The sequence below is a fragment of the Hyla sarda genome, chromosome 6, assembly GCF_029499605.1.
Source record: "Hyla sarda isolate aHylSar1 chromosome 6, aHylSar1.hap1, whole genome shotgun sequence".
In the NCBI taxonomy this organism is placed as follows: Eukaryota; Metazoa; Chordata; class Amphibia; order Anura; family Hylidae; genus Hyla; species Hyla sarda.
The window spans coordinates 52,193,959-52,338,137 of NC_079194.1; the positions used below are offsets into that span (position 1 = coordinate 52,193,959).

Consider the following 144,179-nt stretch of genomic DNA (forward strand, 5'->3'; position numbering starts at 1 on the left):
TCGGCAATAATGCTGTGTGAACCCTGCCTAACACATTAATCACCCCTAGGCTACAATGGCATCAGTTTATTGGATGGATCATGAAAAAGCTACCTACTTGCTGCAGCCTCTCGCCTAGAAGGTCAGTGGTGCTCGCCTCCTCTGCATTGTTCTCAGTGGTGCTCGCCTCCTCTGCATTGTTCTCAGTGGTGCTCGCCTCCTCTGCATTGTTCTCAGTGGTGCTCCAATACTCTGCAGTGTCGGATCTGCTGTTCTTCCCCTCCTCAGTACAGGCAGCTGTTCAGTTCTTCTCTGGTCTTGTGCTTCCCCCTACATAGGCACTCCGCACCCCCCTCATGTTTAGTGCTCAGGATGCTGTATATAGCACTCTGCTCCCACACCTACATGCAGAGGAATAAGGGAGCGCCACATACAGCCCATTATGTATCTGATAAATAGATATCTGTGACAGTTTCCATACGAGAGGAAAAAAAAGTATACTACGAGATATACATCTGTATTCTAGTGGAAGGAATAGCGTAGTCTTCAGTGCTTTTCTGCTCTTTTTTTGTATATAGACTAACAGTGGCCAAAATGCTCCCCTATGAAGTTGTTTGTGGCTTTAAAGAAGTTCCACATAGGAAAATGTATCCCCTATCCCAGTGTTTCCCAATCATGCCTCCAGCTGGGCATGCTGGGAGTTGTAGTTTTGGAACAGCTGGAGGCACCCTGGTTGGGAAACACGGCCCCATCCAAAGGATGTGTGTCTGATTGCAGAGGGCCCCAGTGGTTGGACCCCTCAGGATCAGACACTTATCCTTTTGGATAGGGGATACATTTTTCTACTTGGGACTTCTCCTTTAGCCTCTTTACTTCACGTGACATACAGGTTTATTATGCATGTTATTAGGAACCACAGTGCGACCCAGGAGCTGAGCTTATGGATAGTGGGCGCAAAAATAAAAATTGTCTGCGTCATTAGTGGGTTAAAACATACTCCATATGTTAATGCGCCTTGAACATTTTCCAGGCAGCATTAGGGTTGCACCTGTGAGGCCATGCACCTATATCAGCCAACTTGGGTGGGGCTTGTAGCCTCTCTCCCCCCTTCCATTGTATGTGTGCTTAGTCACGCTGGAGGGAACTGGGAGCAGGCTGCATGTCGACCTAGTGCTGCTGTAATTGCCCACTGGCCCCTGGTTTTTGCTTATTACGCACAGGTAGGTTAGCGTTAGGTCCCGTGCCATCTGAGAAACCTTGGCGTTGGTGTGCGGGCTCTGGTGTGTCCTTAATATAAGGATACACTGGCGAATGTCTCAATTTTAACATCAGTGTTGAGGGATTAGCCAATGTCATTGTATACATCTACCACAGTAGTGCACCGATATTCCTGTATTGTATTCTAATTGTTACACATCCACACCGTTTATCTGGTGTAGGATTCTATTGTGGCACTTGTAGTCCGCTGCAGGCATCCTCCATTGTATGCATTTTTATGCTGGGGATCGCCCCTAGCAACGGACTACAAGGGCAGGATCTGCTCCCCCAGTATAAATGCACAACTGCATTTGGGGTTGAGCACCTCCAGCCATTTGAGACCACGTTTTTTTTTTTTTTTGTTGTTAAAGGGCTTATCAAGCAATACAATAACAGAGCTAATTTCTTTCAAAAACAGCACTATGCCTATCTGCAGGTTGTGTGGTATTACAAAACCTCACAAAAACTTTTGATATGTTAATTATACTATTATATGTTTATTTGTAATATACATTGATTTAAAAAAAAAATGATATTTTTTTTGGGAAAAATGCTGTCCCTGCAGCTATTGCCTGTGTGTCTCTATGAGGAGTCCAAATACAGAAAGTGAGGGCGGGACAAGTAGGGCTCAGTGTAGGCTCCTGGCTTGTAAATCATCCTGATGTGTGAGCCGAGAGCATGTCACAGAGCCTCAGTGTACAGAGCCCTGCTGGTCCTCGGCGCACAGAGCCCTGCTGGTCCTCGGCGCACAGAGCCCTGCTGGTCCTCGGCGCACAGAGCCCTGCTGGTCCTCGGCGCACAGAGCCCTGCTGGTCCTCGGCGCACAGAGCCCTGCTGGTCCTCGGCGCACAGAGCCCTGCTGGTCCTCGGCGCACTTCCTGTATTTGGACTTAAACTTTTTTTTAATTAATTAATTAATTAATTTTTTTTAACCAATGTATGTTACAAATATACATATGGTATTATCTACATTATATAAAAAGTTTTTTTTAATGACTGGTACACTTTAACCACTTAAGGACATGGAGCTTACAGGTACGCCCTGGCTCCCTGGTACTTAAGGACCCAGGGCGTACCTGTACCCCCATGGGGATTCCGGTCCCCGCTACTCACCAGGCGGGGACCGGACCGGGTTGCCTTCTCAAATCGTTCACACCGGAGATCTGTGGCGATTCCAGTCATACAGGTCATGTGTGACCCGATGACCCGGAATTAGAAGGTGATCGGCGGTGTACTATACACCGCTAATCACCTCCTGTTGCTGGGGGGGGGGGAAGGTGGCGATCACGTCACCTGCCCAGGAGCGCTGCTATTGGTCGGATCACGTCTGACCATTAGCAAAGGAGGGGTTAATGTCCCCCTTCTCTCAGCTCTGCCAGCCCACCCATCTCAGGCAGAGCTGAGAGAAGGTGCCAGGGACCTCCCCTCTGCGAAGATCTGTGCCCCTCAGGGCAGAGAAAGTGACCTCCTGCCAGCTTTAGTGCAGGGACCGATAAAGTGAGGGAAAGGTAGGTGAAAGTGTTAAAAAAATAAAAATTAAATAAAACCCGACCCCCTAATAGGTCCCCAAGTGTCCAGTACCCATTTTTTTACCCCGCCCGCATCCCCCTCCACTGTAGAGAAAACAAATGATGGCTTGCCAGGCATATTCTGTGGAGGAGGCATATGCCTTACTTGCTGATGATGAGCCCCCTGCACGGCGGGGGAGACACCGTCAGGCGAGGGCCCCCCCCTCCCAATGATAGTGACCCAGTGGCTGACACTAGTATGAGTGGCCATGCCGCTCGTAATAGGAGTCCGACCACCCCCCGCCCAGACAAGCGTACCCGAGCCCCATCTAGTGATCCTGTTTGGAGACCCCCAGAGGGATATCGGCCACGGATTCCTGAGTTTGTTGGCGACTCAGGAATCCAGATTGACATAGTCGGGTTCACTGAAATGGACTTTTTTAGTTTTTTTTTCAGTGACAACTTTGTTGATCATATGGTGGAGCATACTAATCTGTACGCCCAACAGTTCATCGCCCACCACCCTGATTCGTTTTTTGCTAGGTCCAATGAATGGTACGCCATTGATGCAGCCGAAATGAGGACATTTTGGGGCCTCGTGCTGCATATGGGCCTGGTCAAAAAACCCAGTGTAAGGCAGTACTGGAGCGGGGACATCCTATACCAGACCCCACTTTACAGTATGGTCATCACACGGAGGCGGTTCGAGGCCACTCGGAAATACCTCCATTACTCTGACAATACGGCATGTCCCTCCAACTTTTATACCAGCATCCCTCTGTTCACATCCCTTGCTGCCAGATCCATGTCTGCTTATGGGACCGTGCGAAAGAACCAGAAAGGCCTTCCTGCAAATTTCCTTCAGACACCTATGCCCAAGGGTGAGTCCCGTGCCCTTACCCATGAAAACCTGTTGCTGGTCAAGTATAAGAGGGATGTCCTTATGCTGACCACTATTCATGGGAACGGCAGCACCCCTGTCCCTGTGCGAGGTAGCACAACACCGGTCCTCAAGCCCGATTGTATTCTGGACTACAATCAGTATATGGGGGGAGTTGATCTCTCTAATCAAATCCTCAAGCCATACATGGCCATGCGGAAAACGCAGGCATGGTACAAAAAAGTTGCGGTCTATCTACTTGGTACAGGTTGCCATATACAACTCTTTTGTACTGTACCAGTACGCTGGCAACCCAGGGACATTCCTCCAGTTCTAAGAAGAAGTCCTAAAGGTCCTGATCTTTGGCCACTGGGAAAGAGTAGGCCGGACTTCCCAAGAAACTGAAGTAATAGGTGCCAGGATCGTCCCAGGCCAACACTTTCCAGGTGAAGTCCCCCACACTGGAAAGAAGGGACGAGCCCAGAAAAAATGCAGAGTGTGTAACAGGAGTGGGATTCGGAAGGACACCACCTATCAATGTGACACTTGCCCCAATCATCGGGGCCTCTGCATTAAAAACTGCTTCAGGGAGTATCAGTAATTTTCCCTTTTCATTTTAATTTTCCATAATTGGACCCCAATGTACCATGTCCAGAGTACATTCCAAATTTGAACCCCATAATCCGCTAACTTGCCCAAAAAATCAGAATAAATAAATTAAAAACTTGATAAGACCTCTGGGGGTATTTTTTTTCCAAAAATGGGTCATGGGTCACTATCATCGGGGACTTTTTTATGTTGCTTCAAATGTGCAGCACTCTCTCTCCACCTGAGCGGGTGCGAATTTGAGGCAACAGGTTAGGGACGGCCACACACATCACATTCCCAGAATGATGATTCTGAGCATAGGGTTTGGGGTGGGCATATTTTTTTGTTTTGGCTATGCTCTGGGTCATCATTCTGGGAACATATCCTGTTTTATTATTTTACGGCCCACTGTACCCCACTTGACTAACTCAGTGTACTCCATGTAACGCTCATTGAGGGGGGGTCCCGCTGTTCTGGCTCCATAGGCAGCTCTGTAGAAGCTCAAGGCCCCGACTGCCCTCCTGCTATTCAGAGACCAGGTGTGCACCCGCAGAGCTGTTTACGCCCATATATGAGGTATGTCCTTACTCCAAAGAAATGTATTTACAAATTTATGGTGACATTTTCTCCTATTACCACTTGTGAAAATGAAAAATTTGGGGTAACCCCAGCATTTTTGTGTGACAAAAATCAAATTTTTCATTTTCACATCCCACTTTGATCAACGTTTATCAAACACCTGTGGGGTGTTAAGACTCACTGTACCCCTTGTTACGTGCCTTGAGGGGTGTAGTTTTAAAAAAATAGTATGCCTATTTATTTTTTGCTGTTCTGGCGCCATAGGGGCTTCCTAAATGTGACATGCCCCCCAAAAAAACGATTTCAGCAAAAATTGCTTTCCAAAAGCCAAATGTGACTTCTCTTCTGAGCATTGTAGTGCGCCAGCAGTGCACTTGACGTCCACACATGGGGTATTTCCATAATCAGGAGAAATTTACCCCCAAAATTTGTAACCTCATCTCTTCTATTACCACTTTTTGGGGGGGAAACATGCATTTTAGTGTGAAAAAAATAATTCATTTACACATCCGCCCTCTGGTGTCTTCCAAAAGTAAAAACATGTCAGCTTTATGATGCAAATATAAAGTAGGCATATTGTATATGTGAATCAATATATCATTTGGAATATCTATTTTCCTTATGAGCAGAGAGCTTCAAAGTAAAAAAAAAATGCATTTTCAAATTTTTCATCAAATGTTGGAATTTTTCTCCAAGAAATGATGCAAGTATCAACGGAAATTTTACCACTAACATAAAGTAGAATATGCCACGAAAAAACAATCTCGGAATCAGAATGATAAGTAAAAGCATCCCAGAGTTATCAATGCTTAAAGTGACAGTGGTCAGATGTGCAAAAAACGCTCTGGTCCTTAAGGTGAAAATGGGGTTAAGGGGGTAATGCCGGCATTTTGGGGAGTATTAAAAAAAAAAATAAAAAATGGTCGTCATTCAATCTTTTTTTTTTTTTTTTTTTTATCCCAACAAAAATTCAAACGCCCCCCCCCCCCCCCCCTACTCGTTCCATTTTTCAATATATAAAATATATGAATGCTTGACCAACCCTCGCGGTATGTTAACTTGTGCGTATTTTCTGCTGCAGATCTGGTACCCATTGACTTCAATGGGTAGCAAAATCTGCTACTGTAAATCTGCAGCAAAAATACGCATGTGTGAGCGCACCCTTAGGGTGCGTTCCCACAGGGCATATACGCAGCGTATTTGACGCTGCGCAAATTTTACTGCAGCAGCGGGAAATACGCTGCGTATCCCTTTCTCACTATACACACAGGGCTTTCCGGCAGCAGCCCTATGTGTGTAGTGAGTTTTGGAGGCGGGGCCATTTGCCGGCGTATCTGTCACACACGGCCCCGCCTCAAAAACTCACTACACACATAGGGCTGCCGCCGGAAAGCCCTGTGTGTATAGTGAGCAAGTGATACGCAGCGTATTTCCCGCTGCTGCAGTAAAATTTGCGCTGCGTATACGCCCTGTGGGAACGCACCCTTACGGTACGCTCAGATGAGTGGATTTTCAGCACTTATTTCGCTCCGGATCCGCTGCTGAAGGACCTCCTGTATGCTGCCTTTACATGTGCCTGCTCGGAGCGGCAATACGCTGCTATGAGCAGACACACTGAAGCGATGTGTGAGTCACCACACGCATGCGCAGTATACTCGCACATTGAGGCAGCTCTCTGCCTAGCTCATAGAGCAGGGGGAGCGGCCGCGACGTGTGCGACTATACGGCACATGCGCGGAGACTCGCACATCGCTTCAGTGTGTCTGCACGTAGCGGCGTATTGCCGCTCCGAGCAGGCACATGTAAAGGCAGCATACAGAGGTCCTAAAGCGGCGGATCCGCAGCATAAAATACGCTGTAAATCCGCTCGTCTGAACGTACTCTTTCGGTACGTTAATACGGGCGGATTACCTGTGGAATTTCCGTAGCAAATTTGCTGCAGAAAATCTGCAGCAGATTTTGCTACCATTGGGCCCATTGACACGTGCGTATTTTTGCTGCAGAATTTACAGTCCAGTTCAATGGGTAGGAAAATTGTCCACAGCAGATCTGCTGGAGAAAATACGCACGTGTGAACGAGCCCATTGACTTGAATGGGATAGCAGAAAATCCTCAATACAGGCAGATTTGCAGGATTTTCTGCTAACCCATTGAAGTCAATGGTAGCAAAATCTGCTGCTGATTTTCTGCAGGTAATTCCGAAGGTAATCCGCCCGATGATTGTACCCTAAGGGCTCATTCACACGGACGGATCCGCCGACAATGGACCCTACAGTGCTGCCTCCTCTGTGCCTGCTCATAGCGGTAATTTGCCACAACGAGTAGGAACGCTGCAATGTGCGAGTCGCTGTGCTTAGTGTACTCGCACACATCGCGGACTCTCCTCCTGTTCCCTGAGCTAGGCTGACAGCAGCCGCAATGTGTGCGAGTATACTGCGCATGCGCACATTGCAGCATGTCTGCTCATAGCGGCGGATTGCCACTATGAGCAGGCACAGAAGAGGCAACTCTGTAGGGTGCATTGTCGGCGGATCCGCAGCGTAAAATACCCGGGTACATTCACACGTGCAGGATCTGCTGACGATTTTGCTACCCATTGACTTTAAAATCATCTGCAAAAAATATGCAGCAAATCCCTGAATATGTCAGTGTTGGATACCAAAATAGGCTTGGTGAATGAATGAGGGGAGGAAACCCAACCAGTAATGAACTGGTTAAGAAAGAAGATCTGCGCTGTGCCGCTGATGAATGCAGGCGCTCCACATTCCCTATACTTGAGGAGTATAGCTTGTAAAACAAGCCGTGAGGACAGGTTTATCTTCTAATGTGTACAAATTCACTACAACTCCCAGAATGCCCTGACAGCTGAAGGCCCCTAAAGCTGATCAGAACCTTAGTGTAAAATAACTCCAGTAACTTGTACATAACTGGCGATTGTGCGAACACGTGTGACATAGAAGTTGCGCTGCACTTATAAATATGTAAATGATGCGGATGCAATGTAAATATGGCAGAATAATCTGATGTAATCCTTTTTATTTTAATCTTCCTACAGATAAGCTTTGGTTTATTAAGGGTCTTCAGCGTGGTCATCCCCTTCTTGTATATAGGAACTCTAATCAGTAAGAACTTTGCAGCCGTTCTTGAAGAACATGACATTTTTGTTCCAGAGGATGATGATGATGATGATTGAGGTATGCGTTAACTATGGTATATATGACTGCTAAATATTCGTAGGACTACATCATTCACTGCTGTTATCCTTAACCCCTTGATGACCCATCATGTATTATTGTGTCATTTAGCTGTTAAAGGGGTACTCCGCTGCTCAGCGTTTGGAACAAACTGTTCCAAACACTGGAGGCGGCGCCGGGAGCTCGTGACAACATAGCCCCGTCCCCTCATGACGTCACGCCCCCTCCCATAGACTTACATTGAGGGGGCTGGGCGTGACGTCATGAGGGGATGGGGCTATGTTGTCACGAGCTCCCGGCGCCGCCTCCAGTGTTTGGAACAGTTTGTTCCAAACGCTGAGTAGCGGAGTACCCCTTTAAGGGTGTGTGGCGAGGGCTTGGTACTCAAGTCCGCTCCATACCCATACCATACTTATGGCTGCTTTTAGCAGCGAAGGGGCCACCAATAATAGTCGGCCAAATAGCAGTCTCTGGCAGCAGCATTTAAACAGTCTCTTTATTCATGTAAATGGTGGTGCAGTGGTTTGGCTCAGCTCCGTTCTCACGGCAGCCTGTGGCCTACATGACTGACTGCCAAGACTCTGCTATAGATAGAGCCTGCAAATGGCAGGCTGTACAAATAGAGAGCAGATGTAATGGATCAATGCAATCTGTGCAGCTCTTCTTGGGATTGGTGGGGCTGTGGAGTTGGATTCTTTGTATATCTGATGACTTGACTCCACCTAAGACTTTGTTCAAATCTTTGTCTGAGTTCCCCTTTAATCACTCTGTGTTGTCGATCATACATGATGTATGTAGGGGACATATGAAGCAAGCTTAGTTTGCTCCATCCCCATCAGCTCCTTGGCCAGAGTCCATTATTAAAGGGGTACTCTGCTGCTCAGCGTTTGAAACAAACTGTTCCGAACGCTGGAGTCGGGAGCTTGTGATGTCATAGCCCTGCCCCCTTGTGATATCACGCCCCGCCCCCTCCCATAGGCTTGCATTGAGGGGGCGGAGCGTGACGTCATTGGGGGGGGGGGTTGTGACGTCACAAGCGCCCGGCTCCAGCGTTCGGAACAGTTTATTCCAAATGCTGAGCAGCAGAGTACCTCTTTAATATATCTCCAATACGATAATTGTACCACCTAGATGCTGTGGATAGTGGCATCTAGGTGGTTAAGTCACATGACTGTCCCTTTTAGGTTCGAGTTGCCCCAACCTCTGACACAATCCTGTGACTGTCATGGCCGTCAGGAGCTTTCTGAAGGTGTAATAGAACAATAAAATCACAGAACACTGCTATACCTAATAATTGCAGAGTATTTCTATTTTTTCTTTTGCAATCAGGACCGTTGTATAAGGGGGTGGGTTAGGATTTTTATTAAAAAAAAAATGTAATTAAATATAAACCCGTTTGCAGCCATTGCCTGCTCCTGCCCAAAGGATAAAAGCACTGTCACCTAGGAGTGATTAATTCTTTTCTCTTTCTCTGCAGACGCAGCATGAGGCACCCACATTAATGCCTTCAGGGTTCTTGCTATGAAGCTGTACTGTTTGTTTCCTGGATGCAGTGGAAATTCTATCATGAACTCTTGGGATGAAATAGTGTGAAATCACCTTGTATAGTACATAATAAATTCAATTTAAATCAGAACATTCTCTTTTTTATATATATATATATATATATATATATATATATATATATATATATATATATATATATATATATATATATATCCGCATGAAACAGTTGTGCAAAAAAACATTCGCATATAATATCAGACTTATTCCTCTCTTTTGGTGTTGAGCTATAGTTATATTTCCACTGGAACAAATAACTCCAAAATAAACTACTGATTCACTGCAATGTAATTTATTTATAAAAATATTTCTAATCTTAAAGGGGTTCTCTGCCCCTAGACATCTTATCCCCTATCCAAAGGATAGGGGATAAGATGTTTGATCGCGGGGGTCCCGCCGCTGGGGATCTCCCTGCTTCACTTGGCGTTCATTTAGAGCATCGGGTACAGCGCTGGAGGCTCGTGACGTCACGGCCACACCCCCTCAAGGCAAGTCTATGGGAGGGGGTGTGATAGCAGTCGTGCTCCCTCCCATAGACTTTCATTGAGGGGGAGGGCTATGACGTCACAAGCTTCTGGCTCCAGCGTTCAGAACAGTTTGTGGAGTACCCTTTAACCCCTTAAAGACACAGCCCATTTCAGCAATGAGGACACTGCCAATTTTTATTTTTTTACATTTATTTTTTTTTTCTCCTCCTTTTGCTGTTTAAGAGCCATAGCGCATTTTTTCCCCCCATGTACAGACCCATGTGGGGCTTGTTTTATGCGCAACCAATTGTACTTTAATGACACCTTTCATTTTTGCAAGAAAATCCTCTGTATTCTGAGGTTGAATACAATTAAAAGGTAACCCATGTTTACGTGTTTAGATGACATCTGGCATTAAATGACTATGAAGCGAGCCCAGGAGCCTTATAGGTGGTGAGGGCTAGTAACTGTGACCTCACCATTAATGACGGGCAGCAGCAGTTACTGTCATCATTAACTTAGCTGGGGAAAATCAGCTGAGATTCCGCTGCTAAAAATCTGCTGCAGACATACGGCGCAGAGCCCGCCACTTACGCTCGGAGTTTGAAACAAAATCCGCTTGTGTGAACGCACCCTTGCCTCTGTCCTAGCCTCCAGTAGAAGAACACATTCATCCATTGAGACTTGTTCTAACTGCAGAATCCTTTTGAAGCATTTAGACGATGACTATGTGGACTGACTTAAAGGGGTACTCCCTTGCTAGACATCTTATCCCCTATCCATAGGATAGGGGATAAGATGTCTGATCGCGGTGGTCCTGTCACTGGGAACCCCTGCGATCTCTGTGCAGACACCAGGCGTTCTGAATATTATGTTCAGAATGCTGGGTTTAGGAGGCTCTGCTCCTGATGTCATGCCACTCCCTGTTCATTCATGTGTATGGGAGGAGGGGGATAAGATATCTAGCTACAGAGTACCCCTTTAAAGGGGTACTCCACTGGAAAAAAAAAAATTTTAAGTCAGCTGGTGCCAGAAAGTTAAACAGATTTGTAAAATACTTCTATTGAAAAAATCTTAATCCTTCCAGTACTTATCAGCTGCTATTATGATCCACAGGAAGTTATTTTCTTTGTCTCCCTGCTGACACCTCTGTCCATTTTAGAAACTGTCCAGAGCAGGATAGGTTTTCTATGGGGATTTTCTCCTACTCTGGACAGTTCCTAAAGAGGTGTCAGCAGAGAGCACTGTGGTCAGGCAGAAAGGAAATTCAAAAAGAAAAGAACTTCCTGTGGATCATAACAGCAGCTGATAAGTACTGGAAGGATTGATTATTTTTATTTATTTTTATTTTTTTTAATAGAAGTCATTTACAAATCTGTTTAACTTTCTTGCACCAGTTGATTTTAGATAAAAAAAAATTTCCAGTGGAGTACCCCTTTAAGGTTAGCTGAGACGTTATTTTTCCTCTAAAGCACATTACTTAGAGCAGCAGCAACACCCTTTTTCTTGGTGTTAGTTATACACCTCTCTCCATATAAATATTGCCAAAACCAACCACTAAATGCACCACACAGTCTGCTTTTTATAGCCTTGCCGATACCTGTACAAATAATGTATTATGCAATTTATGTGTTGAAATCCCTGTATATACAATGCATTCGGAAAGTCTTCAGACAGTTTTACTTTTAGCACAAGGCCTTAACATGGCAAAATGAGAAAAGGGAAAAAAAATCTGCACTCAGTACCCATAATAACAAGTTTTTAACATTTTTGCAAATGTATTAAACAAGTGAAACTAAACTTTTGCATGGACATCACTATTCAGACCCTTTATTATGACACTTAGAGTACCGGTCACAAAATAAAACTTTTGCTATAGTGTTCCTTGTGTAATAAGCAGACACTTTGCCATTCACTTGCTTTTAAAATTATCAACATAAATGTTTAAAATGTAATAGTGCTTGATTAACATCTGCACAGAGCCTCACTGAAAGCTGTACAGAGCCTGAGGTCTTCTATTCATCACAGCACTGCATTCATGTGAGGGTGGAAGTGGTCCCCCAGCCGGCTTTAGTAATGTCATGCCTGCTGGGAAAATGCACTATGTGAGTAAGAAGAATTTGGTAAGGCTGCATGATACACAGCTTTTTAAGGGTGGGAGGGGTGTTCGGTGTAGGGTGTTTTTTTTTTTTTTTTTTGCAACGTTCTTGCTTGCAGCATATTTATCATACTATCACAGGGGGTAGATAAATTTGGTGCACAAGCAAAAAAAAAAAAAAACAACTTGTTCCGTTTTTCACTTTTTTTTTTTTTATATTTTCATTTTTTTTTCCCACATTTTTTTTCAAATATATTTTATTGAAACTTTTCCAAAAACAACAGAATAAAAGTAAAAAATCAGAACAAATAGGTGCTACGCAGAGCGTCATAAGGATACAGAAGCCACAATCCATGTCGGAATGCCCTAGAGGCACATAAGTCCCCCCAAATGAAAGTCCAATCCCACCCCCAGTCCATAAAGTCCTAACGTTGAGGAACGTGTTGATGCCCGTGAAGAGAGCATGTCCATACAACCATCCTAAATAGTTATAGTAATCAAATGTGAGCCCACAATACCCGCAAAACAGGACAGTCGGCTAATCGGGGAGGCGCAGGGCGCCCAGGGTGTTCCGTAGTGATTCCAAGTTATACCATTCCGTCCAGCGGAATGGGCGGACAAATTCCCTAATTTCTGTTTCCGAGTAGTGTGACTATAAAGGAGGTCCATTTAGCTAAAAATTTCTTGGTACCAGTGTTCTTATGACGTTCCGTATCTAATCTGTCAATTCCACAATAAATCTTCAGCTGCGATATCAAAAATGGAATGTCAGGCGGTGTTGGAGATATCCAGGAATGAAATAAGCATCTAAGAGCTACATGTAGTATGATATGAATGATCGATGGAACCCTGAGTGAGGGTGCGCCCCCCGAATCAGCCTCTGGAGGTCTGAGTTGGTGAAACAGGACAGCCTGAGGTGTCAATGGGATATCTATTCTCCAGTGAGTACGTATATGGGTGAGAACAGAGGTCCAGTAAGTGTGAGTTGCAGGGCAAGTCCAGACACCATGCCACAGGTTAGTCAGAGGTTGGGAACATTTTGGGCAGGCCATAATCCTATCAGGAAAATGAGGTTGAGGGTAAGATATTGAAGCCATACAAAGCCCTATGCACAAGTTTAAAATAAGTTTCTCGCCAACGTTCATTGATGATGCATTTCCTGATGGTGAGCCAGCCCTGGAGGATACAATTCAAAATGTTCTCATCAGGTATGTATGTCCGCCATGCATCGAACAGAGTCTGGATCAACTTTTGAGAAACGATCCCTCAATGCTCGATATAGGTCGGAAATGGACACCTGACCAGAAGTTGGGCCTATGATGTCGTCAAAAGCATGCTTAGGAGCTTCCCTACTTAAATCTCGCAGTCTTGCACTACAAAAGGAGAGCATCTGATTTATCGCTAGTGTGTTTGAGGAGGGGAGGTCAAAGCGATCCATGATCGTCCCAGTAGAATGCCATTGTCTAGTTGTCACCAGTAGACCCCTGTCATGCCATAGAGTATGACCTGGAAACCACGCGTCTCGTGGCAGTTCCCGGGTGAGCACTTAAGGGCATGTGTTTGGAGAGGAGAAAGGGCAGATGAAATAGTTTTCTTATTTCCTTCCATGTAATGATCGTGTCCCTGAGTAGTATGTACTGTTTTATGTGAGGTGGTAAACGACAATATGATTTATGTAACGGAGTTGTCAGGTTCCATGGTGCAGCCATCGCCTTCTCCAGGGGGCATTGGTACAGTAAGAAAGCCATGGATCCAGTCTAGAACGTATCTGAACAAACAAACTAAGTTGTAACCCCTAATGTTTGGGAAATGTAAACCTCCCTCATATTTGCCCAGCATTAACTTATTAAGTGCTATACGGGGTCGTTTACCTGCCCATATAAAAGTGGTAAATGCCGAATTCAGGGAGCGGACGTCTGTATGCTTTATCAGCAGCGGTAAAGTTTGCAGCAGATATAGTAGGCGGGAAAAGCTCATCATTTTTATAAGATGACAGCGGCCCATAAATGTTATCGGGAGAGTTTGCCACCTGCGTAGTTCTGTGCGGATTTTAAGAAACAAAGGGGGGTAGTTTAGCTTATACAGTGTATCTGGGGTCCTACCGATTTTTATACCGAGATAAGTGACCCCGGTGCAGGCTATCATAAGACCTAAATGCGCAATGTCAGGGAGCCATCTCGGGGGCGACCTGCCAATAGGAATAATTCAGTTTTATCCACATTGAATTTGTAACCCGAAAAGGAACCGTAGGAGTGTAGTGTATCTAACAGGGTAGGCAGGGCGGTTGAGGGATTGCTGAGAAAAATCAGTACATCGTCAGCAAACATTGCTAATTTGACGGATTCTGACCCCAATGATATGCCATCGTAAATAGGGGAGTGTAAGAGATGTTGGGCCAACGGTTCCAGTGCCTGATCGAATAAGAGTGGCGAAAGCGGACATCCTTGTCTTGTCCCTTTTAAAAAGTGTAAAGGGAGAAGACAAGATAGCAGTTGTATGTATACGGGCCTTTGGGGAGGAGTAAATCCCTGACAAGTAAGTCCGGAAGTCCCCGGTAATGCCAAACCTGTCCAACACCAAGCTGAGCCACGCCCATTGGACATTGTCAAATGCTTTTTCGGCATCTAGGGCCAAAAGGGCCGGTTAAGCGGAGGGCATGGGTTGCTGATGTACAGAGTCAAGCACAGCAAGGACCTTACGGATATTAAGGGTGGCTGAGCGGTTGCGGATGAAGCTAACCTGGTGGGAGCCCACAAGTCCCGGCAAAAATCGCGCTAGGCGGTTAGCTAAGATTTTGGAAAATAGTTTGACATCTTGGTCAATAAGCGATATTGGTCTATAGGAGCTAGGGTTTAAGGGGTTCTTTCCCAGCTTTGGTAATACTCGGATATACGCCATAGATGTCATGGATGGAGGCCCATCCGAATGTAAGAGGCCATTAAAGACCTCTGTCAAACAGGGGACGATGTGGTCTGCCAGGGACTTGTAGAATTCCCCAGGGTACCCATTCGGCCCTGGGGCCTTACCGTTGTGAAGATCTTTTATGGTCGTTCGAACATCCTCAGTCACGTCAGCGTTCAACTCAGATCACTGAGCTTCGGTCAGACATGGCAGAGTGAGGTGATTCAGGAATTCCCCGCCAGCAGATAAATCTGATGGAGAGTCAGCATATAATGAACCATAAAAGTCAGCAAATAGTTTATTAATCAGGTGAGGGTCCGTCTGCACCACCCCTGATCCGTCCCGGAGAGCCGTTATAGTAGGTGGCAGGGATAGGCCTTTGGCCAAACGGGCCAACAGCCTACCTGCTTTGTTGCCATGCCGGAAGAGATCAGAATCAACATGTGAGCGGTGCAACAATTCGAATGTGGCCCTAGCTGCAGACCACGCTGTTTTGTGTGCCTCCGTAGGAGTGTCTAGGTAAGTGGCATACGTAGTGCGAAGGTCAGCACTCGCACGTGTGAAGTTAGTTTGGGCCATGCGTTTCTGGGCTGTTACATGAGCGATGAGTTTCCTCCCGCATAACCGCCTTGGCGGTGTTCTAATATAAAACTGAGGGTCCGATCTATGGGAGTGATTGTTCGCGTCAAATTCCAGCCACCACGCCCTTAGTCGCTCAATAAAGGATTCGTCCTTAATCAGGAAGGAGGGAAAGCGCCATATATAATCAGAGCCTTTAGGGCTGGACGGCTGAATTTCGAGGTGAACCGGGGCATGGTCTGATATTACGAAGTCCGCAATTCGTACCTCGCACACCATATTGGCCAGGGAGGGACTAAGTAAAAGGTAGTCAATACGGGACCATGCCTGGTGGACATTGGAGTAATGTGTAAACTCGCAAGAGTCCGGATTCCTAGTGCGCCAAACATCAGGAAGCCCCATGTCTTCCAGGAACGATGGAAGGATTCTATCCCTGGACTTGAGTAATGGTGGTTGGGAAGCAATGCTTTTCCTATCAACCAACGGGTCAAGTACCGTGTTTAAATCACCCCCTAAAATCTGATAGGGCGTCCGCCCCCCCTGGAGTGACCTAGACAGGGATTGGAAGAACTCAAGATTAGCTCCATTTGGTGCATATATGTTATGGATACTAAAGTAGTCCCCTAAATGGTCAATTAGTAGGTGGGAGACCCTCCCCTCCTCATCAGTAACGTGTGAGATCAAGATATGAGGGAAAGATTTATGTACCAGAGTGAGGACCCCAGCTTTACCCTCCAGAGCTGGCGACCCATATACCTGACCCACCCACTGCTGTTGCATTCTAAAGAAATCCATTTGCGATAAGTGGGTTTCTTGAAGTAGTACTATATCAGGCTTCATGCGTTTCAAATGGCACAAAACTAGGTGTCTCTTGTGGGGAGACTTAAGCCCCTTGACATTCCAGGTGATTATAGTAGGCATGACCCAGGGAGGAGCGTTAGGTAGGCATGCAAGAGAATATCAGTGTTAATGTGGTGAAATAACGGTTGAGGACACATGATCAGGACTAACGTTAGGGGACATGTATCTAAATTCCAACAAATATGGAGTGACCGGGAGTGGAGACTGGGTTGAGGAGTATTGGTAACCCAGGTGGCATGGCATCGGCAAATAGCACTATCAGAGTCAAAAACTATAGTGGCCTTGGTAACAAGTACGGCCAAAACTAAATAATAAAACCAGACAAAAAAAGAACCAGAAGTGAGCCCACTCGGGCAGTAGTAAGAGGCTAGCACTTATAGGTGACAGCAATCACTAAACATCAAACAATTAGAGAAACAGTGTGATACGACTGTAGTGTTGCCTTGAGCGTCAGTCCAGTGAAGGAGACTGATCAAAGCTGTTCCTCCTCCTAGGAGAGTGTTGCCTCTTGCGGCGATCCCTCTGTGGTGATCTCTGGAGATCTTGTGAGAGACGTGGAGATCGACGGTCTTGAAGCGGTGAACGTGAACGCATTGATGTGTTCCCTCGTCGACGTGAGGTGCGCTGAGATGAAGAGTCGATGGAGTCTATTGCTGCTGCTGCCGCAGCTGGAGTAGAGTATGTGGTGATGGTGCTGTCGTCTTCGTAGACTTTCAGCGTCGCTGGATATTGTAGCTGGAACTTGCGATTAGCTTGATATAGTGCCGTGAAAACCGAACTGAAGGCACAACGGCGTTTCGCCACCTCCATGGAATAGTCCTCAAAAAGCAGGATTTTCATGCCGTGAATGACCAGTGGGGTTGTGAGCGTCTCCTGTAGGCCCTCAATAGGTCCACTTTGTCATTAAAATCCAATAATTTGAAAATAACCTGGCGTGGCCTTTCCGCCAGAGCAGGAGTATTACTTCGTCGTCGGTCTTTAGCCTGGCCAATGCGGTGCGCCCGTTCCACCCGGACTGGGTGTGATAAGCCAAGGTAACGTGGTAAATCCCTCTCACAGAATGATTGCAGCTGTTGAGAGACGATATCCTCTTTCACCTCCACCACTCCACCATTCGCAGATTGTTGCGTCCCGAACGATTTTCAAGATCCTTTAATTTTTCCACTCATTTTGATCAAATCCACATCTGTGCTGCGTACTTTAGAGTCCAGAATTTTATCTGCATATTCCCTAGCCTCATCAAGTCTCGCTGTATGAGAGGACAGTTCCAACTGTAACTGCTGGAGCGAATTGCGAACTATATCTTCCAACATCCGCTGTACATTAGGGCCTATACGTTTGGCTACTTCTGCTGCCATATAGTCCATTGAGGCTGCTGATAGTGTACAAAGTTGCAGCTGAGGTGAGTCTAGATCAGGCTGAGAAGCAGGGACTTGTGAGTCTTGCAGAGATGAGGTGGGGGCAGGTGTACTGAGCACCGCAGCTGTTGGGGTGACTGTTCCTTTAAGCAGGAGGGCTGCTCCCGGCAGAGAGTCCATGCCCGCTTGCTCTGTGCGGGGAATGCACTCCCCTCCTAAGCCATTTATGCTGCCAGAGGGATTAGGTGCCTCTGGCAGTTCATCAAGATCCTCCTGGGGTGCTGCCGAGGAGGAGGAGGACGTGAGAGCCGCGGGCGCCATTTTGGAGGCGGCAGGCTGCGACCCGGGCCGAGGCTGAGGGGAGGAAAGCGGCTGATTTGCAGCTCGCTGCACGTACCGGTCTATGCTCCGGTAAGTCTCCTGGCTCTTGCGAGGGAGGCTGGTGGTATCTGGGTCCTCCGTGCGGGTTAATTTCGCAGGGATGTGCCGGCGGCAGGGAGGAGGTCCGCACTCACCCTGTTCACATGTGCGCGCCGGAAGCCTTTGCCCACATTTTTCGTTTTTCAAATTTTTTTAGGTTTTGCTCAGTTCTAGTTTACTTTATATTTCAGTTTGGCATGTTTTTTAGTCTCTGTCTCTCTCTGTCTGTCTGTCTGTCTCTCTCTCTCTGTGTGTGTCTCTCTCTCTCTCTGTGTCTGTGTCTCTCTCTCTGTGTCTCTCTGTCTGTCTCTCTGTGTCTGTGTCTCTCCTTATACTTTGCCTCAATGACAACAGAGGTCATTGTCAGACCTCTGGTTCTCATGGCTACCATCGGCACCCCGTGATCGCTCTGGGGGTGCCGATGAAGAACAGAGGGAGTCCCCTCTCTCTGTTACCCTATAGATGCTGTGGTCACACTTATCACAATTAGTGTTGAGCGGCATAGGCCATATTCGAATTCGCGAATATATGGGCGAACATTCGCCATATATTCGCGAATATTCGCATATTCGTTATATTCTCGTTTTATTTTCGCATATGCGAACATTCGCGTATGCGAAAATTAACATATGTGGATATCAGCACATACAAAATTAACATACGCGAAAATTCGCATATGCGAAAGTTAGCATATGTTAATTTTCGCATATGCGAATTTTCGCACGCCAGTCTCACACAGTAGTATTACAGCCTTCTTTACACCACACAAGCTGCAAGCAGAGAGGGGTGATCACTGTGATGTGTACTGTGTAGAAAAAAAAAAAAAAAAAAACCCAATATTCGTAATTACGAATATATAGCGCTATATTCGCGAAATTCGCGAATTCGCGAATATGCGATATTCGCGAATAATATTCGAATTGCGAATATTCGTGAGCAACACTAATCACAATATCTATAGCTCCTGCTCTGCAGTACTAGGATAGGACTGGCAGAGCAGGTGCCGTGATTTCATATTCTCTGCTGCGATTGGTCAGGACTGAACAGTCAATCACAGCTCCGGGTAGGGAAAATGAAATCACGGCACTGTAACTTTATATTTCCCTCCAAGAGTTGTGATTTGTCAGTCACTGTGATTACAGTGTTAGGATGGGGAATGTGCAAAAAGGAGCCATCGCTCCACAGCCTGGCGTTGTAGAGGCCAGGGGATGTGCAGGAGCCATCCCTCCGCACTGCAGTATTTCTACTTACATCAACAGTCTGTAGTACTGCAGATAAGGGAATATGAAATAATGTCTGAAGCCAGTTTTGTAAGAGAGGTCCGGACTGGCATAGATTTGCAGTATTTTAGGGGGGGGGGGGGGGGGGGGTTTACAACTTTTGTTCGACATTCACATTTGATAAATCTGTAACCACTGCAAAGTGTAAGATGAATGTGACTTTGACAAGGCTGTTTAACTTTTTTTGCATATGGACAAAAGTTGCAAAAAAAAGTTGCTTAGGCGCACATGTGCCCAATGTAAGCCAAAAAAAATAAAAAGCTGTAAATCCTTTGATAAAATTCCTGTTTGTTAGTATATTATGTGGCTATTTTACTCATACAAGTAATTCTTCACCCCCTCACAAGTGCCATCCATTTGATGCTGGAAGTAAAAAGACAACTCTTTTACCGTGATGTCAGTCATTTGAGGCAAAAATACATAAACGCAGCCTTGTATGGCCAGATAAATGTCCGCCATGAGCACTAAATGACAGTGTCCCAGATTAATCCATCAGTCTGAGACAAAAATATGTCTGATTTTTGTTACTTTCAGGTAGCAACCAATCACAGTTCATCTTTTATTTTACCAGAGCGATTTGAGGGGTTGGTCTGACTTCTGGGACCTACCACCATCTTGGAATAGAGTGACAAGTCACGCATATGTGTCACCGTTCTAATCATTGTATATGGCAGCACCGAGATAGCCGGGGCCCGGGCTGTACTCAACTATCTTTTCCGCCTGGTCTATAGATGCCATGAGGTAAGTGAGACACTCGCCTCAGGCGCAGTGTCAAGGGGGCGCAGCGGTGGCGGACAGTCACCGGCGCTAGTCCCGGCTCAGGCTGACCTGCTGCTCTTTTAGTTTGTTTCTTTAGGGTGCGTTCCCACCTGGCGTATACGCAGCGTATTTCACGCAGCGCTACATTTACGGCAGCAGCGGGAAATACGCTGTGTATTCCTTGCTCACTATACACACAGGGCTTTCCGGCGGCAGCTATGTGTGTAGTGAGTTTTTGAGGCGGGGCCGTGTGCCGGCGTGACTGTGATGCGTGGCTCCGCCTCCAAAACTCACTGCACGCGTAGGGCTACCGCCGGAAAGCCCTGTGTGTATAGTGAGCAAGGAATACGCAGCGTATTTCCCGCTGCTACCGTAAATTTTGCGCAGCGTGAAATACGCTGCATATACGCCAAGTGGGAACACACCTTTAACCTGTTAAGGACCCAGGGCACACCTGTACGTCCTGAGTCCGCTCCCGATCTATAACGCATCATAGCGGATCGGGCCCGGCCGTTGTTAACAACGGCCGGGACACGTGGCTAATAGCGCGCGGCATTGATCGCGGTGCCGCGCGCTATTAACCCTTTAGACGTGGCGTTCAAAGTTGAACACCGCGTCTAAAATGAAAGTGAAACCATGCCGGTTAGCTCAGGGAGCTGTTCGGGATAGCCGCGGCGAAATCGCGGCATCCCGAACAGCTTACATGACAGCTGGAGGATCCCTACCTGCCTCCTCGCTGCCCGATCGCCGAATGACTGCTCAGTGCCTGAGATCCAGGCATGAGCAGTCAAGTGGCAGAATCATTGATCACTGGTTTCTTATGAGAAACCAGTGATCAATGTAAAAGATCAGTGTGTGCAGTGTTATAGGTCCCTATGGGAGCTATAACACTGCAAAAAAAAAGTGAATAAAAATCATTTAACCCCTATTAAAAGTTTGAATCACCCCCCCTTTTCCCATAAAAAAAAGTGTAAATAAAAATATACATATATGGTATCGCCGCGTGCGGAAATGTCCAAATTATAGAAATATATTGTTAATTAAACCGCACGATCAATGGCGTACACGCAAAAAAAATTCCAAAGTCAAAAATAGTGAATTTTTGGTCACTTTTTAGATCATGAAAAAATTAATAAAAAGTCCTATCAATGCAAAAATAGTACCGCTAAAAGCTTCAGATCACGGCGCAAAAAAATGAGCCCTCATACCGCCCCATACACGGAAAAATAAAAAAGTTATAGGGGTCAGAATATGACAATTTTAAACATATAAATTTTCCTGCATGTAGTTGTGATTTTTTCCAGAAGTACGACAAAATCAAACCTATATAAGTAGGGTATCATTTTAACCGCATGGACCTACAGAATAAAGAGAAGGTGTAAATTTTACAGAAAAATGTACTGTGTAGAAACGGAAGCCCCCAAAATTACAAAATGGCATTTTTTTTTCAATTTTGTCTCACATTGATTTTTTTTTTCTGTCTCGCCGTTCATTTTTGGGTAAAATGACTGACGTAATTACAAAGTAGAATTGGTGGCGCAAAAAATAAGCCATCATATGGATTTTTAGGTGAAAAATTGAAAGAGTTATGATTTTTAAAGGTGAGCAGGAAAAAACGAAAATGCAAAAACGGAAAAAACCCCGGGTCCTTAAGGGGTTAAAGTACTCTTACTGAACCTTTAGGGTGCATTCCCACACGGCGTATTTGCTGCTGCGTATTTTATTTTCTCTGTTGAAGTCAATGGGTAGGAAAATACGCAGCACCAAATACGCAGCAAATACGCAGCAAAATACGCCGTGTGGGAACGTACCCTTAAGTGGCTGAACTAAGGAGCAGCACAGCAGTAGTATGCACTGCACACCTGCCTGCCTCCAGAACATATTGTGGAGATTGAGCCTATGTTGGAGGGGCTGAGGAGGGGCAATATCTGTTCCTGCCTCGATCTAGCTACGGCTCTATTTTCCCCTCCCCAGTGAATGGGGGAGCCTCCTTCATGCATGTCCCCCTGGAGACTCAACTCCACATTCTCAAGATTGCACGGGGTCCCAGTGGTTGGTTCTCCGGTGATCGAACACTAAAGGGGAGATTTTTATCGAAACCTGTGTAGAGGAAGAGTGGTGCAGTTGCTTATAGCAACCAATCAGATCGCTTCTTTTATTTTTAAAGAGCCCTGGTTGCTATGGGCCACTGCACCACCCTTCCTCTACACAGGTTGTGATAAATGTCCTCCTTAGTCCCTATATTGTGGGGAGGATCCACCTCCACTGATAAGAAACCTGCAGGTATGAAGAGGTACAGATGCCCACCAAGATTATCTTTTTTTGCCACCAAAAATTCCAGATAAAGAGGGAGATGTAAGGGAGCCGTGATGTTTCCAGAACATTTAATTACTGGTGAGTGTAATTATCATTTTTTTTTTTCCTTTCATCCATAAAGTGCAAGAAGACAACAGAGAAGAGATCCCTAGAGAGGCACCAGCTCCTGCAGAACTTCTCCCCTGGGGAAAGATCAGAAACAGACAAGAAATGCCAACCTATAGTGGTAGAAAAAGGCGGATGGTGAAATCTAAGAAGAACAGATATGCCAACCAAGCCAACATTTGTATGCTAAACCACAAACTCTCCTACGTTGCAATGAACAGTCATTCACCTCATACACATTGGTATTGGTAGTTTTGTAACAGCTGGAGAGACACAGATTGGGGTACACTGTCACCCATCATTACTGCAGAACTTTAGTGACTAAAGCAGTGATAGGAAACTCAATGATATTAGTGACTCACAGGAGACGTCTTCTCTGTAGTCTTCATCTTGTCCCGGCACCAGGTCTTCTTCCAGCTACATCTTCCCTCTGCAGCGTTTGACACCCGGACATCGTTGGCTCTTTATAAAGATAATGGGGAAGATTTATCAATACCTGTGTAGAGGAAGAGCGGTGCAGTTGCCCATAGCAACCAATCAGATCACTTTTTTTTCACAGGTCTTTTTAAAAATGAAAGAAGCGATCTGATTGGTTGCCATGGGCAACAGCACAACTCTTCCTCTACAGTTTTTGATAAATCTCCCCCAATAATCATTATACCTGCCACACACTATGGGGAGAATTATCAAAACTTGTGCAAAGGAAAAGTTGCCCCTGTAAAATGAAAGAAGCGATCTGATTGGTTGCTATGGGCAACTTTTCCTTTGCACAAGTTTTGATTAATCTCTCCCTATGCCCTGAAAATAATACTGCGACCCCTGTACTGTCCTCGTCTCTTCCTTCCCTCCCAAAGCCCAAATTCAGACCCCTCTGTCCTCCTCCAAGCTCCTATGTCCTTCTTGAGAACCCTCTATCCTCCTTTAGATGCTACAGTGGGGATCAAAAGTTTGGGCACCCCAGGTAAAAGTTTGTATTAATGTGCATAAAGAAGCCAAGGAAAGATGGAAAAATCTCCAAAAGCCATCAAATTACAGATTACACATTCATATAATATGTCAACAAAAGTTAGATTTTATTTCCATCATTTACACTTTCAAAATAACAGAAAACAAAAAAAATGGCGTCAGCAAAAGTTTGGGCACCCTGCAGAATTTATTGCATGCACTGCCCCCTTTGCAAAGCTGAGACCTGCCAGTGTCATGGATTGTTCTCAATCATCATCTGGGAAGACCAGGTGATGTCAATCTCAAAGGTATTAAATGCCCAGACTCATCTGACCTTGCCCCAACAATCAGCACCATGGGTTCTTCTAAGCAGTTGTCTAGAAATCTGAAACTGAAAATAGTTGACGCTCACAAAGCTGGAGAAGGCTATAAGTTAAAATTGAACTTTTTGGCCGGAATAAGCAAAGGTACATTTGGAGAAGAAGGGGAACAGAATTTAATGAAAAGAACCTTTGTTCAACTGTTAAGCATGGGGGTGGATCATTCATGCATTGGGGTTGTATTACAGCCAGTGGCACAGGGAACATCTCACGTGTAGAAGGAAAAATGGATTCAATATAATTTCAGGAAATTTTGGATGCTAACTTGATGCCATCTGTGAAAAAGCTGAAGTTAAAGAGAGGATGGCTTCTACAAATGGATAATGATCCTATACACACCTCGAAATCTACGGGGGATTACATCAAGAGGCGTAAACTGAAGGTTTTGCCATGGCCTTCACAATCTCCTGACCTCAACATAATTGAAAATCTATGGATAGACCTTAAAAGAGCAGTGCGTGACAGACAGCCCAGAAATCTCAAAGAACTGGAAGACTTTTGTAAGGAAGAATGGGCAAAGATACCTCAAACAAGAATTGAAAGACTCTTGGCTGGCTACAAAAAGCATTTACAAGTTGTGATACTTGCCAAAGGGGGCAGTACAAGATATTAACTCTGCAGGTTGCCCAAACTTTTGCAGACACCATTTTTTTGTCTTCTGTTATTTTGAAAGTATAAATGATGCAAATAAAATCTAACTTTTGTTGACATATTATAAGAATGTCTAATCTGTAATTTGATGTCTTTTGGAGATTTTTCCATCTTTCCTTGGCTTCTTTATGCACATTAATACAAATTTTTACCTGGGGTGCCCAAACTTTTGATCCCCACTGTATGTCCCCCCCCCCCCCCAGACTCCTCTGTCCTCTTCCAGACCCCTCTGTGTTCCCCATATACCTATGTCCTTTTCAAGTACCAAATGCCCCCTTCATTACTGTAACTGTGTCATGCAATCACCAGCCTGACCTTCAGAAAATCAGTGTTTAATGTGTCAGAGGAAGTGGTCAGTCCAAGGTCAGCTGACTTTTTGGAGGCTCCAGACCCCTCTCCTATCCACCAAGATCTATATACTGATCCTATCTCTATGAGATCAGGATATACAGTAGCTGTGCACCTCCCCTGAGGCTGTTTAAACATTGCGTATTTGCTGCAGTGTTGCTGTGATTTTCCCCAAATCGCTGTAAAATTGTGCTATTTTACTGCAGTTGCACAAACTGTGGTTAAAATGCATATTTTTTACAGCAATTTGAGAAAATCACAGCTAAAACACAGCCAAAGCATGGTATAAGCGCTACAAAAATGCAGTAAACACACGTGACTGTAGCCTAAAGACTTCAAATCTTCATAAATCACCTCAAATGTGATTATAGGTCAAATAACCTTTCGCCTAGTGGCAATATTTATTTAAAAGACAATGCATCAAAACTGCACATAATGCAAACCGACCTCTTCCCACTTAGGAGTCTCAGCTGTTAAAGGGGTACTCCCTTACCCAGAGTTCGGAACATTTAGTTCTGAACACTGGTGCAGGCTTTAGGGGTGACCATGCCCCCTTGTGACATCACGCTCCGCTCCTTATGACTTCACAATCCTCCCATAGCCATCACGCCCCCTTTCATAGACTTACATTGAGGGGGCGGGGCGTGATGTCACAAGGGGGCATGGCGACACCTCTAAGCCTGCACCAGTGCTCGGAAATAAATGTTCCAAAAGCGCGAGTCTAGCCAGGTAATTTGATTGGTCTCATAAGCAAACCTGCAGTGATGACACTACATCCCCCTCTCTTTGCAAAGCCAGAGGCTTTATGGGAAATGTAGGCAGCATTAGGAATTCATTTCAGTGTAGAAATATAATCAATATGGCTGAAAACGCATGCCTGCCACATCAGAAAAAATAGGAAAGCACATGGCATACTGGCGAGGGCGTGACACGGCTGCAGCAAGTTACTGGCTGAGCGGCCACACCAGTGTGATAATGGGAGTGAGAGAGAGAAGTACAGGCTTTGTTATTCTATCAGACAGCCTGGGAACATTTCTTAAAAAACAACTTCAATAAATTCCCCTGTTTGTATGTAAGAAAGGGGTTACCATTTGAATTAAGTGGTATCTATTATTATTATTTTAAACTTATATGGGGATATTTATCAAAACCTGTCCAGAGGAAAAGTTTCCCATAGCAACCAATCAGATCACTTCTTTCATTTTGCAGAGGCCTTGTTGAAAATGAAAGAAGGGATCTGATTGGTTGCTATGGGCAACTTTTCCTCTGGACAAGTTTTGGTAAGTCTCCCCCATAGTGTTTTTATAGAAGGTTCCCCCTAAAAGTAGAAATATACTGTACTTTCTACTTATAGGTACCTTCATGCAGTTTTGCATGAAATATAAGCTCAAGATGTGTGAAGAATTTAAAGGGGTTCTCCACCATAAGGTGATTTTAGTAAGTACCTGGCAGGCAGTAATGGACATGCTTAGGAAGGATCTGCGCTTGTCTTGGGGATAAATGGCTATGTTGTCACATTACCATAACACTGTGGCTAGCTTTCTGTGAACTGGTATTTCCTGTTTGACTTTTCTCTTTTTGACTACAACTCCCACAATGCCAGTTTCCTCCCTCCTACACATCAGCCACCCCACCCATTGAAACATAAATGAGCTGCAGACCTGTGGTTTTCAATCAGGGTGTCTTAAGCTGTTGCATTAATTGCAGATTGATCTCTCTCGCTCCACCCATTGAAGCAGACAGGCTCCCTGTCATCAGCTGACTAGTGAGTCCGGTCTCGGCCGCATTGCAAGCTGGGAAAAATCTGAGACAACAGTAATTTTGTATGCTGTTAAAAATAAATATTGGGGTGAAAATCACAGAAGAATTGTGAGAAAACCATCACACACAGGTACAGACACTATATTATGAACGACACTAACTTTACAGCCCCTGTAGCATAGTCAAATAAAAAAGATCCTGGAATAACCCTTTAAACATAGATGCACAATCACCTAATTTCCACAATCAACAGGTGTCCTGACTAGGTTCATGGGTCATCATAAAAGTAAAAAAATAAATTAAAAAAAGTTCCTGTCACCTCCCTGTGGTCACTAGAAGGATGGACATCAGAAGACATTGCAGAAATGGGCTATTCCTGTGGTCACCTGCAGTTTACCCCCCAAAACAGCTCTTCCAATCAGAGACTGCTGTGGCCACTGATCAGCTAAGCAAGTACCTCCTTGTGTCTGAACAGAGACCAAACATTCCCATTCATTGATTTTAGCTAGGTAATTGATACAAAGTATATTTAAATATCTCTTTACGTTGCTACAGTGTAGAAACCATACAGTAACATTGTTTATATTTACTATGATTGGAATTTTTCCATAAAGGGGTACTCTGGTGAAAACCTTTTTTCTTTAAAATCAACTGGTTGCAGAAAGTTAAACATATTTGTAAAGTACTTGTATTAAAAAATGTTAATCCTTCCAGTACTTATTAGCTGCTGAATGCTACAGAGGAAATTCCTTTCTTTTTGGAACACTGATGACATCCCGAGCACAGTGCTCTCTGCTGACATCTCTGTCCATTTTAGCAACCATGCATAGCAGATGTATGCTAAGGGCAGCATCGTGGCTCAGTGGTTAGCACTGCTGCCTTGCAGTGCTGGGGACTTGGGTTCAAATCCCACTAAGGATAATAATAATTATTATTATTATAATAACGTCAGCAGAGAGAACTGTGCTCGTGATGTCATCAGAGAGCATTCCAAAAAGAAAATAATTTCCCCTGTAGTATTCAGCAGCTAATAAGTACAGTAAGGATTAAGATTTTTTAATAGAAGTAGTTTACAAATATGTTTAACTTTCTGCCACCAGTTGATTTAAAAGTAAAAAGGTTTTCACCGGAGTACCCCTTTAAGGGTACGTTCACATGGGTGTATTTCCTTTTAAACTAGCAGTGTGTTTCCCGCTGTGAGTTTGGAAGGGGGCGGGTTCTCTGTGCCAAATTTTTGGCAGCCGAATCTCCGCGGCAGAAATTCTGCAGCAGACCCCATTTAAGTCAATAGGGTCTGTGGCAGATTCTTGACAGGGGTGGATACCCCACCCCTTTCAAACTCGCAGCGTGACATACGCCCGTGTGAACGAGCCCTGAGACTGAGCAGAATTTGACGCTACAAATTAGGTTGCGGATTTCAATGCACATCTGTAGCAAACTCCACGTGTTACTTCTCCACATTAAAAGAGGGCGGAGGGGGGGCGTGGCTTGCCGCGACTGAAGATGGCCGCTTAGTCTCTGAGCTCCGCGCCTCGTGGCCGTTCTATTAGCTACATTAGCCTCTATCCACCCTCTTTCTGATGCCCAGGGGAACCAGACGCCGCAGACAGACCCCGGCCCCCAGACTTGCCTGCCAAACTTTGTCGGGAGGGATTAGGCGCTATCTCCGCCAGCACTCCTCGTCAGCTCCGGCCTCCCCGCCTGCTTCGCCGGCCTCAGAGCGCCGACTGCGGTCCCGCTCTGTTGGAGCCGCTGCTGGATCCCGCGACCCGGCTCAGACAGTCAAAGTGATCCTCCTGCTGCCTTTACGGACCCTGGGGTGAGCCTTGTGAATCCCTCCTGTCCCTCCCCGGCCCCGTCCACCGCTGGCCTTGGGATCAAGGATCTGCAGGCCCAACTGCTGCAGTCCCCCATTCCTGGTCCCACTGCTGCCTCTGCTGCTGCCTGTGCTGTATCTGGAGGGGGAGGGGTGCCGGACTGTGCTCTGGGGGAACTGGACTTTGGCCCTGAGCTGGTCCCTGTGCTGGACTTCCCTCTTGCTGCCCTAGAACCCGTGGATTTGGGGGTCCCTTCTGCTCCTGTTGGTCCCCTGCTGGAGGTTTGTGGGTCCCCTGTTGTCTCCCATACTGTGCCTGCTGCCCACCCGGCCCTCACCTCTGAGGGGTGTGATTGGCCCCCAGCCCTTGCTGTGGCCCTTGCTGAGACTCCTCCAAAGCCTCAAAGGACTATGACTGCCCCGAGACGCACTGGGGGTTCCCCTGGGATGTTACCCCAACCGGGCCCCTCCTCAGCCTCAGGGTCCCCTAGGGGACAGTCTGGGAAATCTGGTCACCCGACCTGGGGAGATGGCCCTGATTTTGATCTAGATTGCTCGGGGGTCCCTGCCTCTGCCCCTCTCTCCATGGATTTCAGCCAGCTGCTCTCTCATTTGCCGACTAAGGAGGACTTTCGGGCTCTTGTTGCTGAGGTCAGGGATGCCTGCAGAGCGGAAATCGCTGATATGCGTAAAGACCTCCAGCATGTCTCCAATAGAGTGGATGATATTGAGGGGGCCCACGATTCTACCAGATCCTACATCTCTAAACTCCAGGGTACCCTGTCTGCCCAGACTGATTTTCTTAACGATCTGCATTCGCATGTGGAGGACCTGGACAATAGGGGAAGGCGTAACAATATACGGGTCCGTGGCCTTCCGGAAGCCCCACAGGCCGAAGATCTGCACATCACTCTAGAGGCCATCTTTAACATGATACTGGGTGAGCTGCCATCCCACAAGATCAAATTGGATCGGGCTCACCGGGACCTGCGCCCCCGCCCCGCCACTGGCCCACCACGAGATGTCATCTGTTGTCTGGCGGATTTCCAATTGAAGGAACGCATAATGGCTAAGTCGCGCTCCCTCCGGAATTTCAACTTTGATGGGGCCCCTATACAGCTCTTCCAAGATCTTTCCTGGATCACCCTCCGCAAGAGAAGGATGCTACAACCCATCCTGTCCTCCCTACATGCTGCACAGATCCCTTACAGATGGTCTTTTCCATTTGCTCTACAGGCCAGGCGGGATGGACGCTCTGCTGTTCTACGTACGTTTCTGGACTTGCAGGACTTTTGCTCAACCTTAGACCTCCCGGTCCCTCCTCTCACGGATTGGGGACTGATCCCTCCTCCCCCATCTCTGCCTCCGGTGTGGCAGCCTGTACGGGGGAAGCGTCACCGGTCTGACCGCATTGCCTCAACCTCTGGCTTGCCGAAGGCTGGTCCGGACCCTCCTTGATTGGACTACCTCCCGCTTGCTGATGTCTATGGTCCGGGTGTTGCTGTGGAGTCGGATCTTCTGTTGGATACTCCGTTTTTATGCTGATATGTGACTAACTTTTGCATTTTAGGTTCCTGTTGTTTCCATGATCTATCCCTCGGGATTGTGCTGAGGGTGGACTCTCTCTCATTTGCCTGGCCCCTAGGCGGGATGCTGGTCTATCTGAGCGGTTTCGCTCTCGTTGCGTTCTTCCACCTCCCCCCCCCCCCCCCTTGAGGCTATGGCAAACGGTGAGATGGTGCTGTTTATTGCTCTTTTGTGCTTTTGTTTCCCCATTTTGGCCTCCACACTGGCTAATGATCCAGTGGTTATTTCTTGGTTCTCTTTGTTGTGTCCCCTTTCCCTGGTGTTTCCGTCTGGTTTTTCCCTTTGTCTCTCTGTGTTTTCTCCTTTATTTCCTTATCCTGGTAGTCTGGCTTCTTTTTTTTTCTCTTTCCCTCCTAGGAAGTACAGCTTATCGCTGCGGACTGCTGTTTTTCGGGGGACCCTCCTGAGCGCCCTTGATAGGCTGAGTGAGTACTGTACACAGCACTTGATTTTTCCCTTCTATCCACTCTTATGGCTAAGTGTGTCTCTTTGAATGTCAAGGGTCTCAATACCCCCACAAAGCGGCGTTTGCTGCAGAGGGAGCTGGTAGCCCTTTAAGCTGATATTGTATACCTTCAGGAGACACACTTCGATAAGACGGGCACTTTTCAATTCCTTCATCACCTGTACCCTCAAGCTTTTCTTGCCTCTGCTGATAGAAGGGTTGCTGGAGTGGCTATATTAATATCTAGAACTTGTCCCTTACAGGTCACCTCCTCATATGCCGACCCCTTGGGCAGGTTTCTTATTGTACAAGGGACCCTGGGGGATAAACAGCTGCTCCTCTGTAATGTCTATGCCCCGAACTCCTCCCAATTACCCTTCCTTAAGTGGGTCTTCACTCGTCTTCATAAATGTGCTCCCTCGGCCTGGTTATTGGGTGGGGATTTTAATTTAGTTTTTTCCCCAAGGGTTGACCGTCACTCGCTCGCTGGGTCCCCTCCACCTGCTTCGCAGGTACGCCTCTCCACGCTTTTTCGTCGATTGATTCGCTCAGCTGAACTTTTTGACCTATGGCGCATTGACCATCCCTCTGACCGCTCCTTTTCTTTTTACTCTCACCCCCATAAGCTCCATACTCGTATCGACTATTTTTTTGGGAATCTTCCCATGGTCCGTATGCTCACCTCTGCCTCACTAGAGCCTATTTCCTGGTCTGACCATAGCCCTATTCTGGTATCCTTTTCTCCGTTTTCCTCTTCTGTCCGCCGATGTCACTGGCATCTTAATGATTCCCTACTCAAGTCCCTTCCTTCCCGTGAGTCGATCCACCAATGCATTACTGATTATTTTACTATTAATGAGGGTTCTGTCTCTTCCCAAGCCGTCTTGTGGGAAGCCCATAAGGCTGTTATTAGAGGACATTGCATTGCTTTGGGCTCCAGACAGAAACGTGATAGTTTGGCTCGTTCCCGGGAACTCAGGGCTCTGATCTCCGACCTGGAGGCTCGACTTCAAGTTGCTCCTTCCCTCCTGGTCCTGAGGCGCTTGGTAGCTGCACAGTCTCAGCTGGGTGAACTGGCCCTCCATAAAGTAGAGCGGCAATTGCTTTATGCCAAACATCGCTTTTATGAAAAAGGTAATAAAGCCCATACTATGCTGGCTAGGCGCCTTCGGGACCGGGCGGTTTCACAGACACCCTCTGCATTGAAGGATTCAGCAGGGACTCTTCATTACCACCCTGTCTCTATCTCACGTCTCTTTCAGGACTATTACTCTAAGCTGTATTCTCTTCCTTCTCAACTGCCCTCGGACCCAGGGGATCGCAATGCGACCCTTGACTCTTTTCTCTCCAGGTGTAGCCTTCCGGCTCTCTCGGACGGTGATCGAGATGTTCTGAATGCCCCTATCACACAGGAGGAGCTTGCGGAGATCCTTCAGTCTCTCCCAGCGGGGCGCTCTCCGGGTCCCGATGGCTTTACCTATCTGTATTATAAAACTTTCTCTACTATTCTTTTGCCTAAACTGGTTCCTCTGTTCAACTCCTTTCTTCATGGGGAGGGCATTCCGCGGACCTTCCTACATTCTCTCATCACATTGATCCCGAAACCGGGAAAGGACCCCCATGATTGCTCCAGCTACAGGCCCATAGCCCTCCTGAACTCTGATCTTAAGCTGTTTTCTAAAGTTTTGTCGACTCGCCTGTGTAGTTTTTTGCCTACCGTTATTCATAAAGATCAGGTGGGGTTTATCCCCGGACGCCAGGGGGGTGATAACACTAGGAGGGTCCTGGATCTGATAGATGTGGTCAATCGGGGGTCCGGACAGGCCTTGCTATTGAGTTTAGATGCGGAGAAGGCTTTTGATAGACTAGGTTGGCCGTTTATGTTTGCTACGCTTCAGAAATTTGGGATCTCTGGGAACTTCCTCTCTGCACTGCGGGGCTTGTATTCCTCTCCCACTGCCTCTCTCAAACTTCCCTCTGCCTCATCTACTCCTTTCCCGCTCTACAATGGAACTAGGCAGGGATGTCCGTTGTCCCCCCTGATTTTTGCTTTATGTATCGAACCGCTCGCGGCCTTGATCCGGGGGGACCCGGATATCTCTGGGGTGGCTCTTCATGGTAGGGAATTTAAGATCTGCCTTTTCGCTGATGATGTCTTACTTACTCTCACTAACCCTCTCCTCTCTTTGCCCTCTCTGTACAAACTCTTACATGATTATGGACGGGTTTTCGGTTATAAGGTCAATCTCTCCAAATCAGAGGCTATGCCTCTCAATCTATACTCTCCTATGGTCTCTCTCCTTAGATCTAACTATTCTTTCCGTTGGTCTCAGTCTGCTATCAAATACTTAGGGGTCTATCTTACTCCTACTTATGCCTCCCTCTACTCTGCTAATTTTCCCCCTCTGTTCCGTGAGCTGCGTACTATGATGGAGAAATGGCGTACCCAGTATATATCATTTTTTGGACGTATTGCGGCGGTTAAGATGACTGTCCTCCCTAAACTACTTTACTACTTTGAGTCACTACCTGTACGGGTCCCGCTAGCGGTGTTGCGCTCTTTTCAAACGGCTGTTTTTCGGTTCATCTGGGATGCTAAACGGCACAGATTGTCTATGTCGGTTATGATGGCGAGCCGGTATCAGGGGGGTCTTGGGGTTCCAGATGTGACCAAATATTACTGGGCGGCTCATCTGCGGCACCTGGCATCCTGGTCCACCTACCATGCGTATAGCAAGTAGATGGAGGTGGAGAAGTTATGGCTAGCGCCGACTCACCCGAACTCTCTCCTGTGGACTTTCCCTCTTCCATCTCCGGCTGGCCCCCTGCTAGGCCTCATGTCCTTCACTCGTTACGTGTGGACTTATTGTTCTCGACGCTTCGGGCTTCTTTCTTCTTTTTCTCCTCTACGGTCATTCCTTTATCACCCGGATTGACTTCCCTAATGGTCAGGGAATGGGGCTCCCGTAACCTTTTCTGCTGGGCGGATGTGGTTGACCCTGTAGCCCGTTCCCTCCTACCCTTTGACCAGCTGGTCTCCCGTTGGACTCTCCCCTCCTCTGAATTGACCCGCTATGTACAGCTTCGTCATTATCTGTCCTCCGCTAGGGGCTCTTTGTCTGTGTCATTACCTACCTGCTTTGAGAGGCTGTGCAGGGGCGGGCCCCAGACGAGGGGACTCCTTTCTAGTATCTACTCTTTCTTGATCTCCCCTCCTGATGGCGTCCCCCCTTCTCACAAATATATGGCCTATTGGGAGACGGCTCTTCAGACTGTCATCACCATTCCTCAAAGGAGGGTGATCTGGAGTCGGGCCGCTAGGGCTTCAATTTGTACTGCTTACAAGGAAACGCAGTACAAAATGCTGATGGGGTGGTACCATACTCCGGCCCTACTGAATAGGCTGAATCCTGATATTCCTCCTCAGTGCTGGAGATGTGGGGTTGGTCTGGGCGACACATACCATATTTTCTGGTATTGTCCGCTCATCCAACCATATTGGGGCAGGGTTCAGCGTCTAGCTCGGGAGGTGCTGGGGGTAATGGTCCCGCTGGATCCGCTGGTCTTCCTACTGCAACTCTCTGTCCGATCTCTCTCTAAGAAACCATTTAGATTGTTTTAGCTGCTAAAACCCTTATAGCAAAGTATTGGAAGCGAACTCTCCCTCCATCTGATGAAGATTTAGTGGCTAGGATACGGGAAGTTAGGTCCCTTGAATCCCTCACGGCCTCTTTGAGCAACACTGTCCCAGCCTTTCTGTCAGTGTGGGACCCCTGAGATAGATTCACGGATAGGCAACCCCCCTAGCTTGTGACCCTCCTTTGGGATTTTTTGTCAGTACTTCCTTTTCTCGTCCTTTCCTGCTTTCTCTCTGTCTTGTCTTTCCCTTCCTGATTGTGGTCTGTCAGTTCGGTGTTTGTTGGTTTCCCCCGTCCTTCCCCCCCTCCTTCTCTTTATGTAAGCGTTATATATGGTAACTGGAGTTGGGATTTTTTCCAATGCTCCCCCTGTTTGACTCAGTCTTGGATTTTGCACACTTTATGCGTCCCATGTCTGTTGTTTACCTGAGTGGCGGGGTTCATTTTCCCTGCTTGTGCTGTTGTATGTATTTTCAATGATGTTCTTTCAATAAAAATATACAGTTGAAAAAAAAAAAAGAGGGCGGAGGAATCTATTAAAATTTTAATCCGAATTATTCGATTTCAATGTTGAAGAATTCTACTGCATCTGGATAAGATTTGTGAAAATCCACAGCATTTTATCCCTTGTGGACTAACTCCTAAGCGTGCGTTCCCATCTGGCGTATACGCAGCGTATTTCACGCTGCGCAAAATTTACGGCAGCAGCGGGAAATACGCTGCGTATTCCTTGCTCACTATACACATGGGGCTTTCTGGCAGCAGCCCTATGCGTGTAGCGAGTTTTGGAGGCGGAGACGCGCGTCACAGTCACGCTGGCACACAGCCCCGCCTCTAAAACTCACTACACACATAGGGCTGCCGCCAGAAAGCCCTGTGTGTATAGTGAGCAAGGAATACGCAGCGTATTTCCCGCTGCTGCCGTAAATTTTGTGCAGCGTGAAATACGCTGCGTATACGCCAAGTGGGAACGCACCCTAACTTAGTGATGTGATCACCAGTCTGACCCCTCCCCCCCAAAAAAAGTTACTGTGCTTAAAGGGGTACTCTGTCACGCCCCCTCCCATGGACTTGCATTGAGGGGGCAGGGCGTGATGTCACACGGGGCGGAGTTGTGACGTCACGCTCGTCCGCCATTGTGGTCGGTCTTCCAAGCCTCCAGCGTTGCCGGTGTGAGGTGAAAGCCGTACAGGATAGGGGATAAGATGTCTAGGGGTGTCTAGGGGTGCGGAGTACCTCTTTAATAAGATGACCAGCTATAGTGATCAAACACCTGATCCGCAGACAAAGGATTCATGGGAAATGTTGACTGTATTACAGAACCAACATAACCCGCATTTGCTAACCAAAATGGAGTCTATTTCCCGCCTGTTACATCAGCATAATGAGGTAAGCAAAAAAGCCCTACATTGATCTCTAATAATAGCCTACGTTGCACTATATAAAGCAAAAGTAAAAAAAAAATCCTGAAATGTTTCTTTAACCCCTTAACGACAATGGACGTAAATGTACGTCATGGTGACGTGGTACTTAGTGCACCATGACGTACATTTACGCGCCGACATGACAGCGAGCACCGGACAAGCCCAACAAAATAAGTGCGGTCTACAGGACCCAGATTTCACTTTTTACCCAAAGGATACAAGCAGTACTCCGTGGTAATATTTTATGCATGAGGTCCTATGGTTAAGAACGTAAAACAAGAAAGAACAAATCAACACTACACCTTTAAGTATTTATAATTAATACAAACAAAGTAAAAATTAAATACATTATATATAAATGAAGGCATGTTGTTATCTCACTTCAATCGGTTTCACAGAAGCCAGGAAGTAGAAATGTGGGTAAAAACGGATCAGCAGAATCAAGGAAAGAAAAGAAGTCAAGACATGCTCACATAGGCCGATTTCAGACGAGCATATTATATTTGCACGTTTTTTTGTGTCTGGATTATGATTGTAAGTTCCGGCCTGATCGCAGGTCTAATGACTTGAACTGACAGCTGTTATTTTGGATCATCAGATCTGGAGTCAGGCTTTGACTTTTAATACGTTCATCTGAAACCGGCCTAATGAGGAATCTACATTTAAAGGGGTACTCCGCTGCTCAGCGTTTGGAAAAAAACTGTTCCGAACGCTGGAGAAGGGAACTCGTCACATCATAGCCCCACCCCCTCAATGCAGGTCTATGGGAGCCCCTCCCATAGACTTGCATTGAGGGGGCGGGGCATGACACAATGATGGGGCGGGGCTATGACATCACAAGCTCCCGGCCCCAGCGTTGGGAGCAGTTTTTTCCAAACGCTGAGCAGCGGAGTACCCCTTTAATGGAGAAAATGTTACATAATTTGTCCCATTAAAATCCTAAGTAGACAACATGGTAAGGCTATGTTCACATCTGCATGGAGTCTTCATATTATAAAACGAATCATCAGTCACAACGACTTGACATATCTATCATGCTTTCCATCATTTAGAAAGCAAGAAATATAAATTGCAAGCGTCACTATTCTTCCCATCAAGTCTTATTGTATACCATATAAAATAATTGTTAAAGGGATACTCTGCCCCCAAAAGGACCACCACACCCCCTCCAATAGAATTGGATTGAGGGGTGTGGCCGTGAAGTCACATCCCCCCCGCTCCAAGCGTCCAGGACAAAATGTTCCTAACGCTGGGGAAAGGATAGGGGATAAGATGTCAGATCGCCGGGGTTCCGCTGCTGGAGACCCCCGGGATCGCTGCTGCAGCACCCCGCTATCATTACTGCGCAGAGCGAGATCGCTCTGCACGTAATGACGGGCAATACAGGGGCCGGAGCATCGTTACATCACGGCTCCGCCCCTCGTGACGTCACGGCCCGCCCCGTCAATACAAGTCTATGGGAGGGAGCGTGGCGGTCATTACGCCCCCTGCCATAGACTTGCATTAAGGGGACGGGCCGTAATGTCATGAGGGGCGGGGCCATGACGTCACGCTGCTCCGGCCCCTGTATCGCCCGTCATTACGCACAGAGCGAACTCGCTCTGTGCAGTAATGATGGCGGGGTGCCGCAGCGCCGATCCCCGGGGTCCCCAGCAGCGGGACCCCGGCGATACGACATCTTATATTATCCTTTGGATAGGGGATAAGATGCCAGGGGCGGAGTACCCCTTTAAGTAAAAAGCTGAACTGCCCAAGCTAGAATGCTCAGGCCTTGTTCTTAGCGCTTTATTTAGGAAGAAGGAAACCTCAAATCCTCAAACACTTTTGCCCCCAAACTTCACAAATATATCACAATTCAACCTTCATGAGAATCAGCTCTTGTGCCGGACTATAAAAATGTACTTTTCTAACGAGAACAGATTTAACCATTCACGTGAGAAGGAGCCCTTAGTTTTAGCAAGATATTTTTTTTGTACAGCACACTCTAAAACAGTAGTAAAAATCTTAACACCTCATTTCCATAGAACAGCTAAAACCGCCTTCAAACCTTTATTTTTTTCATTCTCTAAGTGCATATGAAATTTTTTTTATAAATAAAATAAGCAACTAATTTAAAAAATTAATTTTAAGGGTAACAGGCAGCAGGTCTGATTCTGTAATTTAGTTTATTTCTATTTGTCCTATACTTCTGAATAACATACTGTATATGTACAGTAGCATCAAGTACAGAACAAAAATGGAGGAAGCACATGACTGTAACATTACACCACAAACCCTAAGTTCACTGCCTGTTACCGTAAAACACAGAATAAGAGTTCTGGACATAAAAACAAACAGATTTAAAATTTCAACATATTCTATCACAAAGTTGTTGTTTTTGTTATATCAGAATGTAACATTGTGTTTGCCACGGCAATGTTAAAGGGGTACTCCGCCCATAGACATCTTATCCCCTATCCAAAAGGATAGAGGATAAGATGTCTGATCACGGGGGTCCCGTCGATGGGACGATATCCCTGCTGCGCCCGATGTTCGCTTAGAGCGTCTGGTGCAGCGCCAGAGGCTCGTGACGTCACGGCCAAGCCCGCTCCTGACATCAAGGCCACGCCCCCTCAATGCAAGTCTATGGGAGGGGCGTGACATCCGTCACGCCCCTCCCATAGACTTGCATTGAGGGGGCGTGGCCGTGACATCACGAGCTGGGCGTGGCCGTGACATAACGAGCCTCAGACCCGCATCGCCAGTCATCCGGCACGGAGCAAAGTTCGCTCCCTACACAAGTTGTCTGGGGTGCCGTAGCAGAGATCATGGGGGTCCTCCGTGATCAGACATCTTATACCCTATCACTTGCATAGGGGGATAAAGGGAGTACCCCTTTAAACTAGCAGCTGTCAAACTCAGAAACCACAAGGTAGAAGTGAACATAGCCTTAGTTTACGATGCACAGTGATTGATCGGTCAAGACACTCATCCTAACGGCGCCCAATGGATGACAATGGGGCCTGTCATGTTCCATCGCCTCATAGTGCTAAACGCAGCCCCGTTTATCCTGTCTTTTCCTATGAAATCTGATGGAAACTGTGACAGCCAGATGTGAACAGAGGCTAAAATAATAATTCAAAATAGATTGTAACATAACTTTTTTGAATAATTAAAATGAAAATAACTGGAATATTATAACTTTTTGAACTTTTTGAAGTTCTATTCACCTAAAGTGTATACAAGTTGAACAAACCAGCACTATTTTTTTTTTTTTTTACATCATCCATGAAAAATTGTCAAACTTTTTCTTTGTCCCAAAGTCTATTTTGCCTTCTGCCACCAAAATATTATAAAATGTACTACAAATTACGGTGCGGCTTGCTCCGGTCCAGCTGCAGAAGTCTCTGGTGGTACACTTTCTGCCAAGTTGTGTGCATGCTCTAGGAAAAGGTCCTTCAATACACTTAACTCTTTCGTTAACAGCTTAATCTTTGCCTCCAGCCTCTCATTCTCCTCCTTTAACTGATTGACCCGTTGCAGTGTATCTTGGGCTTTTTGCTTGCTTTTTAATCTACTTTTCTTCACGGCTATGTTGTTGCGTTCCCGGCGCATACGGTACTCTTCGCTACCACGATCCATCCGCTGTCCTTTCTTGCTTTTACTTGGAGGAGTAGATTTCCCACCGCCTTCTGGCACAAGTTGTGGCGTTGGAGGGCTACTAAGCTGAGAAGTACTTAAGTTATCATCTGATGAAGATGGAGACATATTCATTTTGAAAGCGTCGTGAAATGTAAGCTGTGTGACCTGCAGTGAAATAAGGGAATTTTAATAAATGGCAATTTTATTTCTTACTACTAAACATGTTAAAGGGGGTACTCCGCTGCTCAGCGTTTGGAACAAACTGTTCCGAAGGCTGGAGCCAGGAGCTTGGACGTCATAGCCCCGCCCCCTCATGACGTCACGTCCCACCCCCTCAATGCAAGTCTATGGGAGGGAGCGTGACAGCCATCACGCTCCCTCCCATAGACTTGCATTGAGGGGGTGGGGCGTGACGTCATGAGGGGTGGGGCTATGACGTTACGAGCTCCCTGTGCCGGCTCCAGCGTTCGGAACAGTTTCTTCCAAACGCTGAGCAGCGGAGTACCCCTTTAATATCAATAATAAGGTGTTTCAAAAAACAGTACATAAGCAAATAGTGTTGAGCGGCATAGGCCATATTCGAATTCGCGATATTTTGCAAATATATTGACGAATATTCTACATATATTCGCTAAATTTGCATATTCGTAATACTCGCGTTTTATTTTCGCATATGCGAAAATTCGTGTATGCGAAAATGAACATATTAAAAAATTAGCATAAGCGAAAATTCATATATGCGAAAATTAGCATATGCAAATTTTTGCATATGCGAAAATTTGTATATGCGAAAATTAGCATATGCAAATTTTTGCATATGCGAAAATTCGCGCGCCAGTCTCACACAGTAGTATTAGAGCCTTCTTTACACCACTCAAGCTGGAAGCAGAGAGGGGTGATCACTGTTATGTGTACTGTGAAAAAACAAAAACAACAAAAAAAAAAACGATATGCAATATTCGCGAATAAAATTCGCATTGCGAATATTCGTGAGCAACACTATAAGCAAACACATTTTTGCAATATCTTTCCTCTATATTACAATAGTAACTGCATTTAAAAAGCGTACCTGCCACATGCCATCGACAAAAAATATGTTAAAGGGGGTACTCCGCTGCTCAGCATTTGGAACAAAGTGTTCCGAACGCTGGAGCCGGCACCTGGAGCTCGTGATGTCATAGCCCCACCCCTCATGACGTCACGCCCCGCACCCTCAATGCAAGTCTATGGGAGGGAGGGTGACAGCCGTCACGCTCCCTCCCATAGACTTGCATTGAGGGGGCGAGACGTCACAAGCTCCAGGCGCCGGCTCCAGCGTTCGGCACAGCGGAGTACCCCTTTAATATTGATAATAAAAAGGTGCAATATCTTGCCTCTTTATTACCATAGTAACTGCATTTAAAAAGCGTACCTGTCACATACCTTCGACAAAAAATAAATAAAATAAATAATGTACCTAATCCTCACATGTTTATCCAATTTTCATGCCTCTATCACATACACACATATACATATATATATAACTCAATGGGGGAGATTTATCAAAACTTGTCCAGAGGAAAGTTGCAGAGTTGCCCATAGCAACCAATCAGATCGCTGCTTTCATTTTTCAAAGGCCTTTTCAGAAATGAAAGAAGAGATCTGATTGGTTGCTATGGGCAACCCAGCAACTTTTCCTCTGCACAGGTTTTGATAAATCTCCCCCAATGTGTGTATGAATGTTCCAGCATCACTTCTAAATGGCTAAAGATATTTCCATGAAACTTGGTACACATGTAAATTAACCCTTACCCACCCCCATTTGCGAGAGTCAGGGTTTTTGTTTAAAGTCCCATACAAGTCTATGGGAAAGATATGTTACTACATAACTTCCAAATGTCGCAAGACATTTCTATAATACTTGGTACACATGATATGTAAATGCCAACTACAAATATAGGATAGTTAATTTAACCCTAACCTACCCCAATTTACGCCGGTCAGAGTTTTTGTTTAACCACTTAACGACAATGGACGTAAATGGACATCCTGGTGCGGTGGTACTTCGCGCACCAGGACGTACATTTATGTCCTGCACATGATCGCGAGCACCAGAGCGGTGCTCGAGTCATGCACTGCTGATAGCAGCTGGGGACCTGCATGGTAAGATGGCGACCAGAGGTCCCATCATCTGCCTCCGCCGCCTTTCCAGGGTCTTCTGCTCTGGTCTGCCTTCCAGCAGACCAGAGCAGAAGATCGCCGACAATACTGATCAGTGCTATGCCTATGCATAGCACTGAACAGTATTGGCAATCTAATGATTGCCATGAATAGTCCTCTATGGTAACATAAGTTAAAAATAAAAGTAAAAAAAAAAAAAAAAATAGAGTATAAAAGAAAAATTTGAAAAATCCCCTCCCCCAACAAAAATTTTAAATCCCCTCTTTTCCCTATTAAACATATTTGTTATCACCGCGTGCGTAAATGTCCAATCAAAATATAATGTTAATGATCCCGTATGGTGAACAGCGTAAGCTTAATTTAAAAAATAAAAAAAAACACAGGTCATGGCGCAAAAAAAATTAGCCCTCAAACAGCCCCATATACAGAAAAATGAAAAAAAAGTTATAAATGGTCAAAATAGGGAAATGTAATCATGGGTATCATTTTAGTCATATTGACCCACAGAGGAAAACATTACATTTTTACTGTTAAAAGTACAGCGTGAAAACAAAACCCTCCAAAATTAGCAAAATAGCGGTTTTCTTTAAGTTTCCTCACTCCAAAAATTTTTTGGGTTCACCGTACATTTTATGGAAAAAATGTAAGGTGTCATGACAAAATACAATTGGTTGCGCCAGAAACAAGCCCTCATATGGGTCTATGGATGGAAACATAAGAGTTATGGATTTTAGGAGGCAAAGAGGAAAAAAACGAAAAACGCAAAAAATAAATAAATTGGCCTGGTCCTTAACCCCTTAACGCACATGGACGTTTATGAACGTCCATAAGCGTCTCCTGAGGTATGACGCGCGCTCCGCAGGTGAGCGCGCGCATCATACTCGGGTTCCAGTTGCTATAAGCAACCAGGACCAGTGGCTACTGATGTCCAGCATTAACTCTTGAGACGCTGCGATCAAAGTTGATCGCCGCGTCTAAAGTGAAAGTAAAAGCTTTTTTACCATTGCGGTAAAATTGCGATGTCCCAATCAGCTTGCACACAGCAGAAGGGTCCCTTACCTGCCTCCTGCGCGTCCGAACGGCGATTGATTGCTCCAAGCCTGAAATCCAGGCTTGAGCAATCAACCACCGATAACACTGATCCCTGCCATTAAATGCAATGGCAGGGATCAGTGTATTGAATCAATGTACTGCATGTTATAGTCCCCTATATAACATTGCACAAAAAAAAAGTAAAAAAATAAAATAATATTTTTTTTTTATAAAGATCATTTAACCCCTTCCGTAATAAAAGTTTGAATCACCCCCCTTTTCCCAATAAAAAAAAAAAAAAACTGAAAATAAAAACAAAACATGTCGTATCTCCGTGTGCGTAAATGTCCGAACTATAAAAAAATATCTTTAATTAAACCGCACGGTCAATGACGTACGTGCAAAAAAATTCCAAAGTAGCATATTTGTCCCTTTTTATACCATAAAAACAAAAAAAAATGAATAAAAAGCGATCAAAACAAAAATGGTACCGATAAAAACTTCAGATCACGGCGCAAAAAGTGAGCCCTCATACATCCCCGTATATGGAGAAATAAAGTTATAGGGGTCAGAATAGGACATTTTTAAACGTATACATTTTCCTGCATGTAGTTATGATTTTTTTCAGAAGTGCGACAAAATCAAACCTATATAAGTAGGGGGATCATTTTAATCATATGGACCTACAGAATAAAAATAAGGTGTCATTTTTACTGAAAAATGTACTGTGTAGAAACGGAAGCCCCCAAAAGTTACAAAATGGCATTTTTCTTCCATTTTGTGGCACAATGATTTTATTTTTCCGTTTCGCTGTTGATTTTGGGGTAAAATGACTGATTTCATTACAAAGTAGAATTGGTGGCGCAAAACAATAAGCCATCATATGGATCTTTAGGTGCTAAATTGAAAGAGTTATTTTTAGGTGATGAGGAAAAAATGAAAATTCAAAAACTGAAAAACCCTCAGTCCTTAAGGGGTTAAGTCCCATGCAAGTGTATGGGAAATATGTTTCAGCATAACTTCCAAACGGCTGGAGAAATTTAGATAATACTTGGTACACATGCTACTTATGTCATATAAAAATATAGGATACTTAAGTTAACCCTAAACTACGCCCTTACATGAAGGATGGGGTTTTAGTTTCAAGTTCCATGCAAGTATATGGGGCTTCTGGTACCTTACCCCACAGCTCCGCTCTGCATCTCCTGATGAGTGCATCAGTCCGGCTTGCAAGTCACACCCTCCCTACCTGCCATGTTTCATCTCCAAAAGCTATTCCCACCCTTAAAGCCGCACCCCTTTTTATTTTCTAACCTTTTTTGTGCATCGGTCTGGCTTGCAAATCACTTCCACAAAACCACTCCCCATTCTATTTCCGGCTTACAATATCTTCATCACAACTCAGCCCCACCTGTGGACAGGATAGGAGGACGGGATATAGTCGGGCTATAAGAACATATATAACAACGGGATATGAGGTTGATATATGAGGAGGAGATATGGGGTCGGGATATGAGAAGGGGATATGGGGTCCGGATATGAGGACAAAAGCTTCCTCTTTTGTTGCTTTTCCTCTCCCACAAGGATTAATTAGGAAAAACCGGGCAACACCGGGTACTCAGCTTGTTTATTATAAATATATCTCTTTTCATTAGGTCACAGGGTTATAAATCCTCACAAGGGAAGGGGGCGTGTCCCTCACTTGTGGTGGTGGGAGGTGATTGGTGGGTCCGCTCATGCAGCCTTGCCCAAGGGTCATCTCTTGTCCTTGACTCATGGACAAGCCTGATCCTGCTGCAGGACTGGTTAGTGTCCCAGTAGGTATGGGGACCCCTAGTGGGGAGGATTTTCTGAAGCAATTCTCTTTATTAAATATATAAAAAAAAAATTAACAACCATATTACAAAAGGTCTTTCATTTTTATCAGAAACAACATATAAAAGTTCTTAGATCTGACAGTTTTTAGATCCATTGAAGGGTAATCAGTAAAAAACAAAACAACATAAAAAACACATTTTACAGGTCTAATACCAAAAACTAAAAAAGAATGCATTAATCATTTGTAAAAAATGTTGGCATGTCATCCCAAAGGGACCTGCTGCGATAGCGAGCTATAAGCCAGTGAAGTTTGTGGCAGCATATGCTTAACTCCCCAGATGTCAATCAAATCAGACTTATTCACTGCTTTAGTCTATGCAGTCGAAGGGAACGACCAACTGGAGATTGTGAGTTTGAAGACTGTGGCAGCACTCTTCAAACTCGCAATCTCAATGGGTCTCCGGACTGAAACCCAGTGCAATTTAACCTTCTGACATGTCTGGATAAAACATCAAAAGATTTTTCAAATGACAGTCACTAACTCTTTAAAGGGGTAGTCCAGTGGTGAAAAACTTATCCCCTATCCTAAGGATAGGGGATAAGTTTGAGATGGGGGGGGGATCCGACCGCTGGGGCCCCCTGCGATCTCTCTGTACGGGGGCCAGGCTCTCCGGCCAGATAGCGGGTGTCGACCCCCGCACGAAGCGGCACCCGACACGCCCCCTCAATACATCTCAATGGCAGAGCCGGAGATTGCCGAAGGCAGCACTTCAGCTCTGCCATAGAGTTGTATTGAGGGGGGGTGTCGGCCGCCGCTTCGTGCGGAGGTCGACACGCCCCCTTCCCGCGGGCTGTCGGGGCTCTGTACAGGAGATCGCAGGGGGCCCCAGCAGTCGGACCCCCCGCGATCTGCAACTTATCCCCTATCCTTAAGATAGGGGATAAGTTGTTCACCACTGAGTCACCACTGGACTACTCCTTTAAGGATGGTTGTTAGACAGTTACAGAAATGGTGGTCAGGGATTGCTACATTTTTCAAAGATACCGGTCACGTATGTACTAGGCTGCAGGAAGTACATATCTCATCCAGGGATAGCTGGGTAAGATATGAAAAAAAAAATGTTGTTCACATGTCTGGATTTTAATAGAATGTCAGGCAGGTTGGTAGTGGGGCATGTCACTCCCTTTCTGGTCAGTCCAGGTTGTTAAGTTTACCCTGAGTCAGCCCAGGTACTAGAGGTTCTACATAGTGTGCACTGGGAGGCTGTGAGGGAACTGAAACTCTGCTAATCTCTTGTGGGACAGGTTATACTTATGCAAGGTAGCCCATCTTGATGTCCACTTTGTCAGGTGGCTGGTAGGAAGCCACTTGTATAGGTAGTAAGGTTGTCGTTTAATGTCTAGACAAGTGGAAGTTATTTTGTTTGTGAGTGTAAAGGCTGTATAATTAGTTTTGTGCAAATAGAAGAGCAAGAGCAGCCCTGGATTTGTACTGTGTCACAGCTGTTTAAGGCTAGGTTTACAAACAGGTTTTCCTTTTTTCCAAAAAAAATTAAGGGAACAGTTAAACACCACAATATAACTCCAAGTCAATTACACTTCTGTGAAATCACACTGTCCACACAGGAAGCAACACTGATTGACAATCAATTTCACATGCTGTTGTGCAAATGGAACAGACAACATGTGGAAATTATAGGCAATTAGAAAGACACCCCCAATAAAAAGGTGTGTTTCTGCAGGTGGTCACCACAGACCACTTCTCAGTTCCTGTGCTTTCTGGCTGATGATGTTTTGTCACTTTTTGATGCTGGCGGTGCTTTCACTCTAGTGGTAGCATGAGACGGAGTCTACAACCCACACAAGTGGCTTAGGTAGTGCAGCTCATCCAGGATGGCACATCAATACGAGCTGTTGCAAGAAGGTTTGCTGTGTCTGTCAACGTACTGTCCAGTCCATAGAGGCTACCAGGAGACGTGGAGGAGGCTATAGGACGGCAACAACCCAGCAGCAGGGCCACTACCTCTGCCTTTGTGCAAGGAGGAGCACTGCCAGAGCCCTGCAAAAGGACCTCCAGCAGGTCACAAATGTGCATGTGTCCACTCGAACGGTCAGAAACAGACTCCATGAGGGTGGAATGAGGGCCCGATGTCCACAGGTTGAGGTTGTGCTTACAGCCCACCACCATGCAGGACGTTTAGCATTTGCCAGAGAACACCAAGATTGGAAAATTCGCCACTGGCGCCCTGTGCTCTTCACAGATGAAAGCAGGTTCACACTGACGTGACAGTCTGGAGACGCTGTGGAGAACATTCTGCTGCCTGCAACATCCTCCAGCATGACCGGTTTGGCAGTGGGTCAGTAATGATGTGGGGTGGCATTTCTTTGGGGGGGGCCGCACACCCCTCCATATGCTTGCCAGAGGTAGCCTTTCTGCCCTTAGGTACAGAGATCCTCAGACCCCTTGTGAGACCATATGCTGGTGCGGTTGGCCCTGGGTTCCTCCTAATGCAAGACAATGCTAGACCTCATGTGGCTGGAGTGTGTCAGCAGTTCCTGCAAGAGAAAGGCATTGATGCTATGGACTGGCCCGTCCGTTCCCCAGACCTTAATCCGATTGAGCACATCATGTCTCGCTCCATCCACCAATGCCACGTTGCACCACAGACTGTCCAGGAGTTGGCAGATGCTTTAGTCCAGGTCTGGGAGGACTTCCCTCAGGAGACCATCCCCCACCTCATCAGGAGCATGTTCAGGCATTGTAGGAAGGTCATACGGGCACGTGGAGAGGCCACACACACTACTGAGCCTCATTTTGACTTGTTTTAAGGACATTACATAAAGTTGGATCAGCCTGTAGTGGGGTTTTCCACTGTGATTTTGAGTGTGACTCCATATCCAGACCTCCATGGGTTGATAAATTTGATTTCCATTGATACATTTTGTATGATTTTGATGTAAAGACAAAATATATATAATCATATGATTAATTTATTCATTCAGATCTAGGTGTTATCTTAGTGTTCCCTTTATTTTTTTTTAGCAGTGTATTTCCCATTACTTTTAAATACACTTTTCCCATTACTTTTAAAACTGGCTTTGGCTCAAAAGCGGCAGTGGTAGTTTTCCCAAAAAACACCAGAAAAAAAAAACCTGTGTGCAAACCTAGCCTTATGCAGCTTTCCCCTCTTCACTGAACTGAACTCCTACACTGTTTTTAGGTATACTAACAAATTGTTAAATATCAGGTAGTGTGATGAATTTTATACTCAGTAATTAAAGTACTCCAGTGGAATTTTTTTATCTTTCCATTATGCTCGGGCTGCAAGAATATATACCGAACTTTAACTTACCTCCCACTGCTTACCAAGAGCACAGATATTGCTCTTCTGTCTTCTGTATCGTGAAGCCCGATGCGTGACACTGCTTATTGCCAGCCACAGCGATCTCCCGCTTTGGCCATTGATATGCTGAACACGGTCATGTATTGGGTCCGGGCCACCGGCTACTTACAAGACAGTGCGCTCAGCATATCACCGGCCGAGGCGGGACATCACTGGAGCCGGCAATAAGCTGAGCGCAGTGTGACATAATCAGACTCCAGAATGCGGAAAAAGACCGGGTCCAGAAGACAAAATAATGATATAAGCGCACCGGGTGGAGGGGCGGGGGGGGCTGAAGGGAAATCGGCAGGAAGGGAATTTAAGATTGTTATTTTACTTTTTTAGTCTGGGCACAATGAAAAGAAAAAAATCCACTGGAGTTCTCCTTTAATTAGTCCAGTCAGACTCATGTATAATACCTCCACCACTAGTCAAATTTACACTTACTGTCCATTGTACAAATACTGTATAGTATAAAAAAGGGAGAATAAGGATGCAGTTAGACCATGTGCACAATTCAAATTACTCGTGAATTTCCCAAATCAGAATCTGCAACAAAGTGTTAAAGTTCACATCTGCATTCAAGTGCAGTGAGAAAAAAAATCTGCACAGCTTTAAGGGCATGCTGAAACCTGCGCTTCTGCTAAAGATTCCAACCAGAAAAAGCCTTGAAATCTATTGATTGTAGAACTACAGCTTATAATATCTGTTCAAAGGACCAGAGTGTTAGTCCTTGCTCCACTTACATGTCAAAGGGGTAACCTGGTATTATTACTCATTGTCACAAGTGAGAGAGAAGGTATAGGTCTGAGATGGCATAAAAGGTGGAAATAAACTGCTAGGGAGCAAGGAAAGAATATATTTTCAACTCCTGAGATAACCCCAATAACAGTTTCTGTTGGGAAAGGGAAGCAATTATCGGGGAACACAAGTGACCTACGTTCCATGCTCGAGACTGCAGGAGTTTCCTAACATGCCTCCCCGCCTCTCCAATAGAACAATATGGGGAGAGGGCGGGAAAGGGGCATGGAGGGGGTGTACCGTCGACCTCAGAGAGGTTGATACTACGTGCATCAGCCGCTCACATAGAGCGGCAATGCGGGGCCCCGCTTAGGAGATTGCGGGGGGAGGGGGGTCCCAGCGGTCGGACCCCCTGCAATCAGACACTTATGCCCTATCCTGTGAATAGGGGATAAGTTGTATTTTGCTGACGATGTCCTTTAAACTCTCATGAACGAGCAGCCACATGGGAAATAGATGTTATAGGGGAAAAAAAAAACTGCACTTCTGGTTGTCATGAGTAAGCAATCCATGGAGGGATAGCTGAAAACATTGTTACATCAGAAACCTACCTTAATGAAGAGCCCCCTTGTGGTTACAACAGGCCTGCTAAGAAGAGGGGAATTCCTGAGGGCCAATGACTCAGCTTCAGGAATTCCTGACTAGCAGATTTAGGCTAAGTTTCCACTTTGGTTTTTTTCTGGCAGTTTTTGGAATACTGCCGCTGCAGTTTTTGAGCCAAAGCCAGAAGTGTATTCAAAAAGGAATAGGACCTATAAAGGACTTACACTACTCCTCCCTTATGGATCCACTTCTGACTTTGGCTCAAAAACAGCAGTGGAAGTTTTCCAAAAACTGCCAGAAAAAAAAAAACAAAGTGGAAAATTAGCCTTATGGTTTTCAATACATCACACTATGCATTTTCTGAGTGGAATGCTGCTATGGAAAATTCGATGCAGCAGCCTCCCTTTGGTTTCCATGGGATTCGGCTGATCCATTCACATTATGGAATTTCCACAGTGGAAATTCCGGATCCTAGACTCCACCGAGAGAATGTACTTGTTCATTTTTTTGGGGCAGAATCTGCTCGGAAATGCAATGCCACAATTCTGAGCAATTGTAGCGCCGGCTTGCTTTACCGATAATCTTTGCCCCAAATCTCTCCTAGGCAAGTGAGTAGTTTATTTTTAACCCCTTAACGACGCAGGACGTATATTTACGTCCTGCGCCGGCTCCCGGGATATGAAGCGGGATCGCGCCGCGATCCCGCATCATATCGCGTCGGTCCAGGCGCTCATCAACGGCCGGGACCCGCGGCTAATACCACACATCGCGGCGATGTGCGGTATTAACCCTTTAGAAGCGGCGGTCAAAGCTGACCGCCGCTTCTAAAGCGAAAGTGACTCGGCTGCTCAGTCGGGCTGTTCGGGACCGCCGCTGTGAAATCGCGGCGTCCCGAACAGCTGACCGGACACCGGGAGGGCCCTTACCTGCCTCCTCGGTGTCCAATCGGCGAATGACTGCTCCGTGCCTGAGATCCAGGCAGGAGCAGTCAAGCGCCGATAACACTGATCACAGGCGTGTTAATACATGCCTGTGATCTGTGTAGAAGATCAGTGTGTGCAGTGTTATAGGTCCCTATGGGACCTATAACACTGCAAAAAAAAAAAAGTAAAAAAAAAAAAAAGTGTTAATAAAGGTCATTTAACCCCTTTCCTAATAAAAGTTTGAATCACCCCCCTTTTCCCATAAAAAAAATAAAACAGTGTAAAAAAAAATAAACATATGTGGTATCGCCGCGTGCGTAAATGTCCTAACTATAAAAATATATCATTAATTAAACCGCACAGTCAATGGCGTACGCGCAAAAAAAATTCCAAAGTCCAAAAAAGCGTATTTTGGTCACTTTTTATACCATTAAAAAATGAATAAAAAGTGATCAAAAAGTCCGATCAAAACAAACATCATACCGATAAAAACTTCAGATCACGGCGCAAAAAATGAGTCCTCATACCGCCCTGTACGTGGAAAAATAAAAAAAAGTTATAGGGGTCAGAAGATGACAATTTTAAACGTATAAATTTTCCTGCATGTAGTTATGATTTTTTCCAGACGTGCGACAAAATCAAACATATATAAGTAGGGTATCATTTTAACCGTATGGACCTACAGAATAAGGATAAGGTGTAATTTTTACCGAAATATGCACTGCATAGAAACGGAAGCCCCCAAAAGTTACAAAATGATTTTTTTTCCGTTTCGCCGTGCATTTTTGGGTAAAATGACTAATGTCACTGCAAAGTAGAATTGGCGACGCAAAAAATAAGCCATAATATGGATTTTTAGGTGGAAAATTGAAAGGGTTTTTAAAAGGTAAGGAGGAAAAAACGAAAGTGCAAAAACGGAAAAACCCTGAGTCCTTAAGGGGTTAAAGCTCTTAAAATGTAACTGTCATTTCAGGCAGGAAACTTTTCAGTATACATTGTCTTGTGTACATGAGGAGTTCTCTCTATGTTTGGCTATTATATAACCAGGCATGGTGGTCTATGAGGCTTAGGAGGGAAGAGATCACCAAAAATTCACAAAAAAGGTCATATGTACCCCATAATAAGGACAATACAGACTGCAGCTCCTTACTCAAAAATAAGTCCTCACATAACTGTCAGCCGTAAAAAATTAAAAAAAATTTGGCCTGTCAAAATATGGCAAATCATTTTTTTGTGTTTTTTCTTTTTTCAAATGATTTTGTTGTGCAGAGGAAGAAAAGAAAAACAAATTAATTAATTGGGTATCGCCACAACCGTACCAATGTATATATTTAAAAAACAATGACTTTTTTTGCCTGCTTGTGTAAAACTATTATATGTTTCCCATAATCAATAAAATCTACAGCTTGTACTGCCAAAAACAAGACCTAACACACCACTGTCAACTGAATATGGTGCTTGATGAACATCTTATAAAAAGAAGGCCACAAAATCCATGTGGTGCTTCTTATTTCTGAGGCCTGTGTGCGAGTCAAGCACACACAAAAAATTTTGCTGAATTTTACAGTTATTAACTGCTGTTATTAACCATTTAAATGGGTACTCCGGGGAACTAAACCCATAGCCCATCCTTTCCCTCTCACCAACCTATTTGTCTAACTATCATTCATTAGCTATATCGAGCAGTGTCTCCTCAGCTCATAACGCTGCTCTTTGCCTGATGTAGATCTAATCACTAACTGCTGCCATTCAGAGCATATCATGATTTATTGCTGATTTATTGAAGGATAGTTTGAAAGAAAAGACATGTACAGTGTGTGCTGCTCACTGTGTTTACAACAACACAGCATGCACAAAGCAATTGGCTGGCAGCCATTACACAGAAGCACACTGACTGCTGTAAGTTGTAGTCTGGGCTGAAAGCAAGGAAAAAATAATATTCTGGAGACAACAAGGGCCAGATGGATAACTATAGGGAACACAGAACAGGTATTGTGGTGGCTTTGGGGAATTTTTATTTTTATTTACTTCCCAAGAGCACCCCTTTATATTAGCAAGAACCACCTAAAGGGGTAACGTTTCTAAATCCTGTTGTGAATTCTTTAAGGAATACCAGAATATCGGTATAAATTATCGGCTTTCGGCCCTAACCTCCACAGAGTATCGGCCCTAAAAAAAAAAAAAAAAAAACCCATATCGGTCGATCCCTAGTTTCAAGCACCCAGGCCTATTTTGTCAAAATTATCTGCAAAGCTGCTAAGGGTATGTTCAGGCAATGGAATTTCCCTATCAGCAGAGTCCTAGTGATTTTAATGGGATTCTGCTGCGCTGTGCACATGGCAGAATTTCCACAGCAGATGTTTCTGCTGTGGAAATTCTGATTCCACAAAAAGTAAAGACATGTTTATTCTTTCTGCAGAGTCTGCACACAAATGCATTGCCGTATATGAGACAGCGCATTATCGAGCGGTCCTAGCGCTGGCATGTTCTGCTGTTGCTCCACTGTCAGGGGAATGTTTGCACGGAAATTTTCTGTGTGGACATGCCCATGTGTACATAGCCTAAGATTTCTGACATCCTTAAAAGTAGAAGGACAAATGATGCCAAAATGAAGTAGACATATTAGCTAATTTATGTGGAATGATTAACTTAAAAAAACTGAATGTAAATTAAAAAAAAAATTATATATATAATTATATATATTTTTTTTTTACAAATTATAGCTGAAGGTATGGAGCTAAATTTATCGCAAAAAAAAGCACAATGTATGACAAAAAAAACTAATATCAGAATCACTCGGATAAGTAAAAGCATCCCAAAGTTATTAGTACAAAGTGAGACAGGTCAAATTTGTAAAAAAAATAAAGGCCTTGGTCATTTAAGCGTGCCTCTCATATCACAGGAAAAAAATAAATGGTTCTATATTGTACTCACTGGTCTCTTTAATCACTGCAGGCTGCTCTGTAACCCCTTCCTCTCTGTTTTCATTCTGCAGTCTGATAGGACAGGAGTGAGCACAGATGAGTGCTAGTCCCGCCCTCACTTCCTGGACTTTGTACCAGCCTGTGCTTTAGCTGGGACAGTGACAATGCTGCAGTCAGACAGGATTATGTTCTGGACGGTATCTTTAAAGGGGTCAAGGCTAGGTTCACACTGTTGTGTGCGCCGATCTGTTCAACACTGCTAAGATGGCACACTTTGAAATCAGAGCTGTGTAGATTTCAGCTATTATTTTTGTCCATTTACCGAAGTAAATCTGCCGTGGAGGCCTACATCTTTACTTACTACACTTGCAGTATGTACACTTACATCTGTGGTAAACAGGCAACATTTGCAGCCCATAATGAGCACTGCCCGACAATATAGCAAGTTAACCAGCGTGTTTTTATTCTACTATTTCACATTACAATGTTAATAAAGAGGAAATGTGCCCATTTTTTAATAATAGTTTGGCTGAGAGTTCTTTCTCCTATCCTGAATGGAATACATGAATGGTCGGCACGGCTGAAGAGTATGCTTTGTCTATGAGAAAGGGAGAGGAAAGATGCAGCCAGACAGCACTGATGGTGGCCTCTCTCCCAAAACAAAAGGTTCAGGTGACAAATATCCAGCACCCCAACCATTTTCTCCACTGACATTACCTAATGGAGGAGAATCGTGAGGCCCCGCCATACAACTTAGATAGTCGGGGGAATGTGTTGGCTTTAGTATAAGCTGTATGGGCACCTTTAGGAGTCTCTTAATCTGATATGGTCATGTGGTGCTGTTCAGACATTAAAGCGTACCCGTCAGATCCAACAATTTTAAATCTATCACTCAGTACCTAATCCTGACCATGTACATCTAATTTGTATGTGTCTAGCACCTTTATTTATTTTTTATTACACTTTTAATTTAGCTCACTAGTCTGAATTCCTCTCAGAGGGAGGGGGTGTGGCCTCACTGTGCAGGTCTCCGCCCCCTCTCTCAGTATGATGTCTGCTCACATCTCCCCTAGCATTAGAAAAACTACAACTCCCAGCTTGTCCTCACTGACAGTAGCGGGACACAAGCTGACAGTGGGAGGATTTTTCCTCCAGCCCTGTGCTCACAACTGTCAATCAAGGAAGTGTGTCCATGACATAGGAGATGATGCATGGACACAGCAGGAATAGTATGTGTCCAAGCAGGCGGGGGGGCAGTTGTTTGGCTTTTTCAGTATGAAATACTGACAATTTTCTAATGAAAGTAATTGCAAAACCTATTGGTTTTGCATGCTTTACAACATATCAAAAAGTTTTTGTATCTGACAGTGCCCATTTAAGGTTAAGAGGCACAGCCTATGACAAACAGTATCGTCACCATGAATGTGCTGTGGGGTCCAACCAATGGAACCTCTGGGTATGAGAAATACTCATTCCAGCCACAGCCAAGCTGTAATAGCTGTAACAATGATGAAAATAGCACAGAGACTGCAAAATACACAAAGGGGCTGTGTCACTCCTCTGAGCACCGCATCCTCTTTGTTCTCAGGATCAGTGGGAGCCACTGGGGATATGCAATCAAAATTAAATGTTAGCTATCCCCTTAAAGGGAATCTGTCACCAGGTTCACACTGTCTGAGGACAGCATAAAGTAGCATCAGAAATAGTGATTTCAGCACAGACATTTCTTTTATTATTTGCAGTAATAAAATAACTATCAGCGGAGTTGTGAGCCCAGTGTTGTGAGGTCCAGAAATCCTCTCGATGTTCACTTTAGAGTCCTAGATATTCATGGGCTGCCGCTCCCAGTCCATGTCTGACTGGTTCCTCCTGTACATAGGTAGAAAGCGGTCAGTCAAGGCTGGGAGGGCAGGGTCAACATAAAGGTGTGTCATTAACCCCTTGGGGAAAGAGTCCATTTTGACCTTAAGGACCAGAGCATTTTTTGCACATCTGACCACTGTCACTTTAAGCATTAATAATTCTGGGATGCTTGTACTTATGAATTTGATTCAGAGAATGTTTTTTCATGACATATTCTACTTTATGTTGGTGGTAAATTTTCGTCGATACTTTGAAAATTTAGCATTTTTATTACCGTATTTTTCGCTGTATAAGACGCACCTTTTCTTCCCCAAAACTGGGGGGGGGGGGGGGGGGGGGGGAGTTGGTGCGTCTTATACGGCAAATACACATTAAAACCGGTGGTTCCTGCGGCCATTAACAGCCGGGACCCGCAGCTAATACAGGACATCACTGATTGCGGTGATGCCCTGTATTAACCCTTCAGACGCGGCGATCCAAGCTGACCGCCGCGTCTGAAGCAAAAGTGAAACTAACCCGGCTGCTCAGTCGGGCCGTTCGGGAAATCGCAGCATCTTGAACAGCTTACAGGACACCGGGAGGGACCTTACCTGCCTCCTCGGTGTCTGCTCCGTGCCGGCGCTCTCCGTCGTCATCACGTCGTCGCGCACGCCGTCCCGTCATCCAATAGGATCGGCGTGCGTAGCGACGTCATGGCGGTGACGGAGGGTGAGGATACCGGGCAGCAGAGACGTTCCGGAGCGACAGGGACACCCCAGGGACAGCAATGGAGGGCGACATCCAGGGCAGCGGTGATGGGTCCGGAGCGGCGGGGACACGTGAGTATTACCTCCTATACCAGTGGTCTTCAACCTGCGGACCTCCAGATGTTGCAAAACTACAACTCCCAGCATGCTGGGAGTTGTAGTTTTGCAACATCTGAAGGTCTGCAGGTTGAAAATCACTGTCCTATACTTTACATTGTATTTGGTTCAGAATCTATATTTTCTAGATTTTTAGGCTTTAACCCCTTAAGGACCAAGGACGTATGAGTACGTCCTTGGTCCCGCTCCCGTGATATAACGTGACCCCGCATCATATCACGGCGGGCCGGGCGTCATAGTGAAGCCGGGACCCGGCCGCTAATAGCGCGCGGCACTGATCGCGGTGCAGCGCGCTATTAACCCTTTAGCCGCGCGCTCAAAGCTGAGCCACGCGGCTAAAAGTGAAAGTAAAAACTGCCGGTTAGCTCAGTGGGCTGTTCGGGATAGCCGCGGCGAGATCCAGGCATGAGCAGTCAAGCGGCAGAATCATCAATCACTGGTTTCCTATGAGAAACCAGTGATCAATGATAAAGATCAGTGTGTGCAGTGTTATAGGTCCCTATGGGAGCTATAACACTGCAAAAAAAAAAAGTGAAAAAAAAAAGTGAATAAAGATCATTTAACTCCTCCCCTATTAAAAGTTTGAATCACCCCCCTTTTCCCATAAAAAAAAAAATACAAAAAAAAAACAGTGTAAATAAAAATAAACATATATGGTATCACCGCGTGCGGAAATGTCCGAATTATAAAAATATATCATTAACTAAACCGCATGGTCATTGGCGTACACGCCAAAAATAAGTCCTATCAATCAATAAGTCCTATCAATGCAAAAATGGTACAGTTGAAAACTTCAGATCATGGCGCAAGAAATGAGCCCTCATCAGCCCCATACGCGGAAAAATAAAAAAGTTATAGGGGTCAGAAGATGACAATTTTAAACGTATTAATTTTCCTGCATGTAGTTATGATTTTTTTTCCAGAATACGACAAAATCAAACCTATATAAGTAGGGTATCATTTTAATCGTATGGACCTACAGAATAAAGATAAGGTGTAATTTTTTACCAAAAAATGTACTACGTAGAAATGGAAGCCCCCAAAAGTTAAAAAAACGTTTTTTTCTTCAATTTTGTCGCACAATGATTTTTTTTTTCCATTTCACCATAGATTTTTGGGCAAAATGACTGACGTCATTACAAAGTAGAATTGGTGGCGCAAAAAATAAGCCATCATATGGATTTTTAGGTGCAAAATTGAAAGAGTTATGATTTTTAAAGGCAAGGAGCAAAAAACGAAAGTGCAAAAACCGAAAACCCCCGGTCCTTAAGGGTTTAAAATTGGGTGCGTCTTATATGCCGGAGTGTCCTATATGACCAAAAATACGGTACTTCGAAACTCTCTGCTAGTAAGGAAAATAGGCAATCCAAATAAATTATATATTGATTCACATATATAATATGTCTAGTTTAAGTTGACAAGTTTTTACTTTTTGAAGACATCAGAGGGCATCAAATTAGAGCAGCAATTTACCAAGTAAATTTCAAAATCTGAATTTTTCAGGGACCAGTTCAGTTTTGAAGTGAATTTGAGGGTCTTTGTTAGAAATAACCCATAATGGACCCCATTATGAAAACTACACCCCCCAAAGTATTCAAAATGACATTCAGAAAGTTTGTTAACCCTTTAGGCGTTTCACAGGAATAGCAGCAAAAGTGGAGGCGAAAATTCTTCATTTTTTAGACTAACATGATCTTGTAGACCCATATTTTTTTTTTCATTTTTACAAGGGGTAAAAGGAGAAAAAGCCTCTCAAAATGTGTAACCCAATTTCTCTCGAGTAAGGAAATACCTCATATGTGGATGTAAAGTGCTCTGTGGGTGTACTACAATGCTCAGAAGGGAAGGAGTGACAATGGGATCTTGGAGAGCGGATGTTGCCGAAATGGTTGTTGCGGGGCATGTCACATTTAGGAAGCCCTCATGGTGCCAGAACAACAAAGCATACCATTTGGGAATCTACACCCCTCAAGGAATGTAACAAGGGATACAGTGAGCCTTAACACCCCACAGGTATTTGACGACTTTGCGTTGAAGTTGTGAAAATAATTTTATTTTTATTTTTTTTACTAAAATGCTGATGTTACCCCAAATTGTGAAAATGTCCCTCCAAAATTTGTAACACCATTTCTCTCAATATAATATTATCTCCTATAAATAAGTGGCACCAAACATAGAAAATTAAGATAAAATAATAAGCTTTATTGTACAAACATAATTTTTAAAAACATGATGAGATCTAAGATGTTCTCTTGGAAGGCAGTAACCAATAACAGTTGTATATGAACAACAAAATTCACAAGCAAAAAATGCCACAAGGTGCATAAATAAGGCAAGCCTAATACAGAAGATACAAGAGAAGAGTAATCTGTAATGAGATGTGGGAGCAGAATGAAGGGTATAAGTAAAAGATAAAAATGAGAACACTGGTCCAAATGCCCCAACAACAATTCTGTTACAAAAAAGAAACCCCGGGACGGGAAAAGCCACCACAGCACATACGGAATCACCACGTTATACGCGCACACACAACCCCTACGCCGTTTTGCTACCCTCTTCGCCAGGGAGTGTCCCATTTGTCTGAAGTAATGAAATATCTTATATGTGGATATAAAGTGCTCTGTGGATGCACTACAATGCTCAGAGGGGAAGGAGCGACAATGGAATTTTGGAGAAAGTATTTGGTTGGAATAGAAGTCTGGGGCCATATGAGTTTACAAAGCCCCCATGGGGCCAGAACAGAGACCCCCCCCCCCCCCCCATGACCCCATTCCGAAAACTACACCCTATTAAATAGTAAACCTAACCTGCTTTTGTGGCAGTTCGCCACAAATTTGTGGTGCAATACCCCAAAATAAACCTACAAATCCAGAAATGGGATGTGGTGAACAAAAAAGGGGCATGTTCACAAACCAACCTATTTACTATCAAATTCACACAAAATCTTGTAAATAAATGCTGGACGTGTGACTCTAGCCTTGTTGTTTAATGTCACAGAGTTTAAAATCTACATATATATCTCAACATATGTATTCCAAATGAAACTTTGTATGTGTTATCTATGTGGCAACTAAAGATATACAGCGATTCCTCAACTTACAATTGTCTTTTCTGGACCATTGTAACTTGAAACCAGACTCACCATACAATGTACAGACAGTCCAGATCTGTGAAACGTGTAAATGGCTGGAAGAACCGACCAATCAGAATGGGCATTCACTGGTAAAAAAAACCCTTTATTACTGAATGACTGTCTGGTAGCGCCCCCTACAGTACAGGGAGGTATTACATGTTCTGTACTCTTTAACTGTGCTACAGTTAGCTGCTTCTTTGGACATCAAGTAAGGACGGCTCCATTTAACTTTCTGGGACATTGTGTACTGTACAGGACCCTGAAGAAGCTCCTGTCCTCTACATAGACAGTGATTACAGCTTCCAGCAGATCTTTCTTACTTTTACATGTAAGGATTTGCTTTATCTATATTAGTTATCTACAAATTTTCCTTTAATCCTAACTTTTTCCTATTTTTGGATGACATTTTGGTGGCTTCAGAACCAATTACCAGGTTTCCATAGAGTTATGGTCTCAACATACAATGATCGTCCTGAGCCAACTAATATTGTAACTTGAGGGACCACCCCCTATTCGAGAGTCTATATGACTTCCAGTACCTTACTCCACAAGCTCCACTCTGCATCTCTGGGTGAGCGTGTAGGTCCACCTTGCAAGCCACACATACACACCCCCCCCCCCAACCCCCCCCCCCCCTAACCTCAGTCCTTTTTTGTTTCAGCTTAAAAGGGGTACTCCACTGCTCAGGGTATGTTAGAGCCGGGAGCTTGTGACATCATAGCCCCACCCCCTCATGATGACGGCTGAGCAGCGGATTACCCCTTTAAAAGAAAGCCCTAACAAAAGTTGAGTCTGTTTGTAGCCACACATATACAGTTATGGCCGTAAATGTTGGCACCCCTGAAATTTTTCTAGTATTTCTCACAGAAAAGGATTGCAGTAACACATGTTTTGCTATACACATGTTTATTCCCTTTGTGTGTATTGGAACTAAACCAAAAAAGGGAGGGAAAAAAAGCAAATGACAGTGCACTCAGCCTATCATGTCATTTAAGGAATCGGCCGGCTCCTTACATGACAGAGCACTCAGCCTATCACTGGCCGAACCGGGACATCGCTGCGGCCAGTGATACACTGAAGGCTCTGTGACATTCCCGTTCCCAGGAAGCAGCATGGGGATCGCAGCGGAGAACAGTGAGGCCGATACCGGAGCAACTGGGGAACGTAGGAAGGTGAGTCAAAGCTTATTTTGTTTATTTTTTGCAGCCCGGGCACAGGAATATGTAAAATCAATCAGTAGAGATGTCCTTTATTAATCATTTTGAGCACCGCGGCACACAACTCTTTCATTAAAAGCGCCGGCGGCTCACAGGAGGACGATGGGAGCAGCGCCTGCAGGTCACATATTATTAGTTCCCCAGCGGGGGGGGGATTGAATACCGTGGAACCGCCATAACTTACAAAAATACTGTGATATGCATTTTTGGTCATATCACCCAGCACTAATCTCTTGCACAGACTTTGGAATCCTGCTGGCCTGTCAGAAGTCCAAATTTAGGAAATACAATCTGGAGTGCTGAGGGGTATGTGTGCAGCCTTGGCCAATCATAGCTCATCTCACACTGAGTGAGGAAGTTCTCCCCTGTATGGCTTCAGATGATGTCACACCTGCTGGGGAACGCCCCTTCCCAGTCTGTGAATCTGACTGAGACTGAGCAGAAAATACAAAGCAATATCATGGTAGAAAACAAAAATAAATAAATAAAGGCAGGGGGTGGTTTATGAGGATGGGGGCAGTGAACTGGGAGGATTATAACATTCAACAAGATCATGACAGGTACTCTTTAGGGCAAATTAGCCTGTGTCCTTAAGGGGTGAAAAGTGCAATAAATGCCACAAAAAAAACACAAACCTTCGTGGCTGTGCATGTAGAAAAATAAAAGTTATGGCTCTTAGAAGATGAAGAGTTACAAACATAGCAAAAAATTGTTGACAGGGAAGGGGTTAAAATACTGTGTGAACAAAACCTATGCTTACCACCTCCTGCATTTTGGTTGGACAAGTTCTGATACGTGACTTCATAAGTTATAACCATGTGACAAAATCTTTATTTTAATATTCAGAAAAAAAATGGGGGTAAAATCACTGATGAAGGGTTGTCTGACAGCTGGAAATGTATTCATTCATTTTTATAGTAAAAAAAATATATATTTATATTTATTAGGGATCGACAGATTATCGGTTTGGCCGATATTCACGATTTTGGACGTTATCGGCAATTACCTTGCCGATAATGCCCCGCGCACCACCACCGCGCCGCACCCCCCACCCCATTGCCTCCCCAATCCCCGGTTTTGTAAATTACCTGTTCCCGGGGTCCACGCTATTTCTGGCTTCTGCGCGTCCTGTGTTACGCTGTGCAGCGCAATGACGAGTGACGTCCTCAACACGACGTCACTATCATTGCGCACAGTGACAGCTCAGGAGGACGGCGCCGGAGACAGAAGTAGAGCGGACCCCGGGAACAGGTAATTATAAAACCGGGAATGGGGCAGGCAATGGGGCAGCGGCGGTGGTCTCTGGCCGGGGCTGTTCCGGAATATCGGTATAAATTATCAGTTACTGGCCCTTACCTCTACAGAATATCGCTATCGGCCCTAAAAAAACAATATCGGTCGATCCCTTATATACACACACACAAACATATACATATATATATATATATATATATATATACACACACACACACACACACATACACACTAACACTACTTTAGCACCCCTCTCAGAATCCTGGAATGCCTGCGCTTACTTTAAATAGCTTTTCGTTTAACAAGTTGCACACCTCCGGTGACTATAAACGTCTGGGCGGGTGGTTACTAACTGTGGAAGAATGTTTCTCAATGTCCTTGCAGAGTTTGCAGTGGTAAAGAGATCACTCAGCTGCAGAGGATAGGGATAGCTGCCTGTCAGTGATAGTAATCCTGTAATTTAGGAAAACAGTAGCCACAGTTGCAGTGGAAAATCAGGTCTTAGATAGATATACCGGTATATCTATCTATCTATCACACAAACACCCCAGAACTGCCTTCTTTCATAGTGATATACTTTCTACAAGGTGCTAGAAACATTACTTAAAGATGTTTGTCATCACACAGTTGCAGCAGGTTTGTTGACTGCCCATCCATAATGCAAATCTCCAATTCAACCACATCCTTAAAAAGGTGCTCATTCGGATTGGGGTCTGGTGACTGTGAAGGCCACTGCAGTACTGTGAACTCATAGTCCCATTCAAGAACTGAACTGTTAATACAAGACACAATGGATCCATGCTTTCATGTTGTGTACACCAAATTCTGACCCTGCCACCTAAATGTTGCAGCTGGAATCGAGACTCATCAGACCAGACAACGTACTTCCAGTCTTCTATTGTCCGATTTTGGTGAACCCACGAGAATTGTAGCCTCAGTCTCTTGATCTTCGCTTACAGGAGTGGCACCCAGAGTGGTGTTCTGCTCCGGTAGCCCATCTGCTTTAGGGTACGTTCACACGAGCAGACCCACAGCGTATTTTATGCTGCAGATCCACCGCTGAAGGACCCCTGCATGGTTTCTTTACATGTGCCTGCTCGGAGCTGCAATACGCCACTACGAGCAGACACTGCGATGTGAGAGTTGCAGCGCGCATGGGCAGTATACATTCATGCAGCGGCAGCTCTCAGACTAGCTCATGGAGCAGGGGGAGCGGCGCATGCGCAGTAACTCGCACACCGCAGTGTGTCTGCTCGTAATGGTGTATTCCCGCTCCAAGAAGGCACATGTAAAGACACCATGCAGGGGTCCTTCAGCAGCGGATCTGCAACGTAAAATACGCTGTGGGTCCGCTCGTGTGAACGTACCCTAAGGTTGGACATACTGTGTGTTCAGAAATGGTATTCTGCATACCGCTAAACTGTCAGCATACAGAAGGGAACACATGCATGAAACGGCTGTAGCTGCAGATCTAGCTCCCACTGTCCTACGTTGTGTCCTCCTTCTGCATGTTTTTTACTGTACTTATGCAATAAAATAAAAAGTGATTCACAGAGAGGTGAGTGCAACAGTTCTTTTTCTACTTCTTTGCGTATTCTGCATACCTTGGTTGTAACAAGTGCTTCTTTGAGTTACTGTTACCTTTTTTGTCAGCTCGAACCAATGTGCCCGTTCTCTTCTGACATCAACAAGGTATTTTTGGACGCAACGCTGCCCAGTGGATTTTTTTTTTTGACCAATCTCTAAACCAGATTGTTGTGTGTGTATAATCCTAGTAGATCAGTAAATTCTAAACAAACAATAAAAAAATAAAAAAAAAACTCAGATCAGCTCATCTAGCACCAACAACCAAGCTCAAAGTCACTTAAATCCAATGTCTTTCCTATTCTGATGCTCTGTTTGAGCTTGAAGTTGTCTACATGCCTGAATGCATTGCGTTGCTGCCAGAACAAGAACAATTGAACAAAAGGGCCCTAACCACAGCTGGCTAGCCTGCCCCAGTATACATAGCAATGGAAAGGGGACATCGTTTTAGAAAGTATTTTAAGGGAATGTTTACACGATCGTAATTTGTAGCGGGTTAGGATATTATTCACTTCAATAACGAGAGTGCAATTGTGGCAGATTTGCGGTGGATCCATTGAATTAACTAGTAGGGTAACTCGCAGTGGGTAACCTATGCCTGAAGAAAGTACAGTGGTCCCTCAATATACAATATTAATTGGTTCCAGGAGGACCATTGTATGTCGAAACCATTGTATGTTGAGTACATGTCTATGGAAAACTGGCAATTGGTTCTGGATCCCTGGAACCATCGTATGTTAAGCACATTTCTCTACTGAAAACTGGTAATTTGTTCTGTGATGACCATTGTATGTTGAGTGTATGGGGAGTGTTTAAAGGGGTTATCCAGGAAAAAAACTTTTTTTTAATATATCAACTGGCTCCAGAAAGTTAAACAGATTTGTAAATTACTTCTATTAAAAAAATCTTAATCCTTTCAGTACTTATGACCTGCTGAAGTTGAGTTGTTCTTTTCTGCCTATGCTCTCTGATGACACCTGTCTCGGGAACTGTCCAGAGTAGAAGCAAATCCCCATAGCAAACCTCTTCTACTCTGTGCAGTTCCCGAGACAAGCAGAGAGCACTGTTGCCAGACAGAAAACAACAACTCAACTTCAGCAGCTGGTAATTATTGGAAGGATTTGGATTTTTTAATAGAAGTACCGTATTTATCGGGGTATACCACGCACCGGCCTATAACACGCACCCTCATTTTACCAAGGATATTTGGGTAAAAATTTTTTTTTACCCAAATATCCATGATAAAATGAGGGTGCGTGTGTGCGCGTGTATACCCCGATATACCGCCAGGAAAGGCAGGGGGAGAGAGGCCGTCGCTGCCCGCTTCTCTCCCCCTGCCTTTCCTGGGGTCTAGAGCGCTGCTGTCGGCCCTTTTCACCCCCTGGTTATCGGCGCCGCTGCCCGTTCTGTCCCCCTGACTATCGCTGCCGGCGCCGATAGCCAGGGGGAGAGAAGCGGCGCCGACAGCCAGGGGGAGAGAAGGGGCAGCGGCACCCATTGCCGGCGCCGCTGCCCCGTTGCCTCCCCCCATCCCCGGTGGCATAATTACCTGAGTCGGGTCCGCGCTGCTCCAGGCCTGAGTCGGGTCCGCGCTGCTCGGGTCCGCGCTGCTCCAGGCCTTCCGTCGTTGCTATGCGCTGAACGGCACGGCGCATGACGTCAGAGCGCCGCGCCGTGCATAGCAACGACGCTGGGGACCAGCGTCGTTTCTATGCACGGCGCGGCGCTCTGACGTCATGCGCCGCGCCGTTCAGCGCATAGCAACGACGGAGGCCTGGAGCAGCGCGGACCCGACTCAGGTAATTATGTCACCGGGGATGGGGGGAGGCAACGGGGCAGCGGCGCCGGCAATGGCTGCCCCTTCTCTCCCCCTGGCTGTCGGCGCCGCTTCTCTGCCCCAGGGGGTGAAAAGGGCCGACAGCAGCGCTCTACACCCCAGGAAAGGCAGGGGGAGAGAAGCGGGCAGCGACGGCCTCTCTCCCCCTGCCTTTCCTGGGGGGGGTATCGGCGTATAACACGCACACAGACTTTAGGCTAAAAATTTTAGCCTAAAAAGTGCGTGTTATACGCCGATAAATACGGTAATTTAGAAATCTGTTTAACTTTCTGTAGCCAGTTCATTCATATATTATATATATATATATATATATATATATATATATATATATATATATAAAAAGTTTTTACCTGGAATACCACTTTAACCTGTTAAGGACCCAGGGCATACCTGTAAGTCCTGAGTCCGCTCCCGTTCTATAACGCGGGCAGAAATGTCCGAATTATAAAAATATATCGTTAATTAAACCGCACGGTCAATGGCGTACGCGCAAATAAATTCCAGAGTCCAAAATAGTGCATTTTTGGTCACTTTTTATATCATGAAAAAATTTATAAAAAGCGATCAACAAGTCCTATCAATGCAAAAATGGTACCCCTAAAAACTTCAGATCACGGCGCAAAGAATGAGCCTTCATACCGCCCCATACACGGAAAAATAAAAAAGTTATAGGGGTCAGAAGATGACAATTTTAAACGTATACATTTTCCTGCATGTAGTTATGATTTTTTCCAGAAGTATAACAAAATCAAACCTATATAAGTAGGGGATCATTTTAATCGTATGGACCTACAGAATAATGATAAGGTGTCATTTTTACCGAAATATGCACTGCGTAGAAACGGAAGCCCCCAAAAGTTACAAAATGGCGTTTTTTCTTCACTTTTGTCTCACAATGAAGAAATAGCCGATAATTTATACCGGAATATCGGTATAATTTATCGGCTATCGGCCTGAAAGGCCACAGATTATCGGCATCGGCCCTAAAAAAAATATATATATATATATATAAAAATAAATAATAAAAAAAAATATCGATATCGGTTGATCCCTATTTGAAAGCTACAAAACAGTGTTTCCCAGCCAAGCTGCCCCATAACTCTTGCAAAACTACATCTCCCAGCATGCCCGTCATGCCTTCTGCTGTCCGAGCATGCAGGAAGTTGTACTTTTGCAACAGCTGGAGGCACCCTGGTTGGGAACAACTGCTGGTAAGGCCCCTTTCACACTACATAATTACTCCGTTTTCGAAGTTCCGAAATCAGAAAATCGGCAGTAAAATGGCAGTAACAAAATCCTATACGGCCGTTAGAAAATCCCATTTATAGTCTATGGGATTTTTCTAATAGCCGTTTTAACCTGTTATTAATAACGAACCGTTATTTTGTGACGGAAGATAGTAACGGGAGGAATAGTGCATTCCCTATTTCTCCCGTTACTATCTTCAGTCACAAAATAATGGCCGTTATTAATAACGGGTTAAAACGGCTATTAGAAAAATCCCATAGACTATAAATGGGATTTTCTAACGGCCGTATTGGATTTTGTAACTGCTGATTTTCTGACGGAACTTCGGAGTAATTATGTAGTGTGAAAGGGGCCTAAAGAAACTTCATAGCTTTCAATGAATCCACATTTACCAACCCCCCCCCCCCCCCAAAAAAATAAAAAAAATAAAAAGGACATAAAACAGAAAAATGTGTCTTGTCATAAAGGGGGAGGGGGCAACCTGGTCTATATGTGGCTAACTAACCAAAATAAAAAGGATTATATATAGCAGTGGTCTCCAACCTGCGGACCTCCAGATATTGCAAAACTACAATTCCCAGCATGCCCGGACAGCCAACGGCTGTCCGGGCATGCTGGGAGTTGTAGTTTTGCAACATCTGGAGGTCCGCAGGTTGGAGACCACTGATATTTAGAATATATCTAATAATTTAACCCCTTAACGACCAAGGAAGTATATTTACGTCCTTGGCCGGCTCCCGCGATATAAAGCGGGGTCACGCGGTGACCCCGTGTCATATCGGGTCGGTCCCGGCATGTAACTGAAGCCGGGACACGGTGCCGCGCGCCATTAACCCTTTAGACGCAGCGTTCAAAGTTGAACGCCGCGTCTAAAACGAAAGTGAAAGCTGCCCGGCTGCTCAGTGGGGCTGATCGGGAGCCATCGCAGTGAAAATGCGGTGTCCCAATCAGCTGGGACACGAGTAGAGGTCCTCTTACCTTCCTCCGGTGCGTCCTTTCGGCGATTGATTGCTCCAAGCCTGAGATGCAGGCTTAAGCAATCGACCGCCGATAACACTGATCAATGCAAAGCTATGGCTTTGCAGTTAACAGTGTATAAGATCAGTGTGTGCAATGTTATAGCCTCCTATGGGAGCTATAACACTGCAAAAAAAAAAAAAAAAAAGTGTAAAAAAAAATTTTAGTTCATAAATGCCATTTAACCCTTTCCCTAATAAAAGTCTAAATCACCCTTTTCCCATAAAATAAAAAACATGTAAATAAAAATATAAACATATGTGGTATCGCCGCGTGCGTAAATGTCCGAACTATAAAAATATATCATTAATTAAACTGCACGGTCAATGGCGTACGTGCAAAAAAATTCCAAAGTCCAAAATAACGTATTTTTGGTCACTTTTTATATCATGAAAAAAAAATGAATAAAAAGCGATCAAAAAGGCCAATCAATACAACAATGGTACCGCTAAAAACTTCAGATCACGGCGCAAAAAATGAGCCCTCACAGAAAAATAAAAAAGTTATAGGGGTCAGAAGATGACAATTTTAAAATGTATTAATTTTCGTGCATGTAGTTATGATTTTTTTCAGAAGCAAGACAAAATCAAACCTATATAAGTAGGGTATCATTTTAATCGTATGGACCTACAGAATAAAGAGAAGGTGTCATTTTTATTGAAAAATGTACTGCGTAGAAACGGAAGCCCCCAAAATTACAAAATTGCGTTTTTTCTTTAATTTCATCGCACAATTTTTTTCCCGTTTTGCCGTAGATTTTTGGGTAAAATGACTGACGTCATTACAAAATAGAATTGGTGGCGCAAAAAATAAGCCATCATATGGATTTTTAGGTGCAAAATTGAAAGAGTTATGATTTTTAAAAGGTAAGGAGGAAAAAACGAAAGTGCAAGAACGGAAAAACCCTGAGTCCTTAAGGGGTTAAAAACACACTATAATTATATATATATATATATACACATATATATATATATATATACACACTATGTGAACAGAGTCCTACAGCAGGACTGTGTGTATGTGAGGTCCCAGGCACTTTCTGCAGATTACATCATCTTGTTACATTGTGACTCCTGGCAGCCCGGCCGGGGTGTGTACAGGGAAGATAACTTGCACTCTGTTCCAGGAAGAAGTACCGGATCCAACACGTCAATACTTACAGGTTCCGGGAAAAGAAAGAATGTACCTCCCGCCGTACTCTATATAGTAACTTCTAATCATATACACACGATTCCCCCGTATACACAGACTAGAGCCTTATACGGTTTTCTCAGGAACAACTATAAAGTGCGCTTTGCATGCGTTTGTTTTCTAACCCTCAAACATGGCGCCCGTTACCTGAAGAAGTCGAGGTCCTGCGGCTTTTACCGAATCTTCATCAAAAGGTCTGTCGGATTTCGGAAGGGTTTTATAACCGCAGCGTCTTCCACTTTGCACACAAAGCCTCGTTGCGAAATCTCACAGGTCTTTCTCCTTATTATAAGCAGCATGATGCAATCAGATGACTGACAGCTCGGCCGACCAATCACAGGCCGGGATCTATAAATATCACGGCGGACGGGCCGAGAGCGTGACGTCACGCCAAGTGACACGGAGCATAGCCAGCGGAGAAGTGATGTCATCGCTGGGTTCTTATTCGTCTTTTTTAATACACATTTACAGACTATCGGCCTTGGCTTAATTCCAACTGCCGGATAGAACCTTTCGGTTTGAGTGGTGTCTTTTTTTTTTTTTTCATTTCACTAAGCTTTATTACTCTGCTGGTTTTGTACAGTTGATGATGTAATAATATAGGTTACTTAAAGTGACCTGGCGCAGGACTAAATATAGAGTTGTGTATTTGCACTCCAGAAAAAAAAATGAATAAATACATTTTTAACCCCTTAGTGACCAAAGAGTATTTCTTTCAAAGAGTTATGACTTTTTTATTATTTTCTCCACATAGTGTGGGACATTGTTTTTTGTTGGACAAGTTGTACTTCCTAATAGCACAATTGTGGGGCGCATATAACTTATTGATTACATTTTGCTATTTATTAATTTATTTGTATTTTTTTTTTGGGGGGGGGGGTGGGGGAGATAAAATTATTATTATAATTTTTTTTGTGTGCATTTTAACTCCTTAAAGGGGTACTCCCGAGAAATCTTAATCCTTCCAGTACTTTTTAGGGGCTATATAATACAGAGGAAATGCTTTACTTTTTAGATTTCTCTGCTGACATCATGACCACAGTGCTCTCTGCTGACATCATGACCACAGTGCTCTCTGCTGACATATCTGTCCATTTTAGGAACTGTCCAGAGCAGGAGAAAATCCCCATAGCAAACATATTCTGCTCTGGACAGTTCCTAAAATGGACAGAGATGTCAGCAGAGAGCACTGTGCTCATGACATCAGAGAAATCCAAAAGGAAAATAAATTTCCTCTGTAGTATATAGCCCCTAAAAAGTACTGGAAGGATTAAGATTTTTTTAATAGAAGTAATTTACAAATCTGTTTAACTTTCTGGCACCAGTTGATTTAAAAGAAAAAGTTTTCCACGGGAATACCCCTTTAATGGGCACTGTCCTAGCGACATGTCAAAAGTTTTTCCAAATAACTGGTACACTTTAAGGACACATCCTATTTTGGCCTTGAGAAAACAGTCAATTTTTATTTTTGCGTTTTCGTTTTTTCCGCATCGTCTTTTAAACCTGTTAAGGACCCAGGACGTATCGGTACGTCCCGAGTCCGCTCCCGTTCTATAACACGGGGCCACGGCGTGGCCCCGCATCATAGCGGGTTGGGCCCGGCCTCTAACAATGGCCGGGACCCGTGGCTAATAGCACGCAGCACTGATCGCGGTGCCACGCACTATTAACCCTTTAGATGCGGCGTTCAAAGTTGAACGCCGCGTCTAAAATGAAAGTAAACTAATGCCGGTTAGCTCATCCCGAACAGCTTACAGGACAGCCTTACTCCTCGCTGTCCGATCGCCCAATGACTGCTCAGTGCCTGAGCTCCAGGCATGAGCAGTCAAGCGGCAGAATCATTGATCACTGGTTTCTTATGAGAAACCACTGATCAATGTAAAAGATCAGTGTGTGCAGTGTTATAGGTCCCTATGGGAGCTATAACATTGCAAAAAAAAAGTGAAGATAATTTAACCCCTTCCCTAATAAAAGTTTGAATCACCCCCCTTTTCCCATTTAAAAAAAAAAAAGTGTAAATAAAAATTTGTGGTATTGTCGCGTGCGGAAATGTCCGAATTATAAAAATATATAATTAAACCGCACAGTCAATGGCGTACGCACAAAAAAATTCCAAAGTCCAAAATAGTGCATTTTTGGTCACTTTTCATATCATGAAAAAATGAATAAAAAGGGATTAACAAGTCCGATCAATACATAAATCGTACCGCTAAAAACTTCAGATCACAGCGCAAAAAATGAAAAAGTTATAGGGGTCAGAAGATGGCAATTTTGTCTCACAATGATTTTTTCCCCCGTTTCGCTGTAGATTTTTCGGTAAAATGTCATTACAAAGTAGAATTGGTGACGCAAAAAATAAGCCATAATATGGATTTTTAGATGAAAAATTTAAAGAGTTATGATTTTATGATTTTTTTTAAAGGTAAGGAGGAAAAAAAAAAGTGCAAAAACGGAAAAACCCCTGGTCCTTAAGGAGTTAATGCTGGATATTACTATGAGCCATGGATCCTCGCCGGGATCATCACGCTATAATGCGCACTCATCATAGAACTGAAGCAGGGCATACATTTACGTAGTACAATAAAACTAAAGTGTTTAACTCCTTAATGACGCAGGACGTATATTTATGTCCTGCACCGGGTCCCCCTATATAACGCGGGGTCACGCTTGACCCTGCGTCATATCGGGTCGGTCCCAGCGGCCATCAACGGCCGGGACTCGCAGCTAATACCGGACATCATCGATCGCAGTGATGCCTGGTATTAACCCTTCAGACTCGGCCATCAAAGTTGATTGCCGCGTCTGAAGTGAAGCCAAAAGCATCCCCGCAGCTCAGTCGGGCTGTTCGGCAATGCCACGGGGAAATCAGTGTCCCGAACAGCTTGCAGGACACGAGGAGGATCCCTACCTGCCTCCTGCGTGTCTGAGATCCAGGCAGGGTCAGTCGAGCGGCGATAACACAGATCAATGTTATGTTAATGCATAGCAGTGATCAGTGTAGGAAATCAGTTTGTGCAATGTTATAGACTCCTATGGGGGCTATAACATTGCAAAAAAAAGTGTTAATAAATGTGATTTAACCCCTTAACGACCACGGACGTAAATGTACATCCTGGTTTGGTGGGACTTCCCACACCAGCACATACATTTACGGCCTGTGTATGACCGCGAGAATCGAAACGGCGAAGATGTCCGCCATTAACCCCTTAAAGACTCAGGGTTTTTCCGTTTTTGCATTTTCGTTTTTTCCTCCTTACCTTTTAAAAATCATAACCCTTTCAATTTTCCACCTAAAAATCCATATTATGGCTTATTTTTTGTGTCGCCAATTCTACTTTGCAGTGACATTAGTCATTTTACCCAAAAATGCACGGCGAAACGGAAAAAAAATCATTGTGCAACAAAATCGAAGAAAAAACTTTTGGGGGCTTCCGTTTCTACGCAGTGCATATTTCGGTAAAAATGACACCTTATCATTATTCTGTAGGTCCATACGGTTAAAATGATCCCCTACTGATATAGGTTTGATTTTGTCGCACTTCTGGAAAAAATCATAACTACATGCAGGAAAATTTATACGTTTAAAAAGGTCATCTTCTGACCCCTATAACTTTATTTTTCCATGTACGGGGCGGTATGGGGGCTCATTTTTTGCGCCGTGATCTGAAGTATTTATCGGTATGATTTTTGTTTTGATCGGACTTTTTGATCACTTTTTATTCATTTTTTTTTATGGTATAAAAAGTGACCAAAATGCGCTTTTTTGGACTTTGGAATTTTTTTGCGCCTACGCCATTGACCGTGCGGTTTAATTAATGATATATTTTTATAGTTAGGACATTTACGCACGCGGCGATACCACATTTTTTTTTCTTTTTACACGGTTTTATTTTTTTTATGGGAAAAGGGGGGTGATTCAAACTTTTATTAGGGAAGGGGTTAAATGACCTTTATTAACACTGTTTTTTTTTTTTTTTTTGCAGTGTTATAGGTCCCATAGGGACCTATAACACTGCACACACTGATCTCCTATTCTGATCACTGGCGTGTATTAACACGCCTGTGATCAGCATTATTGGCGCTTGACTGCTCCTGCCTGGATCTCAGGCACGGAGCAGTCATTCGTCGATCGGACACCGAGGAGGCAGGTAAGGGCCCTCCCGGTGTCCGATCAGCTGTTCGGGACGCCGCGATTTCACCGCGGCGGTCCCGAACAGCCCGACTGAGCAGCCGGGTCACTTTCATTTTTACTTTAGAAGCGGCGGTCAGCTTTGACCGCCGCTTCTAAATGGTTAATACCGCACATCTCCGCGATCAGCGATGTGTGGTATTAGCCGCGGGTCCCGGCCGTTGATGAGCGCCGGGACCGACGCGATATGATGCAGGATCACGGCACGATCCCGCTTCATATCGCGGGAGCCGGCGCAGGACGTAAATATACATCCTGCGTCATTAAGGGGTTAACCCCTCAGATGCCGTGATCAATACAGATTGCGGCACTTTGAATGGGTGATCGGATCGCCCGCAGCGCTGCTGCGGCGATCCGATCATCCAGCATGGCGGCCGGAGGTCCCCTCACCTGGCTCCGGCCATCTCCGGGGTCTGAGATCGAGCAGACCAGAAGATCACCGATAATACTGAGCAGTGCTGTGTCCTATGCATAGCACTGAACAGTATTAGCAATCAAAGGATTGCTATAGATAGTCCCCTATGGGACATAAAAAGCGTAAAAAAAAAAAAAAGTTGAAAAATGTAAAAGTAAAAAAAAAAAAAAGTGAAAAATCCCCTCCCCAATAAAAATTGTCCGTTTTTCCCATTTTACCCCCAAAAAGCGTAATTTTTTAAAAATAAACATATTTGGTATCGCCGCGTGCATAAATGTCCGAACTATCAAAATATAATGTTAATGATCCCGTACGGTGAATGGCGTAAATGTAAAAAGTAAAAAAAAAAGTCCAAAAATGCTGCTTTTTTTGTCACTTTTTTTTTTTTTTTTAAAGTTACCATATTTATCGGCATATAACACGCATTTTTTAGGCTAAAATTTTTTGCCTAAAATCTATCTGCGTGTTATACGCCGATAAGCCACTGCAGTTCAATTATTTAAAGCTGGCGCTTTAAATCAATGAACTGCAGCGGCTTTTGCAGGACCAGAGACCTGCCGTCGCTGTCCGATTCTCTGCCCCTGCCTATCCTGGGGTCCAGAGACTGCCGGCACCGCTGCCCCATTGCCTCCCTCATCCCTGGTTTTTCTGACCCCGCAGAAGCCCCAAGGAAAGGCAGGAGCAGAGAGGCTCTCCCCCTGCCTTTCCTGGGGTCTAGAGCCCTGCTGCCGCCGCTTCTCTCCCCCTGGCTATCGGCGCCGCTGCCCTATTGCCTCCCCCATCCCCTGTTTTATAATTACCTGTTGCCGGGGTCGGGTCCGCGCTGCTTCTGGCTCCGGTGTGGCGTCTCCTGCGTCGTTTCTATGCGCTGCGCAATGAGTGACGTCGCGTTGACGGCACTCGTCATTGCGCCTTGCAGCGCATAGCAACGATGCAGGAGACGCCACACCGGAGCCAGAAGCAGCGCGGACCCGACCCCGGCAACAGGTAATTATAAAACCAGGGATGGGGGAGGCAATAGGGCAGCGGCGCCGATAGCCAGGGGGAGAGAAGCGGCAGTAGCAGGGCTCTAGACCCCAGGAAAGGCAGGGAGAGAGAAGCGGGCAGCGACGGCCTCTCTCCCCCTGCCTTTCCTGGGGTCTTCTGCGGTGTCAGAAACAGTGTATCGGGGTATACGCATGCAAAAATAAACTTTTTTTACCCAAATTTTCTTGGTAAAATGAGGGTGCGTGTTATAGGCCGGAGCGTGGTATACCCCGATAAATACGGTAATAAAAAATTATCTAAAAGTTTTATGGTGGTATTTCAAATGTGGTATCTAAAAAAAAGTACAGATGACGACGCAAAAAATTTACCCTCATACTTCCCTATATATGGAAAAATGAAAAAGTTATAGATGGTCAAAATAGGGCAATTTTAGATTACTGATTTTGTACAAGAAGATTTTGATTTTTTTTAAGCAGTACAAAAATATAAAAGTATCTAGCTAAGAGTATCATTTTAATCATAATGACCCACAAAATAAAGAACACATATCAATTTTACCGTAAATTGTACAGTGTGAAAACAAAACCCTGTGTGCAAAATTGAAGATTTTCCTATCCTTGGTGAAGGAAAATATAGATTTTATTAAAGACAAAACGCGAGTATTATGCTTTTTAAACCTCTTTTACTTACTCAGCAGCAAAAGAAATACATATATAAGATGATATGTATGATAAAAAACTTTAAACGTAAGGTATAGCGTAGCCAAACATGCTACCTTTCACATTAGCCAATAGTAACACAGGATACATAATAAAGGTGACAGTTTGTATAATATCTTCCTCTTCTTTTTCTGCGAAGGTAGTAGAAGTATAATAAGAAAAAACAAGTCCGAAAACATAACAGGGATTTTCTGGAAAGAATTTTCTTGAACATGGGCAGCTTGTCAAACTGGACTAGTAATTAACATAGTATGAATTCTTGAATGTAGGTCTCGAAGCAGGAATCCATGCATAATGAAGAAACTTCGTCCAACAATAGAAGTGTCGTCTGGAAAGATGTCATCTTTAGACAGCTGTGAAATAAATTAGAAATGTTATAGGGATGGGATATAAGGGAGGGATAATACTCGCGTTTTGTCTTTAATAAAATCTATATTTTCCTTCACCAAGGATAGGAAAATCTTCAATTTTATAACAAGACAAAACGCTCCTATTATGCTTGTTTAAAGCTAGAGAAATAAATACATACATCTAAGGACATAAGTATAAAATTTACAATAAAACCATAGAAACATGAGAATCAGGTTTAAAGTAGAACGTTTTGAATGTAGAGTCCGAAGACCAATTGGCAGCTTTGATTATATCAGAGAGGGAAGCACCAGATTGAAACATTTTTGTGGAAGATGCACCTCTAGTAGAATGGGCCGTGAATGTTGAAGTGTCAATACCTGCCATGGTCATGGTAAGTTTAACCCAACGAGCTAAGGTCGTGGAAGAAACAGCATTGTGAGGTTTACAATAGGATATCAGTAACTGAGAGGAATAGGCAGAACGTAAAGATTCCGTCTTAGATTCATAAGAACGTAAACAACGAACCACACAGAGTTTAGGGTGATGAGGAAAAAACGGATAAAATACTGACTGTAAGTTGGTCTTGGTACGACGATAAACGGTAAATATGACCCCATCTGGAGAATATTGTCTTCTAGAGACATCAAGGGCTCTAACATCAGAGATGCGTTTGATAGAAATGAGGCACAAAAGAACTGTAAGTTTAAAGGAAAGTAACTTAAGAGAGAGAAGGTCATTGTCTTCCCAAGAAGTAAACAGATTTAATACAAGATTAACATCCCAAGTAGAGTTATATCTTGGTAAAGGAGGGCGACGAAAACGGATGCCCTTTAAAAGTCTGCAAACAAGAGGATGTTTACCAACAGGGATAGAGTCAATGAGAGAATGTTTAGCAGAGATGGCGGATCTGTATACATTTATGGTCCTGTAGGCTTTGCCGGAATCAAAGGAAGCGGAAAGGAAATTTAAGATGTTGGAAATAGATGTTTGTAAGGGATCCAAGTCCCATTGAGAGCACCAATGAAGCCAAATTTTCCAGGCTGATCTGTAAGCAGATTTGGTGCCTGGAGCCCAAGCGTCTGATAAGAGTTCTCTAGTTGTGAGAGAAAATGGCGAGAGTGATCTAGACTGCCTGAAATCAGACAAGCAATTAGGGTTAATTGGTCCGAGAGAATTAGAGGATGAGAGTTGCCAAGAGGGTCCAACAGTAGGTCCGGAAGGGATGGAAGGATTCGTGGGTAATCTATTAATAATGGAAGAAGTTGAGGGAACCATGATTGAGTTGGCCACCAGGGAAGAATTGTGACCATAGTAGATTTCCGAATTGAGACTTGAAGAAGAAGTCTTGGAATTAGGTTGAAGGGAGGAAATGCATAGAGAGTTTCTGGAGGCCAAAATTGTAGGAATGCGTCTGATCCTAGAGCATCCGGGTCTGGTCTCCAACTGAAAAATTGAGGAATTTGACGATTCAGTCGAGAAGCGAACATGTCTAGTTGGAGGGGGCCCCATAATTGATCTATTGTCTGGAATACGGAAAGATGAAGTTTCCAGTCGCTGAAATCCGTGAGAAAGCGAGAGTTCCAATCCGCAATGGAGTTGGAAATTCCTGGAAGGTATTCTGCTTTCAAAGTGATATGCCTGTCTAGACAAAAATGCCAAAAATCTTTGGCAATATCGGCAAGGGACTTGGAATTCGTTCCGCCCAAATGATTTATATATTGGACTGCAGATATATTGTCCATGCGAAGTAAGACACAGCAGTGGGATAAATTCTTGACAAAACTCTTTAGAGCGAAGGACCCAGCTAAAAGTTCTAAGCAGTTGATGTGTAATTGGGATTCGGAAGGAGACCATTTCCCTCCAGTAGAGAGGGAGCCGCAGCGAGCTCCCCAACCTGAGAGACTTGCGTCCGATTCTATTATAATATCCGGGTTTGGATGAAAAATGGTTTTTCCATTCCAAGTTTGGATATGGGAGAGCCACCAAAGAAGTTCTTCCTTGGCGTCCTGGGATAAACGAATCTCGTCCGAGTATCCCAGGCCATCCCTCAAATGTTGGATCTTCAATCGTTGAAGAGCTCGATAGTGAAGAGGGGCTGGAAAGATAGCCTGAATTGAAGCTGATAGAAGACCCACTATTCGAGCAATGGATCTCAGAGAGATAAGATCTTTTCGGAGAATTTGGCGAATTTCTTTCCGGATAGTTTTTAGTTTCTTGGGTGGTAGACTCAGAGTAGTTGACTGAGTGTTTATTAAGAAGCCCAGAAACTCCAATTCTTGGGACGGAGTTAATATAGATTTTTTGAAATTTATCAGAAAACCCAAATTGGACAGGAGAGATAAAGTCCAGTCTCTGTGTGTGAGAAGAAGGGATAGAGATTGTGCCATGATAAGTATGTCGTCGAGGTAAATTATGAGGCGTACCCCTCGACTTCTTAAAAGTGCTACAACCGGTTTCAGAAGTTTTGTGAAGCACCATGGGGCCGAGGATAGGCCGAATGGAAGGAAAGTGAATTGCCATATTTGATTGTTCCATGGAAATTGAAGAAATGGTTGGGATGAAGGATGAATTGGGATAGTCAGATAAGCATCTTTCAGATCGATTTTTATTAACCAATCGTTTTTTAGTAATAAGTCTCTTAGGAGGTGTATACCTTCCATTTTGAAATGTCTGTACACAACAAAATTGTTGAGTAGTCGTAAATTGATTACAGGTCTGTGACCTCCGTCCTTTTTGTTCACTAGAAATAGGTTGCTGAGAAAACTCGAATGAGTTTGTTGGACGGGTATAACAGCTGCCTTGGTAATAAGGTCTTTTACCTCTGTATCTATCAGAAGTTGATCTGATTTTGAAAATTGGATTGGATGAGGTGGGTTGTATTGAATAGGAGGGGATACAAAGTCTATGTGGAAGCCTGAAACTGTATTCAGGATCCAGGAGTCTGATGTAATCATATTCCAATTGTTCAAAAAATGCATGATCCTTCCGCCCAATGGAATGTTGTGGAAAGAAAACGGAAGGCTTACCTGAAGAAGGTCTTGCTCTTGGGATTCCACGTTGACTTCTGGGGCGCCAGGTTCTGGCTCTATAGGGAAAAAATGGAGTGGGGTTCGGGGGTTGAGTGGGGTAGAAGGGTTGGGGGGGTTGGTATTGTTGGAAGGAGCCTCTCTGCTGTCTAGCCGGGATGTAACGGCCGGAAAATCGGCTCCTGCCTTTTCCGGCCCTGGTAAAAACTCTATTCGAGAATACCTTTTTTAGGGAAGATTGAGCTTTGGTAATTGAGGAGAACATGCCAACATACTTCCCCATCTGTTGAATGAAATCATCCCCAAATAACATCCCTTCAGTGGGATTAGAGGGTTCATTAGAGGCTAAATTTGAGAGTTGGGGGTCAATCTTCATAAGAATCGCTCTTTTGCGTTCTGTAGTGAGCGCCGTATTAGCGTTTCCAAGGAAACATACAGCTCGTTGAGCCCAGCCCCGGAGGACTTCAATGTTAATAGGCTTAGAAGTAGAAGCAGACTCCTCAACTAAGTCCAAAATTTTTGACAATGGGCCTAAAAGATCAAGGAGTTTGTCTTGGCAGGATTTAAAACTCCTGTCAATTCCTTTTTTCGGGTTTTTGCCCGTTTTCATTAAAAACTTGTTTAGAATTGGGTCAATTTCAGGTGTTACAGAAGAACAATGGGGAAGAGTGGGGCGAGGGCACTCAGCTTTCATTTTATTTCTAGTAGACTTATCAAGTGCTTTATTGATTCTGGCTGTCATGAATTGTGCTATTAGTGAGTTAGGTAACCATTCACCTGACCGGGGATGACGGATCAGGGATGGATCAAAATAAGCTGCTTCCTGTTCGGATGGAGCAAAATCTTCCTGTAAGACAGGGTCTTCAATAATTTCTCCACTCTCTTGTGAAAGATATTCACTTTCCTCAGAGAGATCATCCTGAGGAGCAGAAGAACCATCTGACTCAATTTCAATGAAAGAGTCTGGTTTTTGCCGCTTTGCGGATTTTTGAGCCCTTAATTTATGTTCTTCCTCACGGGCTGAGGGTACAATATGTGTCTCAGGGACACAGGTCATGTGGCTATTAGTAGGAGCATCAATAAGGACATCCTCTAGGCGACCCTTTTTTAGATGTTTTTTAGAAGGGATGCCGTCGCTAGAGATATGATGTCTCTTGGCCTTAGCTTTTTTATGGATATTAAATCCCTTAGCCAATTTAGAAACAGAGGTCTCAGGGGACCAGTATAGGTCTGAGGGAGTTTTTGGATTAGATGTAGTGGGATGAGCTAAAGCCATAGAAATTGATCTAGATACACTATCTTGTAACACCGTAACAGCGGATTGCAAGGCTGAGTGGACAGAGCGTGCCACTGAGGAATCCACTAATGCCTGAATATTATCCAGGTTGGAATTGTCAGTAACTGTAGGTTGAGGGCGATTTTCTCTTGGGACAGCCCTGGATTCGTCTGACATTTCCATATTAAATTATTGCAGATAAATAATAAGGGATAGAAATATATAAACAGATTTTCTATGAGGAGAAAATCTGAATAAATTCTGAATAAATTCTTTACAAGAGTACCTAAAGCTGGCCACAAGTTGGTAGCAGAGGCTGAGGTAATGAATTATTTGTTAAAATAATGGATGTAAAGTAACAAATAGTATAATAGTATCTAAAATGGAGGAGGCTGAACGGGAGGATGTTCTCTGAGTGACTGACAGGAACCGTCTGAGAGACGGGTTCCCGCCCACGGCAGGTGATGACCACTCTGCCGAGATCTCGCGAGAGCCGAGATCCAGTGCACAAGATGGCGGCGGTGACGCAGCAAGAAAGAAGATGTCGGAGTTCCGTGAAGATTATGAAGTAACGATGGACAAAAGCTGAGGCCGGAGGACAAGGTAAGTAGTCAGAACATAATCGGAGACGAATTAAGTGATAAAGAATAAGAAATCATGCGATAGTAGGGAGATATCATTGCAAAACACAATGGAATGTGAAAAAGAAGATATGTCTGCAATAAAGTCTAATAATATCAAAGGGGATAGTCAATATATATATATATATATATATATATATATATATATATATATATATATATATATATATATACAGAATTATACATCTAATATAAGTATAAGACACATAAGCATAACAAAAAGGGGGCAAAGAAATTAAAATAATAGTGTCAACAAGGAATATGATAAACGAATATGTATAGGGGTGAATACACAGTATAAATTAAAATAGAAACAATAATTAATTATATATATCAATTAAATCAATATATATAAGGGACACTCATCTATTCACTATGCTGAGCAGCAAAAGAAGAGGAAGATATTATACAAACTGTCACCTTTATTATGTATCCTGTGTTACGATTGGCTAATGTGAAAGGTAGCATGTTTGGCTACGCTATACCTTACGTTTAAAGTTTTTTATCATACATATCATCTTATATATGTATTTCTTTTGCTGCTGAGTAAGTAAAAGAGGTTTAAAAAGCATAATAGGAGCGTTTTGTCTTGTTATAAAATTTTGGTTTTCATTTAAATTTCCACCCTAAATTTTTTTTTTTTTGGGTTTGCCGTACATTTTATGGTAACATGAGAGGTTTCATTACAAAGTACAATTGGTCACGCAAAAAACAAGCCCTTATATGGGTCTGTAGATGGAAATATAAAAAAAAGAGTTATGGATTTTAGAAGGCGAGGCGGAAAAAACAAAAACGCAAAAATAAAATTGGCCTGGTCCTTAAGGGGCACTCCGCTACTGAGCGTTTGGAACAAACTGTACCGAACGCTGGAGCCGGGAGCTCGTAATGTCATAGCCCCGCCCCCTTGTGATGTCACTCCCTGCCCCCTCAATGCAAGTCTATGGAGGGGGTGTGACAGCCATCACGCCCCCTCCCATAGACTTGCATTGAGGGATGGGGCGTGATGTCATAAGGGGGCGGGGCTATGTAAGTTTGTTACAAACCCTGAGAAGCGGAGTACCCCTTTAACCCCTTCCCTAATAAAAGCCAGAATCACCCCTTTTCCCATAAAAAAATATATATAAACTATGTAAATAAAAATAAACATATGTGGTATCACTGTGTGCGTAAATGTCTGAACTATTAAAATATATTGTTAATTAAACCGCATGGTCAATGACATACATGGAAAAAAAATCCAAAATAGAGAATTTTTGGTCACTTTATACCATAAAAAAATGTATAAAAAGCGATCAAAACAAAAATGGTATTGATAAAAACTTCAGATCATGGTGCAAAAAAATTGCCTTCATACATCCCTGTATGCAGAAAAGTTATAGGGGTCAGAAAAGGACATTTTTAAACGTATACATTTTCCTGCATGTAGTTAGGATTTTTTTTCCAGTATAACAAAAACAAACCTATATAAGTAGGGGATCATTTTAACCGTATGGACCCAGAATAATAAGGTTTTATTTTTACTGAAAAATGGCCTGCGTAGAAATGGAAGACCCCAAAAGTTACAAAATGGCGTTTTTTTTTCTTTTTTTTTTCAATTTTGTCACACAGATTTTTTTTACTTTTTGCCGTGGATTTTTGGGGTAAACTGAGTAATGTCATTACAAAGTAGACTTGGTGGCGCAAAAAATAAGCCATATGATGGATTTTTAAGTGGAGAATTGAAAAGTTGCAGAATTGAGCTTTTCTATTTCCCACCACAAATGTTTTGTTGCGCTGTTCATTTTATGGTACAATAAAAAGTGTCATTATAAAGTACCATTGGACCTGCAAAAAACAAGCCCTGTTGTGGGTATGTGGATACAATGCTAAAAAAGTTATGGATCTTCGGAGGAAAAAAATAAAAAAACACAAAAAAAAATAAAATTCCTGTGTTCCCAAGGCCAAAATGGTCTGTGTTCTTAAAAGGTTAAAGGGAAAGAATGAAAAAAATTGTGCCCTCCATGGAGAAACGCTTTGCCGAATTCCCTGAGTGTGAACAGACTCCAACATTCTGCATCAAGAAAAGAAGGATCAATCAGCCTAAAGAAATTCATAGTAAGAACAGAGTATTTTGTCACAAGGTTCTCACCTGTATGACAGAAAAAACCGCATCATCTGAATATACCCTCAGAGCTTACGACCGATAGGAATGCTGCACTTTCCTACGGTCCTGTCCTGGCACCAGATAAGTATTGTAGCCGGATATAAGCTCACTGTATACTATCACTGCTGAGGATAAGAAGCAAAAAATAACAAACAACCGGTGACTGCAGTGCGAGATGCGAACAAGACACACAAAATAAAAAGGCGGGCTCGGTCACGTGACCAGCGACGATCACATGACTCCGGCGTCACAGCTCACCGGAGCGTTTATAGAAGTTTTTGTGAGGTGATATGGCGGGGAACGCTGCAGTGCTCCGGCCGTTTGAGAAGATTCCTGCGCTGAATGTCGCCACTGTCCTGGTGAGTAGAGAATGTGCGGTGCGGGGTTTTGTCGGTACAGTGAGAGGTTGTGTTTGTTTGTTTGTGGGGAAGGTAAAGCCCAAGGAGCCGGTGATCAGCTGATCTCTGTGGGTGCTGCAGTTATCCGATGGTTTTTTGTTTTTTATTTTTTTTTAGCGGCCGCATGTAAAATAGTGCAGATGAACCGATATCCGTCCGCATGTGCCGCCTGTGTTCCTAACTGCTGATGAATGGGAAGAGGGGCGCTGTAGGATAGCACATGTATACTAAGCCACGCCTCTAACCACGCCCATTTTCCCACCTTGTCTCCTTCCTATAATGCAATGGTTTCCCAACCAAGGTACCTACAGCTGTTACAAAACTACAATTCCCAGCATGCCCGGACAGCCTTTGACCCCTTTAATGAGTAGAACATTGGGAGAGATTTATCAAAACCTGTGAAGATGTAAAGTTGCCCATAGCAACCAATCAGCTTTCTTCTTACTTTCTTAGGGTGCGTTCACACGGCCGTTTGCACCCGTTCCGTAAAAAAAAAAAAAAATTTAAACGGATAGAAATGGCTGATCAAACGGGTATCCCTTTTGAAGCGTTTGTAACTGTTTCAAATCCGTTTATTTTTTTATTTTTTTTTTAAATGAAAAAATCAGCCACCTACAGACTCCTGCAGCCAGGACTAGTACTACTCCCATCATGGAACAGACTTGTGGGAGTAGTAGTTCCTGGCTGCAGGAGTCTGTAGGTGGCTGGGGAGGCTACATTAGTGCTTGTACTACTACCCCCATCATGGACAGACTCTGTTCCATGATGGGGGTTGTAGTACAGGGGTTGAGGGATTGATCACACCAGGTCTCACTTCTGAGACCCGATCCAATCAGAAGTTATTAAGCAGGGGAGCGGGCGGCATTGGTCCACTACCCTGCGATCACTGATGTATTTTACTTTCATTTCTAAATTCCCCGCGGGGAGCTCTGAATGGCCGGTACTGAGGAGCCAATCAGGGCTCCCTGCAGGGATTTTTAAAATGGACAATGTATATTAAAAGCGCTGTGGGGGGCAAGATATATAGCGCTATATATCTAGCCCCCCAGCGCATTTATAAAGATATAACCCTGCCAGCGCAATAATATATACCCCCGCAGTATATATATATATATATATATATATATATATGTGTGTGTGACCCTCGCCAGCGCATTTATAATGTAACCCCCACCTGCGCCTTTATAATTATATACCCCCCGCCAGCGCAATTATCAATATATACCCCCCCACCAGCGCATTTATGTGACCCCCCCCCGCTGGCGCATATGTCATTACTGCAGCGCGATGTATGAATAGTATTCTATCGGCAGCATCGCGCTGGCAGCGGCTGGTGCTCTGCGGGTAAAATACTATTCATACATCGCGCTGCAGTAATGACATATGCGCCAGCAGGGGGTCACATAAATGCGCTGGTGGGGGGTATATATTGATAATTGCGCTGGCGGGGGGTATATAATTATAAAGGCGCAGGTGGGGGTTACATTCTAAATGAGTGCAAACGGGTGCACACAGATGTAAACGGATTGTAAAAAAAATCCCATTGACATGAATGGGAATTTTTTTAAACCGTTTTTAATCCATTTACAATCTGCAAAATGGAGCTGATACAGGAATAAAAAAATTGGGGCAAACGGCCGTGTGAACGCACCCTTAACAAGGCCTCTGAATAATGAAAGAACCGATCTGATTGGTTGCTATGGGCAACTCAGCAACTTTTCCTCAGCACAGGTCTTGATAAATCTCCCCTATATTGTTTCTGAGCAGACTATGGCGGTGTGGTGTCCCAGTAAAGGACGTCGTCCTGTGGGCTAAAGTTTGCCTCAGGCATCCCTGCTGTTACTGTTCTGGGCCCTCTACTCCGTAATATATTTTGTTATATTGCACTGTGCTCCTATGTTATGTTGTGATTAATTATGTTACTTCCTTTTCAACCCCTTAAGGACCAAGCCCATTTTAATATTAAAGGAAAACTCCAGAATATAAAAATTGTCCCCCATACTGCTGGCAGTTAAAAAATAAAGATGTACATACATTCCTCCGCTCCCCCGGGGCCTCCAGTAACCGGCTCCAGTCGCCGGCCTCCGCCGCGATCCACTTCCTGGTGGTCGGATGAATCATACTGCGCTCAGCCAATCACCAGCTGCAGCAAAGTACCGACTCGGCCGGCGATAGGCTGAGCAGCAATGTGAAAACGCTTCAGGACACAAAATTCTTCACTACACCGGCACCTGCTGCCGGGGCCAAAAACGTCACACTGCCGCTCAGCCTATCACCGGCCGAGTCTTACTGCACTGCAGCTGATGATTGGCTGAGCGGAGTATGATTCATCCGACCACCGGCAACCAGGAAGTGGATCGCAGCGGAGACCGGAGCCGGTTACCGGAGGCCCCGGGGGAGTGGAGGAAGGTATGTATATCTTTATTTTTTTTACTGCCGACACTATTGGGGACAATTTTTATGTTCTGGAGTTCTCCTTTAAATGGGCACTGTCATCAACTATTTTTTTTTTATTTTTTTTTATGTGTTGTAGTACATATGTACTGCAACATATCACTAATATATTTTCATAATTTTTTTTATTAAAATGTTTTTAATTAACGTTTGAAAACCGGTCACTAGGGGGTCTCCCTCCTAGTGGCCGGCTGCAGGCTGGCGTGACGTCACGCCTGAATTCGGACCGATGCCGGCCAGGCAATCGGTCTGAATTCATTCAGCCTGCGCTAGCTCCCTGCTTGTCAGACAGTCAGGAGCAAGCGCATTGGCTCCCTGGCCTCAGACGCCGGCCACTCCTCCCGCACTACGCCGCTGATGCTGCTGGACTCTTCAGTTTGTTTGTTTGTATGTATGGGGATTGGGGATTGAACACGGGGGTTGCGGGGAGAGCGGCTTGGGGTTTGAACACGGGGGTTGCGGGGATAGCGGGGGTTGTGGGGAGATCGGGGCTTGGAGTTGGAACACGGGGGTTGCGGGGCTTGGGGTTTGCAGGGAGAGCGGGGCTTGGGGTTTGAACTCGGGGGGGGTTGCGGGGAGAGCGGGGCTTGGAGGTTGCGGGGAGAGCGGGGTTTGAACACTGGGGTTGCGGGGAGAGCGGGGCTCGGGGTTTGAACACCGGGGGGGTGGCGAGCGCTGCGCCGCGTCCATGGCCCTAACTTATTGTTTTCAACACAGTGCCTCCAGCTGTTTCACCACTACAACTCCCAGCATGCCCTGACAGCCAATAGATGTCAGGGCAAGCTGGGAGTTGTGGTGAAACAGCTGAAGGCACCCTGTGTAGATGAACTAAGGGCGGAAGTCGGCCCCAGCAGGCATCAGTGACGTTGCGCCTGCTGGGGAAGTCTGCCTGGTAGTGAGGCAGACAAAAAGACCTTTTTATTATAGTGAGAAAAAAAATAAAAGCAGGGGTTAAAGGGGTACTCCCGTGGAAAACTTTTTTTTTTTTTTAATCAACTGGTGCCAGAAAGTTAAACAGATATGTAAATTACTTCTATTAAAAAATCTTAATCCTTCAATTAATTTTTTAGAGGCTGTATACTAAAGAGAAATCCAAAAAAGAAATGCATTTCCTCTGATGTCCTGACCACAGTGCTCTCTGCTGACCTCTGCTGTCCATTTTAGGAACTTTCCAGAGAAGAAGAAAATCCCCATAGCAAACATATGCTTCTCTGGACAGTTCCTAAAATGGACAGAGATGTCAGCAGAGAGCACTGTGGTCAGGACATCACAGGAAATGCATTTCTTTTTGGATTTCTCTTTAGTATACAGCCCCTAAAAAGTACTGGAAGGATTAAGATTTTTTAATAGAAGTGATTTACAAATCTGTTAACTTTCTGGCATCAGTTGATTTAAATTTTTTTTTTTTCTACGGGAGTACCCCTTTAAGCACACGAGCATTTTTTGCACATTTGAACACGGTCACTTTAAGCATTAATAACTCTAAGATGCTTTTTACTTTTCATTCTGATTACGAGAGAGTTTTTTTTTTTTCGTGACATATTCTACTTTTATGTTTAGTGGTAAATTTTAATTTGTCAGAACCACTGTAAAATCAGCCACCCCTGTGCAAATCACCAATTTAAGACCTCAAATGTACATGGTGCACTCTTGCTTCTGAGCAGTGTTGTGCACCCTCAGAGAACTTTGCGTCCACATATGGGGTATTTCCGCACTCAGGAGAAATTGCGTTACAAATTCTGGTGGTCTTTTTTTTTTTTTTTTCTTTTACCGCTTGTGAAAATTAAAAGTACAGGGCAACACCAGCATGTTAGTGTAAAAAAAAAAAAAAAAAATTACACTAACATGCTGTAGACCCCCACTTTACCTTTTCGTAAGGGGGTAAAAGGAAAGACCCCCAAAATTTGTAACGCAATTTCTCCCGAGTACAGAAATGCCCCATATGTGGCATTCAACTGTTGCCTTGAAGTACGACAGGGCTCCAAAGCGAGAGAGCGCCACATTCATTTGAGGCCTAAATTGGGGATTTACATCTGCCACCAAAATACCCTACGGCAGTGTTTCCCAAACAGGGTGTCTCCAGCTGTTGCAAAACTCCCAGCATGCCTTGACAGTCAATGGCTGTACAACAATACTGGGAGTTGTTGATTTTCAACAGCTGGAGCCTCCGTTTTGGGAAAAAGTGCTGTACAAGACTTTTTATTTATTTATTTATTTATTTATTTTATTGGGGGGAGGGGTAACTGTGTAGGAGTATGTGTAGTGTTTTTACTTTTTATTTTGTGTAAGTGTAGTGTTTTTAGGGTACATTCTCACGGGCGGGGGTTTACAGTGACTTTCCTGCTGGGAGTTTGAGCTGCGGCAGAAAATTTGCCACAGCTCAAACTTGCAGCGGAAAACACTGTAAACCCCTGCCCGTGTGAATGTACCCTGTACATTCACATGGGGTGGGGTGGGGGGGACCTCCAGCTGTAGTAAAAGTACAACTCTCAGCATGCCCTTTGGCTGTCCGTGCATGCTGGGAGTTGGTTTGCAACAGCTGGAGGCACACTGGTTGCGAAACACTGAGTTAGGTAACAAACTGTGTTTCGCAACCACTGTGCCTTCAGCTGTTGCAAAACTACAACTCTCAGCATGGATTGACAGCCGAAGGGCATGCTGAGAGCTGTTGTTATGAAACAGCTGGAGGCACACTACTACATCGCCCAGCATGCCTTTTGGCTGTTTGTGCATGCTTTTTGTTGCAGTTATGCAACTTGAGGCACACTTTTTCATAGAAAAAAGGTGCCTCCAGCTATTGCATAACTGCAAGCCCCAGCATGCACAAACAGCCAAAGGGCATGCTGGGAGTTGTAGTTTTGCCACCAGCTGTTGCTAAACTACAACTCCCAGTATACCCTTTGGCTGTGCATGCTGGGAGTTTTTGATTAGCACCAGCAAGAGGCAAACAACTCGCCTCCTGATGTATCCTGATGCTGCTGTCGCCACCGCCCAGGGTCCTCCGACTCCAGGGACCCTCCACGTCGATGCCAGGGACCCCGCCTGCCTCGATGGACAGGTAAGGGACCCCCGACTTGCCCAATAGCCTCCTGATCACCTCCCAGCAGGCTCGGTGATTGATCGGTCTTCCGGAACGATCAATCACGCGATTGTGAGGTGGCACCCGTGCCACCTCACACTTGCTGGTAAAGGGTGATAGGTGGCATCTTTGTAAATTACTTTTATTAAAAAAAATCTTACTCCTTCCAGTACTTATCAGCTGCTGTTATGATCGTAAGGAAGTGCTTTTCTTTTTTTATTTCCTTTCTGCCAAACCACAGTATTCTGTGCTGACACCTCTGTCCATTTTAGGAACTGTCCAGAGCAGGAGAGGTTTGCTATGGGGAATTGCTCCTACTCTGGACAGTTCCTAAAATGGACAGAGGTGTCAGCAAAGAGCAATGTGGTCAGGCAGAAAGGTAATTTTAAAAAGAAAAGAACTTCCTGTGGATCATAACAGCAGCTAAGTACCTGAAGGATTAAGATTTTTTTTTTTTTTTTTTTTTTTTTTAATAGAAGTAATTTACAAATCTGTTTTAACTTTCTGGCACCAGTTGATTTAAACAAAAAATATTTTCCAGTGGAGTACCCCTTTAACCCCTAGGGACTCAGGGTTTTTCCATTTTTGCACTTTCATTTTTTCCTCCTCACCTTTTTAAAAATCATAACCCTTTCAATCTGTCATTTTACCCAAAAATCTACGGCAAAACGGGGGGGGAAACAATCATTGTGCGATTGCAATTGAAGAAAAAAATGCCATTTTGGGGGCTTCTGTTTCTACGCAGTAAATTTTTCGGTAAAAATGACATCTTCTCTTTATTCTGTAGGTCCATACGATTAAAATGATCCCCTACTTATATAGGTTTGATTTTGTCGCACTTCTGAAAAAATCATAACTACATGGAATTTATACGTTTAAAATTGTCATCTTCCGACCCCTATAACTTCATACGGGGCGGTATGATGGTAATTTTTATTTTTTTTATTTTTTATACCAAAGAAAACCCACATTATTTTGCACTCTGGAAGTTTTTTTTACGTATACATTGACCGTGCGGTTTAATTAACAATATATTTTCATAGTTCAGGCATTTATGCATGCGGCGATACCACATATGTTTATATTTTTATTTACATGTGTGTTTTTTTTTTTGTTTTGTTTTTTAATGGGAAAAGGGGGGTGACTTGAACTTTTATTAGGGAAGGGGTTAAATCACATGTATTTACTTTTTTACATTTATTTATTTATTTTTATATATATATATATATATATATATATATAATTATTTTTTTTTTTTTTGCAATGCTATAGCTATAACATACAGTACATTGCAAGCACTGTTCAATGCCATGCCAGTGTTATCTGCGGTTGATTGCTCAAGCCTGGATCTCAGGCTTGGAGCATTCAATCGCCGATCGGACGCGCACGAGGCAGATAAGCGACCCTTCTGCTGCGTCCTCGCTGATCGGGACACTGCGGTTTCATCGTGGTAATCCTGATCAGCCCGACTGAGCTGCCAGGAATGCTTTGGTTGCCGCGTCTAAATGGTTAATAGCACGCATCACTGCGATTGGCTACCGTTAGCCGCCGAGACCGACCCGATATGATGTGGGCGCAGGACGTATAGGTACATACAATAAATTACAATCACCCAAAGCATGGCAGTACAATACACAGCACAGGTTTAAGCTATACATTGCACAGTATGCTACATAAACACTCCTCTCAATCCTGAAAAGAGAAAAATGCCTAATACAAAAAGTTGTCCCTATATAGTGTAGTAGGGAGGAGCTGTTCTAGCTAAGGTACAGACGGTGTACGGTGTGGGGAAGTCTGAGGAGGCCGAAGGAGGAGAAAACTCTAAAATCTGCAGCCAGGCAAATCTCATGAAAACTCCATCGCATAGGTGAAGTTCAAGCCTGGCGGTAAGCACGAAGCTCCAGGAGAAAAATGGTTCAGTCAGTACGAAGGGGAGATTTATCAAAACCTGTGCAGGGGTGTGGAAATTTTATTTAAAAAAAACTACTTGTCCACAGGACTAAAATGGAGCAAAATCTACTTGTCCCTTGGCCAATTTTCACTTTTACGCTCTCGTTTTTTCCTCCTCGCCCTATAAAAGCCATAACTAACTACTATAATGATGCTTATATTGGTCAAGTAAAATTGAAATATTAAAAGATAATTTAGCAAATTTGGTGGTTTTCTTTCCTACGCCATTTATCTAGTGGTTGAGCTAACATGTTAGTTTGATGCTTTAGGCCGCCTTATTACAGCAATACCAGATTTGTATAGTTTACGTCATGTTTTACTAATTAAAAAAAAAAAAAATTGAACTTTTTAAAATGATTGTTAAAGGACATCTGTACTGCATGAATTTTACATATTCCTGTGCCCGGGCTGCAAAAATAAACAAACAAAATAAATTTTAATTCCCCTTCCTACGTTCCCCCGTTGCTCCGGTATCTGCCTCACGGTCCTCCGCTGTGATCCTCATGCTCCTTCCTGGGGATGGTAACGTCACAGAACCATCAGCATATCACCGGCCGCAGCGATGTCCCGCCTCGGCCGGTGATAGGCTGAGTGCACTGTCATGTAAGGACCTCTGGCCGGCTCTTTACATGACAGTGCACTCAGCCGATCACCGGCTGAGGTGGGAAATCACTGCGGCCGGTGATACGCTGATGGCTCTGTGACTTTACTGTGGTGTCCCGGTACAGGACATGTCCTGTCCCTTTTGCCTGGAGTCCCCTCAGCCAGAGTTTCTCCATGCTAATGGGCTCTCCTGATGGGCTAACCCCTAGTCGCCTCTTAATATGTAATATTTAATGTATATATTTAATTAATCTAGGATACCTCTGTATAGGAGTTTAGAGGTCACGTGCCTTTGATTTATGTTATACTATGGTTTAAGTACCTTTGGGTCATGTGATATACCCAGAGTTCCAGAGGTCAGGACTGACAGGTTTGGCTATCCAATGAGGTTTGTCCCACCCCCTTAATATATAAGGGGCTGCTGCCACTTAATTCTCTCTCTTGTTCCTGGCACTTAAAGAAAGCACATCTCAGCACAATTCATCAGTTCAAGCTAGGCTTGAAGCCTTATCTTCCGCAGCCACTAAACCGTGAGTTATCCAGCTCAAAACTACAAAAATCCTGTGTGACTACTGCAACTCAATTATCTTCCAACCAGTAGCACAGTGGCTAGCAAATATATACAGTGGCTAGCAAATATATACAGTGGCTAGCAAATCAAAGCTCATTGTACTTAGAAGTCCCAGCTAGGGATGTCCCAATACCATTTTTTTTTAAGACAGAGTACAAGTACCGATACTTTAATTCTAGTACTCGCCGATACCAAGTACGAGTACTTATATTTTAAAGGGAATCTGACAGCAGGGTGACCCGGTTTCTGGCGCTGTTTACCGTATGATATGTGGGTCCTTGTTGTGTACAATGGAGGCGGCTGCTGTAGTATGAGCCAAGATTTCTCTCTTCTCCATTGGACAGAACAGGGAATTTGCATTGTAGGCAAAACCGATGATCACATGGTGAGCAGCGGTAGAAACCGGGTCACCTTCCCTATCTACCTATAAATTTAAAGTTAGTGCAGGTGACTCTTCTGTTAGATTGTCTTTAATAGTAGGGTAGGTAGTATTCCCTTGCAGTCATTAGCAGCCGCCCCCCCTGCAGTCATTAGTAGCAGGCCCCCCCTGTAGACTGCTGGGCCCCCCCCCCCCCCCCTGTAGACTGCTGGGCCCCCCCCCCCCCCTGTAGACTGCTGGGCCCCCCCCCCCCCCCCTGTAGACTGCTGGGCCCCCCCCCCCCCCCTGTAGACTGCTGGGCCCCCCCCCCCCCCTGTAGACTGCTGCCCCCCCCCCCCCCCCTGTAGACTGCTGGGCCCCCCCCCCCCCTGTAGACTGCGGGGGGGCCCCCCCCCCCTGTAGACTGCGGGGGGGCCCCCCGTTTAGACAGCAGCAGCAGTGCCCCCCGTTTAGACAGCAAGCCCCCCTGTAGACATTAGTAGCAGCACACAGCTCACCTGCGTCCGTCCTCCGTCGGGTGCTACCGCTCCACTGCCCTGTTCTTCTGTCCTCCCGGTCCCCATCATGGCGTCCTATGGAGGAGCATGTGACATATACGTCACTCCGCTTCCTCCGTAGCGTTACGCTGGGCGCAGGGGAGGAGGCAGAGTGACGTGTGTGTCACATGCTCCTCCATGGAACACTATGAAGTGGACAGGAGGACCGGAGAAGGGGGCAGCAGAGTGGCACCCGGTATCGGACATGGTATCGGGGACATTAAATGAGTCCCCGATACCATGTAAATGGCTAGTATCGGCACCGATACTAGTATCTGTATCGGGACATCCCTAGTCCCAGCAAACCTGTGAGGAACCTGAACTACGGGCCTCTATACAATGACTGTTTTGTTACCTGCAGTTGCATAAAATATGCAGTAAAGTTTATTCCGGTTTTCATCAAATACCTGCTGTGGACATTCAATTATTTCTCCCTACCGTTTGTGGGACGGTTGGGGGTAGGACCATTACCCTAAGGAAACCGCATCCTGGCGTCACAACAACATAGGGTTGATACCAACATACCCTACACTAGGGATCGACCGATTATCGGTTTGGCCGATATTATCTGCCGATATTCACGATTTTGGGCGATATCAGTATCGGCAATTACCTTGCCGATAATGACCACCCCCAATGTCCCCCGCACCGCCCCCACCGCACCACTCACCGCACCGCGAACGCCCCCACCGCGCCGCACCGCCCCGGCCCCATTGCCTCCCCCATCCCCAGTTTTATAATTACCTGTTCCCGGGGTCCACGCTACTTCTGGCTCCTGCTGCGTCCTGCGTTATGCTGTGTGCAATGACGAGTGACGTCCCCAACGCGACGTCACCGTCAGTGCGCACAGTGACAGCTCAGGAGGGCGCCACTCGAGCCAGATGTTGAGTGGTCTCCGGGAACAGGGAATTCTAAAACCAGGGATGGGGGAGCAATGGGGCTGGGGCGGTGCGGTGGGGGGCGTGGGGGGGGGGCGGTTGCGGTGGCGGTGATAGGACTCAGGAGGACCCCCGGACAGGCAGGGGGAGAGAAGTGGGTGGGAAGTGAGAAGCAGCTGCAGTTCATTGATTTAAAGTGCCCTCTTTAAATCAATGATCAGCAGCGGTGTTTTGGATGGAGATAAATAGCCGATAACTTATACCGGAATATCGGTATAAGTTATCGGCTATTGTCCCTAACCTCCACAGATTATCGGCCCTAAAAAATCAATATCTGTCGATCCCTACACTATCACCAGCACCGCCCAGTCACCACATTACCGTCCCCAGGAAGCAGCAAGAGGACCGCAGCAGAGAACCGGGAGGCCGGTACCTGAGGAACATAGGAAGGTGAATTAAATTTTTTTTTGTTTGATTTTTTTTTTTTTTCTTTTTTTGCAGCCCGGGCACAGGAATATGTAAAATTCATGCAGTACAGATGTCCTTTAATTGCAATTTTCTGACCCCTGTAGCTTTATTTTTAATTATTTATTTATTCTTCCTTCTCGCATAAGAGGCTGTATGAGGGCTCTATTATTATTATAATTTTTTTTTTTTTTTTGTGTGCCATAATCTGTTCTTTGTTTCGGTACCATTTTGGTATTGATCTGATCTGACTTTTTTTCTGAGATATTATAAAAATTGCAATTCTGTGGTTTGGTATTTTTTTTTTTTACATTTACGTCATATACCATACGGGATACATAAATTTATATTTTACTAGTTCGTACAATTATGCACGCAGCGATACCAAACATGTTTATTTTTATTATGTTTATATAGGAAAAGGGGGTGATTTGAATTTTTATATGGAAGAGGTTAACGTGTCTTTTTAAACTTTTATTAAAACTTTTTTTTTTTTTTTTTTTTTTACACATCACTTTTTTAGTCCCTTACTGGACTTTTAGGAGGAATCATTAGATTCCTAATACAGATCAATAAAGTTCTATTGAACTCCAGTGATCTGTGTGCTCTGTGATCCATTGATAGAGCCTAGGCCTTCCAGGGTGCATTCACCACGGAGCATTCACATGTCCCTTTAGATGCTGCTGTCAGCTTTGAAAGCGGCGATCTAAGGGGTTAATAGCAAGCCATGGCGATCACCGCATGCTGGCTATTAGCAGCGGCCCCCAGTTACTGAAAACAGCTGGGGGCTGCGGAGTATGGAGCGGGCTCGAGTCCAGATCCCGCTCCATACAGCCTGAGCGCTGCCTTGCCCGAAGCAGGGCTAAGGGCCTGAAAAATTCACCTGTCCGGTGCCCGGAACTGCATGTCCCGGGCGTCGGGTGATAGGAATTCCACATCCTTACTGTGCAGAGGAAAAGTTGCCCGTAGCAACCTATCAGATTGCTTCTTTCATTTTTAACTAGGCCTCTGCAAAATGAAAGAAGCAATCTGGTTGCTATGGGCAACTTTTTCTTTGTGCAGATTTTGATAAATCTCCCCCAAAGTCTCTAAATTCAGTGTGGGCTGTCATTTATCTCAAATCTGCAGTCTCAGCAACTTCAGGTCCCAGCAAGGGGATAGGCTTCCTGGGTTAATTCTGCACTTCCCTCCGCACAAATCTGTACTGTGAGGATTTTAACAAAAATTCCTGCTTCAGTAAAGACCGTTTTCTGTAACCTGGCATTTTGGTCATTATTGTCCCCGCGCCTGGCCCAGGAGAGCTATTTCATCCTCAAAACGTGTAGGTAAACGTTGCCCTGGCATCAGAATTGTACATCCCACTTTCCACCCGTGGCTTCACAGTGGCTGTTGACCCTGAGATTCTGTCCACTTGTCTGTGCCTTGATGGCACAAATTGTAATGTGAACACGGCCTAATTTTAGTCCATTTATTACAATAGACCTGCTGGGTTTACCACATCTGCCCATTTTTTTTTTTTAACCCGTACGCTGACATATATCAGCAATGTATCAGTAAAATGTGATGTGAATAAGCAATAAAAAAATATGAAATGTGAATTGGCCCTTAGTGTATCTTGCAAATAACAAAGGTGTCATCCTGACAATAGAGAATCCAGTTTAAACACAATTTGTCATAATCTCCTTGTTCTGCCAGTGTTGTCATGTGGCATTGTAGTTTTATGTAGTTTCACAACAGTCTATTTGATTTCTTTCAGAGTCTCAGGATTAAAACTCGAAAATGTTAAGCAATATGTAGAATATATATAATCTTAAACATGCTCCTTGTCTTCTATTCATGTAGTTGGTTGGTTCAGAGGAGAGTCATCGGGAGCTCATTGCCAATGCGATGCTGAAAGAGAGAACAGACTTTGCAGTAAAGATGTGAGTAGATAAATATTTGTTTAAAAACTGGTCATTTAGCCATTGTAACTAATAAATTAACTAATTGTCTGTAATTTTCCTTGTATTTATCTAAACCAAGATCAACTGTGTATTCCTAATATTAAAGGGGTTATCCAGTGGTGTGTGTGTGTGTGTGTGTGTGTTTTTATTGTTTTTTTAAGTACCAGACAAAATAGGCATATAAAAAAAAAAAAAACGAATTTGTAACACCTCATGTTCTCCCCAGTCTTCTGTATCGCCGCTTTGGTTCCTGGTGCAGGGGCTTGTTCCGTCACAGTGCAGCTCAGCAAATTGCTGGTATAGCAGTGTCACACCTCGGCAATGTTCTGTATCGAGTCCCAGTCTTCTTCTACTGGATGGGAGTAGCATGCCAGAGGATCAGAGGGAGTGTAGGAGGTCATTAAAGGCTTGTTTTATGAACATGATAGTATGGGCATATAAAAAGAAGAAAAAACACCCTATTTCCAGATAACCCCTTTAAAACTGGGCTCACACTGTTTTTATAGTGCAAAATATGGCAAGACAAAGCATTGCTTAGCTAAGAGAGAGGGGTGTTTTTTTTATTTTTATTTATTTTTATTTTTTTGTAGGTATTCACAGACAACAAATTTGCTGTGGATTTAAAGTTGTAAAATCTCCAATTGCAGATCCGCAGCTATAAAATCCACAGTTGGTGATTTTTCAAGGCAGTTACTTTATTGACAAAAAAAAAAATCTAAAATACATAAAAATATTCTCATAAAATATGCAATTTTTAACACTTTTGTCTAACTTTATTTTCATGTTTTTCCAGCCACATGACGACAGCCCTTCCTCTACCATTTGAAAGAGAACACCTACGTCCACGGTTTGACATGATTGTGTTTTTAATTAATTTAAACAACCAGTACAGGTAGGAGCTATAAAGTCACCTTGTTTGCCATGGTTATGTGTATGCTGTGCTGTGCAGTGCAGTGCAAGTGTACCTACATCACTTGTTTCTCTTCCTTTAACGCTTTAAGGACTCGGCCCATTTTCAACTTAAAGGATAACTCTGGGATATTGCAACTTATCCCCTATCCTTAGGAGTGTTAGATCACGGGGGGTCCGACCACTGGAGCCCCCGGCGATCTCCCAAACGGTGCCCCGATTCTCAGAATGAATGGGGCGTGTCGACCACAGCACGAAGCGGCGGCTGACATGCCCCTTCCATGCAGCTCTGTGGGAGAGCCGGAGCACTGCTTTTGGCAATCTCCGGCTCTGCCATAGAACTGCATGGAAGGGGGTGTGTCGGCCGCAGCTTCGTGCTGTGGTCGAAAGTGATAATTTCATGCAGGGAGCCGGGATTCCATGCGGGAGATCGCGGTTGGCCCTAGCCGTCAGACTCCTTGCAATCCAACACTTATTCCCTATCCTTAGGATAGGTGATAGGTTGCTATATCCCGGAGTTATCGTTTTTCGTTTTTGCACTTTCGTTTTTTCCTCCCCCCTCCAAAAATAATAACTCGTTCAGTTTTGCACCTACAGACCTATATAAGGGCTTGTTTTTTGCATCACCATTTGTACTTAGTAAAGACAGAACTTATTTTATAACATAGTCTGCGATGAAACAAAAAAAAACGTATTTGTGAGGTGAAATAAATAAATAAATGAAACAGTGCCATTTTGTAATTTTTTAGGGCTTCTGTTTATACGCAGTGCACTTTTCGGTAAAAATTACACTTATCTTTATTCTGTAGGTCCATATGGTTACAAGGATACCTAATTTATATAGGTTTTATTTTATTTTACTTCTTAAAAAAAAATTATAGCTACATGAACCGAAATTAGTATGTTGAAACTTTCATTTTAGATACCACAATCCACTTTGACTGCGGCATCAAAAGAGTTAATGCTGGGCATCTGCCCCAATCGGTGATGCCCAGCATTAACCCTGGGTCCTGGCTGCTGATAGCAGTCAGGACCCTCCGGGTTTAGAGCATGATCAGCTCGTGAGCACGCTTTAAACCCTGGTAACAGGACCAGGGCCTCCTGGTACGCCCTGTGTCCTTAAGGACTGGGACACAAGGGCCTACCTGTATGCCCTGCGTCCTTAACAGGTTAAGCGCTTATGTCATTACTCTCATGCCACATGAACTACAAGTCATTAGGGTGTTCCTCTGCCATGTTTGGGTATAGGGGGAGATCGATCAGTCAAGGCTGGAATGCAGGCAGAAGGCATCGGGGACCAACCTGGTGACTTGTTCAGGCACATGAAAGTGATGACAGGTTCCCTTTTAGGATGCTGGGGTGCTGGCTCATACTATGGAGCACACTGTGCAAACACACTTGTGTAAGTATGAGGCTGACTTTTTTATTTAGTGGTAGTATTTCCACAGAATGGAAATATTACTCTAGCATCCTTCAACCACCTTATGGCTACTGCCCACTGGCTTTCACTTTACGTGCAGGTTCAACTTGGAGCTTTCTTTTTTGTACAGTGATCCAGCCATTTTAAACAGAGTTCATATGTTTTTGCTAGGGATGTCTCGATACTGGTATCCTTATCTACATTGATACCGAACATTTGCACAAGTACTTGTACTCGTGCAAATTTCCCGATCCCTGTAGACCATTAAAAAAAAATTAAAAATCTCACTCACCTTCTCTACACTCCTTCATTGAGGTCTCTTTATTGTGTGCTCCATCATCCGGAGTGGGTCAGGACCTGCCGTGCAGTAATGTCCTGCAAAATTATAACTTTTTGTATAATAATTAATATTCTTATTAGGGATGCACTGAAAGGGAAATTTTTGGCCTAAACTGAAAATTTAGGCTGTGCTTAACCGAAAAGCGAAAATGCATTGCCCCGCCCACTTTATTTCAATATCGATTTTGTAAAATTGTATTATCAGAATTTTTAGTTACTGATGTACTTGAAGGTGACACCGGAACACCGGGGTGGCTATAGAAAGTACTGGCTGGGCTTGGAGCCACAGCGCTGCTACTCACCATACATAGACTCCAGGACACACTATAGGGGTGCACAACTATCTGGTTGCTATGGGCAACTACTCCATTTTTCCTCAGCACGTTCCGTTAAATCTCCCCTTATATCTTTAAGCAGAAAAAAAATAATAATAATCTGTGTGCTTGAAATGTTCTCTTCTGACCCCTATAACTTTCTTATTTTTCCCATATATGGGGTTGTATAGGGGCAAATTTTTGTGCTGTATTCTATCACTACCATTTTTATTTTGATGGGGACTTTTTGAATTACTTTTTTTTTTTTCTGCTACATTAACCTGTTGGGAACCATGGACATATGGATACACCCTTGCGTCCTGGTACGTAAGGACCAAGAGCGTACCTGTACGCCCGTGGGAATTTTGATCCCCGCCGCTAGCCGGACGGGGATGGAAACGGGATGCCTGCTGAAATCATTCAGCAGGCATCCCGTGCAAATGCCTGGGGACACCCATACCCCCCCCCATGTCGGCAATCGCCAATCACTTCAGATAATAGGGATGATCGGAGCTGTCGGAGATCACCCTAAAGGATAGGAGCGAGGTGGCAAGGGTGCCACCTCCTCCTATCCCCTGATATTGGCCGATCAGGACTGATCGGCGAATCGCTGGGGCGGGGGGTGTGAGTTGAGATCCCCCGCTCTGCCTGCCCCTGGATGTCGGGGCAACGCGGGGAAGATGGCGGGGACCGGCGGCCGTTACCTCGATCACAGGGACCAGGTCCGGCAGCAGGCAAGTGGAGGCAGCGGCGGCGGTTTCCCAGATGCAGCAGTGAAGATTGCCGTAAAGTGATCTTCATTGCTGTATCTGGGAGTTTCAAAACTACAACTCCCAGCATGCTGGGAGTTGTAGTTTTGCAACATCTGGAGGGCCTCAGTTTGGAGACCACTGTCCTTCCAGATGCTGCATAACTACAACTCTCAGCATGCCCAGACTGTCCAAGCATGCTGGGAGTTGTAGTTATGTAACCTCTGGCCCTTCAGATGTTGCAGAACTACAACTCCTAGCATGCCTGGACAGTCTCAGCATGCTGGGAGTTGTAGTTTTGCAACATCTGGTCCTTAGGGTCACAATGGGCTTGGTACCGGAGGGGTTAAGTGAACAAAAATCCACAATTCTGGCCGTTGGCATATTAATTATTATTATTATTTTTTTATTACAAATTTATTCTGACAATATTTTTTGTCCCCATAGGGCAGTGTTTTCCACAGTGTGCCTCTAGTTGTTGCAAAACTACAACTCCCAGCATGCCCAGACAGTCAATGGCTGTAGGGCATGCTGAGAGTTGTAGTTTTGTAACAGCTGCAGGCACACAGATGTAAGTTTTTTTTTTTAAACTTCTGGACACTGATCAATGCTGTGCTATAGGAGACTATAGCACAGCACTGATCAGTGTTATTGGCGCTCCATTACTACAGGCTGCTGAGGCTGCCTGCATTATTGGAGCACCGATCACACAGGACGGACGAACGTAGGGAACCTCCGCCCGCCCTCTCAGCTGATTGGGACCCCGCGGGTGTCCTGATCAGCTCCACCAAGCTACCGCAGATTGTTTTTGGCATTTTAGATGCCGCGATCAACTTTGATCGTGGCATCTAAAGGGTTAAAGGGAATCAACCATCAGATTTTAGCCTATATAACGCTTGGCAAAGCGTTATATAGGGTAAAATATTTATTTTCAACATTCCCAGGGGATGCTCCTGCACCCAGGGATGGTGAAGATATGAAGTTATAAACTAGTCACCGCCGCCGCCGTAAGTAGTCACCTGGGCGGGGAGCTCTTCTCACCTACTCCCGTTCTTCGGCCGGCAGCGACGCCCCCTCCGCTTGACTGATGGGCCGCGTCATCGTTCCGCTCACTGAACAGACGGAGCAGAGTGATCACGTGGCCCATCAATCAAGCGGAGGGGGTGTCGCTGCCGGCCGAAGAACGGGAGTAGGTGAGAAGAGTTCCCCGCCCAGGTGACTACTTACGGCGGCGGCGGTGACTAGTTTATAACTTCATATCTTCACCATCCCTGGGGGCAGGAGCGTCCCCCGGGAATGGTGAAAATAAAGATTTTACCCTATATAACGCTTTGCCAAGCATTATATAGGGTAAAATCTGATGATTGGTTCCCTTTAATGCCAGACATCACATGGGTCAGTGATGTCCGGCATTAGCCAGTATATAGCGAGCTCAGCTCCTGAGCTTGCTTCATATGCCCGCAACACGGCAGCGCTGTATACACACAGCGGTCAGCCGTGGAAAGGTTAAGTCACCTCCTCCCATCACTCTGCACTACTGGGAGGTGTGACAGAGGGCCTGGACCGCACCGCACGAGACCGGGGGTGTGTAGTGCTGGTGTGAGGTGCCGATACTCACACCGGAGAGAGGGAGAGAGTGTAAGTTGAAAACCACGTCCCCTATTTTAGGCCACGCCAACCGAAATTATCGCCATGAAATCCCCTTAGCCGAAAAGGCTGAAAGGGGCATTTTCGGCCAATAATTTTCGGCGGCCGAAATTTCAGTGCATCCCTAATTCTTATAATTGTCCTCTCCTGACCCCGATAACACTTACATTTATTTTTCTGTATACAGGGATGTGTGAGGGCCAATTTTTTGCGCCATGGTCGGTAGTTTATCAGTACCCTTTTTGTTTTGAATGGACTTTTTGATCACTTAAAAAAAAAAAATTCTGATATATAAAGTGACCAAAGATCTGCAAATCTGGAATGCTACACTGTGCAATGCTGTGCCATAGAATAACATTGACCATTGTTATTGGCACGCTCTTACTACAGGTAGCTGAGGCTGTCTGCAGTATTGAAAAGCCGATCTGACACAACTAAGACCTGTAGGGACCCTCTGACCAGCCTCTCAGCTAATTGGGACCCCATTATTTTCTTGCAGTGGTCCCGATCAGCCCCCTTAGCAAATAAACGAATTTTATCGCATTTAGACACCACAATCAACTTTAAACGCGGCATCTCAAGGGTCAATGCTGGACATTGGCCCAATTGGTGATGTCCGCCATTAGTCGTGGGTCCTGGCTCCTGATAGCAGCTGGAACTCCCTGGATATGAAGTGTGCCGAGCTTCTGAATGTGCTTAAATTATGCATTTTGGGGGAGATTCATCAAAACCTGTACTCAGGAAAAGTTTCCCAGTTGTCCATGGCAACCAATCAGATCGCTTCTTTCCTTTCTAACAAGACCTCTGAAAAAAATGAAAGAAGAAATCTGGTTGCTATGGGCAACTGGTCAACTATTCCTCAGTACAGGAACAGCGCTCGGAACATTTTGTGCGGACCTCACCCCCCCTCCCATAGACTTGCATTGAGGGGGGCGGGGGCGTGATGTCACGAGCCCCGGCGCCCGCACTCAACGTTTGGAACAAAATGTTCCGAATGCTGAGGCAGTGGAGTACCCCTTTTAAGGTATTAAAAACGTTACAATATTAGCATATGCTCCTTGCCATCCCCCACCCCTCCAAAAAAGTATTTTACAAGATTATGAGCATTATATTGTTAAAGATCGGGGGGTTGAATGTGGTGCATATGTTAAACTTTGTCTGTATAATTTTTTTTTTTTTTTTTTTTTTTTTTTTTAAACTTGAATGCTTAGTTATGATTTTGGCTGCACACTTACCGTATGTATAATTTATTTATTAATTTTTTTGTCCCCCAGCATGGCAAGTGTTACTTCTTCTATTGCACTCCTGGATGCCCATTTTTTCCTTGGGAAGGTGTGTTTTCTATCCACAAAAGGTAGAGAAGCCTTATCTTTTTAGTGTAGTTTTCCAAATCAGAAGTATTTGCTCTTATCATTTTCTTTTATTCTTAGGTAGGCATGGGAAAATTCAACATTGTCTAGTGGATATAAGCACCGTAAAAGATCTTGCCGACAAATATCTAAGTCCCTTAATCCAGACAGAACTTGAAGTAAGTATTGTGGTGTACAGTGTGTTGGTGTAGTGTATCAGTATTCAGTATACCACGGATAAGCTGATCTGCTTCAGGGCAACTCCTCTCTACTGCTCTCTGGTAAAGTTCACACTTGAGAGATTAGGTCTCCTACACACACCAGAACTGGACTATGGAAGGGACTTTATGTCCAGAGCCTTCAGTCACTCCCAAAACCCGGACCCTAACTCCAAGCAAGACTCCCTAGTAATACATGCCTCCCTTGGAGAATACATACCTATGGGGAGGTCCACAGTTTAGGCTGCTAGCTTGTGTTAATACTTTTGTAGGTACACCCCTGGCCTGAAGAGGGTTGATATCCATAAAGGCTCAAGATCTCTCAGGCTTGTTTGAAAGGGGGGGGGGGGGGGGGGGGGGGAATAAATAGTATGCTTAAAGGAGTAGTCCGGCCCTAATACATCTTATCCCCTATCCAAAGGGAGAGGGTTGATAGGGAATAAGATGTCTGATCGCGGGGGTCCTGTCGCTGGGGACCCCCACAATCTGTCATTCAGCACCCACCTTTGCGAGATCGAAGCAGCGGTGGAGGCTCCGAGTGTGCAGCTTGACGTCACGCGGGGGCGAAGTCGTGACGTCTCGATACTCCGGCCCCGTGGTCCGGCCCCGAGGCTCGGAGCCTCCAGTGCTGCGGAGAGCTCGCAAAGGTGGGTGCTGAATGACAGATTGCGAGGGTCCCCAGCAGTCTAACCCCTGCGATCAGACATCTTATCCCCTATCCTTTTGCGTAAATGTCCAAACTATTTAAAATATAATATTAATGATCCCATTCGGTGAACGGCGTGATATCAATAAAACGTACAGATCACGGCGCAAAAAATGAGCCCTCATACCGCCGCTTTTACAGAAAAATGAAAAAGTTATAGGTCCTCAAAATAGAGGGATTTTAAACATATCAATTTGGTAAAAAAAAGCTTGCAATTTTTTTTTTTTTTTTTTTTGCGTAACAATAATAGAAAACTATGTAATCATGAGTATAATTTTAATCATATTGACCCGCAGAATAAATAACACATGTCATTTTTACCATAAATTGTATAGTGTGAAAACAAAACCTTCCAAAATTTGCTAAATTGTGGCTTTCTTTTTAATTTCCCCACACAAATAGTATTTTTTTTTGGTTGCACCATATATTTTATGGTAAAATGAGGGATGGCATTACAACGGACAACTGGTCGCGCAAAAAACAAGGTCAAAATGGGCTTGGTCCTTAAGGGGTTAAAGGGACTGTGTGTAAATGTTTGATATTTATTTTTCCTCTTCATTCTGTTAAATGGGAATCTGTCAGCTCCATTTTACGTTCCAAACTGCTGACACTTTTAGAACAAAGACACACTTTACCTTTTCATTTATGTCTGTGCTTCCCTAACATACAAACCGGCTGCAGTTGCTTCTCTGTTTAATTTGTGGCATTATTTTTTAGAATGAAGACGATGTCATGTGTACAGCTAAGCGACTGCTCAACATGTTGAAAATCTGTGCTGGACTGGTGCCTGGTATTTCTTCACTCTATACAGGGACAATAAGAAAATATGTATGATACAAGAACTTTAGGAGCTGACTGTTCACTTCCACCATACATATTAACCTCACATGTCAGTGATTTTACTACTGTGCCTTGGTCAGTGTGTGTATGTGTACAACTTTCTCCAGGCTTTTTTTATATTATTGATTTTATTAAGGTTTCTCATTTTATTGATGGCATTTGGTTAGGAATACTATCTACTAATTTCCTCCTTTTTAAATCCTTGACCCATTCAGTATTCTGCAATCATTTTATTTATTAATTCTAGAGGAGTTGCCAACAAAGGAAAATTTGAACAATATTTTGGAGATTTAAACTGTCCCAAAACAAAGTCTGTGAAGATGACTGAAATTAAGCTTTTATTTTAAGACAGATTTAATAAAAGGTATTCAACAAAGGACACGTGGATAGGAGGTATCTAGTGGGGGTCTAACAGCTGGGACCCCCACCTATCATGAGAACTGGAGTCTTATGTTCCGCCTGGTTAAAAGTAGCAGCAGTTGGATGTCATTTAACACTATATGGCCCTGATGAAGCTAGACTGTAGTGCTGCCTTCCTCAGGCTCATAGGGAGGAGATTTATCAAAACCCGTCCAGAGGAAAGGTTGCTGAGTTCCCCATAGCAACCAATCAGATCGCTTCTTTCATTTTTCAAAGGCCATTTCAAAAATGAAAGTGATGTGATTGGTTGCTATGGGCAACTCAGCAACTTTTCCTCTGGACGGGTTTTGATAAATCTCCCCATAGAGTGGAGCAGCAGTTTGCTTGTCTGGCTGCCCCTTCAAACCAACTAGAGTGAACACAGAAACCCTGTTCTGGTGACTGGTGATGGTCCCAGCAGTTGACCTTACTAATCAGGCACTCATTGTCTATGTTGTGGATAGGTGAAGAGTGTCCTTCATGGGAAAAAAAACCTTTTTAGCTAACAGCTAGCATGGTTATGTAGCATTGGTAAAAGTACCTATAATTATCTTGTCCATGGCCCCAATAGCAGAAAAAAAAAAATGTGTTTTTTTGCCCATTTGAAAAGTCAGGAGCATCCATTGCCCCATGCTAAAATCCCCCTCCCTTCCACTTCCCTGGTGAAAATCCAGCACATGGGCTGTTAATCCATATTCCAGTGCATGTGTGGTAAGCTTAGTGGCAGCAGTAACAGCTTCACTATCTCACCAAGCCTGCACTGGCAGTGCTCGGGAGCACAAGCTGTCAATCATAGGAGAGTTGTTGCAGCCTGGGGCACTGAAATGTCTTTGACCCTTCAGACAGGCAAAAAGGCATTTTTCTTTCTGTAATGGGGACACAGACAAGCTAATTCCAGGTACCTTTTACTCCTGTTGTTACCATTCCTACATAACCATGCTAGCAGTTATATAGTGGATCTCTGTGACAGATTCCCTTTATTGCTTCTTCTAAATCTTATCTTATTTTATCCAACCATGTAACCTTACAAATATGTCACTAGACTCAAGATCTTACACAATGTTTGTCTGATATTTCACACATTGATCATAGTACATTTTACTACTTTTATGCCAAATAAATGTAATAACTTTTGTGTGTATTTAAATGATTGTTCATTACTAGTGTTATTGTTTGAAAAGAATAAATTATTCTGCTGAAGCTCATCATCTTGATCAGTTTGCTGTTAGCTTTTAAGTCCACCTATTTTTATGGATCTCTATTGGGAATGGTCAGACGTCGTTATAGTGTGTATCAGGGCAGAGGAGACCAAAGAAAATGTTGGAGTAAGGCCGGGTTCACTTTTCAGAATTTCTGGCCAGACAAAATCTGTCCAAAGATTCAGAATACAACCAGCACCAACTAAATCAGTCTGCTCTAGGACGGCGCAGACATTGCCATCTATGGGGACAGCAATGTCTTCAGAGTGAATTCCGCCTGTATAATGTAAAAGGACAATATTTTGGCGGTAATATTTCAGTGGCAGAACATTCTGCCGGTAAAATTCCGTAGTTTGCACTGTACTGCTTGCAATGGGATTCTGCTTTACCAGAATTTCTGACCAGAAATTTCATAGTGTGAACCCGGTCTAACTGTCATGTGCTGAGGAATGGCATATTCCTGGGAGGACAAATGCAAGGTCCTCTACGAATCAAACATAGTGACTGAATTGTCAGACAAACTATAAATCCACATCTTAAGAAGAGGAGGGTGTATCAAGAAACTGTAGTTGTGTTAAGGGCTTAAAGGGGTACTCTGGCGCTGAGACCTCTAGGGATAAGATGCCTGATCGCGGGGGTCCTGCCGTTGTGGACCCCTGTGATCTTGCACACAGCACCCCGTTAGAATCAGTCCCCGGAGCATGTTGGCTCTGGGTCTGATTACTAGCAATCACGGGGACGGAACATTGTGATGTCATGGCTCTGCCCCCGTGTGACGTCACGCTCCGTCCCCTCAATGCAAGGCTATGGGAGGGGGAGGGGACCCCTGCGATCAGGCATCTTATCCCCTATCCTTTGGATAGGGCATAAGATGTCTTAGCGCCGGAGTACCCCTTTAAACGATGGTGTGGGATGGACTACATTTGGACCTGCAGTGTAGGAGTATCTTGGAGCCAGTGAAGGCTGCCTCTTCAAAGTGACTACCTAGTAGGAATGAGCAGGGACAGTGAAGCCAGGGTGCCCACTGTCTTGATAGTTAGGGTATAACCCCTCTGACAGGATCTTCAAAGCTGCCTCTTCTTTCTTTCGGCTTTAGTAGGGGTTGGTAGTGTACACCTCTCAGGTAGTGTACACCTCAACAGCATTGAAACATAGCAGGTCAAAGCAGGTGAGTGCTGCTGGAGGTCCGCATTCTGCCTAAGACATCCCTCCATAGGTAACCATGCAGGGTCACTGTGGTGTAGTGGTGCTGCATAGTGTGCATTTTGTAGGCAGCATGGTGGTGGCTGCCTGCTCCCTCCTGCTGCCTCTTCCCCCCCCTCAGCTGGCTCCTACCTCACCAGTGACCGCAACCTGGGCACAGCACCCCTCTGGCTCCCTGGTGGTGGGCTCCCCTGCACCCCCTGTGGGGGGGCTCTTAGTGGGGTCTCCCCACTTACACATGGACTGGCTCCTCTCCCCCGGTGGCCTTCTACGCTGTACCCCAGTTGGGCCCCTCTACTTTGCCGGGGGCTGCCCCCCTGTCCCCACAGTGGTCCTCAGGCTCCTCCTGGGGACTCCCAACCCAGTGCTCCCCAGCTGCCCTATGTGGAGGTGACCTGCCGCTTCTCAACGTCCAGCCACTGGCCGACGGGGGTACACCTATGGCTTCTAGGTCACATGACGACCTACCACTGAGTCTGAGAGGCACACCACCTGTATTTAGAGCCCCTTCACCGGGCCCCACAGCTTCGACACCTGTCATGGAAATGCCGGCCCCTTATGCCCCTGCTCCTCCTGTTGCTGAGGCTGACCCGTCCGCTGACTCTGGCTGACCTGCGTTCTTTGATTTCTTCCTTACCTACCAAGGATGATTTTTCCTCATTGGCTAAACAAATGGTGGCGGAGTGTAAGCAGGAGTTTGTGCAAATCCGTTCTGAAGTTTCCACTTTATCATTCAAGGTGGATGCCATTTCTTCTGCTCAGGACTCTTCCTCGGCCGCTGTTCAATCTCTTCAGAAGACAGTACAAGCACCTAGCGATCAAATCTTCCACTTACAGCAGCACCTGGACGATGTGGAAAACCGCCAACTGGCGGAATAACATTATCATACGGGGCCTTGGCCCTGATGAACTGCACTCTGCTTTGCTCACAATCTTCAATGACCTACTGGGCAGACCGGCTGATAGCCACATTGAGCCGGACAGAGCTCACAGAGCCTTGCGACCCCCCCCTCACCGGATGATCGACGTCCCAGAGACATTATTTGTCGGGTACACTTCTATAACATCAAAGAGGACATAATGCGGCTGTCCCGCACCCGCCATTGGATCTACTACAAAGATGTGGAAATACAATTGTTCCCAGATCTGTCCCGCCACACTCTGGCGCAACGTGCTGCCCTTCGCCCCTTGTTAGAAGTGCTTCGGGAACGGGGCCTGTTGTACCGCTGGGGCTTTCCCTTTGCCCTCATGGTCTGGAAGGAGGGCAAAGCCTACACTCTACGCTCCCCTGATGATCTTCCAAGTTTCCTTAAGGACCTGGACATTCCCCCTCTCTTTGACTGACTGTCCCACACTGGCCTCTCAAGCCCCCAAACGTCCCATTCAGAAATCCCCCCCAGAAGATCTCTAAACAAGCCCGAACGGGTCTCCCGCCCCGGGACTCTAGGCGCCAGCGTTTAGTCACTAGATGGGAGTCTGTCCCTTCCTCATCCCGTGCAGTCCCCGCTACCTGAGAGTTTATTATTTACATGGTTGATTGTTTATTGAGTAGTGTCGCCCTCGGGCCCTGATCTTTTGCTGCATATGTTCCTTTGATGATTGCATAATGTGATATTAACATATTGCTTTTTCCTTCCCTAGGGCCGTACTGCTTTTTGTCTGTCTTCTGTACTGTCCCTTCCACTGTTGGTTGTACTATTGTTTTGACATACTCTCTCTGTGCTGTCATTTGTCTACGTCACTTCCCTGTTCCCCACTTGCACCGACTCATTGTCTCTACTTTCTGACGGAGGTTTCCCTGTTTTACTGTTTTCCTCATGTGCGTTTTGGGGGGTGCCGGCTCCGGCCTCCTCTCATGCTTGCTTGCGCTCCACGCTACCCCAGTAGGTTGAAACTGTCTAGGGTTCCGTGCCCCGGCGTAGGTTTCCTTGGTCTGGGACCTTCTCCTCTGTAGTCTGTGCCGCAGCAGATCATAATCTGCTGCTACGTTGTCTTTTGGTGTCGTCTTCTAACTCTTTCTCTTCTACTTTCTCCCCCCTTTCCCCTCTTTTTTTGGTTGTCTGTGCTTCTCCTCTTTTGTGTTTTTTCCTCTTGACTCCTTGGAAGAGGGGGCCGGTGGACGTGCCTACCTTCCCTTCGTGACCACCCATGGCGGATGTCAATTTAGCCTCTTTCAACGCGAAGGGTCTCAACACTCCAGCGAAACGAACGCAGAAACGCCAGGAAACCCATCTTAAAACTGGTCACGCCCCCACACTTAAAAATAGGAATTTCCCACTATGGTTTTGCACTAACAACCCGGAGGCTTGTACTAAGGGGGTTGCGATTGCCATCCATAGGTCCCTTGCACACCAGGTCCTTAATGTAGTACTAGACCCGCAGGCTAGGTACATAATTTTGTCCCTTTCCATAGGGGGTACCCTGCTCATGATTGTTAATGTGTACGCCCCTAATCAGGGCCAGGTGGGCTTTCTAGTGGAGCTTATTGACCAACTTTTGCCCATGGTCTCGGGAACTGTGGTCCTGTGCGGGGATTTGAACTTGACCCTAGATCCCACCTTGGATAATTCCTTGGGACGCTCTAGCTTGTCTTACACTGCCATTAAGCGGGTAAAATGTGCTTTTGGACTCTTACAATTGCATGATGTCTGGCGCTTACAACATCCCACAGACAGGGACTACAGCTTTTTCTCCTCCCCACATGGGACCTACAGTCGAATTGACCATATCCTGGTACCGCATGGTGCTTTTCCCTGGGTGAGTTCTTCCTCCATTGGAAACATTTTGTGGTCGGATCACGCTCCAGTGTTTTGCTCCCTCCATTTGCCTTCCCTGACCCGGTACACTTGGTCATGGAGATTGAATGAGTCTTTATTATTAGATTCCCTCTGCATATCTGATCTGACCACAACTGTTTCTTCATTCTTAGCCGACCACAGTACTGACTCCACGGCGCCCTTTTATCAATGGGAGGCGCCTAAATGTGTTCTACGTGGTGTCTTCATCAAACATGGTTCCAGGTTAAAACGGGGTAGGGCCCTCGCCCTTCGTAAGGCCCTCCTCCTGGTCTCTTCACTCGAACTATCCCACAAGCGCTCGCTCTCTCCCATGGTCCTCAGAGAACTTCAGCTGGCTAGACTAGAGGTCAAGCGTCTCTTAGAGGCGTCTTGGGGCCGCAGTAAGTTTTATGAATTCTGTAATAAAATCGGTCGCATGCTAGCTAGAGCGTTGCTCTAAAAAATGGTCCAGACTCATATCCCGAGCATACGCTCCCCTGCTGGTACCGTAATGCACTCCACCCCTGACATAGCTTCCTCTTTCCTTAATTTCTTTTCAAATCTTTATATATTTCTTTCCCCTCTGCTGTATGTTCTGGTGATGGAACTTCTTCTTGCCGGCATCAGGGCTTACCCCAATATACAGGGGCTATCGATTGGAGACCGTGAATACAAGTGTTCGGCTTTTGCCCATGATCTTCTGGTCTATCTCTCGAACCCTGTGACCTCCTTACCTAATCTTATGACTCGTATTTGAGAATTTGGTGCCTGGTCTAACTTCAAAATTAATCTTTCCAAATCAGAGGCCCTTAATGTGTTGTTACCGGGACATATAGTAGACTCTCTCCGATCTGCCTTTCCTTTTGCTTGGCCCTCCCGAGGTATCACATATCTAGGAATGAAACTGCCCTCTTACTTGTCCCACCTGTTTTTCCTTAACTTTTCTTCTCTTCTTGCACAATTCAAAACGGATCTGGCCGCCTGGGATAGACGGGAATTCTCCTGGTTTGGGAGAATTAGTATCTTAAAGATGAACCTTCTACCCAGGTTGTTATATCTTCTGCAAACTATACCCATCCATCTCCCTGCCTCCTTTTGGCGTGCCATACAACGCTGCTTCGGATTGTTCGTCTGGTCATCGACACGACCTCGTTTGAACAGTCTTCTCCTTTCCAGGTCTAAACTGTCTGGGGGAGCAGGTCTACCGGACTGCCGTTTATATTTCTTAGCATGTGTGCATGCTCGGGTCCTTGACTGGTCGCACAATTCCGAATCTAAGCTCTGGGTCCGCCTGGCCCAGGACCTATGCCCCAAGGCTTTACCTACTCTCCCCTGGACCTGGTCCCCAGTCCAACTGGCCGCCTTTCCCACGTCCTATTCCACTCGTCATACCTTGGCTTCCTTACACTCTGTAGGTGGGAATAGTATTTTGGTTGACCGCACAGGCCCCCTCCTTCCCATAACTGACCACCCTGACTTTCCACCAGGAGCCTCCGCGGCTGGCCCCTTTTTGGGTGCCACTCGGTCCGCCCCTCTATGTTGGAGGATCACCCTTCCTCAGCCAGGGCCCCCTTTGCCTATATGCAGCTGCGCCATTTCTATTCCTCTATTCCCGCTCATTTTGCCCTAGACAGGGATTTGCAACCTTTTGAACGCCTGTGCCTTTCCTCGTCGTACCCTCGCCACTCCATCTCCATTCTCTATGACCTCTTGTTATCCCTGCGCTCGCATGCTGTACCTAACTATTGCACCGCTTGGGAGACAGAATTGGGTGTGGCATTCTCCCCTTAAGACTGGGCCAAATGCTACTTTCTGACCCACAAAGCAGTGGTGGCCACTAAAGCACAGGAAACATGTTACAAAATTCTCACCCGCTGGTGCCGCGTACCGGCGGTGCTTCACCGCTGGTATCCTTCGGTCCCGAGCGTCTGCTGGAGATGTGGTGTGGAGGAGGGTACTATGACGCATGTTTGGTGGGGCTGCTCTAAACTCGCTACATTTTGGCAATCGGTCCTCCGGGTTGTTCGGGAGGTTACAGGGATCAATGTTCCTCATACTCCTGCAGCTGCCCTTCTCTTTGTTCCCTATGGCACAGGCTAAGTATAAAAAGTCTCTAGCGAGGCACCTCCTTCAGGCTGCGAAGGCGGTGATTTTGCGTCAAATGGAGGAGCTGATGTCAGCCCTCCCTGAGGATGCTGTGCGTGTTGAGACCACTTGGCTCCCATGGGTGCAGTTTTGCTCCTCCCAGAGATGCAGATCCTTGTGATAACTCTCCATTGCTGGGTTTTCGCTCTGGACTCTTGTTCCATTCCTGTGAGGTGCTGTGTCCTCCGCTGGCCCCCGACTCCTCTTCTTTTTGTTGCTACCCCTTTTTCTTGTCCCTTTCCCTTATTCTGCTTTGTCCCATCTTTATACCTCCTCTCCTGCTCCCCCCCACTTCTGGTGTTGTCTGTTTTGTTCTGTTCGTACCTACTTCTATTCGTTGGTTGTCCTTATACCATGTGTTTCAATAGGGGCACTGGTTGTTGTTACCAGATTTTGCAATATGCTCTGTACTTGATTTATCTGTGACGTCCTGACCCCTGGGTCCAGGACATTACCTAGTGCTCTTAGATTGTTTACTGCACTGTTTCATTGGGACACTTATTATTGCTTCCTTTTGCTGTATGACAAACTACATGGTTTGTGCTAGGTTATTGTATTTCTGTCCATTGGGCCTCCCCTGGCCGCCGGACTTTCTTTTTGTACCTTGTTTATTTTGTATCCTTTTTTGAATTTGAAAAAAAAAATACAGGGTTGTGTTTCCGGGGAGTAGTGTATGTGCGGGGGGGGGGGGGGGGGGGGGGGCAGAAATGGCAGTTGGGGGTGATCAGGCTCTGGTAGTGTGGACTTTATACACCCTGGCCCTCATTTACTATTTCAAACCCGACATGTTTTGTTGGGTGTTATGCCGCATTTTGGCGCATTGCGCCAGAAATTCTGTCTGCGCCAGACTTGAAAAAAAACCCGACTAACTCTCCATTTTGCTTAGAAAACCCGAAAAAGGGGTGTGGCCGTCAGTGAAAGGGGGCGTTTTCTGGCTTTTCACAAAAACACAACATATTTACTAAGGTTTTCACAGAAAATGTGGTGGATTTCAGCTGAGGAAAACCAGACAGATCAGAGCAGGTGTTCAAAAATAATTTAAAAAAAATGTAGGTAATAGTGCAAAATGTAGGGAAACCTTAGTAAATACCGTGGAAAACAAATTGTAGGGAATTAAAGCCCATAAAGAAACCTACACAACACTCTTAGTAAATCAGGGCACCTGTTCCAAATTATTATGCAAATTATATTTTTCTCATTTATCTAAATAATTGCTGTAAATAACGGGCAGCATAATTCTCATGTTATCAACTATTAAGAGTACAATTCAAATTATATTGAACAAACCTCCTGATGAAAACAGGATTTTTTTTAAACATAAAAAACTTACAATGCACTGTTTCAAATTGTTACGCACAGTAGCCCAGATTTATCAATCTGTGGGAGAGAAAAAGTGGAGGGATTTTTCCACAGAGACCAATCACAACTCAGCTAACGAGCTCTGGTAAAGTGAAAGCTGAGCTGTGATTGGTTGCTGTGGAAAAATCACTCCACTTTTTCTCTCACACCGATTGATAAATCTGGGCCAGTAAGTGTTAAAACACTTTAAAGGTTGTAAGGAACTGAAAATTGTCATTTATTGTGTTTGCAGCATATTTACTGAAATCAAATGCTATTTAAATCAACCTTAAACATTTTTTAACCCCTTAAGGACTCTTGACGTACGCATACGTCATGACACCAGCTCGCGCCGGGCGGGGATCGGACCGGGATGCCTGCTGAAATCATTTAGCAGGCATCTCGTGCAAATGCCCAGGGGGGTCATCATGTCGGCGATCGCGGCAAATCGTAAGTGAATTCAGACTTGCGATTTGCGTGATTCCGGGTCATTACGGGTCTATGGTGACCTGGAATATAAGGGGGATCGCGGTTGTCTAAGACAGTTTTTCCCAACCCAGTCCTCAAGGCACACCAACATTCCGGGTTTTTTCAGTTACTCCATTGGAATAGAACAGGGAAAAATTTAAATCCTGGACTGTTGGTGTGCCTTGAGGACTGGGTTGGGAAACACTGGTCTAAGACACCCATGATCCCCCTGAAGGGATAGGAGTGAGGTTGTAGGGATGCCACCCCTCCTATCCCTGCTATTGGTGGTCTAGACGCGACCACCAATAGCAGATCGGGGGCGGGAGGTTAACTTTCGTTTTCCCCGTCCTGCCCACCCACAATAGGGCAGGACGGGGAAACAACGGGGACTGGCGCCGAAGAACCACTTACCCATCCGGGCGGGCGACGGAGATCGGCGGGCGGCGATGTCGTGCGGCTGGATCGTACGGAAGCTGGTAAGTTGCCTAGCAACATCTGGAGGGTACAGTTTGAGACCACTATACAGTGGTCTCTAACTGTAGCCCTCCAGATGTTGCAAAACTACAACTCCCAGCATGCCGAGACAGCTGTTTGGGCATGCTGGAATATGTAGTTTTGCAACAGCTGGAGGACCACAGTTTGGAGATCACTGTGGCCCTCCAGATGTTGCAAAACTGCAAATTCCAGCATGCCCAAACAGCTGTCTCGGCATGCTGGGAGTTGTAGTTGTGTACCTCCAGCTATTGCATAACTGCATCTCCCAGCATGCCCTTCGGTGATTAGTACATGCTGGGAGTTGTAGTTTTGCAACAGCTGGAGGCTGTTTCCAACCAGTGTGCCTCCAGCTGTTGCAAAAGTTGTTGCACGGTCTGTCAGTACATGCTGGGAGTTGTAGTTTTGAAACAGCTGGAGGTTTGCCCCCCCTCATGTGAACGTACAGGGTACATTCACACAGGCAGGTTTACAGTAAGTTTCCTGCTTCCAAGTTTGGGCTGCGGCAAACTTTTCGCCGCAGTGCAAATTCCTAGCGGGAAACTCACCGTAACACGCCAGTGCGAATGTACCCTAAGAACACTACACTAACACATAATAAAGGGTAAAACATTACATATACACCCCTTACACTGTCCCCCCCCCCCCCCAATAAAAATGAAAAACGTATTGTATGGCAGTGTTTCCAAAGTGGAGCCTCCAGCTATTGCAAAACAACAACTCCCAGCATTTCCGGACAGCCACTGACTGTCCAGGCATGCTGGGAATTTAGCAACAGCTGGAGGCACCCTGTTTGGGAATCACTGGCGTAGAATACCCCTATGTCCACCCCTATGCAATCCCTAATTTTGTCCTCAAATGCGCATGGCGCTCTCTCACTTCGGAGCCCTGTCGTATTTCAAGGAAACAGTTTAGGGCCACATATGGGGTATTTCCGTACTCGGGGGGAAAAATTGCATTACAAATTTTGGGGGGCTTTTACCCTTTATGAAATGGAAAAGTTGGGGGCTACACCAGCTTGTTAGTGTAAAAAAATAAAAAATTTTACACTAACATGCTGGTGTTGCACCATACTTTTCACAAGCCTTAAAAGGAAAAAATAAATAAAAAAATTTGTAACGTAATTTCTCCTGAGTATGGAAATACCCCAGATGTGGGCGTAAAATGCTCTGCAGGCGCACAAGAAAGCTCAGGAGTGAGAACGCACATTTGAGGCCTAAATTGGTGATTTGCACAGGGGTGGCTGATTTTACAGTGGTTCTGCCATAAACGCAAAAAAAGAAATACCCACATGTGACCCCATTTTGGAAACTACACCCCTCAAGGAATGTAATAAGGGGTGTAGTGAGCCTTAAGACCCCACAGGTGTTTAATGAAAATTCTTCAAAGTTGGATGGAAAAATTAGAAAAAAAACAAAAAACTTTCACTAAAATGCTGGTGTTACCCAAAATTTTTCATTTTCACAAGGAAAAAAAGCCCCACAAAAATTGTAACCCCATTTCTTCTGGGTAAGAACATACCCCATATGTGGATGTAAAGTGCTCTGCTGGCGCACTACAATGCTCAGAAGATAAGGAGAGCCATTGGGATTTTGAAGAGAAAAGTTGTCCGGAATTGAAGGCCACATGTGTTTACAAAGTCCCCATAGAGCCAGAACAATGGACCCCCCCCCACATGTGACCCCATTTTGGAAACTACACCCCTCATGTAATGTAATAAGGGATACAGTGAGCATTTATGCCCCACATGTGTCTGACAGATGTTTGGAACAGTGGTCCGTGAAAATGAAAAATTAAATTTTTCATTTGCACAGCCCACTGTTCCATAGATATGTCAAACGCCAGTGGGGTGTAAATACTCACTGCACCCCTTATTAAATTCTGTGAGGGGTGTAGTTTCCAAAATGGGGTCACATGTGGAGGGGTTCCACTATTCTGGCACCACGGGGGGCTTTGTAAACACACATGGCCCCCGACTTCTATTCCATACGAATTCTGTCTCCAAAAGCTCAATGGCGCTCCTCCTCTTCTGAGCATTGTAGTGCGCCAGCAGAGCACTTGATGTCCATACATTGGGTATATCCATACTCAGAAGAAATGGGGTTACAAATTTTGGGGGTCATTTTCTCATTACCCCTTGTAAAAATGTAAAATTTGGGGGAAAACCAGCATTTTAGTGAAAAATATATATTTTTTAATTTACAAATCTGACTTGTCTAACGCCTGTGAGGTGTTGAGGCTCACTGTACCCCTTGTTGCGTTCCTTGAGGGGTGTAGTTTCCAAAATAGTATGCCATGTGGTTGTTTTTTTTTGCTGTCCTGGCACCATAGGGGCTTCGCAAATGCGACATGCCCTCCAAAAACTATTTTAGTAAAATTCGCTTTTCAAAAGCCAAATGTGACTCCTTCTCTTCTGAGCATTTTAGTGCGCCAGCAGAGCACTTGACGTCCACACATGGGGTATTTCCATACTCAGAAGAGATTGGGGTTACAAATTTTGAGGGCATTTTGTCCTATTATCCATTGTAAAAATTTAAAATTTGGGGGAAAACTAGCATTTTAGTGGGAAAAAAAAATCATTTACACATCCAACTTTAACGAAAAGTCGTCAAACACTTGTGGGGTGTTAAGGCTCACTGGACCCCTTGTTACGTGCCTTGAGGGGTGTAGTTTCCAAAATAGTATGCCATGTGTTTTTTTTTTTTTTTTGCTGTTCTGGCACCATAGGGGCTTCCTAAATGTGACATGCCCCCCAAAAACCATTTCAGAAAAACTCACTCTCCAAAATCCCACTGTCGCTCCTTCCCTTCTGAGGCCTCTAGTGAACCCGCTGAACACTTGACATACACATGAGGTATTTCCTTACTCGAGAGAAATTGGGTTACACATTTTAGGAAGATTTCTCTCCTTTTACCCCTTGTAAAAATTCAAAAACTGGGTCTACAAGAACATGCCAGGGTAAAAAAGGAAGATTTAGAATTTTCTCCATCAATTTGCTTCTATTCCTGTGAAACACCTAAAGGGTTAACAAACCTTTTGAATGTCATTTTGAATACTTTGAGGGGTGCAGTTTTTATAATGGGGTCATTTGTGGGGTATGTCTAATAAGAAGGCCCTTCAAATCTACTTCAAAACAGAACTGGTCCCTGAAAAATTCCGATTTAGAAAATTTTGAGAAAAATTGAAAAATTGCTGCTATACTTTGAAGCCCTCTGATGTCTTCCAAAAGTAAAAATGTCAACTTTATGATGGAAACATAAAGTAGACATATTGTATATATGAATAAATATATAATTTATTTGGAATATTCATTTTCCTTATAAGCAGAGAGCTTCAAAGTAAAAAAATGCTAAAGTTTCAATTTTTTCATAAAATTTTGCAATTTTTCACTAAGAAACGATGCAAGTATCGACAAAATTTTACCACTTACATAAAGTAGAATATGTCACAAAAAAACAATCTCGAAATCAGAATGAAAGGTAAAAGCATCCCAGAGTTATTAATGTTTAAAGTGACAGTGGTTAGATGTGCAAAAAAAGGCCAGGTCCTACAGCGAAAATTGGCTGGGTCCTTAAGGGGTTAAAGGAGTATTCCAGTGCAAAATAATTTATCCCCTATCCAAAGGATAGGGGATAAGTTATAGGTCGCGGGGGGTCCGATCGGAGAGGCCCCTCGGGATCTGCTGGACGGGGCTGCGCAGTCTGCAGGAAGTGAAGTTTCGTCCCCAGCAGAAAGCTGCAGCAGACACGCCCCCTCCATGTATCTCTACTGCTGCGGCCCTGTCCAGGAGATCCCGGGGGCCCCAGCGGTCAGACCCCCCACGATCTATAACTTATCCCCTATCAGAAGGATAGGGGATAAGTTATATTGCACTACAGATTTCCTTTTAACAGGTCACATTACATTTTAACTTAGGACCCCTTATTTGATAGCAGCTATCACGAGTCTTGCACCCATTGAACTTGTGAGTTTTTGGACAGTTTCTGCTTGAATTTGTTTGCAAGATGTTAGAATAGCCTCACAGAGCTGCTGTTTGGATGAAAACTGCCTCCCACCCTCATAGATCTTTTGCTAGAGGATGCTCCAAAGGTTCTCAATAGTATTGAGGTCAGGGGAGGATGGAGGCCACACCATGACCTTCTCTCCCTTTATCCCCATAGCAGCCATTGATGCAGAGGTGTTCTTTGCAGCATGAGATGGTGCATTGTCATGCATGAAGATGATTTTATTACGGAAAGCATAGTTCTTCCTTCTGTACCAGGGAAGAAAGTGGTCAGTCAGAAACTCCAAACCTTTGCAAAGGTAATTTTTACACCTTTGGGGACCGTAAAGGGGCCGAGCAGCTCTCTTCCCATGATTCCGGCCCAAAACATGACTCTACCAACGCCTTGCTGACGTCGCAGCCTTGTTGAAACAGGGTGGCCGTCCACCAACCATCCACTACTCCATCCATCTGGACCATCTAGGGTTGCACAGAATTAATTAGTGGCCAGGACAGTTTGAAAATTAGTCCATGTATTTTTCTGCCCAATGCAGCCATTTCTGCTTGTGAGCATTGGTTAGTGGTGGCTGAATAAAAGGTTTATGCACAGTTGCAAGACTCTGGAGGACTTTATACCAGGGCTGTGGAGTCGGAGTCGAGGAGTCGGACGAAATTTTGGGTACCTGGAGTCGGAGTCTGCAAACAATGCACCGACTCCTACTAAATTTAGATTGGAATAAAAAAAAAAGCAAGTTTAAATGTCCCAATTCACAAAAAGTTATAATTAATGAGTTCTCTACTGTAAGAATAAAGACCAATGCACGCAGTGCCTCACGTAACCGCAAAACGAACATGTTAAGTGACCGTGAAGAAGCATGCTTTTCATGTACTTCACTATATGGCACGCATCACACAATTAGGAGCGGCAATACTTATACTTTCCATAGTGTTGTGTTCTGCTGTTACAGGGAAACCATGGGTAGCCTAGCCTCTCACTGATAAGGGATTAAGTAAATATGTTTTTTGCAGGACTAGAGACACTTGTATAAGTGTCTCTAGTGTAATGGAGGGTCAATAGTTCAAGACTGAAGATGTAAACCATTGGAAAAACTGCTGCCATTCAGCTAAGGCTATAAAAACTTGTAAACTCTGATTGTTAGCTTAAACTTTAAACATGACTATGGGATTCTACTAGGGAAATCATGTTTTATAATAAATTCCCCTTCCTGGATCCTCCCACTGCCCTATCTTCAGCAGCAGATCAGCACACAAAAAGGAGAAGGCAGCAGCTTCTGCCCAACTACCTCTCTCTGCTACAAGAGCTTAGAAGAACTTGGTGGAACAGCTTCTTGGATTCAACTGTAAGGGGGAGATTTATCAAAACCTGTGTAAAGGAAAAGTTGCACCCAATAGCAACCAATCAGATCACTTCTTTCATTTTTTTCAGAGGCCTTGTTAAAAGTGAAAGAAGTGATCTGATTGGTTGCTATGGGCAACTGGTGAACTTTTCCTCTGGACAGGTTTTGATAAATCTCCACCTAAAGTGTTTATAAATACATTCGCATATTAATACAGAGGAGTCGGGGAGACTGAGTTGGAAGTGCAAAAAACTGTGGAGTCGGAACATTTATTTACCGACTCCAAAGCCCTGGTTTACACCTTGATTTCCGTGGGACTCCAGAGGCACCAGCAGCTTCAAAGATATGTTTGCTGCTATGTAATGGTATTTTAGCAGCTGCTCTCTTGATCCGATGCATGGATCTGGCGAAAATCTTCCTCAATATGCCTTTATCTGCACGAACCTCTGTGCTCTGAATCGGCCACAAATCTCTTAATAGTGCGATGATTACGCTTAAGTTTTCGTAAAATATCTGTTTTCATACCTCGTCCAAGGCATTGAACTATTTCACTCTCTTCGGCAGCAGAGAGATCCTTTTTCTTCCCCATATTGCTTGAAAATGGTGTCTGCTTTATAATGTGGAACACCCACCTTTTAGTAATTTTTCCTTAAATTGGGCTCACCTGGCAATCTAATTATCACACGTGTCCGAGATTGTTTTCAGTGATCAAAAGAGCCGTGAGACACAATGTATCCATGAGTTAAACTGAAAAACAAAATATTTAATCTTTGAGACACTTAAATATAATTTGCATAATGATTTGGAACAGGGTATAGACCTAAACCTTTTTTTTTCCCCCACTCCAGCTCCGAAGCCCTTCCTAAACTTGGCCACACTGGTGCCCCCCAATTGAAAGTCACCTATCTGCATATGTTGTTTAATTCTTTTTTTGCAAAAAATAAGTCACTGTTGTTGTTGATGTTATTGTTGATATTCGTATGGAGACATTTCCACATATTAATTATGAATTCACCCCTAAGATATGTCTACTTTTATGTTGCCCTTATCTGATAAGCCTTTTAATAGCTTAAAAAAAGTAAAAGGGTGTTTAACACCTTGGGGACGCAAGGTTTACGCGTATGCACCTGTTCCTGAGTCCTAAAGGACTCAAGGCATACCTGTAGTCCCATTACCGGGGTTTAAAGCATTCTCGGGAGCAGAGAACGTTTCAAACCCGGTGGGTCCTTATCAGGACCAAGGGTTAAGGTCGGGCACCACCGATCGGGCCGATGCCCAGCATTAACCCTTTAGACGCCAAGATCAATGTTGATCGTGGCGTCTAAAATGAAAGTAAAAGTGCCCCGGCAGCTCAGCGGAGCTGATCGGTTCTCTATTGCTCCAGGCCTGCCATGTAGGCTGGAGCAGCAGAGCACCGATAAAACTGATCAGTGGTATGCTATGGCATAGCATTGATCAGTAGATGCAATCAGAATATAGTAAAAAGTAAATTAAAAAAAAGAGTTAATGTGAATAAGCCCCTCCCCTAATAAGTTTGAATCCCCCCAATTCCCACTTTTAAAAAAAATAAAATAATGTAATAAATGAAAATAACCATATGTGGTACCGCCGCATGTGTAAATGTCCAAACTATTAAAATATAAGGTTAGCTTAACCGCATGGTTGATGGTGTACATGTAAAAAAAAAAATGTGCATTTTTGGTTACTTCATATACCATTAAAATTTTAATAAAAAACGAACAAAAAGTCCCATCAAAACAAATAAAAACTGCAGACCACGGCACAATAAAAATGAGCCCTCATATGTATGTATGCAGAAAAATAAAAAAGTTATAGGGGTCAGATTATGACAATTTTAAAAATGCTAATTTTGGTGCATGTATAATTTTTTAAAGTAGTAAAATAAACTAAAACCTACATAAATTGTGTATCCTTGTTACTGTATGGACCTACAGAATAAAGATAAGGTGTCATTTTTACAGAAAAATTGCACTGCGTAGAAACGGAAGCTCTAAAAAGTGGCAAAATGGTGTGTTTTTTACCGCATGTTATAAAATAAGTGGTCATTATGAAGTATATAAATAATAGATATAGTATAGGTGTCTACAAACCTAGGATTTGCAGATCTCCCAGTCTTATTACAAACTAGGTATACAGGGGGAGTGAATAAAACTTAGCTTTTAATAAGTATTCAATATAAAACACACATAAATGGTGAATGTGCTATAGATAATTCCAAGTTAGGCATCACCATCCAATAAGACGCAATCCAGTACTTGACAAATTGTTAAACACATAGATATAGTTTAGCATAGCAACATATCAGAGAGAGAGTAACTATCTCAAGATCAAAAATAGTCTCCAATATCTTCCCGACACGTTTCAGACATCGGTAAAGGTGACCTCCTCAGGGGCTTTGAGGGAGACAGTGACCTGAAAAGAAATATTCTCTTTGCATCTGCTTATTTTACACAACAAGAAGGGGTCGCTGATACAGTAGCAGCTCCTATTAAGAGGTTCCTGTGCTCTAATGGTCATCTAGCACAAAATGTATTGAGCACAAGTATACTGAGCAGGTATAGCCTATGACCCGGTGAAGGTGAACTGTTAGGCGTTTGCATCCTGGCTCATTCCTGTGCGAACCCGCTGGCACAACTGGATGGCTCCCCGCCACAGCAGGTTCGCACAGGAAGGAGCCAGGACGCAAACGCCTAACAGTTCACCTTCTCCGGGTGATAGGCTATACCTGCTCAGTATACTTGTGCTCAATACATTTTGTGCTAGACGACCATTAGAGCACAGGAACCTCTTAATAGGAGCTGCTACTGTATCAGTGACCCCTTCTTGTGTAAAATAAGCAGATGCAAAGAGAATATTTCTTTTCAGGTCACTGTCTCCCTCAAAGCCCCTGAGGAGGTCACCTTTACCGGTGTCTGAAACGTGTGGGGCAGATATTGGAGACTATTTTTGATCTTGAGATAGTTACTCTCTCTCTCTCTGATATGTTGCTATGCTAAACTGTATCTATGTGTTTAACAGTTGGTCAATTACTGGATTGCGTCTTATTGGATGGTGATGCCTAACTTGGCATTATCTATAGAACATTCACAATTTGTGTGTTTTTATATTGAATACTTATTAAAAGCTAAGTTTTATTCACTCCCCCTGTATACCTCGGTGATTACAAAGTACAATTGGTGATGCAAAAAACAAGCCCTTATATGGGTCTGTAGGTGCCAAATTGAACGAGTTATGATTTTTAGAAGGGGAGGAAGAAAAAAACTAAATAGCAAAAACAGCCCATTTTATCCTTAAGGACTCAAATTTTTGAGTCCTTAAGGTGAAAACTGGCACCACACCTCTCCTCAGGTTGTGTGTAGTGTTACAACTTTGCTCCATTCACTTTAATGGAACTGGGCTAAAATACCTCACACAACCTGAGGAAAGGTGTGGCACTGTTTAGGAACAAAGTAGCTAAAAAAAAATTATGTATTCCTGGATAACCCCTTTTTAAAAGTGTAGCATTTTTGCAGCATTTTTTCAACAATTTTCAAAAAAATAATTTTTCAACAAAAGGATTATTAGGGATCAGTTAAGTTCTGAAGTGGGTTTGAGGGGCCTGTATTTTAGAATAAAATAGATCACTTATTATACTTTATTTTAAAAACTGAATCCTTTTAAATGGTCACTCTCATTAAAATATTTTTTTTCTATTGCACTCCTTATGGTAAATAAAAAAATATTTCTAAAATACTTTGTTTAAAAAAATGAAGTTTTCTATGTTTTATTTGTGCTTAAAAAAAGCTCAAGAGCACATTTTCCCCCATCTCATACACAGACTTTGGACTGAAGTCCAAACACAGGAAGTGCAGCCTGGAGTGCTGAGGGGTGTGTGTCCAACCAATAGCATATGGCAGTTAAGTGTGAGAGGAGCTATGATTGGATGAGGCTGGTCACACCCCCCTCAGCACTCCAAGGCTGCACTTTCTGTGTTTGGACTTCGGTCCAAAGTCTGTGTATGAGTTGGGGGAAAATGTGCTCTTGAGCTTTTTTAAGCACAAATAAAACATAGAAAACTTTTTTTTTTAAAACAAAGTATATTAGAAATATTTTTTATTAACCATAAGGAGTGCAATAGCAAAAATTAGTTTTAATTAGTTACCCTTTAAGCTATTTATAATGACATTTAGCAAGTACCGTATATACTCGAGTATAGGCCGAGTTTTTCAGCACGATTTTTCGTGCTGAAAACACCCCCCTCGGCTTATACTCGAGTGAACTCCCCCACCCGCAGTGGTCTTCAACCTGCGGACCTCCAGAGGTTTCAAAACTACAACTCCCAGCAAGCCCGGGCAGCCATCGGCTGTCCGGGCTTGCTGGGAGTTGTAGTTTTGAAACCTCCGGAGGTCCGCAGGTTGAAGACCACTGCAGCCTTCAACATCATCCAGCCCCCTCTCACCCCCTTTAGTTCTGAGTACTCACCTCCGCTCGGCGCTGGTCCGGTGCTGCAGGACTGTCCGGTGAGGAGGTGGTCCGGTGGGATACTGGTTCCGGGCTGCTATCTTCGCCGGGGAGGCCTCTTCTAAGCGCTTCGGGCCCGGCCTCAGAATAGTCACGTTGCCGTGACAACGACGCATAGGTGCTTCTGCGTCATTGTCAAGGCAACGCCTCTATTCCGGGCCGGAAGCGCGGAGAAGAGGCGCCCCCGGTGAAGATAGCAGCCCGGACCACCTCCTCACCGGACCACCTCCTCACCGGACAGCCCTGCAGGACCGGACCAGCGCCGAGCGGAGGTGAGTACTCAGAACTAAAGGGGGGTGAGAGGGGGCTGGATGATGTTGAAGGCCGCAGTGGTCTTCAACCTGCGGACCTCCGGAGGTTTCAAAACTACAACTCCCAGCAAGCCCGGACAGCCGATGGCTGCCCGGGCTTGCTGGGAGTTGTAGTTTTGAAACCTCTGGAGGTCCGCAGGTTGAAGACTGATGAGAAGAGGATGATGAAGGGGGGGTGTGGGGATGATGAAGGGGGGTGGGGATGATGAAGGGGGGGGTGGGGATGATGAAGGGGGGGTGTGGGATGATAAGGGGATGATGAAGGGGGGATGTGCGGGATGATAAGGGGATGATGAAGGGGGGATGTGTGGGATGATAAGGGGATGATGAAGGGGGGATGTGTGGGATGATGACAAGGGGATGATGAAGGGGGGTGTGCGGGATGATAAGGGGATGATGAAGGGGGGATGTGCGGGATGATAAGGGGATGATGAAGGGGGGATGTGTGGGATGATAAGGGGATGATGAAGGGGGGATGTGCGGGATGATAAGGGGATGATGAAGGGGGGATGTGCGGGATGATAAGGGGATGATGAAGGGGGGATGTGTGGGATGATAAGAGGATGATGAAGGGGGGATGTGTGGGATGATGACAAGGGGATGATGATGAGGATGTTAATGACGGGTCTGGATGATGACAGGATGAGGTATTTCCCACCCTAGGCTTATACTCGAGTCAATAACTTTTCCTGGGATTTTGGGTTGAAATTAGGGGTCTCGGCTTATACTCGGGTCGGCTTATACTCGAGTATATACGGTAGATCTTTTCTTTACGAGCTTTAGAAAAATTTAAAAATGTCATATCTTTTTAATATATTTTTATATATTTATATGCAGTTATCTGGGCTGGTAAGTTTGCTTTTATTTATCCTATCCTGGACTTTGATAATTTAAGTCTTCCAGTTGTATCATATATCCTTTACACAGGACTTTTGATTTAGGACACTGAAATTTGATAACTAAGACGTCCATTGAATGCATGATTGCTTAATCACCTGTGGATATAACCCAACAGCTCCTCACATTATTTTTGACAGGGGAGTTACATATATGCACTGTATACCCTATGCATTGCTGCCCCCCCCCCCCCCTTTTTTTTCTTGTAGCCATCTCCAAGCGATTTAATTATTTGTCTAGCTGCCTAAGTGTTGATTATAAACTTATAAACACTTATGTTCTTGATTTTTAGCTGCTCTTCAGCATCTTATATCCAACCACCTCTGGGCTACATGGCCACATCTCAAGGAGAATATGCAACACACCTTGCAGTCTTGATCATTGAGCATCTAAGGTAGCCATCAGAGTTTGGGGTTATACAGTCATGGCCGTAAATGTTGGCACCCCTGAAATATTTCTTACAGAAAAGGATTGCAGTAACACATCTTTTGCCATACACATGTTTATTCCCTTTGTGTGTATTGGAACTAAAGCAAAAAAGGAAGGAAAAAAAGAAAATTGGACAAAATGTCACACCAAACTCCAAAAATAGGCTTGACAAAATTATTGGCACCCTTTCGAAATTGTTGATAAATAAGATTGTTTCAAGCATGTTATGCTCCTCTGGGTCAACTAACAGATGTGGGCAATATAAAAAAATCACACCTGAAAGCATATAAAAAAGGAGAGAAGTTCACTTAGTCTTTGGCTTGTGTGTCTGTGTGTGCCACACTAAGCATGGACAAGAGAAAGAGGAAAAGAGAACTGTCTAAGGACTCGAGAACCAAAATTGTGGAAAAATGTCAACAATCTCAAGGTAACAAGTCAATCTCCAGAGATCTAGATTTGTCTTTGTCCACAGTGCGCAACAATATCAAGAAGTTTGCAACCCATGGCACTGTAGCTAATCTCCCTGGGCCTGGATGGAATAGAAACACCTATGAAATGTGTCAATGCAGGATAGTTCGGATGGTGGGTAAGCAGCCCCAAACAAGTTCCAAAGATATTCAAGCTGTCCTGCAGGCTCAGGGAGCATCAGTGTCAGCGCGAACTATCTGTCGACATTTAAATTAAATGAAACGCTATGGCAGGAGACCCAGGAGGACCCCACTGCTGACACAGAGACCTAAAAAAAGCAAGACTACATTTTGCCAAAATGAACTTGAGTAACCAAAATCCTTCTGGGAAAATGTCTTGTGGACAGATGAGACCAAGATAGAGCTTTATGGTAAAGCACATCATTCTACTGTTTATTAAAAATGGAATGAGGCCTACAAAGAAAAGACCACAGTATCTACAGTAAAATATGGTGGAGGTTCAATGATGTTTTGGGGTTGTTTTGCTGCCTCTGGCACTGGGTGCCTTGAATGTGTGCAAGGCATCATGAAATCTGAAGATTACCAACAGATTTTGGGTCGCACTGTACAGCCCAGTGTCAGAAAGCTGGGTTTGCATCTGAGATCTTGGGTCTTCCAGCAGGACAATGACCCCAAACATACGTCAAAAAGCACCCAGAAATGGATGGCAACAAAGCGCTGGAAAGTTCTGAAGTGGCAGCAATGAGTCCAGATCTAAACCCCATTGAACACCTTTGGAGAGATCTTAAAATTGCTGTTGGGAAAAGGCGCCTTCCAATAAGAGAGACCTTTGGCAGTTTGCAAAGGAAGAGTGGTCCAACAGTCCGGCTGAGAGGTGCAAGAAGCTTATTGATGGTTATAGGAAGCGACTGATTTCATTTATTTTTTCTAAAGGTTGTGCAACCAAATATCAAGTTAAGGGTGCCAATAATTTTGTCCAGACCATTTTTGGAGTTTGGTGTGACATTATGTCCAATTTGCTTTATTTCCCTCCCTTTTTTTGTTTAGTCCCAATACACACAAAGGGAATAAACATGTGTATAGCAAAACATGTGTTACTGCAATCCTTTTCTGTGAGAAATACTTCAATTTCTTGAAAATTTTCAGGAATGCCAACATTTACTGCCATGACTGTATGTATCACTGTCTTCAGACAATCAGACTTGTTTTCCACCTCAAGAGCAGGAAGGACATCATTGTAGATTTACAATTATATGCGTCTCTGATTCATCCATCCATTGCCCTCTATGCTACATCCAGCAAGCAGGCGTCTCATTAAAGATTACTGGGCATTTAGCTACAAATTGTTTGGTCTGGTTGTGTATTTATACACATATTTGTGTGAGACAGATAAATCTACGTTACTGTCTCAACATGACTGCTTATGACCTTCTCTGACTATGACTGACAGTGACTGTTCGGTCTGTTATTCTTATGTTTATCCACCTCAAGCATAATTTATCAGTTTACATGATTTATAGTATGTTCATAATTTCTCCTCCACCCCTGATGAACCCATCTTAAACATATGGGAGAAACGTGTAGGATCATGGAGCATGAGAAATCTGTACATAATATTGCCACTTGTTGGGTGTATCCTATTTGAGTGGTCATCATATACCCTTTTCCCTATCCACACTTATAATAGTAAGGGCAAGGGTCAAGACTAGGTAGGGAAATTTAAAATTTAATTTAATGTTCAGGTTACTCACCTGTACCCTTATTCCCTTCCAGTCAGCCAGTCTGCAGACATTATCCGTTGTTATCAATTGAGCATGAATTCACTTTTGTAAAATTGCTGAGGTCCTTTCACATGTATAAATTGTCACTTATGTTGTATATTTCACTGTCTTTGTATATGATTTTAATAAGTATTTAGTAAAAGTTATATTTTATACTACAACATCTATGCCTGATTGGTTGAGTTCATTCTGATAGATAGATAGATAGATAGATAGATAGATATACATGCCAATCTCTCTCCAAGGGCATCACTATCAGGTTCACCTAGAGGGGTGATGCATCACCTGTTTCCCTCTTCTTTGGTTCTAATATGTTTTCCATTTTAACCCGTTAACGACCATGGAGGTCTATGCTCGTCCATGTGCCGTTAACTGGGTATGGTGCGAGCTCCCGACTCGAGCCTGCGTCATACCGGCCGGCCCCCAGCTGATTCTTGTAGCTGGGGGCCAGCGTTAATAGCCGACATGCGGCAATCGCCGCGGATGGCTATTAACCCTTTAGATCGCCGCTGTCAAAGCGGACAGCGGCATCTAAAGGTGTCTTTATCCCATCCCTGGTGGTCCAGTGGGGTGGATGCTCCCCCCCCCCCCCCACAGCACGATAGCGCGTGGGGCAATCCACTGTGGAGGTAGCCGGAGGGCTTACCTCATGTCCTGTGCCACCTCCGGCGCTCAGAATGATAAAGCTTGGCAGGATTAGGCTTTATCAATCGAGCACAGAGCACCTAATCACTGGTTCTATAGAACCACATTGATCCGTATGAGGAATCAAATGATTCCTCCTAAAAGTCCCCTAAGGGGACTAAAAGTGAAAAGAAAAAAAGTTTCAAAACACACACATTAACCCCTTCCTTATTAAAATTTAAAATCGCCCTCCTTTTCCCAAATTCCATATATAAAAAATATATAAACATAATAAAAAATAAACATGTGGTATCGCCGTGTGCGTGAATGTCCGAACTATAAAACTATATTGTTAATTAAACCGCATGGTCAATGGCGTACACGTAAAAAAAAATCCAAAGTCCAAAATAGCGTATTTTTGGTCACTTTTTATACCATAATAAAAAGGAATAAAAAGCAATCAAAAAGTCCAATCAAAACAAAAATGGTACCGATTAAAACTTCTGATCACGGCACAAAAAAATTAGCCCACATACCAACCTGTACGCGGAAAAATAAAAAAAAAGTTTTATAGGGGTTAGAAGAGGACAATTTTAACCCTTTAAAGGGGTATTCCAGGCAAAACCTTTTTTTATATACGGTATATCAACTAGCTCTGGAAAGTTAAACAGATTTGTAAATTACTTCTATTAAAAAATATTAATCCTTCCAATAGTTATTAGCTTCTGAAGTTTTCTGTCTAACTGCTCAATGATGATGTCACGTTCTGGAGCTGTACATGATGGGAGAATATCCCCATAGGAACTGCACAGCTCCCGGGACGTGAGTCATCAGAGAGCAGTTAGACAGAAAACAACAACTCAACTTCAGAAGCTAATAACTATTGGAAGGATTAAGATTTTTTAATAGAAGTAATTTACAAATCTGTTTAACTTTCCGGAGCCTGTTGATATATAAAATAAAGTTTTGGCCTGGAATACCCCTTTAAGGACCAAGCCCATTTTAACCTTAAGGACCAGGCCAATTTTATTTTTGCGTTTTCGTTTTTTCCTCCTCGCCTTCTAATATTTTTTGCGTGACCAATTCTACTTTGTAATGAAACCTCTCATTTTACCATGAAATGTACGGCAAACTCCCCCAAAAAATTTTTAGGGAGGAAATTAAAATGAAAACCACAGTTTTGCACATTTTGGAGGGTTTCGTTTTCACACTGTATGGTAAAAATGACGTTTTCTTTAGTCTATGGGTCAGTACGATTAAAATGATACCCATGGCTAGATACTTTTAGATTTTTGTAACGCTTAAAAAAAAATCTAAAACTTTTTGGACAAAATCAGTAATCTAAAATTGCCCTATTTTGACCACCTATAACTTTTTCATTTTCCGTATATTGGGTGGTATGAGGGCTCATTTTGTGCACTACCATCTGTACTTTTTATGGATACTACATTTGCATATATAAAACTTTTAGATCATTTTTTATACCTTTTTTTAGGAATAAAATGTGACAAAAAAGCTGCATTTTTGGACTTTTTTTTTTTTTTACATTTACGCCATTCACCGTACGGGATCATTAACATCATATTTTGATATTTTGGACATTTACACATGCGGTGATACCAAATATGTTTATTAAAAAAAAAATACGCTTTTGGGGGGTGAAATGGGCAAAACTCATTTCAAAATGGGCAAAATTCACTTTTTATTTTTTTATCTTTACATTTTTCCATTTTTTTTTCCTGTTTCGGCATAGATTTTTGGGTAAAATGACTGATGTCATTACAAAGTAGAATTGGTGGCGGGGCGGGGCGGAGCGGAGAAGAGGGCCCTCCCGGTCAAGATGGACGGCCCAGACCGGCTCACCCTCCCCACTGGAATTAGGATGGTCCCTGCAGCGTAGATAGGAGACGATGGATGGCTGCTAGGCAACTGGGGAGGTGAGTAGACAACAAGAGAGGGGGGTCTGGATGATGACGGGGGGGTCGGAATGATGACTGAGATGATGATGATGATGATGACGGGGATGATGACGGGGGGGGAGGGTTGGGATGATGACAAGGGAGAGGAGACATGATGGATGATGACAGTGGGGGGGAGGGGATTTCCCACTCTAGGCTTATACTCGAGTCAATAAATCTTCCCAGGTTTTTGGGGTGAAATTAGGGGCCTCTGCTTATATTCGGGTCGGCTTATACTTGAGTATATACGGTAAAGAAGCCATGGTGAGTCTATGACCCTTCCTTATAATAGACAACATCTAAGATCTAAAATAGAGTATATGAAGTCCTCTCTAACCTAACCAACCTTTGTGTATTTACACTTCATTACCAGAAATGTCATCAGTCATACACACCCCATAAATTCTCCAATGGATGTATACATTTAGTCAAAGATGACACAAGGTCATTTACATATTTTATACTTCCTTCTGACCTAATGCCATTGTACCAATTTAGAAGATGGCACGTTTTGCATAAATTGTAGCCCTCAAAACATACTGGGAAGGAAGGGGTTACTAACTTAGTGAAAGAGTTTGTAATGTAACAAGGAGATAGCTCAATACCTACAAGAAATCCTGCCTATAACAGCAGATGTCTAATAAGTACTTTGTCATGAGCGAAGACTGGTTCATTGTTCATCGAGGATAATTGTCTGCCACTAAGATAAGAAATACACAAATATACTGTTAATCTCTAACTTTACTGTCACAAGTAGAGATGAGCGAACTTACAGTAAATTCGATTCGTCACGAACTTCTCGGCTCGGCAGTTGATGACTTTTCCTGCATAAATTAGTTCAGCTTTCAGGTGCTCCGGTGGGCTGAAAAAGGTGGATACAGTCCTAGGAATGTATCCACCTTTTCCAGCCCACTGGAGCACCGGAAAGCTGAACTCATTTATGCAGGAAAAGTCATTAACTGCCGAGCTGAGAAGTTCGTGACGAATCAAATTTACTGTAAGTTCGCTCATCTCTAGTCACAAGTACACAAATCTTTACTGCCCCCCCCCCCCCCCCATATCTCCCTCTTGTCTTGAAATGTACCATGCACTGTCAATGAGACCTATATCTTTCTAATTGGTATATAGGGAGAGACACTTGAAGATATAAATGTCTTAACAATTTACAGGGGAAAACAAAAGGTGTAATTATTTTTTGTGAATTTTGGTGTTAAAGGAAGTACAGGTGTGCCATTTTTTTTTGCATTTTCCTTTTCTCCTGTTTGTTTGTACTAAAGGGGGGGGTTTGAATGTTCATATCATTTAAACTATGATATGTCACTATTGATGTTTGTTTCAATATTGTTGATGTATTTTTTTGTTATTGAATAAAAATTTAAATTCAGAACTTCCTCAAGATTATTGGAATGAATCGAAACAACATTCCTGGACAGCGCATCAACTTTCCTATTCTGTCTGGCATTTAATATCATAGCAAATACAAGAAGGATTTATGATCTAAAGTCATGATATTAGATACCACAGGACACCTTCAGAAAGTTGGTGGAGTTCATGCCTCGATGGATTAGAGCTGTAGCAGCTTGAGGAGAGAAGGAAGAAATAAAACAGATAACTGGTCTAAAATATATTGGCCCTCATTTACTATTCTAATCCCGAGGTCGGGTTTTTTTGGCGCATCTTTGTCTGTGCCATGTCGCAGACATCGTGCGCCAGTCTGCGACACTATGCGACATTTTTTCCCGACAGACCCGATGTGGATTCTCCCAAACCCGAAAAAGGGGCGTAACCCGACATTTCTGAGCTTTCCCACGTATTTATTAAGGTTTCCAACCTGAATTTGTTGAATTGTTGTGGATTTTTTCCCGACAGCTCAGAGGAGTTGGAAACCAAAACCTACAAAACCCACGTGCGACAAACAGGATGCGACATAATAATAAATACCAGGGGAAAAAAGCAGTCGGGTAAGAAAGCAACATAGACTTACAACCCGATTTTCTTAGTAAATGAGGGCCATTATTGTTCTTCTGAACTGCAAAGTTGAAAAATTAAATTTTAATATTGCACACATTTCATATATGACCACTAGAGGGTAGCAAAACCATGTTTTGTACTTTCAACAAGGATGTGAACAAGGAGTTAAATTGCTATTTGTCAGCCGTTTTCCCTGCAAACGCCTTTTTATTATTGTAATTTTTTCCAGACTTCTCTTCTACAGGAGATGGAGTGGAGACATGCTGCTATGATGTCTCCCATACACATCACACGGTAATTCTTCATTGCTGTTGTGTATAGTTTCAGCTATGGCAAACAAATTGATTCTGCATAGATGGATTCATGCACATCCCCACTCACACGCTATTTTTGGAAAAATTTACATGTATACATATATGCTAGGTTAAACAACTTAACACACACAAAAAGTTGAGATCCTTTATTGCAGCAGCTCCACTGAACACTAGACCACAACTGCACAACAATTATCAGTTCACAGATACAACAATTAGGCTGCATTCACACCACGCTTTTGCAATACAGTTCCAATATCAGGTTTTTGATGAAAAAAACGGATTCCTCAAAACCGCACTAAACTGTATCAAAACTTGTGTACAAATTTCAACTCGTATATAGTTTAGATACTGTATACGGTTTGAAAAATGATGTCCGGTTGCATCCGTTTTGTAAGAAAAATATGTTTTTAACTTTTTACTCCATTTTGAATAAAGTTTCACTTGTTCGATTGAAATTCCAAGAAAAAAAACTGTGCAAAGTCAAAAACCGTATGGAACTGTATGCACATATGGTTCTGTACGGTTCCCATTGACTCCCATGTTAAAAAAAAAAAAACGTATACGGTTTAATACAGTTTTTCACCCGGACCAAAAACCGTGGTAGACGGGAAAAAAAACTGACAAAACCTTACAGGATGCAAAACTGACACAACCTGATGCATCTTTTGGCATACGGTTTTCAATGGAGAGTCAATGCATACGGTTTTCAATATGGTTCCGTACGGTTTTCACATTGAAAACGTATATGGGAACTGTATTGCTAAAAGGTGGTGTGAATGCAGCCTTACTTGGTTTTCAGCATAATAAATGATGTCTCTTCATTTGATTCAATAGGACAACGCTTGATTTGCTTTTACTTTAGTGCTCTGTATTTTTGGGGCTGGTTGCTGGTACTGCTTGTACTGCTATAACAGGAGTAAAATGATGTCTCAAAGGAGTAAAATGATGTCTCACTTACAGAAATTGGTCCAGTAGGTGAGGAGTTGTGGTGTCCGTTGTATTGCTACAGCTCTTCTATGTGCAATGGAGGCGGGGAGCCGGTTCGTCAAGCTTCCCTGTCTCCTCTATGCTGTGCTTCAGTTTTCTTCACTCTCACGTCCTAGTGACATGAGAGCCTGCGGTCAGGTGAGCAGACTACTTTAGTAGCAGAAAGCAGGCACCGCTCTTCCAAGTGTAACAGCTATCCAAGTTAATCATACTTTTATGTAATGTCCATGTGGCATGCTATACAAACTGGTGACCCTGTAGAGGTGGCGAATGATGTTAGACATTTGTTGGCAGATCTGTATATTTGTTTAAAAACACAGCAAGAACTGGAATATCTTAAAGGGGTACTCCACCCCTAGACATCTTATCCCCTATCCAAAGGATAGGGGATAAGATGTCTGATCGCGGGGGTCCCGCCGCTGGGGACCCCCTGCAATATAGCATGCGGCACCCACCTGTTTCTGTTCCGGAAGCGCTGGAGGGTCTGGGTCCCGACCACCGGAACGGAAGTCTGTGATGTCACGACTTTGCCCCCGTGTGACGTCACGCCCCGTCCCTTCAATGCAAGTCTATGGGAGGGGGCGTGATGGCGGAAGCCCGTGACATCACGACTCCGCCCCGTGTGACGTCACGCCCCGTCACCTCAATGCAAGTCTATGGGAGGGGGGCGTGACGGCCGTCACGCCCCCTCCCATAGACTTTCATTGAGGGGACGGGGCGTGACGTCACACGGGGGCTGAGTTGTGATGTCACAGACTACCGTTCCGGTGGTCGGGACCCAGACCCTCCAGCGCTTCCGGAACAGAAATAGGTGGGTACCGCATGCTATATTGTGGGGCTCCCCAGCGGCCGGACCCCCGCGATCAGACATCTTATCCCCTATCCTTTGCATAGGGGATAAGATGTCTAGGGGTGGAGTACCCCTTTAAGGATGAACGTGTTTATATTTAAGCTTTGGTTTGACCCTTGGAGGTCAACTTCTGGTTGTAAAATGGTTTTAGAAACATTTTAGAACAAAACCTATATATTTCAATTGTTGCCCTTCAGTCTCCCTTCTCTCTGCCAGTTCTGGGCTGCTGGAAAGATATTTAAAGCTGTAATCGATGGGCATAAGCTAATAGCAGCTTTTCAATGACAAGTGAGAGATTGTATGAGCTTGTGCAAAGGCAATGAGATGGGGAATTCATAGTCTGCAGAGCAGTGGGACAGTGCCGAGTGGGAGGGAGAAACTGGAGAATATTGATTTGTGTAATCAGGCAGTAGAAAATGTAATCCAAAACAATTCAAAAGTGAGTTACTGACAGCGTCTGACCTCATTTAGGTTACTGCATACCATGGTAGTTTTGGAAGACTTTCTTATGATAAAACACTATTTTAAATATATAGCTAAACTGCATGTGAAATTATATGCTGAATACTGGACTTTTTATTTTATTTATTTTTTTACTTAAATTGTTATATTTTCCGTGTCAGGTAAATAAAAATAGGTTGGCCACATTCCTAACAAATATATGAAATGCATAAAACTATACAGCCTAACGGGTTACTAAAAAAAGGAAATAATGTTTTTAAATACACCGGTGCCAGAAAGTTATACAGATTTACTTCTATTCAAAAATCTTAAGCCTTCTCATACTTATCAGCTGCTGTATGCTCCAGTGGAAGTTGTGTAGTTATTTCCAGTCTGTGCACAGTGCTCTCGGCTGCCACCTCTGTCTGTGTTAGGAACTGTCCAGAGCCTAAGGGAGTACTCCGGTGGAAAACCTTTTTTTTTTTTTTTTTTTTTTTTTTTATTAAGATCAACTGGTGTAAGAAAGTTAAACAGATTTGTAAATTTCTTCTTTTAAAAAATCTTAATCCTTCCAGTACTGGGGAAGAGGAAGAGAGATGGTTTTAGATAAACCAAAGGTATACTTAGATGGCGAGGGTCGGGAAGGGCACTGGAACCAGATTGGAGAGATGTATAAGTTTGGGGGGGAGAGAGGGGTAAAAAGGAAAATTTGTTTCAGACATATTGATGATGGATAAAGAAAAGCGGAAATGTGTTTTTATATGGAATGTATAATTGTTGTTGGGAAAAAAAAAAATCCTTCCAGTACTTATTAGCTACTGAATACTAAAGAGAAAATTCTTTTCTTTTTGGAACACAGAGCTCTCTGCTGACATCATGACCACAGTGCTCTCTGCTGACATCTCTGTCCATTTTAAGAACTGTCCAGAGTAGGAGAAAATCCCCATAGAAAACATATGCTGCTCTGGTCAGTTCCTAAAATGGACAGAGATGTCAGCAGACAGCACTGTGTTCCAAAAAGAAAGGAATTTCCTCTATAGTATTCAGCAGATAATAGGTATTGGAAGGATTAAGATTTTTTAATAGAAGTCATTTACAAATCTGTTTAACTTTCTAGCACCAGTTTATTTAAAAAAAAAAGTTTTCCACCGGAGTACCCCTTTAGGGTGCGTTAACACTCCATTTGTTTTTGCGGGTTTTCCGCTGCATATTTGAAAGGGGCCGGGCTCTTCTCGGCTATCCGCAGCAGATTTTCCATGGAAGAATTTACGCTGCAGAAAATCCACCGCAGACCCTACTTACTTCAATGGGGCATGCGGCGGATTTTCTGCAGCGTAAATTCTTCTGTGGAAAATCTGCTGCGGACAGCCAAGAAGAGCCCGCCCCCTTTCAAATATGCAGCGGAAAACCCGCAAAAGCAAATAACTTGTGAACGCACCCTTAAGCAAATCCTCATAGCAAACCTCTTCTGCTGTGACAGTTCTTGACATTGACAGAGCTGGCAGAAGAGAGCACTGTGGTCAGACTGGAAAGAACTACACAACTTTTTCAAGCATAAAACGGATGCTTCCTTTTTAATCTGTAGAGCTGCATATATCCTGCATCTACTAGGAATTGATCCAGTATGGTTCTAACTAGAGATGAGCGAACTTACAGTAAATTCGATTTGTCACGAACTTCTCAGCTCGGCAGTTGGTGACTTATCCTGCATAAATTAGTTCAGCTTTCTGGTGTTCCGTTGGGCTGGAAAAGGTGGATACAGTCCTAGGAAAGAGTCTCCTAGGACTGTATCAACCTTTTCTAGCCCACGGGAGCACCTGAAAGCTGAACTAATTTACGCAGGATAAGTCATCAACTGCCGAGCTGAGAAGTTCGTGACGAATCGAATTTACTGTAAGTTCGCTCATCTCTAGCCGCCATCATTCGCATAGACTTTAGGTCATACACCTCTAATGTTGACCACCATTCCTTTCAAAATTCTGCTGAATGTGGTCAAACAGTGAGGAACAATAGTGATTGGTAAGACTCCCCATGAGCAGCCATTTATTACCTATTCTGTGGAAAGGTCAAATCTGAGATGTCAAAACAATGAGACATCCCAATTTCAAAGAAAACAAATGGAGAATTCTTTTTGAAGTGCCCTTAAAGGGGAACTCCATCCCTAGACATCTTATCCCCTATCCAAAGGATAGGGGATAAGATGTCTGATCGCGGGGGTCCCACCGCTGGGGACCCCCGCAATATAGTACGCAGCACCCACCTGTTACTGTTCCGGAAGCGCTGGAGGGTCTAGCTCTTGAGCACGGGGACGGAAGATCGTGATGTCACAACTCCACCCCCGTTTTGATGCCCCCTCAATGCAAGTCTATGGGAGGGGGCGTAACTGCTGTCACGCCCCCTTGAGGGGGCTGTCCGGGCATGCTGGGTGTTGTAGTTTTGCAACATCTGGAGGTCCGCAGCTTGTAGACCACTGTCCTATACTTTACATTGCACGGATCCCTCAACATGCGATGGTTTCAACAAACGATGGTCCATTTGGAACGGATTACCATCGTATGTTGAGGGACCACTGTATTTGCAGATCTGTCATCATATTTTGTTTTAGTCATAAACATGTGGTTATTGTTTTTCTTAAATAGATGAAGAAAGAATGTAAATAAATAGAAAGAATGTATCAGAATGTTTTACTGATTAGAGACAGATACTGAAACTTCATCTTTTTTTTATAATGTTTTTATTTCTGATTGGAATTTTATATATAACTTGGAAAACCATAACTGAATTGCCGCCAGCATTAGGAAGAGTTCCAACAATGTTAGAAGATTCTTAGTGTGGCTTGTCCAATGCCAGTTATACAAGAAAACCCCAATATAGCTCCAAAATCCTGGCAGTCTGCAGTGTCCATAAACTGCTCTGAATAATTAGTGTACCGTATTTTTCACCCTATAGGACGCACCGGCATATAAGACGCACCCAATTTTAAAGGTGCAAAATCTAGAAAAAAATATTCTGAACCCAACAGTGATCTTCAACCTGCGGACCTCCAGATGTTGCAAAACTACAACTCCCAGCATGCCCGGACAGCCGTTGGCTGTCCGGGCATGCTGGGAGTTGTAGTTTTGCAACATCTGGAGGTCCGCAGGTTGAAGACCACTGGATAGGAGGTAATACTCACGTGTCCCCCCCCCGCTCCGGACCCGTCACCGCTGTCCTGGATGTCGCTCCATCGCTGTCGCCGCATCCCTCCCCGCTTCGGAACGTCTCTGCTGCCCGGGATCCTCGCTCTCCGTCGCCGCCATCACGTCGCTGCGCACGCCGCTCCTATTGGATGACGGGACGACCTGATGACGACGAAGGAGAGCGCCGCCATGCAGAGGATCCCGGCACGGAGCAGACACTGAGGAGGCAGGTAAGGTCCCTCCCGGTGTCCTGTAAGCTGTTGGGGACGCCGCGATTTCACCACGGCGGTCCCGAACAGCCCGACTGAGCAGCCGGGTTAGTGTCACTTTTGCTTCAGACGCGGCGGTCAGCTTTGATCGCCGCGTCTGAAGGGTTAATACAGGGCATCACCGCGATCGGTGATGTCCTGTATTAGCCGCGGGTCCCGGTCGTTGATGGCCGCAGGGACCGCCGCGATAGGGGTGTATTCGCCGTATAAGACGCACCAACTTTTCCCCCCCCAGTTTTGGGGAAGAAAAAGTGCGTCTTATACGGCGAAAAATACGGTAATTAAAAAAAGGATCTTCTATTATATTACTGCAGAAATACATGTCAGTCCCACATGTCAACATTTATTATCCTATAAAATCTAATAAATGTGTGATTCCCCCTCGGAAAATCTGCCTAATGTATTCAGCGATGATCGTTACACTGCTCAGTAACGCAAAGGCCCAGATTTATCAATCTGTGTGAGAGAAAAAAAAATTGTGATTTTTTTTCCACAGTGACCAATCCCAGCTCAGCCAACGAGCTGTGGTAAAGAGAAAGCTGAGCTGTGGTAAAGAGAAAGCTGAGCTGTGGTAAAGAGAAAGCTGAGCTGTGATAAAGAGAAAGCTGAGCTGTGGTAAAGAGAAAGCTGAGCTGTGATAAAGAGAAAGCTGAGCTGTGATAAAGAGAAAGCTGAGCTGTGGTAAAGAGAAAGCTGAGCTGTGGTAAAGAGAAAGCTGAGCTGTGGTAAAGAGAAAGCTGAGCTGTGGTAAAGAGAAAGCTGAGCTGTGGTAAAGAGAAAGCTGAGCTGTGATTGGTCGCTGTGGGAAAATCACTCCACTTTTTCTCTCACACAGTTTGATAAATCTGGGCCAATGTGTGTGTGTGTGTGTTTGTTCCAGCATTACTTCCAAATGGCTGGATACATGTTTCTTATATGTCAACTAAAAGTATAGTTTAATTAACCCTAACCTATCCCATTCGTGAGGGTGTTTATTTTTTTTATTTTTTTTACTTATTTTATTTTTTTTTGTATTAAATGGGTACTCCCGTTGAAAACTTTTTTTTTTTTTTTTTTATTAACGGATTAAACAGAAAGTTAAACAGATTTGTAAATCACTTCTATTAAAAAAAATCTTAATCCTTCCAGTACTTTTTAGGGGCTGAGAAATCCAAAAAAGAAATGCATTTCCTCTGATGTCATGACCACGGTGGTCTCTGCTGACCTCTGCTGTTCATTTTGGTAGCTGTTCAGAGCAGGAGAAAATCCCCATAGCAAACATATGCTGCTCTGGACAGTTCCTAAAATGGACAGCAGAGGTCAGCAGAGAGCACTGTGGTCATGACATCAGAGGAAATGCATTTCTTTTTTTGGATTTCTCTTTAGTATACAGCCCCTAAAAAGTACTGGAAGGATTAAGATTTTTTAATAGAAGTGATTTACAAATCTGTTTAACTTTCTGGTACGAGTTGATTAAAAAAAAAAAAAAAAAAAAAAGGTTTTCCACTGGAGTACCCATTTAAGTTCCATGCAAGCCAATAGGAAAGGAATGCATGTTCCAGCAACCCTTCAAAATGGCTGGAGATATTTAAATAATACTTGGTACACATGTTACTTATCTCAAACTTAACCTAACCTGACCCAACCCCTTGTGTGTGTATGTGTGTGTGTGTGTGTGTGTGTGTGTGTGTGTGTGTGGGGGGGGGGGGGGGGGGGTTCCGAAGTCCCATGCAAGTCCATGGGCCTTCCAGTACATCTCCTGATAGTGTTACTGTCTAGCTGCAGAGATTGTCCCGGACTTTTAAACATCCTGACGACTCTCCAGCATGCAGGTGCAGAGGATACTTTGTGCGGGGGACTGTATATATATATATATAATGACGGTATATGAGGTCGGATAGGAGAGTGGAATAAGGATAAGACCATCTATGTTGCTTTTCCTTTCTCACAAGGTTTAGGTATGAAGAACGTACTGTACTAGTAATATATATATACACATCTCAGTGCGTGTATGTATGATCCAGTAATACTTCTAAATGGCTGGAGATATTTTGATGAAACTTTGTACATGTTACCTATATGTCAACTAAAAATTAAATGAACTCTAACCTACCCCAATGTGAGGGTGTTTTTTTTTGGGGGGGGGGGGGGGGGCTGAAGTCTCATGCAAGTCATGTTACTCTCAGGCTGCAGAGATTGCCTAGGACTTTTAAACATCCTGCCGACTGTCCGGCATGCAGGTGCAGAAAATAGTTAAAGTGGGGGATGGGATATGAGAACGAGAGTCATTTTTGCTTTTCCTCTCCTACACGGTTTAGGTAGGAAGACCGGACAAGGCCGAGTACTCTGCTAGTTGCAAATAAATCCTAAATATGTAAACGGACAATCACTTATTCCTTAGCTTATGGCTGGGATGGTGCAGCTCTAAAAATTATCATTACTAAGCTACACATTTCCCTGTGTGAACAGGGGATGTGAGGCTGACAGTAATTTAAAGGCCGCATGTGTAAAAAGATCTTTAAAGGGGCACTCCACTGGAAAACATTTTTAAATTAAATGGTGCCAGAAAGTTAAACAGATTTGTAAATTACTTCTGTTAAAAAAAATCTTATTCCTTCCTGTACTTATCTGCTGTATGATCCACAAGAAGATCTTTTGTTTTTGAATTTCCTTTCTGTCTGACCACAGTGCTCTCTGCTGACACCTCTGTCCATTTTAGTAACTATCCAGAGTAGGAGTAAATCCCCATAGAAAACCTATCCTGCTCTGGACAGTTCCTAAAATGGACAGAGGTGTCAGCAGAGAGCACTGTGATCAGACAGAAAGAAGAAATTCAAAAAGAAAAGAACTTCCTGTGGATCATACAGCAGCTGATAAGTACTGGAAGGATTAAGATATTTTTTTAATAGAAGTAATTTACAAATCTGTTTAACTTTCTGGCACCAGTTGATTTCAAAGTATTTTTTTTTCCCAGTGGAGTACCCCTTTAAACAAGTACAGTACCTATCTGATAGATTGGGCTTTTATTTGGTATAAATCTGCCTGTCTACAGAAACCCTAATATAATAAACAATTTCTTCAAAGCCTGTAGGTGCATGACATTCAATAAAATTTATTTATTACACCAAAAATATTGATAATGTTACATGACATTTGTAAATGTACGTACAATAGTCAGGAGGGACTTTAGTAAGAAGTGGTGCAATATCACAACACTCCCAGTAGAAGTATTGTTACTCTAGGCATAATACTAAAGAATCTAATATTTGTATTTAGACATGGGTTCAAACCCTTCCAATCATAAACACATGGCCATACACTTACAGTATTCTTACCAGACCAATATATGGATATAAGGTCTACCCCATGTTTTTACAGGGTACCGTATATAGAAACAGACAACATAAATACGTGCTTTGGGTTGGCAATTTAATTTTTTTAATATTTTTATATTTATTCTTATATTCTGCTTACCGTATATACTCGAGTATAAGCCGACCCGAATATGAGCCGAGGCCCCTAATTTCACCCCAAAAACCCAGGAAACGTTATTGACTCGACTATAAGCCTAGGGTGGGAAATACATCATCCCCCCCATGTCATTATCCAGACCCCCCGTCATCATCCCCCCCCCCCCCCTTCATCATCACCACCTGTCAATCCCTTCATCAGTGGTCTTGCACCTGCGGACCTCCAGATGTTGCAAAACTACAACTCCCAGCATGCCCGGACAGCCATCGTCTGTCCGGGCATGCTGGGAGTTGTAGTTTTGAAACCTCTTGAGGTCCGCAGGTTGAAGACCACTGCAGCCTTCGTCATCATCCAGACCCCCGCTATCATCCCCCCCTCCCTTCATCATCACCGCCTGTCAATCCCTTCATCGGTGGTCTTCAACCTGCGGACCTCCAGATGTTGCAAAACTACAACTCCCAGCATGCCCGGACAGCCATCGTCTGTCCGGGCATGCTGGGAGTTGTAGTTTTGAAACCTCTTGAGGTCCGCAGGTTGAAGACCACTGCAGCCTTCGTCATCATCCAGACCCCCGTTATCATCCCCCCCCCCCCCTTCATCATCACTGCCTGTCAATCCCTTCATCGGTGATCTTCAACCTGCGGACCTCCAGATGTTGCAAAACTACAACTCCCAGTATGCCCAGAAAAAGGACAGCCCGGAACGACTATCCCTCCCTACCGGACGGTCCCTGCAGCATAGGGTGAACTGGTCCGGGCCATCTAACTTCCCACCGAGGGGAGGTGAGTAGAAAACTAATGGGGGATGGAGGATGACGAAGACCGCAGTGGTCTTCAACCTGCGGACCTCCAGAGGTTTCAAAACTACAACTCCCAGCATGCCCGGACAGCCGATGGCTGTCCGGGCATGCTGGGAGTTGTAGTTTTGCAACATCTGGAGGTCCGCAGGTTGAAGACCATTGATGAAGGGATTGACAGGCGGAGAGTTCACTCGAGTATAACCCGAGGGGATAGTTTTCAGCACGAAAAATCGTGCTGAAAAACTGAAAAACTCGGCTTATACTCGAGTATATACGGTAACTTAATTTTACAAAAAAAATTTTTTATAACAAACCTTTGGCAGACATTGTACCTTTTATTTAAATGACCTACAAGTGGCCATGAGTAACTTCACTGCAGAGGGGCAGCTCAGTGTACCTCAGGTGCGTTGTTAGAGGAGGGTGACCATATCGGTGTACCTATATATTGCATATCAAACAAATTACACCTAAATGGCGCACCACAGCCAAAGGTACTATAATGCTCATGGTACTGGCCCCTATTAGCGTCTATCAGCTGGTTAGGATGCCCCAAAATGCTGACAGATTTCCTTTAGGCAGAATCCACATAAAGTTATGGCCTCAGGTTACAATATTTTCACCATACAATAACTTTTCCTGGACCATTGTAACTTGAAACCAGACTCAACATACAATACTACAGACAGTCCATATCTGCAAAACAGGTCAATGGCTAGAATATCTGACCAATCAGAATGGGCATTTCAATGGTAAAGCACATGTATTTCTAAAGTGCATTCACTGACTGGTGTCTGGTAGCGCCCCCTACAGTACAGGGAGGTATTACATGTTGTGTACTACTGTTTACCTGTGCCAGGGTTAGCTGCTCCTTAGACACCAGGTGGGTCGGCTCCATTTCACCTTTTTGGGACACTGTGGCCCTCATTTACTATTGTAAAGCCAGAATCTGTCACATTGCACCAGATTCTGTCGTATTGCACCAGAAATTCTGTCTGCGACAGATTTTGAGCCAGAATTGAAAAAACCCGACTAACTCTCCATTTTGCTAAGAAAACCCAAAAAAGGGGCATGGGAGCAGGGGAAAGGGGGCGTGGTCTCGAAAAAGGGGCGTGTTCCCAACATTTTCACAAAAAAAAAAACAACATATTTACTAAGGTTTCCACATTAAATGTGGTGGATTTGAGCTGAGGAAAACCCGACAGATCAGATCATGTGTAAAAAAAAAAAAAAGCAAGATGTAGGGAAAGTGGAAAATGTAGGGAAACCTTAGTAAATACCGTGGAAAATAAATTGTAGGGAATTAAAACCCACAAAGAAACCTACACAACACTCTTAGTAATTGAGGACACTGTGTGTACTGTACAGGACCCTGAAGAAGCTCCTGTCCTTTACATAGGAAGTGATTACAGCTCCCAGCAGATCTCTTACTTTTATATGTAAGGACTTGCTTTATACGTATTAGTTATCTACAATTTTTTCTTTAATCCTCAGGTTTTGCTATTTTTGAATGACATTTTGGGTCTTCAGAACCAATTACCAGGTTTCCATAGAGTTATGGTCTCAATATACAATGATTTCAACATACAATGGTCGCACTGGAACCAATTAATATTGTAACCTGAGGGATCATTGTATTTTCATTCTGGGGACACAATGGCCCAGATTTAGGAATTTGCCTGAAACTAAAAGCTTCTGGTTTTTCCCACAGAAACCAATCCCAGCTCAGCTTTGATATCTTAACAAGCTCTGGTACAATAAAAGCTTTTATTTCAGGCAAATTGATAAATCTAGGCTGATGTAAAAAAAAGAAAAAAAAATAAAAAATATATATATATATATGGCACAGTGTATGGTGCAATGACAACATTCAATCCTTTTTTGTGTAGGATTTAAAAGCACAGTACACCAAACGTATAAAGGGAATGCCGCTATAAAGAAATAACTAGGATATTTGACCAAGCTGAACACTGTGAAAATCAGTGCTGTGGGGCCTACAAATAATAGATTTGAAAT

At 44.2% G+C, this 144,179-nt stretch overlaps 2 protein-coding genes across 5 annotated transcripts; one reads left to right on the top strand and one right to left on the bottom strand.

The window, feature by feature from the left end:
- Positions 1 to 37,311: 37,311 nt before the first annotated feature.
- CEBPG (CCAAT enhancer binding protein gamma) lies at positions 37,312 to 81,970 on the bottom strand. Of its 2 annotated transcripts, none has more exons than XM_056523711.1 (2): positions 81,832 to 81,970; positions 37,312 to 39,473 (listed from the first exon to the last, which is right to left on the bottom strand). In XM_056523711.1, the coding sequence occupies exon 2, from the start codon at positions 39,438 to 39,440 to the stop codon at positions 39,036 to 39,038; it is 405 nt and encodes a 134-aa protein (XP_056379686.1). In that variant the 5' UTR covers positions 39,441 to 39,473; positions 81,832 to 81,970; the 3' UTR covers positions 37,312 to 39,035. The 2 variants fall into 2 exon arrangements, with proteins under 2 accessions (XP_056379686.1, XP_056379685.1); XM_056523710.1 differs by lacking the exon at positions 81,832 to 81,970 and adding an exon at positions 68,247 to 68,626 and having other exon boundaries at positions 37,314 to 39,473.
- Positions 81,971 to 82,027: 57 nt separating this feature from the next.
- CENPM (centromere protein M) lies at positions 82,028 to 105,191 on the top strand. Of its 3 annotated transcripts, none has more exons than XR_008844831.1 (6): positions 82,028 to 82,205; positions 95,002 to 95,081; positions 95,896 to 95,994; positions 101,755 to 101,812; positions 101,911 to 102,008; positions 103,471 to 103,505. XR_008844831.1 is itself a non-coding variant. In XM_056523708.1 (6 exons), the coding sequence occupies exons 1-6, from the start codon at positions 82,137 to 82,139 to the stop codon at positions 103,585 to 103,587; spliced, it is 543 nt and encodes a 180-aa protein (XP_056379683.1). In that variant the 5' UTR covers positions 82,028 to 82,136; the 3' UTR covers positions 103,588 to 105,191. The 3 variants fall into 3 exon arrangements, 2 of the variants coding, with proteins under 2 accessions (XP_056379683.1, XP_056379684.1); XM_056523708.1 differs by having other exon boundaries at positions 101,755 to 101,834; positions 103,471 to 105,191; XM_056523709.1 differs by having other exon boundaries at positions 95,896 to 95,949; positions 101,755 to 101,834; positions 103,471 to 105,191.
- The last annotated feature ends 38,988 nt before the right edge of the window (positions 105,192 to 144,179 follow it).

Bases quoted from the DNA above. Each gene is read 5' to 3' on its own strand.
- CEBPG (XM_056523711.1), bottom strand. From the start codon at position 39,440: ATGAATATGTCTCCATCTTCATCAGATGATAACTTAAGTACTTCTCAG.
- CENPM (XM_056523708.1), top strand. From the start codon at position 82,137: ATGGCGGGGAACGCTGCAGTGCTCCGGCCGTTTGAGAAGATTCCTGCG. The intron at 82,206-95,001 runs GTGAGTAGAGAA...CTATTCATGTAG, and splicing joins TGAATGTCGCCACTGTCCTG to TTGGTTGGTTCAGAGGAGAG. The intron at 95,082-95,895 runs GTGAGTAGATAA...ATGTTTTTCCAG, and splicing joins ACAGACTTTGCAGTAAAGAT to CCACATGACGACAGCCCTTC.